General features: G+C 54.8%; 1 protein-coding gene across 20 annotated transcripts; it reads right to left on the reverse strand.

Annotated features, from left to right (window-relative positions):
- Positions 1 to 5,836: 5,836 nt before the first annotated feature.
- On the reverse strand, positions 5,837 to 83,294 carry CHST15 (carbohydrate sulfotransferase 15). 20 transcript variants are annotated; one of them, XM_066239203.1, is made up of 10 exons: positions 83,142 to 83,294; positions 75,782 to 75,970; positions 64,196 to 64,253; positions 40,210 to 41,274; positions 39,199 to 39,538; positions 36,077 to 36,223; positions 32,170 to 32,326; positions 16,916 to 17,072; positions 10,548 to 10,695; positions 5,837 to 9,041 (listed from the first exon to the last, which is right to left on the reverse strand). In XM_066239203.1, exons 4-10 carry the CDS (start codon positions 40,756 to 40,758, stop codon positions 8,851 to 8,853), a joined length of 1,689 nt encoding a protein of 562 aa, XP_066095300.1. In that variant the 5' UTR covers positions 40,759 to 41,274; positions 64,196 to 64,253; positions 75,782 to 75,970; positions 83,142 to 83,294; the 3' UTR covers positions 5,837 to 8,850. The 20 variants fall into 20 exon arrangements, with proteins under 20 accessions (XP_066095300.1, XP_066095301.1, XP_066095302.1 ...); XM_066239204.1 differs by having other exon boundaries at positions 64,143 to 64,253; XM_066239205.1 differs by lacking the exon at positions 83,142 to 83,294 and adding an exon at positions 77,928 to 78,296.
- Positions 83,295 to 142,507: the final 59,213 nt, after the last annotated feature.

Here is a 142,507-nt window from a genome sequence, read left to right on the forward strand (position 1 = left end):
TGCATCACTGCCCCCCACCCAGCCCCTCCTGCCGCGGGGGCACAGTGGTGGGGGGCAGGGGCCAGCAGACTCCAGGCAAGGGTCAGCTCCTTCAAGTGCAAGGTCTCTGCAAACGGGGAAGGACAGAGGCCGTACCTGCTTCCTGGGTTTTAACCCAGGCTCTCAACCACGCGTCCATCGCCTGCGCCGAACCTTGTCACCTTGCACAGACGCTGCTGTCTTACGTCTTTGCCCCTTGGCTGATGCACTTGAAGCTGGCATGCTCCGTCCAGGAGCCCACGGGCCCCACACAAGCTCTGCTGTCCAATCGTCCTCACCCCACTCCTCCCAGGAGGCTGCTCCTTGCCATCCGGCTTTGCCTTATCTGGAAGGGACATTACTGTTGATGAAGAAAACATTTTTTGTCTATTTTTTCCCCCGAATCTTTTGTTATTTCCAGACCATAGCCCTTCAAGTTACAAGCCAGAAATATGCTACCTTCATGCTTTCTTTTAGTTGTGACCTATCTATCCCTGGGCAAAGTGGTTCTCCTCGCTAGCAACCCGGTGAAAGGGTTTTGTGGAGTTACGAAGAGCCCACAAGTTCATTCTTCACGGGTCATCCTGCAGGGATGAGACAGGTGGGCCCTGACCTATTTGTCCTGCAGGCTCACTGGGTGATTTCGGTGTCTTCCCTGAGACAGAACAAATGTGCAGATGACCTGTTCCTCACCTTCTCCCTAGGACAAAGGGGGCAGGAGAGGTCGGGCCTGCCCCATTAGACTAGGTCAGACAGGAGAAGTGCCTGCTGCCACCTGGAAGTCCCAGACCCCCATGTGTCTGAGCGGGGCAGGGCCGGTGTGCAGCTGGCACAGGAGGCCATGGGGAGAAAGGTGAGGTGGGTGCCTCCCAGCCCCCTGGGCCACTGCACGCCCCCAGCCCTCACCCCTCCTGTGTAGGAAGGGGCTTCCCTGAGGTCAGGGGTGATAGGTCCTGTGTGTACGGGGCTAAAGGGCCACAGCAGTGGGGCCTGGAGCCGGGGGGCCGTCTGCAGGTAGCAGGGAGGGGAGCCTTGGGATACAGGTTGTTGGGAAGGGGGAGAGAAGGCAGGACAAGAATAGGAGAGATGGAGCTCTGCAGGGCTGCAGGCAGAAGCTGCAAGCCCAGGCCCTCCGCAGCACCTACAGCCGGCGATGGCTACCTCGGGGCCCTCCTGGTGTGCGCAGTCTTAGGGGGCCATCCAAGACAAAGCACAGGGCAGCTCAAGATGGGGTGTTTGGAGGGCCAGGTGGGTTGGTTAGCAAGGGATGGGAAGAGGAAGCATCAGTGCTAGAATGAAGGTGAGGATGGGCTGGGGAGGAGGGTCTGGACCACTACCAGTCCTGAAAGGGCCAGAGGCTCTCAGCTCAGCCCATCAAGAGCAGGGTTCTGGAGGGACCAAGTGCAGTTAAGGGAGCACTGGGCTGGGAGTCGGGGCAGCTCCCATCTCCCTGATTGGCCTTCTCCCAGCCTCCCTTTCCCTACGGGCACTGTAGCCATGATCGTGCCTGGCCTGCAGGCTGGCTCCACTGAGATGCGGATGGGAGGAGCCTGGAAACGGAGAGGAGGAGGGGCACACCTCTTTGGGGCAGCCACAGGCCACAACAATCCCTCCCCACACATCACAGCACCTTCAGAACAATGCTCCTGATCAGCTGAGTTGAGACCTTAATCCTTCCACCCTTGGTCCCCGGCCCAGGTGAGAGGTGGGCGGGAAGACAGGAAGTCCAGTGGGCTGTCCAGATGGGTGATGGGCATCCTAAGGCAGCCCTGGGTAAGGCTTCCTGCCTGCAGTGCCCATAGAGGCCACACGGGGGCAGGTTAGGGCTGCGTTGCTGTGCCTCCTGCGCTGAGGGTGAGTTATCCTAGAGTCCCAGAAGAGTGGAGAGGGGGGTTGCCACTCCCGTTTCAACCCCCTTCTGCATACATTTCCTCAATGAAATGCCTTAGGAAGTTGAGCACCTTAGGGAAAGTGACAGGTTTTCAAAAGGCAAGAAAAAGATGGGCAGATCCGAAAAGGTCCTTGAAAACCTCCAGCCCCCCCCAACCCCCCCAGCCCCGGTCAGAGGCCAGGGAAACAGAGGCTCAGAAAAGTTAAATAGCTTTGCCCAGTGTCATCCAGGCACCTAGCGTCCAGTTTCGGTCTCTCCAGCACCCACTGCCTTTCTCTTAGACACCTCACTCCACTGCTGGGTGGGAACCCTGAGAAAGAAGGGCTCCGGGGTCACAAACTGGGCTTAAAAATTAAAAAAAAGAAAAAGAAAAAGAAAAAAAACAGAGCCCAGTAGCCATTTCTACATAGGGGCCTCTCAAGCAATCCATATTTCAGGGAGAAGCCTGCACTAACCTGCCTGCCTCTCACAGTGAACTGCCTTCCTGCAGTACGTTCCCACCATCAGAGCCAGACCTGATACAGGAGGGTCCTGGAATTTTATTTCAACCAGTATGACTGAGATCCCTATCCAATTGGAGCTCTGCAGCTCTAGCCTCCATCAGCATCCCCACCGACCAATCAGACAGGCTCCATTCTGACCAATCAGGGCAGTGTCTTTAGGACCAATCAAACTGTGAGGTTTTGGGGTCCTCATTTGCATGAGGACAGACCAATCAGGGACTAGGGTGAGGACTTAGGTCTATATAAATCATCTCCCCTCAGATTCTGACAGCGTACTTTCCCTTTCCACCAAACGGTGAAGATAGCGGTTTCCCTGCCTGGAACTGAAACATGGAAGATGGATCATCCGAGATGCTTTGCAAGATGGAGCAGTGCAGAGCTGTCCAACAAGACAGGGGTGTGGCCCCACTGCTCCCTAACAGCGGTGCTGTTGCAGAGCCATGCTGCCCCATAATTGAGCTGTAACGTCATTAAGCTGTTCCACAGAAATGTTTTCACAGCTGTGTTGTGTGACGATTGAGCTGTTTGTGCCACATAAAGTTTGGTTCTTCACTGTGCCACAAACTGGGGGTTCCTGTTGGCATTGAATTGGCGCCATGGACCATTGGTTGACGTGGGTACCTATGGGTAGGAGTCCCCAGAACTTGCTGTCTAGATGGGAGACGGAAACATACAACTGAGAACAGAGCACAGGGGAATCAATGCCGCCTTAGCTGGAGAGGGCCTAAGAAAGGGGAGCTCCTCATGCAGGTCAAGAGGTGGGAGGAAGGGGGGAGGACAGGGGGCCATCATAGAGGAAGAGCGGACACTTGAACTTGGCCTTGGGGTGGAGGAAGAAGTTGATTCAGCTGAACAGCGGGGAGGGTGGGCACTCCTGGTGGGGTAATGGCTTGGGCAAAGGCAGAGGCAAAACCTTGGGAGCACAGGTGAGGCGTGTGTTCTCTTAGGGGCAATCAGGAAGTGAGAGGCAAGACCCGGAGAAGTTTGCTCCTGTCCTGAGAGCCATCGGGCTTTCTCTCAAAATGGGGGCTGTCTTGGATGTGGAGTTTTCCTGAATTCCATTAGGTTGAAAGTGCAGAAAATGGCAGTTCTCCAGATGAGCTCACATGAGGAGGTAGGAATAAACAAATGGTCTCCATGGCAACCGTGGGGCCTGGTTTGGGATGTCTAGCTGCCCTTCTGAGATCTGAAGGCCAGTCCTGAGGAAAGCGGCCACTCCTCATTCTTCAACCATGACTGTAACTGGCAGTGGCAGCAGGAGCTGCTGGCCAGGCGAGTCCCCTTACTAAACCAAGAACCAGCTGTCCAGGGGGCAGCCAGGATTCCTGAGAAAGCCTCCGACTGTGGGGTAGAAGGCCCCATGAAGTGTCCAGTCCCATCTGCTCAACCTCCTGCCAGTCAGGGGCTCCTACCAAGGGCGGGCAGCTCACCTGTTTCAGCTTTCTGGGCGTGCAGGACATAGGAGTGCAGTGAGGTGGTACTGGAGGCCAGGGATGGATCTTTGCCCCAGTGGCCCTTGCAAGGCCAGACACCTCCGATTGGATGAACAGCAGGTCGGGCACTATCCCAGTCTGTTTTGCTGCCTCTACAAGGAAATGACCTGGAAGATGCACCTGGCCCTGACCTCATCCTCCAGGGCCTGTGGAGCCTCCCAGCCCAGACCGTCTGGAAGGCACTGGTCCACCCGGCTCTACCGGAGGCTCTGCCCTCTCCACCTCCCTCCTTGAAGAACTCAGAGTGGAGGAGAGCAAAGTGAGAAGATTCGGGCCCTGGAGACCAGTCAACCTGAGATCAGGGACCAGCTCTGGTCTTCAGCAGCCAGGGAGTCTGGGGCTCCTTATTTGGCCCCTCTGGGCCTCAGTTTCCCCACCTGTATAACGGTAACACCAGAATAGAGAGAGAACCTCCTTCCCAAGATGGTGGTGGGGAGCCAAGGAGAAATTGCACTCAGCACAGGGCCTGGCTCTCAACACATGCTCAGTGAGTAACTAGCATTGTTACTCTCATCACCACTTCAACCGTAGATGGCCCCTTATCTGGCCTCCCCAGTGGTCAGATGTCCAGGGCTGACGTCCAGAATATGCTCTTGGCTGTTCTGCAAAATGCCCTCTAGTCGATTTTATATTCACAATAAGTTAGTGACAATTGTTCCCAAGTCTTCCTTATGCCAGTTGTGCTTGACATTATAAACGCTCAATTAACTAAATACATAAACCAGCAGTTTCCAATGCCTTTACGCCCTTAAAATTTACCCAACATCCCACGGAGCTTTCGTTTAAGTCAGTGGCTCCAACCCCCGGGCTACAGACCAGTACCGGTCTGTGGGCCATTTGGTACCGGTCCACAGAGAAAGAATAAATAACTTATTTCCGTTTTATTTATATTTAAGTCTAAATGATATTTCTTTTTTAAAAAAAATTTTTTAAAGATTTTATTTATTCATTATGAGGGGGGAGAGAGAGAGAGAGAGAGAGAGAGAGAAGGGGGGAGGAGCAGGAAGCATCAACTCCCATATGTGCCTTGACCAGGCAAGCCCAGGGTTTTGAACCGGCAACCTCAGCGTTTCCAGGTTGATGCTTTATCCACTGCGCCACCACAGGTCAGGCCAATGTTTCATTTTTTAAAAATGACCAGATTCCCTCTGTTACATCCGTCTAAGACTCACTCTTGACGCTTGTCTCGGTCACGTGAAACATTTATCCGTCCCACCCTAAAGGCCGGTCCGTGAAAATATTTTCTGACATTAAACTGGTCCGTGGCCCCGAAAAGGTTGGGGACCACTGGTTTATGTCATTTACATTTACCAACAGTTGTGATATACCAAAAGGGTGAATGACGTCCTGATACGATCGTGAAAACAGCTGTAATGAGCGGATCATGACTCAAAGATCTCAAGGGTCCCAGGCCCACCCTTTGAGAACCACTGATGTAACAAATGAGCTGCCAGGTGGAAAACCTTAGGAAGTCCAGCACAGGGGAAGGAAACAATTTGGGGAGCACAAACACACAGATAGTGGAGAACAGGCTCAGACAGCTTCGCTGGTGGTTCCCTTCCTCATGCCTCTCAGAGAACCAAACCCGGAAACCAGCCCTGGCGCATGACGCGTGACCACGCGGTTCTGTCCACAGAGATGACCCAGAGTTCCCACCTGCAGGCTCACATTCAGAGAAGAGGCTTTGGCCCTTTATATCAGAAAGACAAATTAATGAACCTTAAGTATTTTAAGTAAACATACATTTTTTTTTTAAGAAAGGCATACGTGCTTAGGTAGGATTTTCCTAATTTGCCAAATGACAGGTGCTTTGAGAACCCTGACCATCCCAGCCCCCCCACCCACCATGGCCATGAGCTCCAGACCCTAACCCTTGCCTTTGACCCCGCCCCCCCATTGCCTCACCCCGTGAATGAGCAAATGAACAGCCCCACCGTGCCCCACCCCAATGCCTGAGGCAGGGCCTTGTGCCAGGCTGATGTTCAGAAAATACTTGCTGAAACATTAAACATTTACTTTTTGTATCATTTCTAGCTTGTGTGTGTCCCTCAGTGCCTTTGAAACCCTCGGGCAAGGCTGAGCACCAAGGGGCAGGATGTGATGTCTGACCTGTCAGTAAGGGGGCGTGCAGAGAAGCAGGGGTGTGGCCCCAGGAGGGTGAGCTGGGGACAGGAAGAAACTTCAGGAGCAGGGACAGAGCAGAGGACGTGGGGTTGAGTCCACCTTGGGGCCATCAGGTAAGACCCATGACAGGGAGGCTGGAAGTCAGCCTGCCAAAGCCATCCCTGGACTAGGAGGCTGGGGCCACGGAGGTCACTGGCCCCCAAGGCTCTCCTACGGGCCAGAAAACCTTTAAATCCAAATGTCTGAAGACAACATTAGGCCTGTCTGTGGTCAGGGCTGGCCCTCACACACTGACTTGTTACCCCCACCACCAGGACCGCACAGGGAGTCCCCGGTAACCTCTGCACCCTTCTCTCCCTCCCTGGTCACCACAGGGGGTAGGTCCCCCTCCTATGGAAAGTGCACATCTCCCGCAGGTACAACACCGAAAACTCCTGTGACTCATTCGTGCAATGGACACGGCGAGGGCTCACAACAGCGAGGAAGGGCCTGAGCTCTGGGAGCCTGTCATAGGTCCACGTTTAATTCCAGCACATAGTAATGAGAGTACAGCGTAACCCAGGTGCACTCGGCACACCTTACAGGGCAGAAGGAGAACCGCTCAACACACTCCCACAAACGGCTTTGCAGAATACACTGTCACTTCAGTACCAGGCCGTGAAAAATGTCCCATTTCACTTTGGCTTTGGGTGGCAGGCTCCAGGACCACCGCTCAGAATGGCACCAGTGCCGTCAACAGGAATGGGCCCTGCACGGGAGAAAGCAAGGGCGCGTGCCCTTTGAAGAAAGGCCCCTCGACAGAAATGGGTGTCTGGATGGCACTGACCACCACAGAAGGGCTGGGCCTGTGTGTATAAAAAAATATGGGGATAGCAAACCAATTAATATTGGAGATAATACTGTCCATGACACTTCTGTAAGAAGTAGAGTTAGGCCACATGTTATTCACATGCATTGGAGTGCTAAGAAAAGTCCCCTGGGATTATGGTTGGGGAGGAATAGCAAAACACGTCCTGAAAAGTGACACATGGCAGAGATGTCCAGAGCGGGGAGCCTCGCCAGCCACAGAACTCAAGGGACTCACTCAGAAAATGCACCCACACTCGCACACATACCCGGTGCTGCAATTAAATACACGCACACACTGACTTGACGTCCCGATGCCCCCGGGCTCAGGGAGACGCTCGCACTGGCGTGACGCCCCGACGCCCCGTGCTTGGGGTGGGGGGGGGGAGACGCACGCACTGGCGTGACGTCCCGATGCCCCCGTGCCCGGGGGAGGGGGGGAACGACTCACGCACTGGCGTGACGCCCCGACGCCCTCGTGCCCAGGGAGACGCACGCACTGGCGTGACGCCCCCACGCCCCCGTGCTCAGGCCACATTTCCCTGCTTGCTGCTGCTCCGAGCGCCAGCTACGAGGGAAAAGGTGGGGAAGACTGTCCCTGAAGGTGGGTGTTTGGGACACACAGCTCCTCCAGTAGCGAAGTAGTGGAAACAGCCAGGCCGTGCCAGTACTGGGAGCCCTCCACACGCCTTCGGACGGGCTGTGCACCCCACCTCCAACGGCAGAAAGACAAGGGCACCGGGGGCTGGAGACCAAGCAAATCCTCACGCCCGTGAGTGGCGGCTGGGCTAGGGGGTGTTTGCACTCTCTGACTTGGTGTCCAGGACCTTGAGTGACAGTTCTGGTTGCAGGAAGCTTCCCTTGACAATGCTGGGGCGCCAGTCTCTCCCAGGTCTCCTCTGGGGACGTGTGCCAAGCGGGCACAGGGCTCTGTTCTGTCTTTCCCCGTCACCTCCAAGACATGGCAAAGCCGCCTGCCCATCCATGAGTAAAGCGAGCTGCCAGATGGCCCAGAAAGTTCTCTTCCGAGTCCCAGCATGCCCCATTCCACCCCAGTTAGCTCATGTGTTGTGTTTCTTAATCAGGACAGGGTGTCTGGTAGTCTGTGAACTGAGTCACGGCCTCTGGCCACGGATGGTGGAGCAGGTCGGTTACAAGCTCACTCCGGCTGCCACAGCCGGAACTAAAACTTCAAACATGCTCCGGCCCGACGGCCTCGTGTGCAGGACGGGCGCCGGTGACCTCGATCTGCGTGAAGTGTGCCAGTCCCTCAATGTTGCCCGGTCTGGCCTCAACAGCCACAATCTCCCTTCCATTACAAACTGAATTTATTGAGCCAACTTCTAAAGAGGCAGAAAGGAGAGTCCAGCCAGTGCCATGCACGGTGTTTAACTTTCTGTGCAAAACACAAGTCCAACCAGAACAGAATGGAAGGAGGTCCGGGAGACCCCAGGGTTTATCTCTGAAGAGACTGAAGGGCTGACTTTGGAGTAAAAGGGGGAAAAAGCAGCTCCGTTCTCTGCCAGCCGGGCTGCTGACCCGCACAGAGTGAGTGTTTCAGAACGGAACGTGAGTGTCAGTTCTGGCTGGCCCCACGGCATGACCTCGAGCCTGCTCAGCCGGACCCCAGAACTGTCAAGCCCCAGGCCCAAGGCCTCCCTCCAGCCTCCCGGGACTGTGCCCACCAGCCTCATCCTTGGAGTGATGGTCACAGTCTCAGAGCAAAAGTCATTTGTCCAGAAGTGGGGCTTCTGGTGGTCTCAGGTGAAGACGCATCGCGGAGGGTCCGATGGCGGCTGTTTGATGTGGCCAAGGAAATTGTGGAAGGTTACAATAAACACGTGCCTGGGAAGGAAGGACACCTCGCATCGTGGGGTTTTCTCCACGCTCTGAATACGACGGTCCCCCAAACAAAGAGATTTTATTTTTTTAATCAAGAAACCTGCCGGCCCGGGCTGGCAGCGGGGACCTGGCCTCACGTCTTCTTCCAGGTGAACGCCTCGTCAGCGAGGACCTCGGCCAGCCTGGCGTTGAAAGGCCCATAGAAGTCCTGCAGGATCCTCTGTGTGACCGGCCACATGGGTCCCAGGTTCCGGTCCTCGGGACGCCGAGCGTTGGACGCGGGGTTCTTTGTCATCAAGGCCTCCTGCTTCTCGCTCAAGGGGCCTGGAACACAGAGAAAGGAGCCCCGTGAGGCGGGCGGCTGGGCAGAAGGCAAAGGAACTTGGCAAAACTCCCAGCCGCGCTTCGTGTTGAGACGGGAGTTTGCCTCCCTCAAGGATGTGTTTGGAGATCAGAATTCTCTGGCGAGGTCCGTGACTGGGGGTATTGCTGAGGATGGTGGTGGACATAGAGCATTACGAAGCAGTTGGCTCCATGGCCCGGTGTCTGACACCTGCCTTCAGGGGTGCTCTTGAGATCTCAGGCCACCGCCTCCCCTGAGCGTCACCTCCTGGCCTCCTTCCAGCTGCCCGTAAAGGGCTGGCCCCCACGTCCATCAGCTTGTCCTTGGACAGCTGTGCAACCTGCCAGGCATAGTTCGTGCACTTAGGTTTCCTATTTGCCAGCCCACCATCATTTCTACTAAGGGCTCCTAGTGCAAAGTGCCCCATGGCTGGGCCATAATTCACCCGGTGTCTTGTTGAGAAGTGGCCTCAGGGAGTGGGGAGAAGAGAGGAACTATCTGTGTCCAGAGACCCCACCGGCTGGACCTCTACCTCCAGCAAGGACATCAGTGGGGAAAGGCCCCGGAACAAGCCAGCAAGCGTTGCCACTTGAGGCTGCCACCTCCACCCCCAGCCCTGTGGATCCCCAGTCTCTCACTGGCTTCACCCATCATCAGATCTCTGCCCAGGCCTCTCTGCCCGAGGCTCTGGGGACCTGGCCAAATCCCTGAAAACCCATCTCTCCAAGTCCTTCAGTTACGTGAACTAAAAGGAATAGAATTGGCCTCACTGTACATCTTAGGGACCAAAGATAAAGCTCGTTAATGCTAGAGTCTGCAGGTAGCCAAATTAAAAAAACTAGTTCTAGGCGTTACAAGAACGTAATCACACGCCATCACATTGCCAGCCCTCCACGGTGGGCAGAAAGAGAATCAAATGTCGAGAGGGTCCCGAGTCCCAGTGATGGAAAATAGATTTCTGTTACCCAGAAGCCCAGGAGCCAGGAGTCAGCCCCACGGCTCTGACTCCAGGGTCCCCCCGAGCCTGAGACGATGCGATGACCTGGCCATTCCCTCCCGCAAGCCCTGTGGCCTCTGCAGGACTGTCCCAGCCACCCGCTGACATCCTGTCCATCCCTAAGGCTCAACTCATGAACTATTTCCTTCCACGAAGCCTTCTGTGCTGCCCTCAGCAGCTGGGACCCCAAGTCACCTGCATACACCTGTTGTGATGACGTGAACCCTCCCCATCATCTTACCAGTTATCTGAGCTGCAGCTTCTCCCTCCAGTGGACCATAAGCCCCCAGATGAGAGGCGGCTGTCCCCTCCCCCCAGGGGCCAGGCACCACACCATACACGAGGCCCCCTGCGCAGCTGCCAAACACCCTCCCAGCTCGGCCCACCCTTCCCGGCTCATGGAGTCTGCACATGACTCAGTGGGTCCCTCAGAGAGCCAGCGTCCGGTGAAGCTCCGCCCCGCCCACTGGGTCTCCGGCGACATCCGTACCGAGGCTGAGGAACTGGAAGACCCTGTGCATCGTGCGCTTGACGTTGGAGGCGTGGTCTTCCAGGCGAAGAACGAGGAACTGCTCTTTATCGAACACCGTGAGCCAGTCCAGAAGGTACACGGCATACAGCCCGACCTGCAGCCGCACCTAGAACCAAACAAGAAGGCCGGTGTGAGACCCAGAGGAGCGCCCCCGCTCCGCTCGGCACTGTGCCCCACGTGGGACGGCGTGAGACCCGGAGGAGCGCCCCCGCGCCGCCCGGCACTGTGCCCCACATGGGACGGCGTGAGACCGGGAGGAGCGCCCCCGCACCGTGCGGCACTGTGCCCACGTGGGACGGCGTGAGATCCGGAGGAGCGCCCCCGCTCCGCTCGGCACTGTGCCCCACGTGGGACGCGTGAGACCCGGAGGAGCGCCCCCGCGCCGCTCGGCACTGTGCCCCACGTGGGACGGCGTGAGACCCGGAGGAGCGCCCCCGCGCCGCCCGGCACTGTGCCCCACGTGGGACGGCGTGAGACCGGGAGGAGCGCCCCCGCTCCGTGCGGCACTGTGCCCCACGTGGGACGGCGTGAGACCCGGAAGAGCGCCCCCGCGCCGCGCGGCACTGTGCCCCACGTGGGACGGCGCTTCGTCATTACAAACCAGCCCCAAGGAGTGACCCTAGCCAACAACTGTCTGCAAAGGCCGGATTTTAAACATCATGCATGCTTGCTCCTTGCCAGAATTCCCACTTAGGGTGGCCTTTGATCCTCATGACAACCCCGCAGGTCGCTCCACAACATGGTTCATCGTGAGGATGGAGGTACGGGAAGAGGACAATGGAAGAGCCACCAGTGGCTGTGAATGTTCTTGGCACAATATCCCAGCTGTCTCTGCTCCTATGCCGGGCACACACAGGCGTGAGAAACACCACCCAACACCTGGGAGACGAGCCAGGTGAGAAACCTCTACTGCCCGGCACTGCGTGGACATCTGGGACCAGGAGGGGTATGTGCACATCGGAAAACCAGCCGGGCTATATGAAGCCATCCCCTTCCACCTACATGTGCCTGGGTTCCCTGTCCTCCTCCTGGGCCTGCCTTCATGTCAACCTGAAACCCTGCAGAGTCAAGAATGAACCTTCCCCGGGGGGAGGTCTGGCCGTTGTCCTCAGCTCCTGGAGGTGACCTCTAGGCCACCGAGGAGGTCCTGCCTGATATGACAGTCTTTGCTCACCTGGGGTATAGCCACTAGGAGCTTTGTACCATGCAATAGCAGCCTGACGTCCAGGGGGAGGTCAGCCATGTGCACAGAATGCGACGGAGCCCCAGTACGTACTCTGGACCCGAAAAACTCCAGTGGGTGCCCCCGGTTGGCAGCGCTCCATGTATCTCATCACACCTGGTGACCGGGAGGCACTCACCGCCCACGCCTCATGGGAGGACTGGAAGCTCCGAGTCCGGACACTGCCCCCGCCCCCGCCCCGCCATGCGCTTCTCCCCTTGGCTGACTTAAATCCACGTCCTTTCCCTGCTGTGAGCTGTGACCATGACTATACCACAATCGGTGTCTGTTGTGATCCCTTCCAGTGAGTTACTAACCCTGAGGGTGGTTCCGGGATCCCCTCCTCAACTTGCAAATGGTGTCAGAAATGAGAGCGGTCTCGGGGGCTGTCCCTGCTAACTTTGAAGCTGGCCCCAAGCTCCGGGCAAAGCCCGAGAGAGCAGACCCTTCCCCTCTCCGTGAGGCCCCTCCTCCAGTGCTCCAGTTCCCCCCACCCAGGTACTCAGAGCCCCTGCTCTGCGCCTGGCTTCCCTCTGCCTCTCTCTAGTCTTGTTGCCCACCTCTGCCTCGTTCAATGCCACTCCCCTTGTTCAGCCCCATCAGAACCTGCCTGGCGTTGTCACCTGGCTGGCACTCGCATCCCTCATCTGAACGCCCGGTCCCAGCCCCAAGGCTCCCTGGTCTCTGTGAGTGGAAAGCCCCCACCCCCAGCCTGAGCGCCAAGCTGCCCAGACCCCTCCCCTCTCAGGTCGTCAGGCTGGCACACTCTGGCATCATATTCCCTCTCCTTCCTAGCTCAACCTTGAGCCCCTCAAGGGCGGGGACCACGGCGCCGCTTCGTCCCGTCTGCACCAGGCCGTGCGCCCTGGCGCCTTCTTCTCACGGCTGGGACTGCAGAGCATCGTGGTCACAGCTGGAGGCCAACCCGTCCATCCGACAGAATACGTGCCCACGCTACTAGCCTCCCCTCCCAGCTCCTCCTCCCTGCCATCCGTGTTCTGATCGCGTGAGAGGGCACGGAGGAGGAAAAACAATTAGAGGCTGAGCAGTGCCCCCAGTTTACGAGCCACCGCCAGCCACGGGCTGCGCTGCCGCAGACACCAGCTCGTAAACAGACCTCTGCCAGGCGGACGCTACAGATCATGAAGGCTGTGTGGCCTCAGAAACACATGTGCATTGCCTCCGACAGAGGAGCCACTATGAGGATGTCCCCTTGTTACGTCCTCGGCCTCGCAGGGCTTTTCAACCCTATCCAGCCTGAAGAGTCTTCTCTCCCAGAGAGTCTGCCTTCGCGGCTTCCTCCGCAGGCAGGCCTGGCCCACGGGGCGGGGAGTGCGCAGGTCAGCTAGCGGCATACGCCGGGACTTAGACCTAAAGCCGGGTCCCTGCAATCAGGGCTCACCCGTTCATGTGTCCCCACATAGCCTCTCCACTACTCTAACAAATTCCCACTCATTCATTCATCCTGTGAGTAACCTAGGGCTGCGGCCAGGTACCCCGCTAGGCAACGGGGGGGGTGTTGCTATGTAACAGACACCCCTCCTGGCCCCGGGAAGCTTGGAATCTAGTGACAGAGACACCGTGAAGCTGCCAAAGGAACTGATATCCATGACCACCAATGGGGATACACGCCATGGGGATACATTAGAGTGGAAAGAGAGAGCGAACAGGTCAGGTTAAAGCAAGACCCGAAGGGTGAGACCAGCTGCCACACCCAGGAGAAGCAAGTCCTGGGAAAAGGGAAGAGGGGAAAGGCTTTCCAACTGGGTGGCCCCACCCTGGGTGCACAGCACACCCACGCAGAGGGCTTGTGAAACAGACTGGGTGTCCTGCCCCAAAGCCCCCGATCCTGGGCTCAGGGGTGAGGCCTGAGAGTCCACATTTCTGACAGTTCCCAGGGGGTGCTGGTGGTCCAGGGGCCAACTGGTGCTCTCAGGCCAGAGGCTGGCCCGTCTGCGGAGCAGACTGAGAGCGTGGTGCCCAGCAGTGATGAAGAGGGAGGCGGAGAGGGGGTGGGAGGCTCCTGCAGTCAGGGGCCGCAGGGAGGCAGTGAACGCCGTCAGCAGCGTGGCTCGCCCGGGTCCTCATGTGTTTGAGAAACGTCGGCCTCCTTGCACGGGGGCCAGGCTGGGACTCACAGCGGGAGGAAAACTGACTTCTCTGTCCCAGAAACGGACATTCACCCCCAAGAGGAGGGTTTTAGATTGCCCCTGATTGCCTGGCTCTTGCCCCCCGGGCAGGAGGTCTCCAGGGACCCAGAACAGCGGTCAACCTGCAATCCGTGACGGCCACGTCGGTCCTGTCCAGTGACCCTGCCTCTGGGTAGCTCACTGACCAGAGGTGCCTGCTAAGCCACTGTCTTTGTCGACCTCAGCAAAACGTGAAACTGAATTAAAAAGCACACGCCTCCTGCTGATTCCGATCTCTGCCTCTAGGAGCCACCAGGGTGGGTGGAGCCCCAGGAGTGTCGACGGCCCCGGACCCGGGATTGAACCCTGAGCCTGCCTGTCGCTAGCTGTGTGGCTCTGGGTGAGAGTGAAGTCTCGGAGCCTCAGTGTCCTCACCTGTAAAATGGGTGTGGATGTCAAGAGACCTGGGAAGGCTGGACAAGATGATGTATTAAAAGAACTTAAAGACGGGGCCTGCTCAGTAATGAACAAACAAGGAAGCCCTTCCCCTCCCTCAGGGCAGAAGGTTTGAAGAACTTTTGACTTGAAAAAATTTCCAGCATGCACAAAAGTGGAGCCTCACGGTGACGCCCATGAACGTGTCCCCAGCCTCAACGTGGTTCATGTTCACAGCTCGAGCACCAACGGGGAAGCGGAAGGGGGAGCCCGCCCTTTTTTTGCTGTGGGAGGGAGAAGTCTAGCTGTGGACATCCTGCCTCCTGAAGACATTCACAGACAGGGACAGGCACACCCCACAGGCTCTGTCCCTGCGGCGCCGCCTGGGACGAGAACAGAGGTCGGAGGACCTGGTACGCTCTGCGGGGTGCAGAGCGCCCCTGGTGGCACATGGACCACACGTTTCTTTCAGACATTCACTGGTCCGTGGAGAGAAACGCCATTTAAAGCTATTGAAATAAACTGTGCCTCTGGTTGGACGGACGGGAGTTCGGCCCAGCCCTGCCTGCCCAGCCCAGGAGACCCCGAGGAAAAGCCCACACAAACCCCTCCCTCCCTGGGTCTTTGTCAGGCAATCTCCTGAAGAGACTGTCACAGTAGTAACAGGGCCTGGGAGCGGATGGTTCCAGCCCTGTCTCTGCACCACACTAGCTGGTCACATCCCTTCACCCTCCTTGTCCTCATCTAACGACAGTGACACTGACTCCTCCCACCAGCCGCATGGTGGAAACCCATCCCTTAGCTACAATGTGCTCAATGGGCCACTAACAGCTTCTTTTGCAAGAATATATATAAATATATGCACGAAATGGACAGCTACATTCCTAAAGGCAAACAAGAGAAAGGAAAATAGTTTTCCACCGAGACCCTGTTGAAGAAACATGGAAAGTCACTGGCGGGTAATTCTTAAAACCAACAAAACAACCCACTGCTGGAGAGAACGTGAAGACAGTCTGAGAGCTGGGGGTCCGCACACTGGCTAGGCCAGTCCTAACTGCCTGGTGTGTTCTCACAGCCTCACTCAACAGGACTCTTCCTTGTGGCACCCTCAGCTCTCCAGAGGGAGGGGGGAGGGAGGAGGAGGGGAGGGAGGGAGGAGGGGAGGGAGGGAGGAGGGGAGGAGGAGGGAGGAGGGGAGGAGGAGGGAGGAGGGAGGGAGAAGAGGGAAAAGGGAGGGGAGGGGAGGGGGAAGGAGGAGAGGAAAGAGGGCAGAGGGAGGAGGGAAAGGGAGGAAGAAGGGGAGGAGGAAGGAGGAGAGAGGGAAGAGGGCAGAGGGAGGAGGGAAAGGGAGGAAGGAGGAGAGAGGGAAGAGGGCAGAGGGAGGAGGGAAAAGGGAGGAAGGAGGGGAGGGGAAGGAAGGAGGAAGGGAGGAGGACAGAGGGAGGAGGACAAGGGGAAGGAGGAAGGGAGGAGGACAGAGGGAGGAGGGAAAAGGGAGGAAGGAGGGGAAGGGGAAGGAGGAGGGAGAGAAGAGACAGAGGGAGGAGGGAAAAGGGAGGAGGGAGGGGAGGGGGAAGGAAGGAGGGAGGGAGGAGGGCAGAGGGAGGAGGGAAAAGGGAGGCAGGAGGGGAAGGGGAAGGAGGAGAGAGAAGAGGCAGAGGGAGGAGAGAAAAGGGAGGCAGGAGGGGAGGGGGAAGGAAGGAGGGAGGGAGGAGGGGAAGGAGGAGAGAGAAGAGGCAGAGGGAGGAGGGAAAAGGGAGGAAAGAGGGGAAGGGGAAGGAGGAGAGAGAAGAGGCAGAGGGAGGAGAGAAAAGGGAGGCAGGAGGGGAGGGGGAAGGAAGGAGGGAGGGAGGAGGGGAAGGAGGAGAGAGAAGAGGCAGAGGGAGGAGGGAAAAGGGAGGAAGGAGGAGAGGGGGAAGGAAGGAGGGAGGGAGGAGGGCAGAGGGAGGAGAGAAAAGGGAGGAAGGAGGGGAGGGGGAAGGAAGGAGGGAGGAGAGGGAGGAAGGAGAGAGGAGAGAGGGGGAGAGCAGAGGGAAAAGAGGGGGGAGGAGGGGAGGAGGGGAGGGGAGGAGGGAGGAGGGAGGGGAGGGGGAGAAGGGGAGGGGAGGAGGGCAGAGGGAGGAGGGAAAAGGGAAGAAGGGGAGGGGGGAGGAAAGAGGGAAGAGGGAGGGGGAGGAGGGGAATCAGGAGGAGGGAGGGGAGGAGGGGACTCAGGAGGAGGGAGGAGAGAGGGAGGGAGAAAGAAAGGAGAGAGGAGAGAGGGATGGAGAAGGGGGAGAAAAGAGGGAGGGAGGGAGGAGCAGGCATTGTAATCAGCAGGGAAGAAGGGGGGGGGCTTCCCCAGCTGAAAGGGCCCATCGGTTTCTACATTTTTACATCCATGAATATTTCTTTTTGCATTAGCCACAGGCTCCGAGGCTTGGAGGGAGGGAGTCATTGGCACATTGAGACGCTGCTCTGTGTGTGTCTGCTGACATCCCCATCCACAGTCTATTTGCATAATCAGCAGCACAGAGCGTAGGGCTCTGCAGGGTACGCACAGGCATGGCGTTGTTGAGGGTGTTGTTGTAGACGCAGGCACGCAGTGAGTAGTCCAGCACGCAGTTTTCAAACAGCTGCAGGGCTTCTGTCACTTTCTCGTGGAAGTCGTCCGCAGATTTATTTGAACTTGCAAAGTAGAGATAATCTGAGTATAACCTGTGAATAAAATGAACAAATTATATGTATCATCTATTTATTTATTTTACCACCTGGGGATGGGGAAATCGGGCCATTTGGGTGACAATGAAAATCACCGTGTGTAATTGCCTTTCCCCAGTGTTGTTCCCTTGCAGAGGCTCCGTTCTCCTACTTCCCTTCCTGCCTCCTCCCCAGGGCTACCCAGACTCTCCAGGACTTGGACAGGTCTACACCGGAGGCAGACAAACCCCCAGTGGAATTCTCTAATTTTTTTTTTTTTTTTTTTTTGGCCTTTGTTCTTCCCCACCACCTCAGGCCAGGGCTGTGTTCACAGGAACAGTGAGCCCGAGACAACACCAGGTGACCCAAACTAGACAACAGCAGAGAGAGGCCGTGAACGCTACACTCCTTCCGGGTTCCCCCTCCCCAGGTGGCGGCGCCCAGAATGAGAACATCTGTTGCTCTTGCAATATTATGATTCTGCAAGAATTCCCGTCCCTTTCCACAGACGTTCGGAAGTTAAAAAAAAAAAAAAAAAAAAAGGAACGTTATGAAATGTGTCTCTCGAGATGGGTAGGGGCTCCTTTTTAACACAGTGTAACCCCCCCCACGTGAGGGCACACTATATACACTGTGTCCACTCACACGGGTCCGCTGGCAGCCCCAGGTGTTCGACCTCGGGTCAGCCACCTCGGTACTTGTGAGTTCTGGCTAAGAAAGAACTCGGAGCCAGGACTCAAAAGTATAAGGTAAAGTTTATTTAGAAAGTCACTGGGATAGAAGAAATAGACTCAGGAAACAAGTCACAGAGGCAAAAGAGGGGCCCTCAGAGCTCAGAGGAGAGAGGGGCAGCAAGGAACACGCCTGGGGGGAGAGGAGTCCCAGGGAAGGTGCGGTGCAGATCGCCTCACTGGGTCCCGCTCCCCGAGGGGGTTTATCTGAGGTCTCTGGGGAGGATCCCAAGAGACTCATCAACTCTCCGGGTGTGTTTAAGGGCTATTCTCCGGCCTCCTCGTTCATTCCCCTTCTCAGGGGGGTCCAGCCTACAGGACTAGCAAACCTGCCAGGGGAAGAAAGGTCAGGAGAGGGTCCGAACCACACGGTCAGTGCACGAAAGGTCAGGGAGTCTAAACTGCTGACCAGCGACAATCCAGGGGAGGAAAGGTTGGGGGGTCCAAACCGCGTGACCAGCAATGGGCTAGTGGAGGAAAGGCCACCCTGGGGACAAGGTCCTGGTTCCCCAGTTTTGCCTGTTGGCTAGGCACCTGGGTCTTTCCGCCCCGGTGGCCTGGGCCCGGCCCATCATGCTGCTTCGTTCACGTCTAACTGCTGACACAGCGTTTTCAGACGGGAGCCGACAGCCCCACCCCGGCCGAACTTTACTCAGGCTCCTCTGTACCTGCTTCTCAACTGGGCCTCAACATGCGGACTTCTGTCCATCTCTGCATCACCCAATTTCAGCCAGAACCCTGCCCTCCACAGCTGGCTTGGTCCCTCCTGCCTAGCGCCCCCAGTGGATGTCTGATCACCGGGACCTGCCTGCACAAAGAGTCCATCAGGTTCCGCAGAAAGGATCTTTTTTTTTTCCTTTGTATTTTTCTGAAGTGAGGAGCGGGGAGGCAGAGAGACAGACTCCTGCATGCGTCTGACCAGGATCCACTGACACGCCCACCAGGGGACGATGCTCTGCCCATCTAGGCCGTTGCTCCGTTGCAACCAGAGGCCATTCTAGTGCCTGAGGCGAAGGCCATGGAGCCATCCTCAGTGCCCGGGCCAACTTTGCTCCAGTGGAGCCTTGGCTGTGGGAGGGGAAGAGACAGAGAGGAAGGAGAGGGGGAGGGGCAGAGAAGCAGGTGGGCGCTTCTCCTGTGTGCCCTGGCAGGGAATTTGAACCCAGAACCTCCACATGCCAGGCCGATGCTCAACCGGTTGGCCAAGGCCGGAAGTGACCTTCACTTTAGGTTTCTTAAACATCCTTCCATAAATTTCCTGTGCAGACAGACTCAGGCACATGTCTGCATAGTTCATAATTTTTATAATACAGATGGATCTGATGGACTCAGTGCATCTATTACCATGGACCTTTGCTGATCATGGAATTGCGGTCACCGTGGAGAAGATAGTGTCCTGTAGCCTCATGTAGCATTATTCCATGATCACCCAGTGGTTTCTGCTTTTCACAGAACTTCTAAGTTATAAGTTTCTCCAGCTTTTTTCTCCGTTTCTGGCTGCAGAGAGGGTGTAAGTCTTTATCCCTCTCCTTGTTTTCAATAATCCCCACTTTATTTGTCCTGCACCTTTTCAACACAAACCTCCACGGGACCCGCCCTCACCCTCTGCTGTGCCTGACACCCTACACACACACACATATACACACACGCTGCATGCAACGCATGCACACACCCAACGCCCAGTGGCCACGGGGAAGCAGGGCGGGCTCAGACTGGCTCCACGGTATTACGATTCTCTTTCTCTCAGCACCATGCTCAGCTGCCCCCACATCTCCAGCCCGGCTCCCTGCTTTCCGCTGAAGATGATTCCTCCGGTCTTACCGCTATGTGACCCCATAGGTCTGGGGACGTTACATGTACGGTGCCGAGTGTACCCCACGCTCCGCCCTCCCCAGCCCAGGGCCGCACTTGCACCTGTGGAAACAAACGGCAGTGCCCTTTCGCACGGGTCAGCTGCCAACGATCCTTCTCCAGCGCCCCTCACCACCCGTGATGGTCACAGTAGGATACAAAGAGTCACTAGCAATGTGGACACGGCTCCTTAGGGACCAGATCTCCTTCACCGCCAGCACTGGCCATGCGACAGCAATGGCCTGCGGCATGGCCATTGAGAATTCACCCACAGCCACTGCCTACGAATTGCCTGGAATCAGAACATTCTGGAAGGGGCCTGCTCAGTCCGGCTCAGCCCAGTCAGACAAACGCTGCAGAAAGACTTGCTTCAAAACCAGTCATTAGTGATGTGCAGTGACTGGCGAGCAGATTTGCCCTGAGGTCCATGCTCACCAGAGTACAGTCTCCGGGTGACATTACATTCGCCTGTGACTGGCGCCCCCGACGTGAGCTGTGCCATTTTCCCTCTTTGAAAATAAGCCATCCATCCATTCTGGAACACCACACCTGTCCCTGCAGGTCAGCGTCGTTAGAATGAATTACAAGGCTGGGGGACGGATGCCAACATGAGATGTGCGTGGCCCTTACAGTGCAGTTCTAATGCGCGGGCCGAGGGGTGCCCTACGGCGATGGGTCTGCCTGGTGCCCCCCTGGCTCACACCTTCCCTACCAGTCCCATCCATATGGCTCAGCCCAAGACTCGATAGCCATAAAAAGTACCAGATGCCTTTGAAACTGTCATCAAAATCTGTATTTATAGGAAGGCCAAGTCCAGAGTTCTTACCAAGGACTCCCACACACCAAACTCTGGCAGAACTGGAGTTCTGTCACATGAATGACCACCTAGGCACCCAAACACTTAAGCTTTCCACAGTGGGAATTTATTTTGTGGTAATAATTCCTGTAGACATCGGGCTCACAAATATAACAAGAGCCCTGAACATAAAGTAACCTTGTGAAGAATCTGCTGAATCCGTACAATTCTTTAGAGATCAAGAAGTGATTTAGGGGGTGGGGAGACACTGGGACATGTCCCATGTTCCAACCAGGTAAGCCCAGCCATGGAATTGAACTAAGGACCCCAACTCCTGTGAGTCGGGTTTACAGCCATTTAGAACCAAACCAGAATGAGAAACAATGTCCCTGGATCTGACTACAGAACAGGCAGTGGGCTTTGGGGTGCCCTAAAGCCATGCACCTGCTGAGATGTGTTTCCATAAGGACAATTCCTTCGCTCCCCACACTTTATAGGCAAACAGGAGTTTCATTCACCCAAGCAGTGGCCACCCCTCCCACGTGCATTCCCCAAAAGCTACAATTCCCCAACCAAGAGCGGCAGATTCCCCAAAAGCTATGTCCGAGTCCCACCCCCTTGTCCTGTGAACAGGATCTTATTAGGAACCTTTTGCAGAGGCAGTTATGGTCCAGGTCTTGATAGGAGGTCGTCCTGGATTTAGGGTGGGTCCTGAATCCAGTGACCAGTGTTCTTATAAGAAGAGGAGGGGACACAGACCCACACGGAGAAGACCATGTGACGACAGAGGCAGAGACTGGAGAGGTGCACCTGCAGACCAAGGGGCACCAAGGATGGCCGGAAGCCACCAGAACACACCCCCTCAGAGCCCCCAGCAGGAGTCGACCGGGCCAACACCTGGATTGGGGACTTCTGCCCTCCAAAACTGAGAGAGAACACATTTTTGTTGTCTTACACCACCAAGTTTATGGTATGAGGTAATTAGGGATTTGAACCCCAAATTCCCAGGAAGACTGCAGAGTTCCTGTTAGCACCTCCCTCCCCCGATGCCCGGGAAGAGTCATCTGGGTGTGCAGAAAGACTATGACCACACGGCCGCTTTCCCACAGAGGAACAAGAAGAAAAATAAATGTTGAAGCAGGGGAAAGAGGCCAACAGGGAAAATACCTACAGGGTTTGGTGAACAGAAACTCCTACTAAATCATCACTGAACTGCAGGCACACTGATGAAAGCTCAGGATGTATTAATAGAGGTAAGGCCTTGAGAATGTGGGAGGATATCACTCTGCTCCACCCTGGCAAGTCAGAACCCCAAAGGATACCTGCCTGAGGTGCTGGGAGCCAAACAGTGAGAGGGAAACGCTTCTCCAGATGGAATAACAGCCTCAGCAGGAATGAGGCCTGCTTCAAAAGCTAAGAAGCTGTCCAGAGCCCGGAGCTCTGTCCCACACTCCTGAAGAACTGACCAACCAATTGAACGTTCAGAAACAAAAACTAGTCTGATTCAAAGGAAAGCGTCTCAGATGGGGCAGTCCATCATGAAGCAAATGGCCCCAGCAGCAAGAGCCCCTGAGGCTGGAGGCGGTGAGGGCCCCCGGGCAGAGCGAGGGCCAGCTGACCCTGACACCCTGCCAGCCCTGAGCTAGGGGGCTGCCAAACCCCCTCCTGCAGAATCACTTCATTTTCTTACTCTGAAATCATCCCAAACAGATGGGTGTTACATTTGGCCAGGACTGTTTCCAACAGCAATTCCAAATATAAGCCCAAATGCATTCCGGGCCTTCTGCGCTGTGGTTACTTCAGAAGGCAGCCGGGTGGCCCCTTGATCTGTGCCTGTGCTCACGGCCGCGGTCCCCAGCTCCCCTCCAGCACCCTGCAGGGTCCCGGGGCCCCGCAGGCAGGCCTGGAGGAGGGTGGGATTGGACACGCATGTCGAGAGAGCTCCCCACCCTGGTGCGGCTGGGGAGGGGGCCTGACTCTCCCCACAGAGGGGCAGCCACCAGTGAGTTTGAAGGCCCCACCATGTAAATCTGAACAGTAACCCCCAGGCCACCGCTGAACTCAATCAATGGCACTGACGGGCACGGCTCTGACACGAGCAGAGGCAGGTGTGCAGGTCGCCATGACTAAAGGGGCAGCCTGACCCCACAGGCCCCGTTTCCAGGCCAGGCTCATGTGAGTGCTGCATACAGGCTCCCAGAATCCTGTTGGTGTCCCCACCACCTGAGGTGGCCGCTCATGGTCACTGAGGGCTGTCCCTCTCCCAGCCCCGGACGAGGCACTACGAGCACGTCCTCTACGCACGTGCACAACGACTCCACGAGCTACGCACTGATTGTCGCCTCCCGGGCTTAGGAGGAGACTGACATTTAGAGTGATTAAGAAGATTCCCTAAGTCAAGTGGCCCATGAGTCTTCGGGGCTGGGACTCAAACATACTCAGGTCTGCCTGAGCCCAAAGCCCACTTGATCCAACAGGACATGGCCCCGGCTTCACAGTTGAGGGACAGAGTCAAATCAACAGCCGACCGGAGTGGGGTGTTCCACCGTCTGAGCCCACGCTGTTTGGTTCGTGTTTGGTTTGACGTTTTCATTGTCCGAGGTGCAGGGTGATTTAGAAGCAGAAGTCAATCCTGTCACAGAACTGCTTAATAAGTTACAGGAGGCTGAAAAGCAATTACAGTGTGTAACAGAGCAGCAAACAAACATGCAGGGTTAACATGAGAAATTTCATTGCCACGACAGGAAAAACAAACCCGTTCAGGGGACACTGGGCCAGAAGGACTTCTAGAGCGGCAGGCCGGTGTCCGGGCATCCACCATCATTTCAGGACTCACTGCATGATCTCTAACCTTCACTGCTAACTGCAGTGACTCGACGGCCCCGAGCGATCGCATGCCTGTCCCCTGGCCTCCCCTCTCTCCACAGAGACTCTGTACATTGTGGCTGCAACGTCACGAGTGTGGTGAAACCTCTCCCTGGGCTGGTCTCTCTTCCTTTCGTCATATTTTTCTTCCTACCACTTTAATATTAAGATATACTCCATGTAGCATAAACTTCACCCTCTTTAATATGAACAAAAGTCAGCAGGACAACCACCACCAATGTCTCGTTCCAGAGCATCTTCCTCCCCCAAAAGGAGGGTGGGGTGTTGGTCTTAAGCTGCTGGTTCCCGGAGGGGCTGACGTCAGAAGTCACTAAGAATCCCAAGCCCACAGGGCACACGAAACACAAGCCGCAGGGTAGGGTTCACGTCAGACAGGGCACGCTCATGGTGGCCCTGAGCTGTGCTGTCCCTCCCGGTGAGCCCTCCTTGAATGGGGCATCGCAGAGACCCAGGCTTTGAGGGAAGATGTGGGGCGATGCCAAAGTGATGGATGACTAGGAGCAGCTGACCGTTCCTGGGCAGGCGCGCCCCAGGCCATGCTGACCCCACGTCCCTGTGCTCCTCCGGGGCTGCCGGCCGCTTCTCAATGTCACCCATGTGAACATTTCCTCAACCAGGAGCCCCTGGGAGGCCGGCACATGCTTGCCTTCCAGTTAACCTTCCCCCGATGACATCGCACGGTTCTCTGGCCACATGAATGTCACAACAGCTGTGATGACGCGTGGAGGGTCACAACAGCTGGATGGCCCCCGAGCAGCCCCTCGTTATTCTCCATTTGCCGACATCTAGACTCATCAATAACTTTCTGGAGTTCTGACACGTGCCATCAGTACTAATCATTGTATACATCGTTCCTACAAGGAGAAAAGGCCAGAGAATGAAGCCGAGAAGGAGGCTCTTTTGTCCCACTGATTCACAAGCCGTGACCACCATGGACAATGAAGTGGGGCTGGCCAGACCAGCTCATGTGGAGGAAATGTCAAGTCACCTTATGCCATCCATGTGGGTGACACTGAGGAGGCTCCTGTTCTGCCAGGTATGGGTGTAAAATGTCCAAAGGGACGCAGAGCGTCGGTTCGCTGGGGCCGTTTGGGGGTGGTCGTCTCCTCCCCTTGAGCGTGAGGGGAGGGCTGGGCACCCCTTTTTGTTCTATTCCACCCGCTCCTGGGTCCTTGGAAAGTGCCCGTGGAGTGAAAGGCAGCGCCTCTTGGAGACAATACCAAATGTCCCCTTTATCTACGAGCTGGGTGTGGTTCACAAGCTCTTCCACGTGACCCAGTGACCCTGACAGCAGGTGTCCACCATGAGAACGGCAGGCGCCCGGGGGGTCAGTGGCCACCCCTGGCTGAGGAAGCGGCACAGGCCAGCCGAGGTCCCTGGGTGAGGGCCCGCCCCACTGCAGAGCCACTGTCCCTGTACGTGACATGGCAGCCCATCACTCCCCGGTACTGTTGGGAGAGGAGGTCCCTGAACTCCACCTGGCGGCCCAGAGTCGGGCTGTCAGCCCACACGTGTCCCCACACGGCCCCCGTCGGAATGTCTGCAGACCCAGGAAAGACGGACGCGTCTCCCGTGACCCTCACTGCCCAGAACCGCCCTCCACAAACGATCCTGTGAGGACGCTGAGGACGGCCAATGGCCTGTGAACACTTCCCAAAAAAATAAGCATGTTCAACACAGGAATTTTCAGCATGACGGTTCTTCTCCCACCAACAACAAGACGGGGTCCCTCACCAGGTGGCTGGTTCCACTGAACAACCCTCACCGGCTGAGCTGGCCTGGCCACAGTCACCTCTCCCACCGGCTGCAAGGTCTGAGGCCAGCCCCTTGCCTGGGGGCGGCTCACCGTTCAGCCATGAAAGTGACCACGTACCACTTGCAGGGCCCACAAAAAGGGGTGTCAGTGACACCCAGACTGGCAGCTGCAGGGAAGCAAAATGCCTCCATTCACCGGAAAATTAACAGGCAGCTTCGAGACACTGCGCTCCAGTCTTCCTCAAGCCCACTGCCTATGATTCGTAATCCCCCAAAGGCTCAGGAGAGAAAGGGTGGGTGGGTGAGTGTGGGGAGGGGGGCGGGGGGTGGAAATGGATTTGTGGCTGTTGTCCTGACCTTCAGACCACAGCGGCCTTTTCGCCCACTCCCTCTGCGGCCCACGGGGAAGCTCTCCTAATTCCCTGGTGAGATCGTTCATATTAATAATTGATCCACCAAGGCCGGGGAGAGCCCGCTTCCCAACCCTCGTGCAAATCTGTTACAGAGAGCCGTGCTGCCCGATGCCGGGGTGCCAGTGCTCCCTCCCCCCGCCCCTCGACCTGGAGCTGCTCCTCTGGCTCTTTGCAGGTTTTCAGCACTGCTGAGCAGGAGGATTCTCCAGTGAGAGGTCAACAGCGATTCAGGAGCACCCACCCCCCTCTGCTCCCTGTAATGCATGCTGGTCGTTTCCCAGGGCGCCCATCTCACCGTCTCTGATGGGGAAGTAAGGGAATGGGCTGAGTCCAGGCTGCAGTACCCACACAGACTGGGTCCTTCACTGCTTATGGACCTTTGCAGAAGTGGGGAGTCATCCTGTTGATGGCTCACAGTCCAGCCACCCCCCGGAAACTGTTTCTCTGAAAAGACCGGCCACACCCAAGGTCAAGTGTCCCAGGACAGACCACAGCTAACGGCCAGTGGGTGGGAGATGTCTCCCTGGCCCCAGCGAAGGGGCCGTCCCAGCCCCAGAGCTCACAGGGCTGTCCCACGTGTCCCCCGCCATCAACCTCCTGCACACAAATCGCTGTCTCAGAACGTCCCCCCAGGATCCCGAGCCACGACAGGGGGGGAAGGCCTTGGCACCTCAGCCAGACTGACACGGGGTCAAGCCCCAGCCTGGTCACTTATTAACCAGGTGACTGTGGGCAGGCACCTTCCCCACGGAACCCGCCCGCCTCAGTGCTCTCACCTGCTTACAGAGCTCCAGGGAGGCGATGCCTAGAAAGAGCCTGGCACAGAGCCCGTCTGGAGCAGGTGCTCAGTCAGTGCGAGTCACTTCCCTGAGCGCTGTCCCTACCCCAGCCAGACAAGCCCCAGGAGGGCAGGCGGGAGCACTCTACTCTCCAGGGTGTACACAGCACCTAGAGCATCAAGGTGAGCCGAGGAGTGCTCGGTGCGCTTATGGTTATGATTATTTGCACCTACAGGGACCTAGTGATAATAGCTAAGAATTATGTAGCATTTTCCACTTGTCCTGCCATTTAATTCTCACAACTCTAGTGGTAGGGTCATTCCCACCCCCAGCCCCCCATTTCACCGATGTGAGGAAACGTGGCACAGAGAGGTTAAGTAACGTGTCTGAAGTCACACAGCCAGTGAGTGGCAGATCCAGGGTTCAGAACAGACCGTCTGTCCCCCAAAGGCTGTGTCTCTATTGCCATGCTCCTGACTCACTCTCTGCTCACCACCCCCACAGCCCACCACCCACCCCCACAACTCCCACCACCCCCACAGCCCACCACCCCCCCACAAACCCCCACCACCCCCACAGCCCACCACCCACCCCCACAACCCCCACCACCCCCACAGCCCACCACCCACCCCACAACCCCCACCACCCCCACAGCCCACCGCCCACCCCCACAACCCCCACCACCCCCACAGCCCACCGCCCACCCCACAACCCCCACCACCCCCATAGCCTACCGCCCACCCCCACCACCCCCACCACCCCCACAGCCCACCGCCCACCCCCACCACCCCCACCACCCCCACAGCCCACCGCCCACCCCACAACCCCCACCACCATAGCCCACCACCCACCCCACAACCCCCACCACCCCCACAGCCCACCACCCACCCCCACAACTCCCACCACCCCCACAGCCCACCACCCCCCCACAAACCCCCACCACCCCCACAGCCCACCACCCACCCCCACAACCCCCACCACCCCCACAGCCCACCACCCACCCCACAACCCCCACCACCCCCACAGCCCACCGCCCACCCCCACAACCCCCACCACCCCCACAGCCCACCGCCCACCCCACAACCCCCACCACCCCCATAGCCTACCGCCCACCCCCACCACCCCCACCACCCCCACAGCCCACCGCCCACCCCCACCACCCCCACCACCCCCACAGCCCACCGCCCACCCCACAACCCCCACCACCATAGCCCACCACCCACCCCACAACCCCCACCACCCCCACAGCCCACCGCCCACCCCCACAACCCCCACCACCCCCACAGCCCACCGCCCACCCCACAACCCCCACCACCCCCACAGCCCACCGCCCACCCCCACCACCCCCACAGCCCACCGCCCACCCGGCAGATGGAGGGAAAGCCGGGAGCCCGGGGCTCTGGCTCATCAGTCTCTATCCGAATGACCCCGATGGAAGTGAATGCCTTCCATTAAGGGCCTCATTCCTCATCCTTGTAAAATGATTAATTATTTAACCAGCCCCTGGTCTGGTCACTGAAAATCCGTTTACATAAGCAGATGAGGAAAACCACGCCTTGGGCTCCCAGGCTCCAGGGCGTTTGGGTCAAAATCCAGTTCCCAGTCCTCACTGAGCTCCATTCTCCTTTGACTCATCACCAAAATACATGAAAAACAACACAGACCCCCCCGCCCCACCTTGGCAAGGCTGCCCGCAGAACTAAAACCCAAATACAGAGACAGTAAAGGCCCTAACAGATGGCGCATGACCACTTTCCAAATGTCCCCTCGATGGACATTGACGTCAGAGGGGTCAGCGCCTCCCAGCCACGGTTCACATTTCACAGGGGCAGGAACTGCCTGAGTTGAGTAAAACTCTATCAAGCATCTCATCAGCAAGAGGCCAATGTGAGGTGGCTTCTTTTAAATTCACTGGGCAGGTGAGCCCAGGAACGCACCCCTTGAGTTGTAAGTCATCGCTATTTTTTACATGGAGGAACTTACAGGAATTCTTGGCTGGCCCGGGGCTGTAAGAACCATCCCATCCTCCGTTCACTATTCCTCTCTCTTCTACCCCCACCCCCACCAAGATAAATAAGTAGGCTTAACGTTGATATTCTTCTCTGGAAACTTCCAAGTGACGGATTTGACTTTGTCTACAGGTTCAACATTTTCAAACCCTCTACCTGTTTGGTCAGTTATGGAAATAACGGGTCCGTGTGAAACTCAATCTAGAAATAAAAGCACGTGCGCACACGCACGCGCGCACGCACACACACACACACACACACCCTTTATCTCCAAGCCAATTTGTAAAAGGAAATGAACAATTTGGCCCAATCCCACGGGCAGCAGGCTAACCAAGGAACCTCCCTCTCGCAAAAGTGCAAGGTCAGGGATTGACTGACACGGCTAATGGCCCGGGACCCAATTAAATGATGGGAACTTGGGCTTCAGTGTTTGTTTCTTCAAGAGTGACCTAAACACGCGATATTTATCATCCTTGCTGCTGGCTGGGATGGGATACGGGCCAGCCACTTCAGAGAGACCATGAGTCACGGGTTTCTAAAAAGAAGAAATTCCTATCGTTAATGTATCTTTATAAATGTTTAAAAAGCAATGAAACGGCTGCTGCTGTCAACTAACCCCCAGGGAGACTGCATGTGGACACGTCCTCTGCAGTGCCCCCTGGAGGCCGGCTGCAACGTCCACCTGGCACCACCCTGGCCAATCCTGTCTCCTACTGGCTACCAGGACCCTGTTCCTGAAGGACCAGAGCATGGAGCAGACAGGGCAGGTGTGGCAGGCAACTTCCAGGATGGTCCCCGGGATCCCCCTTCCTGGATATTACGCCCTATAATCTCCTCCCCTTGAGTGTGGCCAGGATCCCATGACTTGCTTCTAACCAACAGAACAGGCAAAGGTGGTCGGCTGCCACTCTTCTGACCAGACTACAAGACATGGAAACTTCTGACTTAGTAACAGACATGTTGGTGAGGCCACAACAAAATACTGAGGGCAGCCTCTAGTCGATGGCCAGCAGAGAACAGAGGCCCTCCTTCAAACAGCTCTTGGCGAGCTGAATCATGCCAATCACCATGTAAGCAGGAAGCAGACCCTTCCGCTGTCCACCTTTTGGATGAGAACCAGCCCTGGTGACAACCTCCTAGCAGCCGTGGGAGTGATGGGACGTTGAAGCGGAAGGGCCCAGGAGAGCTGGCCCAGGTCCTGACCCTCAGAAACTGTTTGTTTATTTATTTATTTATTTATTTATTTATTTATTGTATTTTTCTGAAGCTGGAAAGGGGAGAGACAGTCAGACAGACTCCCGCATGTGCTCAACCGGGATCCACCCGGCATGCCCACCAGGGGGCGATGCTCTGCCCCTCCGGGGCGTCGCTCTGCCACAACCAGAGCCACTCTAGCGCCTGGGGCAGAGGCCAAGGAGCCATCCCCAGCACCTGGGCCATCTTTGCTCCAATGGAGCCTTGGCTGCGAGAGGGGAAGAGAGAGAGAGAGAGGAAGGAGAGGGGGGTGGAGAGCAAATGGGCGCTTTTCCTATGTGCCCTGGCCGGGAATCGAACCCGGGTCCCCCGCACGCCAGGCCGACGCTCTACCGCTGAGCCAACCGGCCAGGGCCAGAAACTGTTCTTTTAAAGGCACTACATTTCGGGATGTTTGCTACTCAGCTGTAGATGAATAATACATCAGGCAGCCCCCAAACTGGGTCAACTCCCTGATGTCAGATGCCACCACGAAGCCTCCCTTCTCCTCGGCACCATTTCACCCGTCAGGGCAGGGTTAACACCTCACTCTCTGAAACACGCCGGCTTCCAGAGGGCGGGTGCCAGGACACCTCCATCGTTCACCACTGAGTGTTTGCTCAGCAACAAGCACAGTGCCCAACGTGGGGTGGGGAATCCATAAACATTTCAACCAATGAAATATTTCTATTAAGACTGAGACCAGGACCGGGGAGGCAAGCAACCTGCACTTTTAGTTCCTAGTATAAACAGAGTATTTGTTCTTTACAAAAAGAGAGAGAGAGAGAGAGAGAGAGAGCGTGCGGTGGCTACCTGTGACGGCCGTCTTATGACCCATGGGCCTCCTTAAGGAAGACAGACGGGGCTGGGGTCCGAGAGGCGAGCTGGGCAGGTGCCACCCTGACTTAGTTGCCTGGACCCGGGCAGCAGAACTGCCCTCCACGTTCCAAGGCTCACCTGGACGGGGCTCGGGTCTCAGGGGCAGAGTCAGAACTGCAGGAAGATGGACACTCAGGGGGGGCGGTTCCATTCTCAGAAGCTCAGCCTTCACCCGTGCTCTCTGCTCTCCCGTGCAGGACGCGTCCTCCCTTGCCCACCTCCCTTCTTTGTTTAACTGACAAACCCTTCCTCGTCCTTCAAAACCCTGCCTGGCCTCAGCTCCCCCAGAGCAGCTTGCCGGGGGGGGAGGCAGGAGGTCGCTCCCCCCCTCCGTGCTACACCTCATCCTCCCTCTGCTCTTGCCAAAGCTGCAGCCCATCGGGACCATGACTAGGCCTGTCTCCCTGACCAGCCGTGAGCCCCCGCCGCCCTGGGGCCGACAGCGGGGCTGGCGCCCACCTCTCTGTGCCCAGGGAGCAACAAAAGGCCACAATTCCCAGCCCTGGTGTTAAGACAGAGTGTGGGCTTCCTTGGAATGAGGAACAGGGGAGATGGGACAGGAAGACGTGAAAGAATGTTCTAGCCCTGCGGACTGCAGCCAGGGTGTGGTCTAGGGGCGGGGGGCGGAGCAGCTGTGAAAACACCCCCGTGGGCCGTGGGGGTGGGCTGGGGCGGTGGTCAGTATAGTCACCCACTGGTTTGAGCCACCTGTTCTCGACCGAGGGGGACCAGCCCTCTCCATAAGCAGACAGCCAAACTCTTGCCTCCAAACCGTGGGAACTGGCAGGCAGGACAGGGGAGGGGCTCCGCAGTCAGGGCTGCCTCGCAGTGGGAGAAGACGGGTCCCCGAGGACGGAGGGCGCACTCTGCACAGAGGCAAAGGAAGCCGTTGAAGGCAGGGGGACGGCCATGTGGCGTGCCACCAGGGGGATCAGGGGGACCGCGGGATGGAGACTGGGCAGGACCATCAGCTCTCCTCTGACCAGATCGCACGGATAGCAGCAGGGCCGTGGTGAGAAGGGACAGATTTGGTGGCGGTAATGCCCAGGGCAGGACTTTAAGGCATGTCCTTCTGGGGGCAATAATGTGAAACTTAAGAAAAAAGACGTAAGACTATCTTCACATACCCTACACTCATCTGCCTCGGTAAGCAGTCTGGAAGAAAATACACCAAAATACAGATAACAGGTGTCTGGGCGGGAGAGTGGCGGTGTTTTCTAAAATTTCCACGACACACGTCTTCCTGTTGTCATTGGCAAGGACACGGGGTCAGGAATGTGCACCACCCTTGGAAGCTTGGCCTCATCCACACTGGGGGACCCCTGCTCTTTCTGACACAGCAGCTCTGCCCATTTTCCTTCCCTTCCGCCTCTCAAGGAAGGCTGGAGCCTGCACGCCCATAGCCACAGGGGAGACAAGGAATTCCAGGAGTTAAACCCGAAGATTCCAAGGGCCTTGTTCACGTCCTGACAACGCCCGCCGAGAAGCCGTGGGTCCCACGTCCCTGAGTCAAACCAGCCAGAGGCTGAAGCCCAGAGACCAGGGTCAGAACGGCCAGGAAAGCAGTCCACCATCTGTTTAGACACAGCAGAGATTGCCCCAACAATAATATTTACATAAGAAATAGCACTAACACTGCGAGTTAAGCTTGCTTCCTTTTTGGAAAAACAAAACAAAGAAGGCACAATCTTGTTTGTGATGAGAAGGCAGACTGTTCTTTAAAACTGCCTCTTCCTCCCCTTCCTACCCCCCACCCCCACACACACACATCTAAACCGCTCACCTCTCCACGGGGTCCCTGAGCATGACGATCAGCTTGGCGTCGGGCTGGAAGGCGTGGATGAAGTCCTGCGTCAGGAACGGCGGCTCGCCGTCCGTGCTGTTGTCGTAGAAGAAGGTCCAGGCGTTGTTGTCCCACATGGTGGAGGCGCTGGCCTCCCCTGGGAACGGAAGGCACGGCAGATGAGCAGTGCCCAGTGAGTGACGGGAGAGGGGCCAAACCTGGCTGTGATGCCGTCCCCTCAAACAGCCCCGAGGGCGCAAGCCGGTCCCCCGTGCGGGCAGACTGGTCTCTAGACAGCGGAGGCTGAGACTGCCCTCTGCCACAAGGACATCCCCCGCCCACCAAGGACCTTGGTCTGGAAATCAAGGATGAGCCAGGTAACACCGGACATGCCTTTCCCAGCTCCTCTCTCTGGGACGTGCCAGAAAACCTCCACCAGCATCTGGCCTCCCGATGCCACGATAGTTAACATTGCTCAGGGCAAAGAGTTCTGTGGCGTTTTAAGGGCCCACTGAGAAGGTACAAGATGGTTTTCTTCAAAAAAAAAAAAAAAAAGGATCAGGAATAGAGGAGCCATTGGGGAAACTGATCCTCCCAAGAACACTGGAAACAATCTGTATCAATCCTGCTGCGTAGTCACACCAGCGACTTCCAGGCACAAATGAGAGGAAGGCTTTGCCGGAGGGGGCCCAGGACCTCAGTCTCAGGCTCTGTGCCCGCCATGCCCGCCCACCCACCCTACCGCCCCTCACACGGCCGCGTCCACTCAGTCCCGCCGGGGGAGCAGGACCAGGGTGCTCGCCCTGTCTGTCGTGGTCCGCATGAAAGGAGGGTGAAAATGTCCAATGTTCTAGGACAGGGGTGAGGCCGAGACACCTTTCTCCCTCAGAAAACTGAACCAATTCTCTGATTATTATTTTTTTTAGGACAGTCTTCAGAGTTTTAGAAAAAAAGGCAAGTCAACCAATCAGGTATACACTCCATTTCCTGACATTGTACGTGGGACTCTATGATACGGCTCAAAGTCACTTATGCAGGAACAAGTCGGAGCCCAACCAAAGCCGCCGTCTCTGATCAGGGATGAGCGCAGAACAACATGCGGGGGGGGGGGCGGGCATTGGTGCTTTTGGGGGTGCAATCACGTCCAGGGGAGATTTCAGCTCGGTCTTGCTTTCCTTTTATTTTTTTTTAAAGCAATAATGCCATAGAATTCAGAAAAGACAAGTCAATCAGAAGTCCTTTGAAAATTCTACTCACAGTGAATAAGGGACTATTAGGACAAGGCAAGTATCTTTAAAGTTTGCTTGGCACAAATTCTGCCATCTCTCAGAAATGAACTGGCTCTCCAACCAGAGAAGCATTAGTCTATCCACCTGTCCATCCGTCTATCCATCCTTCATCCATCCATCCATCCATCCAGAAAGCATTCATCTGGTCTCTACTATATGCCTGGCATTGGGGATAGATCAGGGAAACAAGACAGATACTCCCCTCCTCTCTCAGACAGTATAATCTGGAGAAAGACCATCAATTCAATGACCAATCAGAGTCGTCCCCCCCTCATGTGCACCTGGACAGGGCAGAACAGGGGCCACAAGAGGAGAGGCAGGCACTTTTCAACATGTCTAGAGCCCCAGCTCCAAAGGACCTGGCCACTCGAGTCCTCTGTGACCCCAGCTGTTAGCCCAGACCACTGAGGAAGGCCTATGTGAAGTATGGCCTAAGATGAAGAAAAGGCCCTTATGAGTCTACCAAGGAGATAACAGGAGGGAGCCAGGGCAGAGCTGAATCACATTGCAGGACTGGGAGGAGCCCAGAACTGATTTGACCCAACAAACCCATTTTCTAGATGTGCAGACTGAGGTCAGGACCACGAAGACTAACTTGGAAGGTTGCACAGAGCAAGCAGGCTGGTGGCACGAGCAGGGCTAGATGCCAGCTCTCTACTACCATAAGACTCACCACACTCTGCTTTGGGTAAGTATCAGAGCAGCATGCGTGACCAGGGGTGGTGCAATGGATAGAGCATCAGTCTGGGACACTGAGGGCCCAGGTTTGAAACCCCGAGGTCACTGGCTTGAGTGTGGGCTCACCAGCTTGAGCATGGTATCATAGACATGACTCCATAGTCACTGGCTTGAGCCTAAAGGTCGCTGGCTTGAGTGTGGGTTCATAGACCTGACCCCATGGTCACTGGCTTGAGCCCAAATGTCGCTGGCTTGAAGCCCAAGGTCACTGGTTTGAGCCTACTGTCACTGGCTTGAGCAAGGGATCACTTCATCTGCTGTAGCCCCCCTGTCAAGGCACATATGAGAAAGCAATCAATGAACAACTAAGGTGCTGCAACTATGAGTTGATGCTTCTCATCTCTCCCCCTTCCTGCCTATCTGTGGGTCTCTCTCTCTTGCTAAAAAAATAAAATCAGAGCAGCATATTTGTTCTTTATTCTTCCTTTTTAAATCTAGAAGTAAATAAAATTAGGAAACCAAATTAAGGCCTTCCATTTTCATTCATTAGCTTAGTCTCCATTTCCTGGCCCTCTAATGCATTTTTTTGGCTCTTTCATAAGAACATGAGATTTTCCAGAGGCATATGGGGTGGAAATCACAGCCAAATATTAATTACACTTATGGTTTAATTGGACCAAGGCTATAAAAATATAGCTAGTAGCCAATTCACACTGCAGGGGAGAGGGGTATGATCTCGTATGGCCCCCAGGACTTGGTTATTAGCTAAAATAAAAATTATCTAATTTTTTTTAAATCAGAGCTTAGGTACCTTGGACAAGAGAGTCATATGAGCCATCTTTCAAATAGTCAATTACAATTCCTCCTAGTTGCCAACAGATTTACTGAATTTATAATAGATTTTGAGAAATTTTTTTAATTGGTTACCTCCCAATTTAAGCAAAATATGTGATTATATTTCCCTCTTTCATGATATCAATGGGGTTAAATGCCTTCGCCTGTGCTGAACCCCATACAAGGAGCCAACAGACACATTTCTAATAAAACATGCTTGTGAATTAAAGAAATGATAATCAGTCCACCTCATTTTGAATGTCTAAAGGCATGAGGCTGACAAGGGCTGGGCTTTCCTAACAGGTCGCAAGGATGAGTGAAGGGTGCCCGTTTCCTAGGAGGCTGCCCTGTCTTCAGGGGGCCCAGCAGCTGGGATTTCAAAAGCCCACTAACTGGTTAATTGCACTTACGAGCTGCCCCCATCCAAACTTAGGTTGGTTTATCATTTCAAGAAGCCAAAAATGTGTGCTTAATTAAAATCAAAACAAAGAAATGGCAACTTAAGAAAAAAAAAAAAAGCCATTTCTGGTGCACTTGAGTCTCCATGGAACTAGAAAGTCTACTATCATTTCGGCTTTATAGAAAACCAGGCAAGGCCCTGGCCAATTGGCTCAGTGGTAGAGCGTCGGCTCCGGCATGTGGAAGTCCCAGGTTTGATTCCCGGCCAGGGCACACAGGAGAAACACCCATCTGCTTCTCCACCCCTCCCCCTCTCCTTCCTTCCTCTCTGTCTCTCTCTTCCCCTCCTGCAGCCAAGGCTCCACTGGAACAAAGTTGGCCCAGGCACTGAGGATGGCTCCATGGCCTTTGCCTCAGGCGCTAGAATGTCTCTAGCCACAACAGAGCAACGGCCCCAGATGGGCAGAGCATCGCCCCCTGGTGGGCATGCTGGGTGGATCCCGGTTGGGTGCACGCAGGAGTCTGTCTGCCTCCCCACTTCTTATTTCAGAAAAAAAAAAAAAGAAAGAAACCAGGCAGTGATGTGAAGGTGTGACGGCCAGGTGGGCAGTGCCGGCTCAGCAGGGCCGTGCAGGTAGCGCCAAGCTGGGCCTGGCCCAGGGCAGGGGCGGAGCAGCCCCGCGGCACCACGTGGGAGCCGTGCCTACCGATGGTGATTCTGTTCAGCCTGCTGGGCTCCTGTGCAGAGCTGGCCTGCAGTCCTTGGTGGATCTGGTGCGCGGCCAGGTCGAAGAGGTCCAGGTAGTCCTCTACGGGGTAGCGGTCCCGCAGCCCGTCTCTCAGGCGGACGATTCCTACGGGAACCGAGAAGCAGGGAGCCACTGAGGACCAATCACCACTGCTGGGCTGCTGGCCTCCTGGGGAGTGACGGAAAGGCCCCAGGACCAGCTGCTGCAGCCAAGGCTCGGCCCAGTAAGCTGCTGAAGTGGGGCAGCGGGCAGACGGGCAGCATCAAACCGGATGCCCTCTTCTAACCCATTTGCCTCAAGGGCGACGCGCACCACCATTAAGCAGCACAGTGGCAACTAAAAGAGTGTCACAGCTCTTCAAGAACTGTAAACACTACAAGCGTGTCTGCTTGGAGGGCCTGAGAGCTTGGGGCTGGTTAACACCAGCACCGGGTGAGGCCCTGACCTCTGTGGGCAGAAAAGCATCCGTGCCACAAAGCAGACACCAAAGAGAAAAGAACAGCTCTGCCTGAGGCTCCAGCTACTGTCCCGTCAGATCAAGCAGTCTGTCTGTCTGTCCAAATAACAAGGAGTCCGGATGGTCCCCAGACGGACATTTGGGGTGAACTCAGTAGTTACTCTGGGATGGGCCACATGCAGCCTCAGTTTGCCTCTTGCAAGAGTCTTCACCACCCGCTGCCCCAAACCACGGATACCACGGTAACCGGGGAGTGGAAAGGGGACGCAAATGGGCAAGACCAGAGGTTCAGGGTGACCTGGGATAGCGGGTTCCAGAGAAACAGCCCCAGGCTCCCCCCTCCCTGGCAGGGTGACCTGGGATAGCGGGTTCCAGAGAAATGGCCCCGGGTTCCCCCCTCCCTGGCAGGGTGACCTGGGATAGCGGGTTCCAGAGAAACGGCCCTGGGCCCCCCACTCCCTGGCAGGGTGACCTGGGATAGCGGGTTCCAGAGAAACGGCCCTGGGCCCCCCCCTCCCTGGCAGAGTGACCTGGGATAGCGGGTTCCAGAGAAACGGCCCTGGGCCCCCCACTCCCTGGCAGAGTGACCTGGGATAGCGGGTTCCAGAGAAATGGCCCCGGGCTCCCCCCTCCCTGGCAGGGGGAACCGGGATTTTTTCATTAGGAAAAGGGAGAACGGTGGGGGGGAGCAGCCCAAACGAGCACGAACGTGAAACCCCGTCTCCCACGGCTACTGTGGCCAAAACCCAAAAAGATACGCGGGTACCGGGTACTCTGGTCGGCTCTGGGAGGAACACCAAAAGGAGGAAGTCGGACGCTCGTCAGGAAACGCATTAAGCGTTGGCCTCAACTTGGGTTCCACTAAGGAAAGCTTTTAAGGTTCCCTTCTCAGCAACCTGGGCCTGTACAGGGAACACGCCCTGCGGCCCGCCCTGACTTTGGCATTTGCTGTCCCTGAGCACCACTGACCAAATGTCTCCTGGCAGAGGAAAAGGTTAAGGAGAGGAAACAGTGACCCAAGGGCCACAGGGCGGCCCAGCGGGGTGGAGCAGAAACCAGCCTGCAGGGGGGATGGGCTGTGCCCACAGTCAGCCCTGTGAGAAAGAGGGGTGCCGTGAGCAGTCACCAAGAATTATCTACATGTGGTTTCCATTCCAACCCCATGAGACAGACGGGGCAGGTGTGAGAACACAAAGCCTGGTTTCAATGACATACTAGCGGGCCCTCGGCTACGCCAGCAGGAAGCCGGACCCAGCCCGTGTGTCAGCCTTTCTCCCGTCTCCTCCCCATGCAGAAGCCCCAGGGGGACAGCTACGGAGCTGGGAGGGGACAGCCCCAGCAAATGTCCACCCGGCGCCCGGCACCTCAGCCTTTGAGGACAAGACGGGCTGCTTGTTCTGCACCCTTCCCCTCACCCCGCGCACAGCTGGCACTCAATCAGTGTCCTCTGGGTGGTTGGGAGCAGGGGTCCAGCCCGTTGGGTATTTGCCTGGGATCTTCGACAGACGAATGATCTGGTTTCTGCCTCTCTGCAGGATTCCTCACCTCCCCTGCCCTAGAGCCCGGCACGGTGCCTGGCCCGGAGCCCGCTCTCGCGTTCCCACCAAGCCCCAGTGAGCTCAGTGAGCAGAAGGCACTGACCCCCTCATCTGACCTCAGTGACCTCAGTGAGCAGAAGGCACTGATCTCCCCCCACCTGACCTCAGTGACCTCAGTGAGCAGAAGGGCTTGACCCCCCACCTGACCTCAGTGAGCACAAGGCACTGACCCCCCACCTGACCTCAGTGAGCACAAGGCACTGACCCCTCCCCACCTGATCCTGATGATCTCAGTGAGCAGAAGGCACTGACCCCCCACCTGACCTCAGTAACCTCAGTGAGCAGAAGGCACTGACCCCACCCACCTGATCCTGATGACCTCAGTGAGCAGAAGGCACTGACCCCCTCACCTGACCTCAGTGACCTCAGTGAGCAGAAGGCACTGACCCCCCACCTGACCTCAGTGACCTCAGTGAGCAGAAGGCACTGACCCCCCACCTGACCTCAGTGACCTCAGTGAGCAGAAGGCACTGACCCCCCACCTGACCTCAGTGACCTCAGTGAGCAGAAGGCACTGACCCCCCACCTGACCTCAGTGACCTCAGTGAGCAGAAAGCACTGATCCCCCCCCACCTGATCCTGATGACCTCAGTGAGCAGAAGGCACTGACCCCCCACCTGACCTCAGTGACCTCAGTGAGCAGAAAGCACTGATCCCCCCCCACCTGATCCTGATGACCTCAGTGAGCAGAAGGCACTGACCCCCCCACCTGACCTCAGTGACCTCAGTGAGCAGAAAGCACTGATCCCCCCCCACCTGATCCTGATGACCTCAGTGAGCAGAAGGCACTGACCCCCCACCTGATCCTGATGACCTCAGTGAGCAGAAGGCACTGACCCCCCACCTGATCCTGATGACCTCAGTGAGCAGAAGGCACTGACCCCCCACCTGATCCTGATGACCTCAGTGAGCAGAAGGCACTGACCCCTCCCCTGACCCCGATGACGATAGTGAGCAGAAAGCCAGACCCAGGCCACCTGCTGGACACCCCCCACCCCGGCAGCGGGGACCACGCTCTCACGCACCAAACCGCTTGCGTGTCCACCAGTGTGGCTCCTTGATGGCGGAGAACTTCACCTCGGGGTGCAGGCGGAGGCGGTCGTACAGGTCGGTGGTGCCGCACTTGGGCTGCCCGATGATGTAGAAGCGGGGCAGGCAGCGCAGGCGGAAGTGGCGGCCGGCCGTGTGGGACAGGTGGCCCCAGAAGGCCTTGCGCAGCGCGTCGAAGGTGGAGCGGAAGCGCTTGGAGTAGAGCGCGTAGGAGTTGGTCAGGTAGGGGTCGCTGGTGTTCCGCCCCCTGAACTCCTCGTACCAACATGGGCTCTTGCTGTTTGGGAGGAATTTACTGGGGATTACGGAAAACATCTGCCACGAGAAGAAAAGGGGGAGATAGACACACAGCGGAAAGGAATTAGCCTCCTCGCTAACCACAACACAATCCCGCTTGGACACCGAAGGCCCGCGTTCAACTCTGAAGTATCTTCTGACAGTAACTAAATACTGAAATCAAGCAAAATGGGCAAAGAGTCAATGCTTTTTCTTATCCCAAAATAAAGACAAATCTTGGAGAGAGTGAAGAGTCTGATCAACATTCATTCTACCATGATCTACCTCTTACACACTCACGCACAGTCTAACTGAACAGCTGGAATCTTTTGACTAGTGGCTTATCTGGTGGTCATCAGAGACAAACGTTCTGACGCGCACAGCATAGAACCAGGACGATGGTGACCTACGATGAAAGCAGCCTTAATCGCCATGGCCACGTTTCATACAAGAAGTCCTGGACTAGATTGGTAAGGAGGGGGTCAGCCTTCAACATTTCTAGCTGCACCACTTTGGTCCTGCAAATTCCCTTTCTTGGTGAAAACGCAGTAAACAGACAGCCCTTACCCGGTGCACCCAGGTCTACACGGCTGTCAAATTATCCGTGTGACACTGGAAGAATGTGTCCTACAGACCGCATCAGAAAACAAAAGCATCCATTTTTTTTTTTAGTCCATCAATCAGCAAAGGTTTTCCACAGGGCTACTCACATGCGCCTCCTGCTTTCTGAGGTCTTCTATGTCGGGGAGCTGCCTGGTGGTGAGCTCTATCCTGGCGGTGATGCTGTTGATAATTAATTTAATGCTTGGGTAGTCCTTCACGTATGAAATATTAGTTACAGAGGGCTGGTGATGGTGCTCCTTCGGGTCACTCGGGTTCTCACCGTCCGCCGGGCTGGGGCCGCTGCTGGGGAAGGCTCCGTAGCGGAAGGGCGACGAGATCAGCAGCTCTTGGTGGGCCCCAGAGAGGATGTAAGAGGCCATCACCAAGGTCATGATGACCCCTCCAAAGACGAGGCTGCATCGCTTCCCCTTCTTGAAGCGCAGAAGCCCGCCCCAGCCCTCGTTCCCTTCGGCCCTCACCTCGAGAACAGCAAGCAAGTTCATCTGCTTACCGTCCACACGCAACACTATTCTGTTTTCCCCTTGGCACGCAGGGCACTCCTGGCGACTGTGATGGGGGCCCTCGTGGCCGCCGACCCCCTGCTGGCGCGTGCCGTCGGGCGACAAACGGATGCAGCAGTTCACGCAGTGCCTCATGGTAATGGCCGTGGACAGCTGGCCCCCTGAGCCATAGGGACGAGGCAGCCGGGGCAGGCACCTTGTGTGGGAAGACAGGGGGGACGTCGTCCTGCGGTGACAGAAGAGGGTGGGAAAGCACCGGTGACTGTTACAGACACGAGCCGTCGCCCAAGCCCTCGAGAATGAGGAGGGACCTTCTTTGGTTTGACTCTAAAGGACCACAGAAGAAAGTGGCCTCCAATGGTCATGCTCTGTCCGGGCCACGGAGACTGGGGGGAACCGTCGCACATTTGGGGGCGACCCTGCCCTCCTTCAGGTTTTCCCCATGACTCCACATGCAGTGGAAGCAGTCTCGCTGGAGAACACGGACGTGCCCGGGAGGCTGCCAGGCATCACGGTCCTCTCAGTGAGGGCTGGGCCGGCACGCCAGCCATGGCGACGCCCGAGAACGTGCCTTCCTTCACGTCCCGGGTTCCTTCGACATGTTTCCTCTTCAGGGCCAGGAAAAAATCCTTAAAATGTCAGATTACCTACCTACACAACAAAGAAGAGAGGTTTTGTTACATCGTGCGACAAATAGCAATAGCCCAGGGACCATCTTCCCAGGAGAGAATGTCTAGGTTTCTGCCAAGCCCGCTGGGTCACAAAGAAGTCATAGAAAATTCTACGGGATGAAGGGAGGTGTCGGGGCCTTGATGCCTGGCTTTGGGGTTCATTCTCCGCCAGGAAATGTGGCCTCAACACCAGCAGCCCCAGCACCACATCAGACGCCTCCTATTTTGCCCAATTCACAAATCCAGTCATGCCTTCGCCTGACACAGGTAAGTTATAGGAGCCTCCAGTCTCAGGACTCGACCATCCTTCTCAGATTCACGCACAGTCGGCGACTATGAACCTGGGCCATGAACGGAAATATCAGCGCTTTGAAGTCGACTAAAAACCCAGAAAAGAGGAGGGTTCGGTTGCAAGCAGGCAGAGATAAAAACGTTTCTTCTCTTCTGATAGCTCCAAGAGTCTCTCCCCTAGAGCTAACCTTTATTATCGGTTTAGGAAGCAAAAGTTAATGAAAGTTTGGAAAGACTGAAATGATTCTCTTCTCTAGTAGAGTATATCATTAAAAAAAAAACAAACAACCAAAAAACCATTTGACTTGAAGATATTAAGCAAAGCAATTAAACCCAATGTGCAGTCTTCCCCTGTGGGACCTAACTCTTCTAGACCCTGAAATAGTTTCTCACTCTCACCATCCTGGTGAAAACACCATTCTTAAAAATCTATTAATAGAATCTGATGGTTATAATATGCATTATTGCCAAACGATACTTCTTTGTAGATGTTGTAAAAAAAGAAAAAGAAAAAAGAGAGCTACTTAGTTTCCAATAGTGATAAACAGACTTCCACTAACTAGCAGTATGGCCTCGAGCAAGCCTTATGGCCCCTCTGAACTCTGGTTTCCTCCCCAGGAGAATGAAGGTAAGGGAACCTCCCCTATACATCTACAAAAACACTAAGTTAGTGCATGTAAAGAGTGTGCGTACTGTCCACGCATATTTAGCATCCCTGAAAGGGAGATAACAATAATACTAGCTAGCATCATCAATGAGTGCAACTACTATGATTTTTAATTGTCTGTGAATGCCAAGAACAGTTGAAAGGAAGTCAGAAATGGGGGCTCCTCTCCCCTGACTCTCCCTCAGCACCCTCACCCGAGGGCGGCCGGTACAGCTCCAGCTCTGTGCGCACACTCTCAAACAAGCCTTGCTGTCTGTCCCCAGAGAAGGTGGAAATGACTGACCCTGCACTGAAGCCTCCCTGTGCTGGCTAAAGGACTGAACAAGCAGAACCCACTAGAGAAGCGTGCCCTCCCCTCGGGCCAAAAGGCCCGCATTGTATCAAAACACATTGACCAAGAAACAGCCAGAGCAACCTATCCTGCAAGGCCTCCCACACAATGTTCTATGTGTTGTCGGTAAGTTCTATACTTAAATTACCAGGAGAAAAGCTGAAATAGACAAACAAACAAACAAAAAAGTACAGACTGCTTTATAACAGGACTTTTCAGGGTCTTTGAGCCTGGTCGTCAGCCCTGTGGATCCACAGGAGAGAGATACAATACACAGAACTTTCCAAACATCAAACGGTCATGGACTGTCTCAGTGGGGTCTCACGGAACCAGTCTGTGAGACTGAGACGGGGTCGGGGCAGCTCTGGGGAGAGCAGGGGCGTGGGGGCTGCCTGAGCAAACTGTCCTAGCCACATCGCAGCTCCCCCAAGAGCAGTTAGAGAGACACGTTAGGAACGCAAGGCTCCAACTCCTCAGCCACCCCTGACCTGTCTCTCGGTACAAACAACCCTTCCAAACCAAAGAAACAAAAGGGCGAGCTCCCTGACCCGGCCACCCTGTCACTAAGCCAGAAAAAACGCTGTCTTACAAGTCGGAAACAAGGCTCCCTCTAGGATCCTGGTGGGGAGCGAGTTCCCAGCCTCTGTCTCTCTTAGCTGTGCAAGGCCTAATTAATTAAAAAAAAAAAAAGAAAAAGAAAAAGAAAAACATGGTCTTTGAAGCTCCAAGACAAGAATGTACAATATCTGGACCCAACAGAATGGGCAAAACATTCCTAAACAAGAGCAAAGGTTTCTCATTACACGCAAAGTAAATAAACTAACCCGGGTGGATGGAGAAAGCAGACTCAGACCCGAGCCTCCGGGACCTGGGCAGAGCGTTTGTCCCCTGGGCAGGTGCCTCTCCCGACTCCATCTCGCTGCTTGAACACACAGCGGGGAGCAGGAAACTGGGGGGACAATCCCAGGTGCCGCAGGGGCTTTAGAAAAAGAACACTCGGTGTCGTATGAGTTATCATTTATTCGCTGGTTCGTTCTTTTGTTCACCAGAGCCCTTGTGCAGGCCAGCGGTGTACCGGGCATTGCTGAAGATGCCAACCCAGGTCTGGGGGCACTGGGTCCAGTACCAGATTGGGGGTGGGGAGGAGTGATACAATGAAAAGATTAATATTTGGTCTTTATTTCTCGCGCACAATTTCAAAACCACTAGGAATGTCAGAGTGATCGACTGTTATTCATAAACCCCTTTCAAACACACCTGAGTTTCTGTTCATGAGGTGTCTCTCAGTGAGCCCCCAGACAGCTTCAGGATGGGGCTGGTCACCAGAATACCAATTCTGGTTCAGAGACTTGGTACTCCCAGCCCCGCCTCTCTGAGAAACTGAAGACTGAGTCAATCACCGAGGGCCGATGATCTCCTCAATCGTGGCTACGTAACGGGACCTCCATATAAAACTCCTGAAAGACGGGGTTCGGAGAGCTTGCTCACTGGTGAACATGGAGGTGCTGGGAGCGGCACCCCAGAGTGGGCAGGGACACTGTGGGCCCCTCCCCTCACACCTCACCAGTGCAACTCTTCCAACAGGCTGTTCCTGGGTCGTGTGCTTTCTAACAAACTGGTACTAATAAGTACGGCATCTTCCCGAGTTCTGCGCGTTGTTCTAGCAAATTAACAAACTGGAGGAGCATGGTGGTGGGGGGGGATCTCAGCATTGGCTGCCAGGTCAGACGGAAGTGTGGGTAGCCTGGGGACCCGATACTTGCAACTGGCATCTGAAGTGTGGGCAGCCTCGGGGGACTGAGCACCTCTGGGGGGCTCCACACTAACTCCCAGCAGTTAGCGTCAGAACTGCTTGAGTTGTAAGTCGCCCAGCTGGAGTCTGGTGTGTGTGTGTGGGGGACACCCTCTTTGAGATAAATATAAAACTATCTAACCTGTACAAGTTTTACCAAAGCATATGCCCAGAGTATAGTATATGAAATGCTGATTAAAAATAACAGGTAGGGCCTGACCTGTGGTGGCGCAGTGGGATAAAGCATCAACCTGGGACGCTGAGGTTGCCTGTTCAATACCCTGGGCTTGCCTGGTCAAGGCATGTATGGGAGTTGATGCTTCCTGTTCCTCCCTTCTCTCTCTCTCTCTCTCTCTCTTCTCTGAAAATTGAATAAATAAAATCTTTAAAAAAAAATAACAGGTGGGGACGGGGCACGCAGCCTGGCAAGGGCAGAGCCAAACCTCGCCCTCCAGGATGGGAGTGGTACAGGGGTGACCGGGAGGGGCAGAGCTTTTCCCGCCTGGTGCTTGCGTTCCACCAGGAATCGGTGGCTGCAGACAACAGGAAAGTCACAATGAGGAAGAGAAGCACCTCGGATGCCCACAGGTCATGAGGAAAATTAAAAGGGAGAGTACAAGAAAAACCTTCGAATGGAGGTTCTCGATGCTGCACTACAGACAAGACCATTCTTCGCTGTCGGGGGCTGTTCTGTGCCCTGTGGCATTCAGAGCAGTGTCCCTGACCTTCACCCCCGGCCCCGTGAGAGTGGTCGCCTCAGGGGCGGAGGTACAGCAGACAGGACCGCCAGGGAAGCCGCAGTTTAGGAGAGGATGTCCGTACGACCACCAAGGAGGCAGCCACACCGGAATCCGGAGAAGTGAAGACCCCACGAAGGAGAGACTCTGGAGACCAGGGACCTTGAGGACCTTGAGGACCGCATGCGCGAGGGCAGACCCCTGGGCTAAGGGGGCAGGTGGGACCTGAGAGACGCGGGTGGGAGGGAAGGCGGGGACCAGACTCCGTAGGGACTGGATGGCAGAGTCAGGGCTGGGATTCATCCAAGTGCAAACAGGGATGCCCACGGCCTAGCCTTCCAAAAGGATCTTTACACTATGTATAACTATTTATACATAGTGTAACTCTGCGAAGAAAACTCAAATCAATGTGACTGTGCTGAGGAAAATGGATGGCTCCCTCTGTCCCTGAACTGGCTTCCTCCCTCCACCCCAATTATCCCAAGAACAGTTGGTCCTTCAGAAACCCAACACTGGGGGGGGGGGCAATGCACTGAACAAGGGAACCACGCACGCCCCTGGCACCGCACCCACCTGTCTAGAATGTCCACGTTTCGGTGCCAGCGGGCTCGGATTAGACGAGACCTCTGGCGCTCTGGTTTAGATTCTCAACCTAAGTGCTCAGGTGTCTGTTTCAGTGAGATCGCTTCCCAGGCTGGGCGCGGAGCTGAGCCCTGTGGACACAGACTATACCTGTGGGAGCCCCGTGCCACTGCGAGAGATCAGATAACTGGCCCCGAAATATAAAGCGTTCGATTCCCCCGGCCCTGGCTAGGATGCCCCCTATTAACCTATGCACCCCAAGCATCATTAGCAAGCCATTTATAACAAAAATCGTAATTGAAAGACCCAGCAATCCTGCTGTAGATTAAGTAATTGAATGCCCCCTCGGTGTGTTAGATCGATAAAGGGCATCCAATTTCACCCCAGGAAAAACTTATTAAATTATTGTAGCTATAAGCTGATACAGCAGAAGAAAGATGTATGAAACTTCAAAAGAAATCTGAATGGATTTAAATAAATAGCTTCATTTAGGTAGAACATTTACATGTGCCCTCTGGGAGCAGAGAAGAAAATACGGCTAATAACATTATTTCACTTTAATGTTTTAAAGGGAGGAAAAGAAAAAAATTGATGGTTCTAATTAACCTTTACTAAAACACAAAGCCTTCTTCTGATTAGCCTGTCTACCTGCCGACATTTCTCTTTCGGCTATGTATATGGAAGTCCTTTTTTTTTTTTTTCTTAATATTTTATTTATTGATTTTTTTTTTTTTTTTTTTTTAGAGAGAGAGGAGTGAGAGAGAGACAGAGAGAGAGAGAAGGGGGAGGAGCAGGAAGCATCAACTCCCATATGTGCCTTGACCAGGCAAGCCCAAGGTTTCGAACCGGCGACCTCAGTGTTCCAGGTCGACGCTTTATCCCACTGCGCCACCACAGGTCAGGCCCGGAAGTCCATTTTTCAAAGGAATTTTCATCAACAAGTAGAGGAAGGAATATTTGTGTGGTTTTTTTTCACATAGAGCTCAAAGACATCAGAAGGCTGTCACTGAGGCTGTCACTAACAAGACTGTCTGTACCTACCAGAGACAGTCAGTTTCAATCTCCTACCTGGGGTTTAATGCTTTTGATCACGCGGTAGTCAGTCAACAGGCTAAAGCTACGCCCTTTGATGAAGGCTCACTGGCCTCCACCGTGGTGGAAAGAAAAAGCAGCAGCCATATGGACCAGGATGCTAAGGTCGTGTCCACCTCAGTGACCTTAGACAAGTCACTTCAGTGATCTGGGCCTTGGTATTCTCAAAAGAAGCCTTTGACAGTAATAGATGCCATCCAACAGCACAGCATGGGTGCTGGAGCTGGTTAGCCAGCTTTGACCTTGAGCAAGGCACTCAACCCCTCTCGTCCCGTTTCCTCGGATGTAAACTGGGAATGATTATAGGACCCATGTCATAGCACTGCTGTGAGGAGCAAGGTGAGACAATTCCTGTAAAGTGTTTAGCAGAGTGGCTGGCCCATCACAGGTGCTTACTACGTGGTAGCTAGTACTATGTCCACAGAGTTCCGGCCCGCGGTTAAGCATTTGATAAGTAGCAGTCTGTTACTATACTGCTCACCAAAATTAGGGGATATCTCAAAATAAATATGAAGCAATTAAATATCTCCTCATTTCTGTGAGCAGTATAGTTACTGTAGATTGCATTATTGGTTTCACTGTACGATCCCGCCCTGACTGGATGGCTCAGTGGGTTAGAGCATCATCCCCATAACTCAGTGTAAGATCCCTCTCTGTATTCACACCCCCAGCCCCGTGAGTGACTCAGCAGTTCCTCCAACAAAGGGAGTGGAGGAACATTTCTCCCCTCCTTGGCTTGGGTGTGGAGACTCGCTTTGACCAACAGAATGAGGCAGGAGTGACAACAAGGAGTTCCAAGTCCGGGGCTGAAGACGTGCTGCTTGCCCTGGGCAGCTGTGCCGTCCCCGCGGGAAGAGCACGGTGGCGCGGCCAGGACGGGGACGAGGGAATGTGGAGCAGAGCCACCTGGATGAGCACAGCCTGCCGCAACCGGTCCCCAGGGACACGCGCGGAATAATTCATGCTTGTTTTAAGTAACTGAGTTTTGGGGCATTTTGTTATGTGACGCACTCTGCCACAGGTTACAAACAATCGACGCGACTAAGTTAAACTGGTATAATTCCACACGTAAAGAGTTCCAAAAAGTGTGTTTATATGAGTCAAGTGAATCACAAGCAACTCACCCAAAGACCTAAAGAACCCCTCGGCAAACACCAGAACCAGAGACACCAAAAGCCCAGATGGCAGCCTTTCTCAGACCAAAACGTAACAGCCCAAATGTCACGCACCAGGTGGTTTTCTGGCAGAACATGTGTTATGACAACCACAGCTGCTCTGTTTTAGTTACCCGGACGACGGGCCCCATTCTTCCCACTTCCTACTGACAAGGCCTTGCTCCTTCCCAGGTTTAGAGTTTCTATTATTCCTCCTTGCTTCCTCTCCTTGAGCAAGCCCTTCCTGCAGCCTGCATGACTCTTACGGCTTCCTTGCCAGAGACGCCTCATCCGTGCTGCATCTGCAACGGGATCCTCATCCTCACCCTGTGCGACCAGAGGGTCTACCCAGCTGGCCCAAAGTGTGTGTCAAACGAAACTCAGGCTGTTATTTCTAATCACATAAGTTCATCATCAGCACCCTACTTGTTAATGACTACCTTCCATGTTTTATGGCATAGAAAGCACACTCTCAACTGACTCCACAATATATATAAATATATGCATTTTCACCGAGATCAAGTCTCCACACTGTGCAGCCTCCTTTGCATCCGACCGAGGGAATCAGCTTTATTTCAGGAGACCAACTTAACCATTCTGTGATTTGATTCCCTCATCTGTAAAATGGGGCTAAAACTCTCTCTGCGCCCCAACATGGATGTGAAGAGAAAATGGGATCACATACACAAAATGTTTAACCTGGCACCGGCACAGGGAAGCCTCAGCAAATGATAGGTGTTCTTCGTGTTATTATTACAGGAGTGGCCCCCGGGCCTCCCTGCTTTCACTGTATGTATGTAATTGTCAGCACAGGCGTCCGCTTGTCCTGTCTGCAACTGATCCCGAGTAATGAAGGAGAAGAGGCAGGTGGCAGCCACAGGCAGGCAGGCAGGCGCAGGGAGAGTCAGGCCACACATCAGAAACGAGAGAGGGAACAACAGGGCCCACCGGGCGCACTCGGGCACCTCAGTGACCAGGCTGGGAGCCCTGAGAACCTGGGGCCTCTGTGGGTGCAGCTCGAGAAAAGCTTGGCCCATTCAGACCGATCGTCCATCCAGAACTTGATTCAGGGTTTCACAGGGAGGGTCAGCCTTCCAGAAAGGCGGCATCCCCAGAGGCCTTAAACGTCTGGGCGGAGTGAGCCACTCCTGGGAGGAGAGACGGCAGAGAGAGACTCTTGGGGCATCCCAGGGACCTGTACTGCAGTCCTTCTCGCTGAAAAACCTGGAACACCTCGAAAGTGCCGGGGGGAGGGGCAGACACGGCCCAGGTCAACACCTCGGCTGGCTCCTGCCAACCGAAACCTGTGGGCACCTGCTCGTGCAGCCCTGCGGGTGACAGCTGAGGAAACCGAGGCCCAGTGCGGTTCTGCCCAAGGATGCACAGCTCATGATCAAGACCCGGATCCTGACCCCAGTCTTCTCCCCGCACCTCGTCAACGAGGGAGCTCATCCGAACTCTGCCCCGTCAGTCCAGCAGTGCTGCCAGCACCTTCCATCGCTGCAGGAATCGTCGTGAAGAACAGAGACCCAGGACGGGGAGCCCCGGGGAGGGAAGCACTCGGGGAGGCGGCCAGGGGAGGGGACACGGGCACTTCCTTCAATCAGCTTGTCGGCTGGGACACCGAGTCTCCAACCATCGCCACTGGGGTGGTCCTCCGCCAGCTGTGCAGTGTGAGATGCGACAGGGACAGCACCAGGACAGGAACGAGCTCTGCGGAGGCTGGCCTGGAGCCATGTGGGGGGCAGGGAGAAGGCGGGCAGAGGGCTGGGAGGGAGGGTGGGCAGCGGTGGGGCTGGGGGTGGCCCCCTTGTCTGATAACAAAGCGCTGAAGCCGCGATGGGGGAGGAGGACGGAATAGGCCCTGCGCCAGGCAGGCAGGAGCGGGAGCAGTGCTGTCCCCGCCGTCCTTTGCTCTTCTTGCACATTGAAGGGACAAGCCTGGGTTCTGGATGACAGAGGTGGGGGCTGCCACCACCGTCTGCACTTGAACAGAGCCACTATGGCGGCACCTTCCCGACAAGGCAACAAGCTACTGCGTGCGGCCCCTGAGCTGAGTTTCCGCAGTGAGGACGGACTTCTGCAGGCCGTTTTCCTTGTGTGTACACCATGGAGTCGGGACGTCCTCCTTCCGCCCTAACACTCACGGTGTGCGGTTTGACACTGACATCCCCCTAATAAAATCCCATTGTCATCACCTATTATGCCGTCCAGGGTTGATAAGAAGCCAACGGTTCCGCAGCGAGGACCGGGAAGCCGGGGCAGTGCCCGCTTTATGCCGAACAGAACGGGCAACTGACCCAGAAGACGCACGGAGTGTTTTCTCCTTATTCGCAGCCTACAGCCTAACGGTTTATCAGAAACCCACAGCATTTGCTGAGGCCACAGATGCAGAAAACACACCCCAGCCCTTCGGCAACAGCCCATCAGATCCCAGAACACGGTCTCCGGACGCTTCCAAAACTCACCCACACTCAAAGATCACACAGGGGGTGGGCAAACGTGGGCTCACCGTTGTAAGGCAAAGAATACCATAATTAATAAACAATGATACAAGAATCAATGTGTGTCGTGCACTCACAACGGCGAACCTCTGTTTGCCCACCCTCCATAGATCCCATATCCGAGACCCTCTGAAGCCCACCAGCCCCTGAGAACGTGCAGACCCCGGGAAGACCCAGCGCTGATTCACGGAGCTAACGACACAGCCTCATAACAGCTCTGCCCCAACCCCCAGGCCAGAGTATCTCCAACCCGGGAGGTGGGAGGGCAAGGGGTCTATTCAATGGTCTCTGGGGCGGGCGGCTCTCCAACAACAGGGTCATCTGCTCCATCTTCCTGCACAACCGCCCAGCGAGAGGGCACTGCCCCCGTCTCTCTGACGTGCACAAACGATCAGGGGCAGGGGACAAGAGCCTGTGACCATGTTCACGCCGCAGCTGTCACCCAGTGATTCCAATGTGCACACAAGACGCCACAGGTCTTTGTGACACAACCCACAATTTTATTTTTCTGAAACCGACTGGGGGGAACGCTCTTGCTGAACATTCATGTTATTATTTCCAGTAGCAACTCAAACAAGTACTAGGTTTAGGCTAGATTTCCCGCTCAGGCTTGTCTACCTACTGACGAGGGTTCTCCGACCGCCGACGGACCTACGCCAGACGCGCCTCCACACTTCGCTGTGAAACTCGCCCACTGAAGTGGCTCTTGGCAGGGAAGCGATGACAGTCGCATCACGTAAAGCATACCAAGGAAGCAACGTTCAGCCCGTTTTAAGACATTTGAAATGAAATAAAAAATTAAATATCACTCTTGGCGCAGACTGGGGTGCGCACATCATAGACGTGGACCCGGTTTAGGGCGTTCAAAGAATCCAGGGACGGTGACAACAGCAGGAGGAACACACGATTGTTGGGCCCCTGCCAAGCGCAGAGCCGTGAAGGGTCCCTTCGTGACGGTAGCCCTGGGAGGTCAGCGCTGATATCCCCGCGTTATATGTAGGAAACTGAGGCAGAGCTGGGTTAAGAGCCTGCACGGAACCCCACAGCTAACCAGGTCCATGAGCCTTTCTCCGGCACCATCATTAAGACCAGAGCTCTGGGAAAACCGGCTCAGAACCCGAGATGCAAGCAGCAGCAAGGTCAGCCCTCAGCCAACCCCATCTCCCGGGCCAGGAGGCACGGCAGGAGTGGGTGACTCGACCAGGGCATAGGGAGTAAGGCTGCCCACTAAACAGTTTCTAGGTTACCAAGCAAAGGGGCAACCTGCCAGCAGACCCCCAGAGCAGGGCTCTTAACCCCTTAGTGATAACCATGCTACAAGTGACACAAGCTACTGTCTGTTGAGGGCTTCCCGGGGCCCAGACACCAGGCTGGGGTTTAGGTGAGTATGTCCCATTGGGACACCAGGATAATCTAAGAGAAAAGCACAATGAACACTCCCATTTTACAGAGGGGGAAACGGGCCCACAGAATTTCATGCTATACACACCTACCCCCCACCCCCCAAAAGGATTTAGAACCATGATTTTCAACCTGTTTTCATCTCACAGCACAATATATACTAATTACTAAAATTCTGCAGCACACCAAAAAATATGTTTTTGAGGATCTGACCAAACAAAATAGGTATCATTTTGATTCATTTGCCCCAGATAACTATTGTTCTGTTGGATGTTGTCATTTTTTTTATTTGACAATCTAAGGGAAAAGAGGTCAGCGCCCCTGATCAAATAGGTTTTGCATGTTTTAAATATTCTTTGCAGAACCCTGGTTGATAGTCACTGACTTAGAGTAGAGGAGAGAGAGCTGGCCTGGGAGTCTAGAGGCCCGGACAGGCCCCTGGCACGCCCCTTTCCCAGTCACATGACTGCAGGTAAACTCCGGACCCGCGGTGGTCAACCTGGTCCCCGCCGCCCACTAGTGGGCGTTCCAGCTTTCATGTTGGGTGGTGGCGGAGCAACCTAAGTATAAATAAAAAGATAGATTTAACTATAGTTAGTGGTTTTATAAAGATTTATTCTGCCAAACTTTGCGAAAATCTGACATAAAGTACTTGGTAAGTAATATTCTATGCTTTAACTTGCTGTAACTCTGCTCTATAAGTTTTATAAAGTAAAGTTACTTCCCTACTTTATAAATCACCATTACTGTGGAACCGGTGGGCGGTTAGAAAATTTTACTACTAACAGAGATACAAAAGTGGGCAGTAGGTATGAAAAGGTTGACTACCCCTGACTTAGACCCTCAGCGTCCTCTTCTCAAAGGATCAGCACATGATCTCAGGAACCCAGATATGTGACAAATTCTATTATTCTTTCATGCATGCTTTTGAGGGTTCAAACATCAGCCCCCATGAACCTTAGCTATCAGGAGGAAGTGACCCACTTTTAGACTGACGCTCTTGCACAGCCAGACCACAAAGATGAGAAGTAGAGTCTAGTTACCTTCCAACAGCTTTTCCTTCACACCAACAGGAAAATGAACAAGAAGATGAGACTCCAAGTACAATACAGATGAGGGCCCAGAGGAGCAGGATGGCCCTGTCCCCACTTGGGTCCCCAGATCCCTCCTGCCTGCTTTGGCATGACTCAGGAAGAGTGTAAAGGCTGGCAAATAGCAGAAGATGCCCAACCCAAATGTCCCTCAGGACAGGCGGAGACCAGAGGACAGAGGACATGCATGGACACGTAGCTTCCACATTCAAACCCATCTGCGAACAATGGCCCTGCAGCTGCGCAGGGCCCCCAACAGTGAATAAATTAGAGGCGGCACAATCTAACAGGAGCAGCTGCGTCCTCCCCACCAGATGGCCTTGCTGATCAGTACACTTTTAAACATTGTTTTATTTCCAAAGATAAGCAAAATAAGAATCCGGTTAACCCTTGAATGAGAAGAATCGCCTGAAATAGCACTACTTTGGAATTTCTTTCTGATGGGAAGAGGAAGTCAGCTGACTGTGTCTCCCTGTCCTCTGGGGGATTTCAGAACCAGGTAGCAGAGGATTTCTCCAGGGTGTCACCTGCAGTCGGTGAACATTCACTGTCCCATGAGACAGGCCTGGCCCTCACAAGGTATGGGAAGAGGCAAGGACTACACCTCTAGCCCCAACTCCAGCTTGGGGACGTAAGCCCCAGGGATGGGCAGAGGTGTACCAGCCCCCCCAGGGGCGGGGGGGGAGGTGTACCAGCCCCCCACGGGTGTGAGGAGTGTGCCACCCCCTCCCAGGGTTATCCCGAGGCATGCCAGAAGCTGCAGGAAGCTACAAAAACAATTTGAATCTTCCAGTTTAAACTATTTAAACATTTGAAATACTGTTTTTAAATGAAGTTACACTCAGATAGGTCACTGAGAGATACAAAGTCTGCAGAGAGTCCAGCTCACCTCCTCCGCTGCAGGCTGCCTGGGGCCAGCCTGGGCCCCCTAGTGGGAGTTGATCACTTTCTGCCTTCAGGGTACCCTGGAGAAGAGCTTAAGAAGCACCAATGTAGGGTGGGGTGGGGGTGGGGGTGGGGGTGGTGGAGTTAACAGAACCAAAAGTAGCACTATGCTACTTCTCAACTTCGAGGTCTTCAAAGGGTCGATATAATTGCTCCATTTTGCAGGTAAGCACACTGAGGCTCTGAGCAGTGAAGTGGTGTAGAGAACTGTGAGGATTACATGGGATAATCCACACGACATGCTTGCAGGGTGCCTGCCAACCCCACATGCTCAATCAACGACACCCACACCACCATGACCGCCTCTGTCCCTCCGTCTCTCCCTCCCTCCCGACTGCCACCAGGATCTCAGGTCAGCAGGAGGAACCGCCTGGAGCAGGAAGACCAGCCAAGTGTGGATAGAAACAGGGAGAAGGAAAGTCACAAAGGCTTCCTCTCAGCAATGTCTGGACAAGTCTGAAACAGAGAGGAGCCCCCCCGCCCAGTGACCTGGCGACGAAGATGCTGGTGCCACCAGGACACTAGAGCCAAGAGCTGCTCTTTAGATGGGAAGAGAGACCCAGAGAAGAAACTGACTTTTTAAAAATGGTAGTTCCAAACCCTTTCAGAAAGCAGACCCAGTTTCTGATGACCCCATTCAAACCCGAAATCCAGATTCCTACCGTCTGTAAAATAAATGAGAGCAAGTATTTCTGTAGAGATGTCCCGCCCTACGCGCTGACCTTAGATGTCACCGGTCTACAGAAAAGAAATTCTTTTCTCTCCTCTGGTAAGTAGACACATTTCTGAAAGCATTTGGTAGTGTGTATGATTTATTTTTTCCCCATAAATAAATCTCTCCAAGTTTTAATACTCAACGCTGAAGAGGTGGACACTCAATAAATATCCTAACAGGGTTATGTTCTCCAGAACACCTCTGTGTCTCTAGAGCCCAGCTAAGACGCCGATGGAACGCTGCCATCCATGTCTAGCCTGTCAGTGGGCAGGGGCTGCTGGCCCAGGACAGAAGCCCCCTGTGGCAAGTAGGTAAAGCAGAGAGGGGACTGGAGGGGAGGTGACCCAGGATATAAAGTCTGACTGCTGAGCTGCAGGTAAACAAGTTAAATCCTTCTTGGTATCAACCGCAGAAGAATGGGGGCTTCTTTCATAAAGACCTGGGTGGTGTTCATTGGGAAGGTCGGGACTTGTTTACAGAGAACAGACTTCTCCCGGGCTAAAAAAAAAAAAAAAAAAGGCTCAAACATTTTTTAAAAAAATGACTTTTAAACAGTCCTTATAGCTGACTTCCTATCAAGAACTGCTCTGGTCTGTTTCATAAAAACAAATATTTGGCCGAAGCACACACAGTGCTCAGAGCGGAAATCAGCTCGACATAAGAACTTCTCCTGACAACCCAAGTGCCCACGTGAGGCACTGGCCGTGGAGCCACCAGATGGCAATGGACTTGGAGTCCGTGGGAAGGCACACAGGGGACAGCACACAATCCTGAAGCCACCACGCAAACTGTGTGACTTGGGGCAGGCCACCTTACTGCCAGCTCTGGGAAGGCACACAGGGGACAGCACACAATCCTGAAGCCACCACGCAAACTGTGTGACTTGGGGCAGGCCACCTTACTGCCAGCTCTGGGAAGGCACACAGGGGACAGCGCACAATCCTGAAGCCACCACGCAAACTGTGTGACTTGGGGCAGGCCACCTTACTGCCAGCTCTGGGAAGGCACACAGGGGACAGCGCACAATCCTGAAGCCACCACGCAAACTGTGTGACTTGGGGCAGGCCACCTTACTGCCAGCTCTGGGAAGGCACACAGGGGACAGCGCACAATCCTGAGACCACCACGCAAACTGTGTGACTTGGGGCAGGCCACCTTACTGCCAGCTCTGGGAAGGCACACAGGGGACAGCGCACAATCCTGAAACTACCACGCAAACTGTGTGGCTTGGGGCAGGCCACCTTACTGCCAGCTCGGGGAAAGCAAGGGTATCTATCTATTTTGTTCATGGTGACAAATATTTCCTGAAGGAAGAAAATGGGGAGGGAGGGAAGGAAGAGGGAAGGAAGAAGGAAGGAAGGGAGGAAGGGAGGGAGACCAGCAACACATATACAAATCTGTCATGAACAGAAAATTCCCAATAAAAACTGGAGGGCTTTTTTTGTTTTGTTTTTAAATAGAATTTTCTGCAGGTTTTTAAATTCTGGCTGTCTAGGATTAGTACCTATGTCACCAAAAAAATCCATTTCCTGGTACCTATCGAGCCTACAGCTGGCCCTGGCTCCACTGTGGGGCTGTTTGGTGGCCTCAGGTTTCTGACACCCGAAGAGAGCCCCCAGCCCTCCCCCCAGCTCTGAAGGAGCAAAAACAAGGGTCTCAGAGGCCCCCACCTGCGGTCTCACCCCGCCCACCTCCAGCACGCCTCCAGCCTCTCTAAATTAGCTTTCCTACTTAAGAAAACACCAAAATGACATGTCTTTGTTAATTACAGGATTCTTATCTGTGGCCAGTTTTGTTTTTTCCGTTTTGCTTCGTTTTTTAACTCATTTTCAGTTTGTAGAGCCCTTTCGGGCAAATTTTCTGAAGGCGCTCCCTCCATCCACACAATGCTTCGGGCCTGAGTTCGGACAAAAGAAAAGGGGGGGGTCCCTTTTCCTTCTGGATCACTTTCCTTTCTGTCCCATACAGGAAATTTGGAACGGTTTCAGCAACACCAAGTAGTCCAAGTCAACTTACACCTCCACGCTGCTGTCTCCTCTCTTTCTTCCTTCTTCCTTTTTGGTCCCTCAGCTGCTTCCCCCTTGTCTACTCTCCAGAAGAGAAAAGTACCAATTACCTATGTAATTAAATGAATTCCTCCACTTAATTAATTTCAGGGTCTTACTGGCTTTAATGGGTGGGGAAAAGACTAGAATTTTGGATTGAAAAAATTATCCATGGCATTCCAGAGTGCCGGGCTGGAAGTGTTTCGGGTGTCAGCAAGCTCTGCTCCAGCAGCGGGACACACACACACACACACACACACACACACACACACACACGAAACGGATGCTTCTAGAAGCTCTCCAGCTGGCAGGACTCCATCCCAGGGGTTTCTCTCCCCGCCCCCCCCCCCCGGTTTGCCCAGGGTTGCTGACCCTCGCTCCCTCCTCCGCTGGCGAGCTGGCAGAAGGAAGCATGTTCACAGCCTCACAGAGTAGTCTGGGCTCACTTTTTATTTTATTTTTCCCTCTACGTTCAGACACTGGAGTTATTTTCGTTCTGCTGACAAAGGAGTTACAAGGCTGGACTGCCCCAGGTTGACTCAGGTGCGCTGAGTTTTTCACACCCTTTCTTGCTGTTGTAAAATGCTGAGCAAAAATGAGTGATTAGCAACCAATCCCAAAGATGCTTTCTTCCCTAAAAACGGCCAACAGCATTCACTCCAAAATTTAAAAAGGGGAGGGAGGCGGGTCAGCTTGGGGAGGGAGCACCGCCACCTGACTGCTGAGCACCTCTCCCCCAGAGCAGGGTCGGGGCAGAGGTCACACAGTCAGACAGCTCTTTCTCGGGGCTGCCTCCCCACCACCGGCCATTCCCCTCCCACAGCTTCCTGAGACCACACAGGGTTTTGGGGGGACAGGACTCATGGAGTACATGCCGTGGAGCCAATGCCCTTTCTGTCCCGCTCACCCCTCCCCCGTGAGGATCTGGACCCCCCCTCCCCCCGCCAGAGGCTTTGCAGTTGAAGCAGAGCCACTGTCTGCAAACCCAACGTGACTGACAGGGCTTCTCAGAGCAGCACTGGATGTGCGAGCCCCCATCACAAGGGACACGATGACAGCTCCCTGGAACCACATTCTGCCCTGAAGCCGGATGACACGATCATCGGGCACAAGCACCGGCAGCTTACATCAAGCCTCTTTCAAGTTCTCTTTGGGGATTTCAAAAAAAAAAAATTAGGAACATTTTTCAAAGGTGGCATGAAGCTCTTAGTTATTACCTTCTGTGGGTATTTTCTGGCCCGTAATTTACATGCAGGGACACTGCTGGCTCCCTCCCTCCTTGTTCAGACTGATCTGCTCGGTGGTCAGCGCTCAGTCCTCGGGGAGGGCCGCAGAAGAGAGGGCACACTTCCGTCCAGCCCGCCCAACACCTGCAGTCCCGGTGGGCACAGAGCCACCAGAACAGAACCTCAGAACCAAAGCCAGGCACCAGAGAGACCATCTTTGTAAAGGCCCCCCTTCCCAGGTCAGGAGACCAGCCAACCTGAGGCCCCAAGTCCCGGCTGGAGGCCGAGCCAGACAAACAGGAGGTGAAGGACGGGCATGTGGCTGCAGGGAAGCCCGTCAGGGCTGCAGCCACCGCGGTCTCTCTGCAAAGTCGGGCGTAGAAATTGATACCATTTCCCCAAGTGAAGCTGGGTTTTCAAATTTCATTAAAGGCTGTGTCTTAACATGCAGAAATGGAAATGACACTTTGAGGCAATTATCCAGATACTTCATGTCAAAACTCGCAGGCTCTTTGCCTCGATTAGTAAACTAACTGAAGAAAAAAAAAATAAGCATATGGCCACCTGCTCCGGGGTCGGTCTCCATTGGCTGGGCCCTCGGGAGCAGGGTGGTGGCCCTGAGCCCAGGGGTCACTGAGACGGCCTGACCCCACGCCCGCCTCAGTACCCATCTGAAAAACGGGATGAAGGCGACACTGTCTGGTCTGACGGAGTTGTGGAGTGGCGGGGGGGGGGGGGGGAGGTGGCTAACCCATGGACAGGGTTGGGCAAGGAGCCTGCCACTCTGCTCTGACGCTTGTCATCATCCCCACTGCTGGTCCCGTCACCACCAGCTCTCCACGTTTGTGCTCAGCCTAACTTGTCGAGGTGTCTCTGGTCTGTTCTGTCACACGCTGCCATGTTCCACCCTGGCCTCTTCTTGAAGGCCGACTCCCCAAAAGGAATCACTTCCCAGCCCGCTATAACAATGGATCCATCACATTCTGGTCCAGAAAAAGAAGATGAAGACATACGGCTGAATGTCTTCTGTTTAAAAAGAATCACCGAGCTCTTTACAGAAATTCCGCTTCCCTTATCACCTGCCTCGACAGCCCCTCTCGTAAATACCAATCAATTAGAAAGGCAGAGGAAACGCTCTTTTTAAAATAAGACCTTGTCTTGTAAATAACTGCAAAGCGTTCCATTAATTAAAAAGAAACACAAATTCAAACGGTAAAAAGAGGATCCTTCTTATTTTAGGCCTGATAGGATTCGGGGCCCCATATCCCCCTCCAAAATAAGGCTTAGCAAGACGACAGTCCAAGCTGGGAAGAAAGTCTCCAAACAACTAGGAGCACGTCCCACCGAGCTAAGCTGCCATCAGACGTGGGTGGGCCATGACCAGTCGGTGGGGGAGGGCGGGGGGCTCTGCCCCTCAGAGGCAGGGAGACGTTCTGTGTCCCTGCAGAGAGATCCACTCAGCATTGTGCCCGGAGGCCCCTCTGCGCAGGCGGTGAGTCTGAGCTTGGCCAGCCCACAAACCCACGTCCCCCTTGAGTTCCCACATCTCGCTGCACTCCCAAATATAGAGAAAACTGGGTTCAGCTGAACGCTGCAGGCTTAACTCAGGAACAGATCACAGCCACACAGACCACAAGTATGGTCAGTAAAGGCAAGAGTCTCTGAAGTTCAAGTCAGTCCCTGCCGTTCTCAGACCCCACCCGCAGAACGGAATGGGTGAAAACGGGCCAAGGGGCATAAACAATCTGGCCCTGCGGGGGTCATCAGCCTGGCCCTGGGAGGCGAGGCGGAGAACCCAGGGTTCCCGGCAGGTCTCAGGGTGCCCCCCACCCCGAGATGATGGAGGGAAAAGCACAAACGAGAAGTGGGCAGGGCCTGCACCAGGGTGGGGGGAAGACTCGAGGGGGCTGGGAGTCTGGTAGGTCACGAGTTTATGGTTTCAGGTTGTAGAAGTTTGAGTCAGTGACTTTGAACAGGCGAGCAGAGCAGAGGACCGGTGAGCCAGCAGCACCGTGCTCCCCGCCACAGGCTCTGCCCAGGGACACCTGAGCACAGAGGTCAGCCTGAGGCCCTCCCCAACCAGCCAGCCCATCCACACAGAACCAGACCCCAGTTCCCCGGAGACGGGGCCCCGCTTTCTCTCTCCCTACCTTGACTTTGCTGTGTCCTGTGCCCCCCGAGCCTTACCGACGCGGTTTTGAGCATTGGGCTGCCGTGTAAATGTGGGGATACAATAGGGTGCAAAAGTCACCCTAGATGGGAGTTCCCCACATCTCAGTTCCGCTGCCCAACTGCGGCCACGTGGCTGCAGCTGTCTCCTGGGACAACATGAACACCTGGTGTCGCCCCGCGGTGCTGTCAGGAGCAGAGGACAGAGCTTGACAGAGGCGGTACTTGGTAGAGAGAAAAGTTCTGCCTGACGGGAGATTTCTCTTTTCAGTGTATATAATAGGAGCAGTTTTTAGAAGGAAAAGCAAACCCGTCCCTTGGGAGTTTTCTACTAACGCACAATGTAGACCCAGAGCTCCTGACCTGCCACCAATGCTCGGCCCACTCACTTGGTTCAGTCGGGGAGGAGGCCAATCCCCCCACCCACCTCCAAGGGCCAAACTTGACCCTCACGTTAGGAGAGCACGCTCCTAATTCAACCCATTCAACGAAGCACGAGACCCCTACTGTGCGCCAGGCCCCGGTGCCCAGCCAGAACACGGCCATGAACCAAGCCAGGCCACTGCCAGGCCACTGCCAGGCCCGGCTCACAGCCCGCGAGGGAGGCGACCAGAACCCCGCGAAGAAGAGGAAGAAGGTGACAGCATGTCGGACGGGCTAAGTGCTGCCGACCCAGAGAACCCGCTGGCCCGACCCAGAGAACCCGCTGGTCCGCCAAAGTCCTCACCGGAGTGTGGCCACCTGCCACGCCTCCCCAGGACTCCCCGCAGGACTCCCACTGCCCCTCCGGACACGGTGGGGCCAAGGCGGGAGGCAGAGACCCGTCCCAACGACATACTTTCTGGGGCACATTTCTGTGGCGTCGTGTTTGGAGGGGCTCTACCCCATTAGGGTGGAGACTTAAATTAAATCCAGCTTAACTGACAAGTCACGGCCAAGTTCTGACCCTGACGGGTGGCCAGTCCCGGCCTGCTCACATGTGCCGGCCACGCAAGTCCAGAGGGAGGTGTGCTCACGCACGTTCTGGCGTTTCCTCCCCGCGTGGAGTGTCAGAGCACATGCTCATTCCAAAGGCCCCGCCTAGAGAGAACGGAGGAAGGGCAGGGCCCTGGAGCAGCCCCCTGAGGGCTTGCCTTCATCGGGCAGGTGTTCTTGAGGTCACGCACAGGGCCAGGGACGTGGCCGGACTGGAACCCTGCTCCCCGGTGAGCCGAGCCCAGGGGACGGCCCAGGGGAGGGGCAGCCCTCACCTCCCCCAATTCCCAGCGCTCTGGCTCCAACTGCCGCCGGAAGGGAGGTCCCTCCAACCACAGGCCCCAGAGGGGAGAGGATGGGGGCCACGTGCCCCGTCTCAAGTGTCCCAGATGAAGTTTGTTTTCATATGTTTTATTCACATCGATATCTCGTCCCCAAATAGTATCATTTCAATACGGGCTCAAGTATAAATAACCGTTATTAATGAAATAGTTTGCACTATATTTTTTCTCCCACTTAGTCTTCCAAATCCAGTATGAATTTTACCCTGATAGCCCATCTCAATCTGGATGCTAAATTTTCATCACAAGTCACTGACCTCCAAGAGCTCATGAAATTTACAGCTGAAAAAGTTAAGTTCCGGGTCCAAGTTGTTCCAAACAACTCTCAGAAGTTTTCCAGTGATTGTTTTTAAGTTAAATCAAGACGAAGTACAATTTAAAGTTTCAGTTCCTCAGCAGCACCCGTCATATTTTAAAGCATTCACGGGTCACGTGCGGCTGGTGTCACCACACCAGGCAGGGCAGGAATAAAGCGTCTCCATCATCACAGAAAGTCCCACGGCACAGGGCTGCTTGGGACCATTTCTTACTTCCTTCACTTTCCCCCTTACCCAGCCTGCCAACCAAAGGCACCACGAAGTCTCTGTGTCCCAAAATCGATGCACAACTCCACAGGGCACCAGATAAAAGCGCGGTTTCCAGGCCCTGCCCCAGATTAACTAACTGCTTCCTCTGTGAGCGGGGGATGCAGATGGGCAATCACTGCAGGTGGCTTTTCAGCCTCAAGCTCATGGCCCCAGAATTCCTTTCCTCCCAAGCCTCCCTTATCCAGCCACAGCCAGGGCTGTGAGCTAGCAACTGACGGAGCCAGGGTGGGCCGCAGACACCTCCGAAGTCAGCCAGGGCCAGCCCCAGGGGAGCTCTGCGCTTAGGGACAATGTGAGTCCCCTCCCTTTCGGTTTCCTGTCTGTAACAGTGAGACCAGCACACCTGCACTCCGAGTTCTTACCTACCCACAGGGACCCAGGAAACACCAGCTGCTTCTTCCCACTGCTTTGGACCCCCGGTCACGCTGAACATCGGTCACATGTGAACCCATCAGTCACCCCGAACGTCAGCTCAAGGTGAGGAGAGGAATGTTTTTCACCCACCTTGAGCACAGGGTACAAAGGTCCGACTGGTCAAGCTGCATGGAAGAGGGGAGTGTGCAGAACCAGTTGGTTCTGGGACTGCAGTGATTTCCGAATTAAATCTTTTAGACCGGGCCATAGTGGCGGCCGCCCCCATCCCGCCACCCCCCCGCCCCAGGAGAGAGGAACCCCAGGCCTACCTGTGTCATCTCAGCGACTGCCTGGAGTCCTTACTTCAGTGTGGGTGATGGAAATACTGCATTCTGGGCTCCTCCCAAAAACCAACACATCCCCATCCCCACGTTGGAGTACAGAGATGGCTGCCAGCGAGACGTGACCATGACACACAGAATCCCAGGAGGGACAGTGGCGTTCTTCCGGGGCCTCATCAAGGAGAGAGTCCCTTCTCAGCCACCCATTCAACACAAAGCCACCAGAGGGTCAGCAGTATTCCCCGGGGTCTCTCCCTTTGGGGCAGGGGGCTAAGGGGAGTCATCTCCCGGTCTTATTTTTCCAGGTTCTTATTCCATCTTTCCAGTGGCTCCTGCTCTGCTGGCAGGACCTGAATTTGACACACTCGCCTGGCAAACTGGCAGCAGCACTGAAGCTGCACACACTCGGTCCCAGGACCAGCAGATCCATCTGCGCCTAGGGACGTGCCCAAAGGAAATGCGTCCGGGTGCGCATCAGACAGGTTTCAGAACGCTCAGCGCACTGGCTCCAGAGCCAGAAGCTCGAACTTGCAGTTCTCCATCCCCAGTCGAATGGATGCTACAACTGAGCAACCAACATGAAGAAGAAGCCACAGCTACAAGAAACACCGGGGACAGAATCTCGTCACCGTGGTACCGAGCAGGAGAAACCAGACACAGAGAGGACAGGCTGCTTGGTTCCACCCACACAAAGTACAAAGAACAGGAGGAACCAGGCAAGGCTGGGGGTTCGGGAGGCCGTCTCCCCTGCCTGGGGGCAGGGGGTGATTACCACGCAGAATGAAGCCAGGGTTTTCTGGGGCGCTGGTCCTGTACTGGACCTAGGATCTGGTTACACGGGTGAGTTCAGTTTATGCACACCCATCAGGCCATACAGGTCTGGTAGGTGCTCCCTAACGCATACATGATATGCTCCAAGAAAAAAAGTTCACAAAAAAAAAGGAGAGAGAGCGAGAGAAAGTTAGAATGGGTGGTGTTAAGTTTCTGCCCTGTAAGAAACCAAGAGAGGAGCCAAGGGCATGCAGGAAATTTGACACGGCCTTAACTGTGCCAGTGCAGCCGGCCCTCTCACCCTGACCACGAAGGTAAGGGTTCCCCCATCAGATCGATGCCTATGGGCTTTCGGAGGTGCCAAGCCAAGGCCTGCTCCGTTCCCGCAATCTCGGACTGGTTAACGGAGCTTGTAACCACTTAGGGCTGATTTTACAACCCAGCTCACAGTCGATGGGTAACGACCTCCCGTTGCCAGGGTCTTAAACAGCTCCTTCAGGAGTGGACTTGTCCAGGAGGCCACAACCCCGAGCCCTCCAGGGCCACATCGTGGTCCTGCTCAGGTTGGCGGTCACCTATCCCCTGGGCAGGGGTGAGGTCTGAGGCAGGGCTTTGAAAAGGGCGTTCTTTCGTCTGCTGTTGTTGAGCCTCTTGCCGTCACCAGCCAGCCCCCGCCTTCCTGCGGCACCTCCTCCCCCGGGGACAGCAACCTGCTATTTGACTCCGAGTCTTCCCACCTCGTGTCCAAGAGGGCCGGGCCCCCCAGGAAGAGGGGAGGTAGAAGACTCACACTGCGGCTGTGGAACGCTGCCCCTGCAGGTCACTTCCAGAGACGCCCTCAAGGCTCCCTGTAGAGAGAGAAGGTCAGTCAGTCCCAGGAACCCTGAATGTCGCCAAGAAGCCCAGGTCCCTCAAGGTGTGGAAGGAGGAGGCTCCAGACAGTGTGGGCCACCCCGACTACTGGGCACAAGGCCGGGGGTGGGGTCAGGGGGGAGCAGCTGTGGCATCAGCCCGGGCTCCAGAAGCAAGAGCTGTACCTTAAAGAGAGAGAACCTCGGGCCCCTCACTGGGTGCAGCCTCCCCCTTCAGGCCCTGTCCCGGCATCCGCAGTCTCTGCCCCTCCAGCAGGCCTTCTGGGACCTCCCCTCCCTCCCCGCTGGGCCAGAGCTCCCTGGTTCCCTCCTGTTCCCCACGCTTCCTCCATCGTTACCTGGGACTCTCCACCACCGCCTGCACCCCGGGCCAGACCTGCTCAGTCCACCCACGGAAACCCTCGTGCCTCACTCCCCCTCACCCCACGGTCACTCCTTTGTCACACACATCACAATAGGAATCAAATGACCACCCGACTAAGTGTTTGTGCCTAGTCACCCCCCCCCAGAACCCGAGGTCCACGAGGACAGGGCCTCAGCCACCCCGACTGCCCAACAGCCAGTGCTGACTCCCTTGTCCGTGCCCCCCGGTGGGTCCAGGGTGCACTGAGTGGGGCCAGGCAGGCATCCCGAACACCGAGCCGCCTGCGTTAGTCCTCTCCCTCCCTGGCATCCGCTGTAGCGCAGGAGTGGAGCACAGCGTGGGGGCAGGGCCCACACCCACGGCTCAGCCCAGCCGCTGCCGCTGGTGGACCCTGGGCACGTTCCCAAACCTCTCCGGGTATGGTCTGCCCCTCTATCAACAAGTCGCCTACGTCTCAGGGCGGGAGGGCCGATTAACTGAGTTATGGAAAGTACTGACCACAATGCCCCAACACATGACAGTACTGTTTCCTACTAGCTTCAGAGTCCCCTTCCGTTTGAGGCCACTGTCCAAGAATGCCAACTCACAGGCCCGATTTATTGGTTCATGAACAGATGCCACTCAGTGTGGCTGTGCCAGGCAGGGGCATGGGGCAGGGGCAGGGGCAGGGGCAGGGCGGGCAGGATCCTGCCTCTCTGCACAGTGTGAGCTTCGCACAGAGGACTCTGTGGCCACCTTCAGCTTTCTATGTTCTCTCTCTCTCTCTTTTTTTTGTTTTGTTGGTGCCTCGAGATCTTTTTCCCCCCAATAGCTCCAAACCAGACATATTAAGTTATCTCAGACTCCCACACCAAGTAATAAAACCACTGTGGGTTTTATTCCTATTAGTTTTCTTTTCAAAAATCAAAAAGACTGGGGAAATCTTAACAGAGAAAGAAAACAAAACCAGCTGCTGCTTGCACACGACGGAGCCGTGCTGGCTGCTACCGAGCCCCCGTGAAAGGGAGGATGTCACTGCAGACACCCACGTGCCACCCAGACTTTCCTGCCTGCCCAGTGCCGAACTCACCAGGGCGGCCGGCTGCGGCCGCCAGAGCTGCCCAATTCCCGATGGGTCCTCTCTCCCCGGCCAGCAGGTACAAAAGGCAGTTGCTTTCTTTCCACAAGCGTCAGAGCCCCATTCAGACCATCATCAGCTCAGGACAATGACAGGGGAGCACAGCGTCCTGGCTCCCTGGCAGCTCCCAGCTCCAATGAATGACCTCTGCGCAAACCGAGCACAAAAGGCAAAACAGCCAGGGACGGTGCCCCGGGTCCCCCGAGACAAGGTTCTGCCGGATCCGCCTTGGGCAGCGCTCCTTCTGTGTTCTGAGCGGTGTCTACCCCGCACTCCCCCACTGACCCCCACCGCCACCACCACCAAAAATAACTTGAATCCTCGTTCAAGGATCCTGGTTCTGATTTAAAACCTGCAAAGTCCTGCTGAACTTCCCCTTCTTTGGTTGGCAGCACTCCACTTCTCCTCCAGTGCTGCTCTCCGCTTCTCCACGGGCTTCGAAGAAGAAAGGCACCCCCCAGCGGGTGCCGGCCCCAGAGCACCACGCAGGGAGCGAACGAAGACCTGACACAAAGCAGAGCAGGCCGCTTGCCCCGGCCCTGCAGCCCCTTAGCTCCAGAGACAGGAGGCTCCGGGCGCTGGAGTTCTTCCTCGCCAAGATGTGCAACGCCAGCCCCCCCAATTCTGCACACTGGCTTTCTCCATGATTGGGAAGTGACTAGGGTGACCTACAGGGAACCTAAAATCCTGGACTCTCTCCAGGAGCCTTCCACTCAGCTGGGGGAATGCCGTCCAAGCACTGGACACGAGAGGCACTCCAGGGACTGAGACACGGAGCTCAGACAGAGACAACGTTTACCATGCTCAGGAATGGGGTCATCACTGTTTGTCAGCCTCTCCTGTTCTGCAGTGAACAGTCACTGCGACTTTGGGTTTACACACCATACACACACACACACACTCTCTCTCTCTCTCTCTCTCTTTCTCTCTTGAAAGGTTTTAAATTTAGACTCCCTCCTCTCCTCTGCACTGCGCTTATCGGACATTGAACCTTGTACCTGTCCACTCTAAAGAGCCCAGAGGAGGATTTTCCCCAGACTTCCTGGTGCGTAGAACCTAAAACAGCTACAGGAAATCACACCGACGACAGACCAGGACAATCTCTCCGTGGACCAGTTCAGCGTAACAGGTCTCTCCTAAGTGTGGGACTGGGGTCAGGCACCCCAGCAGACCCCTCAGAGAGCACCAAGGTGACGGGGCTGCAGCCCTGCCTTCTGGCCACTTACAATCTACCGTTCACACAAGTTGCCATGAAAGCCTCAGAAAAGCTGCCCCGGTGCTCAGAAGGGCCCGCACAAGGTTTAATGCTCTCGCTGTCCTACTTTTTATTTTTATTTATTTTTTTACAGAGACAGAGAGAGAGTCAGAGGGATAAACAGGGACAGACAGACAGGAACGGAAAGATGAGAAGCATCAATCATTAGTTTTTCATTGCGCATTGCGACACCTTAGTTGTTCATTGATTGCTTTGTCACATGTGCCTTGACCGCGGGTCTTCAGCAGACTGAGTAACCCCTTGCTCAAGCCAGCGACCTTGGGTCTAAGCTGGTGAGCTTTTGCTCAAACCAGATGAGCCTGCGCTCAAGCTGGCGACCTCAGTGTCTTGAACCTGGGTCCTGAGGCATCCCAGTCCGATGCTCTACCCACTGCACCACCGCCTGATCAGGCTAGTTTTGAAATTCTTAATAACTTTTTTTTTTAATACATACTCACATTTTCATGTTGCACTAGGCTCTGCAAATTATATAGCTGGTTCTGGAGACGCCAAAGGCGTGACTTAATCAGGAGTTAAAGGAGAAATCACATCCAGGGAGCTTCCCTTACGCCAGGTGCAGGTAACAGCTAAAGAGCAAATGCTCAGAAAACGGCAGGGACCCCTCCAGGAGCATTTCAGAATCAGACTCTCCCATTCTGCACCAGGAATGAGGTTAGCAAAAGCACTTTCCATGAGAGCATTTATCATCCTCTCTGATCTGTAGCAGCACCTTCTCTAATGCAGCTCTGCCTGACGCTTCAAAAACCATGGGGCCCTTTAATTCATCATGTTAATGCAATTACACATCCGTGCCAGGCGTCTGGCCGCCTCCCGTGCGCTCACGCTCCTCCAGACCCTTCAAACGGGAAAATCTTTCCCTTCGAAAACGGTCGGGTTCATCCCACAACCTGAAGAGAACATTCAGCCTCCCCTGCGCGCCCTGCTCGGCTGGTTTTTACAGCCTGTCCCTAAGACCGTGCAGTTCAAACACCGTGTACAAACGAGCTTAACTGGAACCCTGGGTCGTGGAGACTGCAGAGTCGATCGAGTCCTCGCTGACAATGCCCTCGCACCTCGTTCCGGTGGCACTTCATAATCAATGCTGCCCACGAAGCTGGCAGGGAGCGGCGTGGCACCCCTTCTGGTTACTCAAGGACCAACTTTGACCCGGAGCTGAACGCAGGTCAGGGGCTCAGACACAGCAACGCTGTGCGTGGGGAGTGTGCCATCTTTAAACATCCGTTTGTAAGTGGTTTCACTAAAATACACCAGAGCATAACTCAGTTGTTGGGAGTGAGGAGCCCGTCGAACCAGAAGAAGAGGCGGTAGACATCTACTCAACCTGCAAAGTTACCCACGGGAGAGACAGGGCAGGAATTTCACCAGGCTCTAGGAGGGTTATCCCGGTACCACTGTCTTCGCTAGTAAAACGCACTGTGCTCAGGACTGGAAGGGACAGACCTTCTCAGCCGCGCCCCTGGTCCTTGAGGAGAGAGACTCAAGAGAAGTCCAGTGAGCGGCCCCAGAATACAAAGCAGTCAGTGAGAACGGGGGCCAGAGATGTCCAGGCCTGAGCCAAGGAAGGGCAGTCCTCCAAGGTGAGAGCCAGCAACCTCTCAGGAGGGACGGCCTGGGTGCAAGTCCCAACTCTACCCCTCCTGAGCTGCCAAAACCTCTCTCGCCTCAGTTCTTCGCATCTGTAAAACGGGCATGTGGACCACGTCCATCTTAAGCAGGGGTCCCCAAACTTTTTACACAGGGGGACAGTTCACTGTCCCTCAGACCATTGGAGGGCCGGACTAAAAAAAAAAAACTATGAACAGATCCCTATGCACACTGCACATATCTTATTTTAAAGTAAAAAAACAAAATGGGAACGAATACAATATTTAAAATAAAGAACAAGTAAATTTAAATCAACAAACTGATCAGTATTTCAATGGGAACTATGCTCCTCTCACTGACCACCAATGAAAGAGGTGCCCCTTCCGGAAGTGCGGCGGGGGCCGGATAAATGGCCTCAGGGGGCTGCATGTGGCCCGCGGGCCGTAGTTTGGGGACCCCTGATCTTAAGGGTTGCTGAAACAGAACCTAAGTTTCCCCATTCCCGGTCCTACATTCTGTTATGCCAAACTGTTCTCGATGGTTCCTCCTCAAGAACTGCTCACACTGGGAAGAAGTTCGTCAATGTTGCGCACACACCAGGGCTGATGCCCCACAATGCACCGCACAGGGCACGTGGAACACGGGGAGAGGCATCGACCGTGGGTCTTCCAGGATTGACTGACCCGATGGAAATGAATTTTAATTGTCGGCCCGTGGGAAGGGATCCAAAAACAATCTAAAAGATAAACACCACCACCGAAGTTTACGAAATTCTAGAATGCTTCCAGAGGGCTGTAGATCCCTAGACTGAATGAAAGGAGAGTGTGACAGAATACGGCCTGAGCTCAGCTGATGGTACCAGGACCCATTTCCTGACCCGGGGAACAGTCCGCGGCCACGGACGATGTCACCATTGCGGGGAGCTGACTGAAGGGGGCGCTGCAACTCTGCACTGTTTCTGCAGCTTCCGGTGAATCAAAAAGCTTTTCAAAATTTAAAAAAAACCTGAAATAAAATTACAAGGCAACATCTCAGAGTGCCAAAAAGATTAAGGGGACTCTTGGCAAGTGTCCAACATGTCAATATAGTCCGTTTCCAGACATTACGGCCCCCTTGGGGATTTGAAAAAAGATGCTGAATGAGCATCTGGACTGATTCTAAATCAAGCTATTCTGAAAAAATAAAAACAAAAAACAAACAAACAAAAAAACCCGGTTTCTCTTTTATTTCTCCATTTACTAAACCACAGTAAATTTAGTTTTTGTCCACTGTTTAAAAATGAATCATAACATAAAATGAAGACGTATTATATTGCTGCCACGACTGATAAACATTTATTAGGAAAATGCCGCCATGTTACACTTCGTAAGGATGTCCAGGAAGGACCGGAGAGATTAAAAGGTTCAGAAAACAATTGACAGAAACAATCTGTTGAGGCTATCCTATGGATTGGGTTGACCAGTTGATTCCCAAGAAACAGAGGCTGTTGTTATTAACATGTTGTTCGCCTGGCTTGACTACAGGCAGTACATACTGGCCTGAGGAGGCGGAGGGCCCCAGAGGCCAGTGTGCCGAATCAGTTGTTCCCGTGAGCAGTACACACTGGCCTGAGGAGGCGGAGGGCCCCAGAGGCCAGTGTGCCGAATCAGTTGTTCCCGTGAAGACCACCATACCTGGCGATGGCAGGGCCTGGGGTAGAGGGGCCACCTGGGGGACCCCTCGAGGAAGGAGGGAGATGATTGTAAGGCACAGCTCCTCAAGGAGCGGAAGCTCTCCCGGAGAGAAACACCAGGGGCTGCAATGGGAGGGGGAAACCTTCCCCCTCGAGGGGTCAAGAGGAAGTCAAGTCCTACGCAAGGGCTGGGACTCGGTCAAGGCCAGGGCAGGAAAGTCACGCTCAAGGAAGGGGCTACAGCAGCCCAGGAGTTTGCTATACCCTAGTCCCTCTCCAAAGGGTCCCCAAACCAGGCTGCCTGGAACTGCCACTCAATCCAAGTTATTCGTGGCAGGCTCACCTTTGGGATTTCACTATTCCTGTCTTGCTTTGATGAGTGTGCTTCCAGTGTGCTTCCAGTGGCTCCAAGACTTCCCCCCTCTGAGCACGTGCTTGCTGAAAATAACTTCTGCTCACCAGCTAAACCGCAAGGGAGAGGATGAGGAGGATGGGCTCCCCTTAGTTTCTCATGGGCCCTGCTGGCTCACCGAGTACGGCCCCGGACAAGTGCCCCTCACCCAGCGACGAGACAGGGAAGTAGGAGGAGCTGCAGATGACAGCCCGGAGGATGCAGAACAGAGAAGAAAGGACGTCCGCCTGAGTGCGCCATCAACCGTCCTGACTGGCTCTCCCATGCCAACTGGACCCCATCCCGTCACTGGCCCCTCTTGGGATCTTGGCACTGGCTGTTCCCTCTGCTTCCGACACTCTTCCCAAGCGTCTGGCAGCAGTGCCTTCTTGTCATTCAACGGTCAGCTTGGATGTCACCCCCGTGGAAAGTCCGTCCCGAACACCCAGTCAGATGCTCCCCGTGGCTCGGCCTCATTTGTTCTCCGATATCTGTGAACTTGAGGATAGATGCTCTGAGCACGGGGGTCCTGTCCTAGTTATGGCTGGACTCCCAGCTCCCAGGACAGTGTCGAGCACAGAGCAGTCCCCGTCACTGGAGGGTCAGTCTTAAGGAAGGTGCAGACTGAGTCAGAAAAGTTGGGGCAGTGGAAGGATCAGCTCCCAATGTTCCTCCTCAATGACACTGAAGGATGAGGGGGAAGTCATTACCTCCACAGGGCTCAGTTTCCCCGGCTACAAATGGAGGGTGAGCAGGGCAGGAAAACAAACCAAACGATCTGTGAGACCTTTGTCCCTGCACCGTAGGTTGATGTTGTCAACTGTCCAGTCAACTCTTGCCCATTCTTGCCCATCTTCCTTCCATCCATTCATCTATCCAATCATCTTTACCCATGGGCTTTCCCTGGGGATTATAACCTTGAATAATGTACAGTTACTGTCCTAAAGGAATAAAGGCGTTTCCAGTGACAGAGATGTAATGGAGGTAATTCTTGCACTAACCAGCTGAGGGCCAAAGGAGACCCCCTGGGCCCGTGGCTATGGAGATGAGGGTGTGTCCGTTCATGGAGAAACAGATCTACTATCCCACAGTTGCTGCAGGGTGATGGTCAAGAAACTCAGAGTCACCATCCAAGTCCCAGCACAGACTGAGGACAAAAGAGGCTGCTTCCTGAGATCACTGGTCACTCTGCAGGTCACCTGTCCCCCATCTTTGCCATGGAAGTGGTGACAGCGACTATGAAGTCCTTAGAAGAGGGAGTCTAATCCCTGCTAAGTTCCATCAGTGGTACTTAGCTAAAGAGTTCGACATACGAGTGTATACATGTGAATATCCATGCACGCCCACACACACATGCACGCACACATGCAGATGCCCAGGGCCCACCCCTCCGAGAACTGACGTAGAACGGGAGTATATGTATTTATTTTCAAAAACTCCAGTGGGACCCTGATGCAGCACCAGGACTTAGAGCCAACGAGCTTCCTGCAAAGTTGACTTTTTATTACGGCTGTAGAGGTGCATTCGATGTCAACAGTAACAACGCGAAATACATCCAAGAGGATCTCTTCCCTGGAACATGCACTTCCCTAAGCCCTGAGAACATTCCAGTCATAAAACACGTCTACGGCACCAGAACTCATTTGGTACCTGGAACCAAGGGCTTGGAAAGCTAGTCTGGGAACACAGCCTACCACCACCCTGGGATGCACCCCCAGCCCCTGCAGAATGGTCTCTCCCTTGTTTATGGGCTTGGCCAGATCAGATAAAATGTCATTCTCTGAATTGGTTCCTAATTTAATTATTCCCGGATAAGCGCCGGCCTCCCGTGGCCGCAGGGAAACAGCTCGAGAGGGGTTGGCGCCACCAGCTACAGTGTTTGCCGGCGACCAGGTGTTCTAGAGCCGGGGCCAGGTCAGAGTGGGGGAGAGCAGTGGACTTGGCAAGGCCGGCACGGTCTGTCCACCAACCAGCCTTCGTTTATGGCCCCAGCCCGTCGGGACAGGGGGGCTGAGGTTTTACAAGAAGCCTATCAATGAGAACATTCCAAGTAACTGGCCTGACCCCGAAAAGCCAAATTCAATCCTGACTCCATGTGGCCTCGTTTGCCCACCTGTGACGTGGGACTGGACCGCGTGTTTTCTTGAAGGCCCCGCCAAGCTCTAAACTGAAGACAACTCCGAGAGGCATCAGAACCGCACCTGAGAATCAAGCCTTCTCTAGGACCAGGGAAAGCATGTAAAAAAAGTCCATCCATCTTATTATCAAGAGCAAAGGGGTCTTAGTTGGTGGAGCAATTTGTCTGATTAATTCCGATAAGAGCAAAGGGGGACAAGAAATCTCATAAAAGATAACCCCAGGACTGCGTCCACTCAAAAACTCGCAATGACCGTTTGCAGCAGCGCTGTCCACAAGACGCAAAAGATAGAGACAGCCCTAACGCCTCTCAAAGGACAAACGGATAAACAAAACGCGGTCTGTCCGTACACAACAGTATCATCTGCCCATAAAACAGAATGAAGTGCTGACATATATTACAACGTGGATGGACCGTGAGAGCACGCTGAGTGATAGAAGCCAGACCCTCCAAAAAAGCATATAGAAAGCATATAGGAAGTCCAAACAGAGAGAGAGAGAAAAGAAAGTAGGTTTCCAGCTGTTTACTGCTGGGGGCAGGGGGAGGGGAAGAGCTGATGGACACAGGTTTTCTTCTGATATAATGACATGTTCCAAAATCGAACGGGGTACTGGTCATACACATCTGTGAACAGACTAAAAGCCAGTGAACCGCATACTTCCAATGGGTGAATTGTCGGGCCCGTGCATTCTATCTCGATGAAGCTGTCTTTAAAAAAGAATCGGCTAAATGGGAAACGGGGTCTGTTCCATGATTTTTAAAAATCAATCACACAAGAACTTTGTAAAAGACACACCACACACACACACACACACAGCCCTCCCTCAACAATTCTGCAGCCTTCTAACTGGCCCAGAGGCCCAAAGCTGACTTTCGGAGGGCAATGCTTCTCCGTCTTCCATACACCAAGGAAAACCGTGGAGGACTCACAAGCGGGCAGGCTGCATTTCTCTATTGATTTGTTTCAGTTTTCACAGCCAAAACCAAATTTACTTCCTACCCTCCCCCCCAAATGGCAACCAAGTTCTCACCTACTTTTTATAATACATCATTTTTATTCTCTGAGCCAAACTGTATCCCATCCAAAGGGTCTGAGGATTTGCAACTGTCACTGCCAGCCGATAATTATTTGGGGGCGGGGGGGTCCTGGAAGATATTTCTGACGAGGAGGTCCCATTTGCTAATAAGCTCCTGCCTGCTCCTCTTTTGTACGTCCATTCCTATCAAAGTTCTCATAGAAACTGCGACGAAATGGACACAAACAGCTTTTCAAATCAGGACGAGACAAATGTCAGGCTGATCCCTCCGTTCACCCCCCTCGTTCACTGGTGACTTCCTCGGGGAAGTGCTGCATGTCCCAAGAGCCGCTCTTTCCTCTGACTTTCAAAACGGTGCACTGGTGGGGTGAGACGGGCCTCTCTGGGACATACGATCTTATTAAGAACTGTGCCTGACCTGTGGTGGTGCAGTGGATAAAGCGTCAACCTGGAAATGCTGAGGTCACCGGTTCGAAACCCTGCGCTTGCCTGGTCATCGCAGGTCCGGCTAAAGATGACCACAGAAGAGGTGATTGGGAGTTTCCCACAGTTCAAGAACAACACCCTGGCATCCAGGAAGAGGGTGCTTAGTAAGAAGGCACCCTTTCTAAGCCCGGCCAATGTTTCTCTCGGGTAAGGAAAGTTCGCTGATGGGTCAAAGGACGGGCCCCCACAGGGGAAGTTCCGTGACAGCCACAGGCAGCGTGGGGGTCAGAGCCAGCTCCCACTTCTCTGCCCTTGGACCACCCCCTACTCCACTGCACTGCCTCTCTGGGGTGCAGCTCTCACTCCTGAGCAGAGACGGAGGCCAGATTAGTGGTGACATTCTGCCACCAGCTAGTGTCTGAGAAGTCTGGTCTGTTCTTAAGAAAATTTGAAAGCTAACCAGCTCTCAAGAATCTGATGAAGGAAGACATCCTTCAAACGCCCTCGGAATTTAACCTTGAACCAGAAACAAGAACTTCCTGTTCCCCACGTCAGGCCACCAAAAGGACACCAGTCCCCCCTTCTCCTCAACATCTTCCTAAGGGAAGAGCACTTCCGAAATTCAGCGTCTGCTTACCACATGCAGGGCGGGGCCAGCTGCGGCCAGTCCCCCACCTGGATGTCCAGGAAACTGAGGACAGAGGGGACAGACAGTCCCAGGGGGCCTCAGCCAAAACTCCGCCCTCCGGCCGCGGCTGCTCGACGAGACATGTATGCTGGGAGATAGAACCGCTTGGCCCACATTCCCTGGGGCAACCCTGCTTTCTCGTAATGTTGGCTCTCCCTTCCGTGCACAAAGCGAGGATGGGCCTGTGTGGGCATTTGGAAGGCTCTTCGTATAAATAGGTTCACAAATCAGAAGAAATGATCCTCTGTAGACCAATAATCTGATTTTTGGCTTGGAAATTATGGCCCCTATAAAAACATGCCAGGACGTACTTTCGATTTTAAATGCAAATATTGACATTCCAAACAAAGACGCAAGGAGCCATCAGGACAAGCTATTACACCTGCTCGAAGACACACTGAGGGCCCCCCGTTCCTGCCCGAGTAGATGGTTCTTGCTTGATTTCCTGAAACACCAGCCAAAGGTCCATCCTTTCTTCCCGAGATGCTCAAGACACACGAAAAAAACTGTGGTTACCACCTTTTAAAATAGTCCAAAAACCTAACGTCAGAAAATCCAAGGTTGTTCCAGGACGCTCTTGAGTCCTCTAGAAACTAAGTGACAAGCAGTGACTCTCCTGTACCGTGCTACCAAACGGGAGACTCTTTTCTGCCTTCTGGGCGCAGACTCAGAAGCCCACAAGAAGTCCGTAACACCCTCTCTCCAGGAGAAACGGGGCTTTGAAAGAACCCTGTCCACTTGATGCATTAAATCAACAAGTGGCCGACCCCCACGACTATGTGTGGGCCCAGCCTCCCCTTTGAGAGGCTCACCGGGTCAGCAGGAGCAGGCCACACCGGGGAAAGTAGAACGAGCTTATAAAGTAGGATGGGTTGAAGGCTGAGTTCAGCAGAGTAGAACTAACTACAGACGCTCAGAGGAGGAAGGTAACACTTGGACGGGATGTAGCTTTGATGTCCATGGTTAATCCTCACATCCATTTGGCTCATCGCTCCCGTGCTCTGCAGATAACAACACGTAGTCGATAAGCCTTGCTGTCTAACCTCAATGCCCAGTTGTCTTTATCAACTGCATACCATCTATTAACACCCCCTCCACACACACCATGGGCCGGGCCCTGGCCTCAGACTTTATAGTCACTCTCGGGGGGACTGTTCCTGCCCACGCCTGAGGGCTCCTTTGGCGTGGAGAGCTCCACCTGTATAACACTCCCGGGGTCTACACCTGGTGGTGTCTGCACCATCCCAGGAGTGTGGGCTGGGGACCTGCCATTCCAGAGTTGGCATGACACCCTGCAGGCTGCCGGGGAGGAAGAGGCTGGGGGTGGGGGGCAGGAAGGGGCTGCCCCGGGAGAGGCTTCAGCTGTCCCATGCTGCCTGTGACCACCCAGCTCTCAGCTCAGGACTACAGTGCCCGCCCACCCACCAGGTCAGTCACGTGCTCCAACATTAGCTTCGGTGGGGAGCAGACACCACACGGTTATCCCCACCCATCCTCTTTCTCCCTCCGTAAGTTCAGAACTCAGCCAAGAAAGAGGGGTTCAATTTGAGGAGCCCCTCTGAACCCTAAATTGTACTATTTATAATACTCAAACCATACTACAAAAGGTGGGAATTTTCACCCACCTTTTACCGATAAGGAAACCGAGGCACAAAGAAATTAAGTCTCTTGCCCAAGGTCACAGTAATGGGACAAAGAAGCACATGAGGGACTCAAAGCCAGGTCAGCCTGGTGTCCACACTCCCTTGTCCCCGATGTTGCCCTGCAAGGGGATTCAACACCCAGGCTACAAGAACAGCTGCGAGCTGGGCAGCAAACATCTGTCTGACGAGAACCCTGAAGGTACTGGCTGCACTTACTTCCAGCAGCGTGAGTGAGCTAACAGGTGTCAGGAAGGGTCCGACAGAGCTACCAGACTGCTTTAGATGAGGGGTGAGTGACCGGTACCCCTTCAGAGACCTCTTAGACCCTGAAATGCAGTTTCCAACTTCCTCGCAAAGCCACAAGCCCAGGCCCTTGGCACAGCTGCTTACCAGGGCAGAGCAGAGCAGGGTAGAACTTTCCCGAGATCCAGGGCTGCCCAGGGAGGGCTGGAACCGCCACCTCTCATGGCCCTTCCTCCCTCTCAGAGGCCACACCATTATCGTTTTGACCACAGGGAGCAGAAGGGACCTGCGGGCATATATTCCATTTCAAGAGAAAATGTGAAGCCTCCGAGTCCCAACATACCGTATGACAAAGTAACTGTGCCCGGCCTGTATCTAATTATTTGCCCATACCGGGGTATTTTCCAGGCACCGGGGTGACGAGGCTGCCTGTTTCAATATTTTCATCACAAACACAATTCTGGAAAGCAGCCAAGTTTCCATTATAATGACACCTCTGCTTTTGAGGATCTGCCAGCCCTGCTTCCTTCAGAGCTGAAGGCCTGGACCAGGATGAGTTCTAGAAACCTAAAATAGGTGCCGGGACAGCCTGCCCAGCAGCAGGCCCCTGCACGCCTGCTCGGGGCTCTTTCAAGCTTCAAGTGCAGCTCAATATGTGACATTCCAAAGCTACCCCAGGACATTTCCAGCGAGCGCTGCCTGGTCTGCCGCCTGCTAATGGCCTCGAGTGGGAGCACAGATGAACTGCCACTTAGCTTGTCCACAAGGTCAGGGTCTCCGAGCGCAGCTGGGTCCCCAGCCCCCTCTCTGCACTGATGAAGAAACAGCCTAGAGAAGTGAACCAACAGCCCGAGGACACCGACTAGACTCCAAGGTGCCCTGAGGCTCCTGGCTTTATGGGGTGTCCGAGAAACCCTCTGAGGTAGAATTTGCCAGAATTCATGCTCTTCCCCCTAAAATATACACTTGCACATAAAAACTGCACATGCAGTCTCAGGGAGTTCAGAGGCACACCCCTCCCACCCCTGGGTGTAAGTATTAAAAAAAGAACCAACGTTTATTGAACACTTACTGTATGCCAGGCACCGCTCCAAGCACGCAGCAGGTGTTAACTCATGCTCAGGACCCCAGCTCCAAGGCCAGGGTGTGCAGCTGTCTGAGACCACTCCTGCCAGGCTCCTGCGACACCGTCCCCAGGCCCAGAGCCTCCTGTCAGCCGCATTATGTAACTCTGACTAGTTCAGGTTCTGCCTCGCCCACTCATCTGAGCACTGCCTCCAGCTGAGTGCTGACTCTGCCCCGTGCACCTGGCCCTGGGCCTGCACCTGGGCCGGCACACATCCCTGCCACACAGAGCTGCTGATGCTGAGAGATGCTGCCTGAGTTTCCTCCACGTCCCTTTCTAAATCAGCATGACCGAGAATGTGCTAGCGGCTGCCACATCCCCCAGCTTCCACTGCGGGGTCACACCCGCCCTCCCTTCTGAGAGGAGACTGTCAGTCTCCACCCCCACCCCCACCCACTTCACTCCTTCCTCCAGCTCGGCTCTGGTTCCTTCATCCGCCCTCCTACGCCTCCAGAGGACTAAAAGCTGAGTCCTTGCAATCTCAAAGCGCATCCCGCCCTCTGAGACAAAGGGAAACACCTGTTTGACCTGCCTGGCACAGGGCCAGCTGGGAGCCAGCAGGAACTCAGCAAACAGCTGTTGTGATCAAATGTCTTCCTTCCCAACTCTCTGACTTTAAAAAAAAAAAATTCTATATTGGCCCAAAACAACACAAAACTTCTCCTTTCCTTCCTGGAGAATGAGACTGGATACACTCACATAGATAAAGGCCACGTTGACGCTTCGTTCCATGCTGTGAAAACACGGGTCTGCATGCCAACCATCTTGTCAGGGGCTCTATGTAAAGGGAGGGGCGTCTCAGGAAGGAAATTAGACCCTAGCTCTTGAGGACAATAAAGAAATACATTGTGTGCGTCAGAACGGTCCCTCTCCCAATACCTGGTCAGCTAAGTGAGAACACAATCTAGCGATTCACAGAACAGGAACAGAGAGGAAGTAAGTCAATATCACTCCCGAGCATCCCAACCACAGAGGGGAAGGGAAGACAGGGTGCATTATTGTCACCAGTGACTAAAAGCGTCCCTTCTAACTCACATGCTGTTTAAAGGGGTGGGTGCTGACCCGACTGCTCATAAATGACCCTCCAGGGCCAGTAGCTACTTTTAAATTTTTTTCTGCCCTTAGAATCGAAGGAGACTCCTCTGTCCTACCAATGGGTTCCAAGTGGCATCTGTGAACTCCTGGGCCTCGTGAAGCACGAGGGAGGGGCAGGGTCCAAGTGAACGGACTGCAGAAGCAGAACTGCGGACCACAGATGCAGAACTGCAGCCGACCACAGCGGATGTCCATTCACCTGGGAGTTTCCCAGAGGCGCCGGCCCAGCCTGGTGGGATGGATGGATAAAGGAGCTGGCCTGGGAGCTGCGGGTCAGAGGCCTGGGCCGATCATCAACTTACTGGCTGTGTGAACTCGGGCAAATCATGGCCCCTGCTCCAAGCCTCAGTCTCCACATCTGTTAAAGGAGATGAGGACCCCCATGACCCAGCCCTCTCGAGCCATTTCCCTTCCCAGCTAGCTCCTCACACTGCTTATGGTTCACATTGGTCCAGCCCAGGCATTCCTGCCTGCTCCCCGCCTAGGAGGGCAGGCCCTATCTGTCTTATCACCACATCTCCCCTCAGATGCTCAGCTACGGGATCTATTTGATAAATAAAATCATATGACAAACTTTACACACAATGTCACTTTCCACATGTTGGGAATTCATCAAAAAGTGATTGAATGAATACATGACCCACAAAAATGTGAAGGAGCCTGGCACATGGCCACAGGCAGGATGGGCATCCGTCATTTCTTAGTTTCTCAGCCCTGGGGAGAGTGTGATCTATGCCCTGTCCTGTGTCACATCTCTTGGGCGGTGGGACACCTTTCCCAGCAAACAAACACAGGGCTGGATGTCAAGCTTCAGACCTCCTGGCACTCACCTAACTCTTTCTACTCACCTCCTAGAAGTTCAGCCCACACTTAAATACCTAGGCTTGAGCATTCCCCTGAAAATTAACAAGACCCGTCTAGTCCGTGCTGTCCCCAACTGGCTGGAACTGAGTCGAGGCTTCCTTCTACGGGAGGGTCATGGGAGCACTTGCTTCAGGATAGCCCCAGCCTCCTCTCCCCCTCTTCCTGAGCTGGCCAAGGCAATTGCCCGTCAGGCGAGGTAGCCACAATCTAATCACAAACCCGCCCTAAACCAAAGCTTCTGGCAGTGCTGGTTCAACAGGCCTGGGGCTCCTGGGGCCCACTGCTTATCTCCCAGTTTCTTTTCTGCTCTTCTCCAAACACCAAGTAAGCAGAGTCCACTTCCCAACCTCTCCCACCTTTCCTGCAGACAGCTCCGCTTCCAGGTGCAGGGATCCCTCTGATTGCTTTCAGGCAGGTGGAAAACCCAACCAACGCCCGGCCTCTCAGGGCCCCGGGCGGGGGGGGGGGGGGGGGGGGGGGGGAAGGGGGGGGCGACAGCAACAGAGGCTGAGAAGGCTGCAGAAACAGCAGCCGGCCCTCACAACAGGCCACAGAGACAGTGCTAGGACGCTCAGCCAAGACACTGGTTCAGGAATCACAAGGTCTAACGGCCAAAGAAAAGCAGGGTACCGTGTGTGATGATCCACTGTGGGCAGTCCTGCCTGCCAGCCCCCCAATATCCTGGATGAATGAACCCTGCTCACTTCACCCACCAGCCAGCCTGCTGCAGTCCTGCAATGCCAGGAGAGAAAAGACACAGAGACATGACTGGATGTCCTGTAGAAAGCCCTAGATGGTGCCCCTGAGGAGCTGGACCCCGGAGAGACGACCTGACCAGCAGCTCCACTTCTGCTCAAGGAGACACCCGGAGGAAGGCTGCCAGCAGCCACTTCGCCTCGCTGACTCAGTCTCCCCATCTAGGAGGCAAGAAGAACATTTTCCTGCCAATCTTTCAGGACTATTAGGAAAACTTACCTGATTAAAAAGAAGAAAAAACTACCTAATTTAAAAAGCATTTTTATTCCCATGCTGTCTAAAACAAAATCATCTATAATCTGTACTGTGTATCCATCATGACATCCTGATTCAACGTACATACAGTTTGTAAAATTAGTTAAGTGCCACAGTCTGGAAAGGAGGGTTCTTGATTTTCCAACGTGGGGGGTGGGGTGGGGGCTAGTCGGACAGTTGGGGATGGAGAATGGTGTGGAAGGGTCCTAAAGAAACTTCGGGCAAATCGCCAGGCCTGTTTCCTCCTGGGCCCCTGGAGTGGTGTCTGCCCTCAGGGAACGGCAGCTGAGGAAGAGCAGGAAGGGGGAGGGGGTCACAGCCAGAGAGCGGGAACCAAAGCGAGCCCTTCTGCTCAGCTTCACGGAATGCTGTGCCACCTTCGCTGGGTGTTCTGGGGCTTCCTGGAGATACAACTTCATTCCCAAAATCCCGTGTCATTAACTCAACCAACGTGAATACGGGGGAAAGGCCCCGGGGAACGAGGAGATGGGAGTCCAGGGAACAGGTCTCAGCCCCAGCCTTGCCGCCTCCTTCTCGAACCTCCCTACACGAGGTGCGGACGTCCAGCCACCAGCAGCCGGCAACTGAGCCCGCATCTTCCAGTGTCAACACTGGCTGTCCACTCCAACCGCGCGGGCCGACCCAGGCTGCGGGCTGGACCGGCAACTGGGCACCAGGACAGGACGGGGCGGTCAAGCAGCCGCGCCCAGAACCCAGGCGGCTCCGAATCCTAAACACACACGCACGCACGCTGGCCAATCCGTTCGCCTGAAGAAGTCGGAAGGCGCTTCCACAGCTCTTCATTCATTCCCCCAAAGGCCAGGCTCCCTTGCACAGGGCGCCTCCATCCTGCGACACCAGGGGGCTCTCAGAGGGCTCCAAGGGGACCAATTGCGCCACGACCTGCCCCCTATCCTCCCACAGCCACCGCGTCCTCTCCACCCGCACACACAACCCCACAGACTCGCGCTCCATCACGATTGCCAGAGTCTCCCCCGCACAGGGGCCGCTGCCACCACGGCTCCCTGCTGCCCCGCCGCGCCACTCAGACCTGCCACGCTCGGCTCACCGTGCCCAGGGACGCCGCACTGCCGCCGGGAAGCACCGGCAACTCCCGGGTCTCGCTGCCTCCGGAACGGCGGCAGGGTGCAGGGAGCGGGTGAAAGGCGGAAAGGGGAGGGAGCGGGAAGCAAAAGTTCAGGCCGCTGGAGGCCCGGCCGCACCCCCGTCTCCTCCCAGGCCCGCCTCCGCGGTCCCCACCCCCGGTACCGGATCGCCTTAGGCGTCACCGCCACCTAGGACCCCCCTACACACACCCCTTCCCCTCGCACGCCTCTTCCGCCCAGAGCGGTCAGGAAACTGGAGCCTGGGGTTGGGAGGTGGCTCCAAGCCAGAGTCGGGGAGAGAGTGACGATGCCCACCTACCAGCCTCGGCCGGCGCCTGGAAACTTCCCCAAAGTGCGCGACCGAGCGGAGCGCATGGCGGGGGAATTCCCGTCCCCCTCGCCCCAACCACCACCACCACCCAGCACGCGCTCACTAGGTGAAGGCACTGGTCTGTCTGTCCGTCCGTCTTCAGCCTGCAGCTTCCAAAGACAAGCGGTGAGGGGGCGCCGGTTCCTGGGACCATTTTTCCGGTCAGCCGACCTGTGTGTGCCCTGCGGCGTGCGCCCCCCGCAGGCCTCCGGCTGCCCGCAGCGCCACCACCCAGCGCTAGGTCCCCGGTCCCTGAGCTCCGGCAGCATTCTCTCGAGCCAGGGAGGGGGCGTGTGAGCCCCGGCGCCGCTGCCGGCCAGCCCTTCCCGATGGGTCCCCGGAGCATGGAGCTCCAGTAACACTGCCAGCACCCGCGGGGGCGAGGGGACGCCCCGCGCTGGGGACCGAGGTAGCCTCGAGGAAACTGGGCCGAGGAGCACCGGGCCAAAACCTGCCTCGGCTCGGCTCACTCGCAAGTTCATTGTCTGCCTGGGCCGCCGCCGCCGCCGCCGCCACCACCACCACCACCACGCCGGGAGCGCCGCGGAGAGTGAGGCTGCGCGAAGCCTCCGCCGGCCCGGACTCCCTTCGCCTAGCCCCGGCCGCCGCCCGCGCAGCCAGGCGGGAACGTGCAGAGGTGCGGGAACCCGGAGCCAGACACCCACCCACCGCTCCCCTCCGCCCCCAGCCCCGCGCCTGGCACCCAACTTGTACCTGAGAAACCCGAGTCCAGCCCCGGAGCCTCTGCGGCTCTGGCTTCGCGGGAGCGCGCCCAGCCCTGCGACTCAAGCCCCGCATCCAGGGCGCGTCAACCTGACTCCCCGAGCGCAGGGAGGAAAAGTTTGGGAGTGACGTGCAGATGGCGAATGAAACATCCGAAGAGAGCCCTCCCCCCGCCCCATGTCGCGCTGACACACATCAGCTCAGGTCTAGAATGTGAGATCAAAGACTGTGAGCCAGCGGTGGGTTGGGTCCCCGCCCCCTCCCCTTACAAGTAAACACGGTTTGTGTGATGCGGTGATTTCAAATAGAAAGCAAACCGAGACCCCTAAAGTCTGCCAGTGACACCCTGCCAGAGACATTTTTAAACGAACTTGGCGGTCTGGAGCCAGCCCATACATTGATATTCCAGGCCACGGCGCTGGTGGGTTCTGCGCCCTCTGTTGTGTTTGTGCACATCCCGCGAGGGCTCTCTGGGCTCTTGGGCCCAGTGTGTTTGCTTCTCAGGGGAGGAGACGGCTTGGCCGGACCCTGAGCGCCACTGCCTGCCGCAGTGGCCGGGAGGCAGCTGCTCCAGGAAACCACCTGGGCTGCCCGAGGTCATGGAAGCCGCACTAGTGGTTGATTCCCCGGATTCTGGGCTAAAGACGCCATCAGTTCAAGAAAAGACATTGAATTCTGAAGACTCGACTCAAGGGGCGCTTAGAGCAACCAAGCCCAGCCTCTCAGGAAACAGGTCCAAGGGACAGAAAAGAATCCTTGTCTTCAGTCACTCAGCCCTTTGCCTGCCCATGTCCCCGTGGCCACAGTCCAGAAACCTCCTAAAAGCAACCAGAGTGGAGTCAAAAATGCTGCTGAACCCTAGTGCCTGCACACCACTGAGGGGGTGCCTCCCGACTGTGCCTTGTCCCCCTTTCCTCTTTTCCTGAAAAAAACGTGATCTTTATTGCTTGAGGCTTCATCTCACACACACCTCCCATTGGGAGAAAAAAAAAAAAAAAAAAGAGATAACCTTCCAGGAAGCGGTCAACTTCTGTTCAGGTCTGTGGCAATTAATACAGAGGTCCCAGGCAGAGGATTATAACTGCAAGTGGGAAGATGGGTGAAAGGAGGATTCTTCAAAGCTGTATCTTGTTTTTCTGCAAATAATGCCTCTTACATAAAATCTACAATGAAAGATTAATGCAGCCAGCAAAGTGACCAGCCTGAGAATCTCAAACTGGATTGCGTTTTTCCATACAGACTCCCCTTGGTGATTTTTGTTCATTATTTTAAAAAAAAAAAAATACTTTTTCTGGAAATACAATGAGCTGCTTTTTGCCGGGTTCATAATTCCCAATAGATGATGATGCCATTTTTCAAGGTCTTACACACGTTGTGGCTTTGGGGCTCATTTATTAGCTCCCAAGAAAAGCCTGCCTTTCAGTGAGGTTTATATACTCAAGTAATTGCATCAGGGGACATAGTGCAGGGTGCTGTTAAAAGGGTTGGTTGTACATGTGTCTGCAAGGAAGGCCCTGGGCCAGGCAGCTGTCAGACCAGAGTGTGCGACGGGTTTAAACAAACACAGGGAAGGTTCTATGGAAACACCGAAGAGGAAATCTCTCCTGTAAGGGTGTGTGGGACATTATTCCACAACCACACACACCGCCCCACCGTCTTTCCTCTCCTCCCTCCAAGTAAACACATGACTCCGTTATGGAGACGGCGCGGGGCCCACCCAGATCACTTTCAAATTCAGGTGTCAGAAATCACTGTTGACATGGAGCAAATTGTTTTTAAGTAAAATCAAATGAAGCCACTTTGATACCAATTCCACAGGGGACTTTCCAAAGGTATTTATACACGTGCCTGAGATTAACTGGAGGGCGATATTTTCCCCTTTCAGCATTAATTTCAAAAAATACCCAAGAATTGCACTTGAGCCTGCAATTGCACACCCAAAAGTCAGATGTGTGTGAATGAGAGGACAATGGCTAGAGGGACAGACAGCTGTGAGAGAGGTCAGTGCCAACATGACATTAGCAAGTAAAGGGGTGAGAAAAAATGCAGATAACTTGAGAAAACAAATATCCCCTCCCTGTATGCACACTCTTAGGACACCATAATTCTGAAGGTAAATTGCCTGGTTCAAACCCTACTTCTCCAGCCTACTAGCTGAATGATGTTGAGCAAGTCACTTCTCCTTCCTGTGTCTCTATTGGGGCTTAAAATAGCACCTACTAGCAGTACATTGAATTATTGATCCCATGGGGGCCCGCAGGGGAGTGACTGGTCTACATCCTTGTCACAGTCCCATAGTGCATGGATAAACTTCCCCATTCTTTGACTTGGACTTAGCCACAAGACTTGCTTTAGACAATGAGATTTGGGGGATTGTGACTGACTGAATCAGAGGCTTGAAATGTGTTGCAAGTCGGGCCTGCCCTCTTGTGCTCTGGTGGTCCATCATGAGAAGAACATGTGAACATGTCTTCCAGCAAGGCTCCAGAACGAGCGCACATACAGCAAACCTGAACTTAACCCGCAGGCTGGAGCCCAGTCACCTCACGTACAGCTTGACTCAGAGCTGCCTCAGCTGACCTAAGGACATATTGACCAAGGGGTGGGGGGTAATGCTTACTGTAAGCCAATGAATGTGGGAGTTTTGTTACACACCACTATTGTGACAGTAGCTAACTGATACTTTCACTCAGTGGGCTGCTGTGAAGGTTAGTGACAAAATATTTGACAAATATAATTTTTCGGATATAGAAAGAACACAGATATATTCTTATTAGTAGTCAACGTTATTGACGGTAGTTGATCAACTTTTTAAATTGATTAATTGAATCAGTGAACAAGTATAACTTGAATAAAGGTTCTGTAAGAGTCAGAGCAAGGACATCACAAAATGGAAAGACTAGGAACTTGCCATGATCCCCAAATCACACTCATTGGCTCACTCATTCATTCAGCAAATAGTCCCTGAATACTTTATGCCACACAGTGGAGTGAATATTGGTGTTACCAAATCTCCATCCCCTGCCAAAGATAGTGACCTACAGAGAGTCCTACTATGTGACAAGCACTCTGCTAAGCCCTTTCCCATGCAACATCATTTGATCCTCACAACAACCTTGTGATCCAGTATTATTCATCCCCATTTTTCAGATAAGAAGACTGAGGCTCAGAAACCGAACCGCATAGGAAAAGGACCAATCTACTCCAGTAATTTGTGCTAGCGCCAATGAGTTCGTGGCAGGGGCAGCCAGTAGGGAAGTGCGGTGAGAACAGAGAACGGGTGAGCACAGCTAGAGCCCCGCCCCTCGTGCCATGCGTGTACCAGGTGCTTGGGAAGAACTGACACTCGGATGGCTGGGTTCTGCTCCTGCCACCAGCCGTCCGTGAGACCTCACACCCCTCTCTGGCCCTCAATTTCTCCAACCACAGGGGGAAATGACCTTGAAAGCAGCAGCTCTGGAGTTTTCTAGAGCTGTGAGTTCAAGAGGAATTGCTGTAGGAAGTCAATCCCTTCTGAAGGGGTGAAGGGAAGGTAATCACAGTTCTGGAAACCATTCTAGTAATGTGAAAGTGGGGACAGTGGACACCTTAGGAGGAAAGGAGACGAGGCCGGGCCTTAGGCACCCCTCATTATAGGCCCCAGCCCAGCAGCCACAGCCTTGCCCTCGGTCGTCCCACCCTTAGAACATGGAAGTTTGGGGTCCTCCAGCTGCCTGCTGTCAGAATGCAGTGCCCCCAAAGGAAAAACCGTGTGAGATGCCAAAGGCCTTCATTACAGCTAACGCGTTACTTTTCAGTTAACACTTTTGCAGAGACTGCCATGAGGTCTCAATGTACCTACACCTTATTTCCACACTTGAGCTTGTTTCCAAGGGGATAAGCATGGGGGCGGGGGCGGCTGCGGGAGTCAGGGTTCTTTTTTGCGGGGAAGGGCTCTACCTGGGCGAGAGGGGAGCCTTGGGGATCAGAGCACAGGCTCTCAAATTCGTTTCGGTGGGTCTGCCACCGACCTGCCTCCAGTCCTGTGACTTTGACAAATTTAGACTTCTCGGCAACCTGAAGTGCATTTCAATTTCATAAATTTAGAAATACTCTGGTTAGACAGATTCCTTCTGCAGGAATGCATCCATTAAGTGCACTTTAAGCCAATTTTGGTATGCTAATCCATCACAAATCGACGTGAAATTTAGGTTCTTGGGGAAATTTCCTACCCTCTATCCAAAACCTCTGCTGGATTTAGGGTACTAACACACAGTGGTGCCTTAAAGCTGCAGGCTTCCACTCTGCACAGAAACTTCAGTGAAAAGGGGAACGGGACCAGTTTTCAACAAACCCCTGAACTCGTGTGTTCATGTGACAGCCGTCTACTCTACGCGGGTCCCCTTAGGGGCAGGTCCTCGCTCCAAAGGTGCTGCCACGGGGTGCAGGTTGCAGAATTCTGTTTCAGAGTTCCCCCTCGAGAAGTCTGAGACACAGGCAGCCCTTGGAGGGCAGAGACGAAGTCGTGGGAGTCGCTACTTTCCCAGAGCCTAGCGCAGGGCCTAGCATGGCCTACATGCCCAGTAAATGCCCGGTGAATGACCCAGTTGGCATCTCCTGCTTTGACTGATGACTTATCCACCAGACTTAAAAGGATGTCCACTATTTCCTAGAATCAAATGTTCTCCAAGCGGTTTCACTGATGACAGCCTCACAGGAATGGGGCCCCTCTCTACCCTCCAGCGAGTGAGGCCGGGCAGGAACGTGTGGTCAGTAATTGATGATACAAAGAACGCAGGGCTGATGAAAAAGACATAGTGTCATTGTTCTCATGGCCTCAGACTCTGCTGCTACCAATCGTTGAAGAGAAGGCCTGTTAACTAGATGTCTTTAGCTGCATAATAGACATTTCGCCAATAAGATAAAGTGTACAGCCGGCAGCATGTTCACTTGCCTGTGTTCTAAGCTGTCACAGCAGAAATGGGCTGTTGGCTTAGGAAATTTAGAATTGCATTGCCTGCCCTCAATGTGAAATCCCGGAGCCTTCCAAAGAAATTTCATTTTCCTGCTTGAGTGTTTAATGCAGCCAAATGTCACAAAGGGGCGCATGGGAGGCAAAGGGAATAACACAGCCACACACAGAGGCTCCACACTGCTGTCGGTGACCTGTAGTCGTTCCGTGCCGAGCTTTGCAGCAGGGCCCAGCCCAGACCTGCTCCACCCCCTGCAGCCCCCAGGTCTGTGAATGTCCATCGGGAGCCCTTCTCCTCCTGTTCCGTCACCCCCACTCACTGAGTTTAAGAGGAGACTGCAGGTGGCTTTGTCATCTCCCAAGCCACAGGCATCCTGAGCGTTTGGAGAGGTCGAGATGGGGGTACTCAGTCAAGGCACAACTCGGTGAGGGCTCACCGATGGGCTGCTTCAGTGGGCCCCAGAAGAAGCTGGCTTCACCACTGGTCATGGATCTGGAATTGAGCTGAGGGCCCTTCTGGTCAATGGTGAGGCAGGACCTCCTGACCTCCTGGACCCTTTCAGAGGCCTGGACTCCAAACCTACCCATGTCTCCTAAGCACATGGGCAGAGCAAAGAGCTGGACCAGCCACCTGGCTATCCTGAGGCCACAGGGAAGGGGAGAGGAGCAAAAGAGAAGGAGCAGTCCCCCACACCCCGCAAGGAGCCTTACTGCCACATAGAGACGGGAAGAAGATGTCTATCCCACCCTGACCTCATGCCAGGCCCTCCTCTGACCAAGACTCCACTAAAGAACTAAAGAAGACCACAGGAGGCCAATGGGGAATTACGGGGCCTGAGGCATGGCAGAGTGCAGACAGCCGTCCCGGGAAACACCCGGGCAGGTCTAGGCTCTTGCTAGAGGGCTCCAGGGAGCCAGAAATCTGAATTCTGATGTGAAGTAGCCTTATTTTTAAAAAAAAAAAAAAGAAAAAAAATCTTTGATTGGCAACTAAGTCAGAAAAGAAATTATGTAAAAAGTGGAGCCCACCAAGTCAGATTGCAAGAGAGATGTCCGCAGGCTACTACTTCTGGGTCCCTCTGTGCCAATGGCTTCTGGACTCCTCAGCTAAGCTGATCGTGTGCGGGCCTGTGAGGGCCAAGACGGCCCTGTCCCATTTGACAATTGAGAAAATGGAGGCTTGTGTAGTTGGCCGAAGGCAGGCCACAGCCTGGCACACAGCAGAGCAGGAGACAGGGTGCTACCCCACACCCCTGCCTCGCCAACCAGAAATGAGCCAGATGTCACCTGAGAGTCCCACCCCGGTCAGTCAGCACCCCAAGGGCTGGGGCACTCGGTGAGGTGTCTCCTCCGGGAGTTCAAGGGGCCACCGGTCACCCCGCTCCTGATTTGCATATCTATACACCAGTATCACATGCCATCAAAAACCGTGAGTGTTTTCAGGTGAGTGTTGCCATTACAAGCCTCGGGACCATGTGTCATTTCTTGTTGACTCCCTTTACTCCATGGCCCAGGCCCAGCTGTATCCTGGAAGCAGGGATGTGTCTGGCCTCTGGTAGACCCCGAGGGAAGGGGGATTCTGGGAGCAGGGAGTGGGTCCCTGAGAGGCCAGGGAGTGAGAAGGGCATCTCCTGGAGCCTCCAGACTCTGCAGCGCATGCAGGCCCACTGTCCCTCTTTCCAGAGCCAGGAGGACCCATTTTCTTTGAACTGAGAGGAGGGGGGATCTATTCCTCCTGGGCCTTGCCTGCCTCCACAGGTGCCCACCAGGGTTGCACTGGAGATGAAGCCTCGAGTTGCCCTTTCTACCCCCACCCCCACCCCTAGACCCCACTGGTCTTTCCCCACAGAGCTGGGTGGGCCTCTAGCCTCTGCGAGTCCTGGGTGTCAAGCACCAAGCTCCCTTTCAGGGGCTCCCTTGAAACTGGCCTTCGCCAGGGGCTTCCCTCCCGCCTCACGGGGCTCAGGACTCGGAAGTCGAGTCCTTGGATAATTGCCTCAGATAGCACTGAGCTCTGCTTCTCTGCCCCTTCCGGAACCACAGCCGCCGACAACTGCATCATGGACGGTGTCACCAAAGTCATTACTTCGGCTATGACCAGGGCACACAGCTGCCTTCCCGTGGGGGTCGTTGTAAAAACAATTGTTTCCTCTTTCAAGTCAGCCTGAAAGCTGAGCAATATCTGAAGAGTGGGGGAATCAAATATTCATAGAAACAACTGCATAATTCTTGTTTGGAATATTAATTATGTGAGGGAACAGAGCCAGTCCTTTTCTGTTAAGCCCAAGGAAGGCGCTGTCTGTCCTCAGTCTTGGAGAAAAGCCTAAAAGATAAACAAAGCCCCACATGCAGTCCACGGCCTCAGCCAGGACCTGCCCCGGGCAGAGAGTGGCAGTAACATCAGCGGTGAGAGCAGTGTACCCCAGGCGTCCCTAGGGCCTTACAGTTTACAAACACTCCAGTGCTTGTCCCGTCCTGCGGGCCTTGCACCTTGGCTCTGAAAGACCCAGAGGGAGATAGGAACACACCGTTTTATAAATGAAGCTGTCGGCTCAGAAAGAGCAGGGGCCTTGCCCAAGAACCCGGAGCTAAGAAGTCCTGAGTGGAACGGGAGGATTCACCTGAGGCTAATGCTCTTAGTGTTCTCTCTGTGAGCCCCTCCCAGCTGAGCAGACCTCAGCCCACAGCCGCGCAGAGGCGTGCACATTGTTCAACCCATTTTCTAGATTAGGAAACCCCGCTCAGAGAGCTCTGCCTCAGACATTGTCCCCAGACCCCCACAGTGCTCCTCCACCAGCCCTTTCCCGCGGAGGAGAAGGTTCCCGGCACCCTAGGGTCTTGACCCATTATCCCTGGAATTGGGGACCGGGAGGGTGGGTGCTGGCTTTCGCGTGTGTTTTTCAGTCTTTTTTGCTTTCCAGCTGGTATTTAGAAAAAAAAAAATCAACACACCAAAGCCACAGAACACAAGGTTTTCTGCACCTTGGCTAATTTCCTGCTGACTCAGCCAGGCTGGGTGAGAGCCAGTTGCGGTAACTCCTCGGGCCGCGGGTGAGAAATATTTATTGTTGAATAGCCGTCTGTTTAATGAAAGGTGCTCGGGCCATTACGGGGCAGAGAGGCTCAGACAAGGGTGACTGTCTTCCCCAGAAGCTGCCACTTTGGGGTCAGGTGAGTGAAGAGGAGCTTCCTCCTCTGTTTCTGTAGCCGGGGTCTGGGGTTCTCTCTGCAGAGGAGGGTGCAGCCCCAACTTACATAAGCCAGAGCCCGGCTTCCGGTTCCCTATTTTCACCCTGATCTGGCTCTGCTCAGCAAGTCTGACAAATGGCTTACCCCCTCTGTACCTCCATGTGCCCATCTGCGAAATGGCTGCAATCAAAGGCAGGTACTGGTCGCTTTGTAACAAGCCCGCCTCTGATCATCTTCCACTAACCTCCATGTTCAGGGCGCCTCCCTGAAGCCTGAGACTTGGGTCTGAAAGACTTGTTGACGTGGAAGGAGACAGATAATGCAGAGGACTTCAGGATGCTGGAAACTACCTCTGCCCTTCCATAATAATGCAGGAGGCTTCTTCTGATGCTTGTGGGAGTCGCAGAGGACGAGCAGAGAGAGCCAGTTTCAGAAGGGAGCCTTTGACTGCGTGTCGCCTGGCCGAGACCAGAGAGCAGGGGCTTAATCACCTTTCAGTTACCCCATCAGCTGCGAAGCCTGATATCAATGTGATGGGCCCCTGCCCTCCACCGTGTCCAAAGTGTCCTTCCACTTGCCATTATTAGCACCTTGACTTTTGTCCACCTGGGATTGGATGTGTTCGGACTAATGGATCACTGGCTTCAGAACTTCGGTGGCTGGAACAACACTTGGTGCTTTTTAATCTGTCAGCCTCCCCTTTTTCTTTTTCTTTTTCTTCAGAACTGCTGGTTTCCCTGTCTCCTCCAAGCCGTGCCTCGCAGGGGGGCTGTGGAAGGAGGACTGCTAAGACCAGGTGGTGCCAGTCATGGCGCCCAGGGAGATGGGCAGGGTAGCGATGTTCTATTGGTTGATGAATCTTAAGCCCAAGTCTTTCTCCCAAGCCCTGGCATGTTGTATTCTGCTGCCTCCTGGGCATCACCGAATTCCCCCATCCCTCAAAGCTGGCCCAGCCTCCCTGTCTTGGCTCAGGGGAGGCCAGTCACACAAGACAGAAAGCTGAGAATTACCCTGATTCCCAGCTGGTCTCTTCCTTCTGCTTGTTGACAGTTTAAGGATCTGACCCTTCCTCATTTGCTCCATTTGCATGACCCCACTGCAGGCCTCTGCTCTCTCATGAAAATCCTTGCAGTAGGCTCCCACAGGCCTCCTTGCCTCCAGCCATGCCCTCCAATCCACTGTAGCCAGAGCTCTGCAGCTCATGGTTTCCAAAACCCTTCTCCTGGTCCCCGCAGCCTGGGCGGCACTCGCCACCGCCACCCTCTACGTACCAGACGCATCATTGTGCATTGAATGTGCGCTCCCCTGCACTTCCCAGTCCTGCTTGCAATTAGACTGGGTCATGTGATGAGTTCTGGACAATGGTAATGTGTATCTTTTCAGGCTGAAGGACAGAAGAACAGGTGGCAGCTCTTCATGTGCTGTCTGATGACATGGTGAACCCCACAGCAGAGGAACCTCCATCACTGAGTCACTGCAAAGAGTACACCTAGATGTCGAGTCTCTCAACATACCTGGCCTGTGCGTGAATAACAAATAAATCATATGTGCCCAATCCCTGAGATTTCAGGGCTGCAGTTACTATGGCAGAGGTTTAACCCATCCTGACTGATAACATGGTGAATTTCTTTCATATAACTCGAGTCATCTCCTCTAGAAGCCTCTGAGCTAGGCCCCTAATGAAACTCAGGTCCCCAACCTGTGCTTCTGTAGTGAACTGTGATTTCCACAGGGGAAGCTATTTGTCATCCTCATCACCACCATCATCATCACCATCAATCACCATCATTATCATCATTATCATCATCATCATCATCATCACCATCACCACCATCACCATAACATCATCACCACCATAACTACCGTCACCATCACCATCACCATCATCACCATCAGCATCACCATCACCACCATCACCCCCATCATCACCATCATCACCATCATCACCATCATCACCATCATCATCACCACCATCATCACTATCATCACCATCATCACCATCATCATCACCACCATCATCACTATCATCACCATCATCATCATCACCACCATCATCACCACCATCATCACCATCAATCACTATCATCACCATCACCATCATCACCATCAGCATCATCACCATCACCACCATCATCACCACCATCATCACTATCACCACCATCATCATCACCATCATCCCTATCAGCAGCAACAGCATCACCATCACATTCATCTATCTTTTCTTACTACATCTAAATGCCACACACACACATACACACACACTATATTTTGTCTAATTCTGGTAATCATCCTCTGAGATGGGTACCATTGCTCTCTTTTTGTAACCAGGCACCAAGGTTCAGAAGGGTTATGTGACTTATTTAATCAGCCAGATGCTGAGAGGCAGTCTATCTGTCTGCCTCAACCCACAGCCAGTGGGCCTTACCACTGCTGGACCTCTCCTTATCCATTTCCAGCACTTAGCACCAGTTCTAGCATGCTGTAGGTGAGGTGCCCCACAAAGTTTGTTGAATGACTATGTAAATGGTGCTTCCTTTCTGACTTTCCTTTTATCCGTTGAGCCCCAGGGAGGAGAGGTGGGGCTGCCCATTGGTGCTGGGGGCAAGTGGCAAGGTATGCCCAGGAAGATGCCCATCTTTCCCCCATACTCCAGGGCAGCTGACTTCAGATATTTCCTCTCATTTCAATTTTCAGAAGATTTCTATAATGTGCCTTTAAAGAAATAATAAAATAAAATAAAGAAGGATGGGAGGAACACCGTCCAGACTACTTGCTTCTACCTTGACACTGGAATTCAAAGACTTTGCTCCCTCCAGTTCTAGAATAAGTCCCTTGCCCTCACCCTCAAATTTACATAGTCCTCCCCAGTGTACAAAGCACTTTTCAGGTGTCTCATTTCACTTGATTCTAAAACATGGCATTATTATCCCCATGTCCTAGATGAGAACACTGAGGCCTGGAGCGGTTAGGCAATTACCCCTGCTCAGGCAGCGCATAAGAGTGAGCCCACGTGATCTCCGCAGCCCCACGCTGCCTCTGCCGTGTGGGGCAGAAGAGGCAGGCTGGGCCGGGGCCCAAGGGCTCTTATCATGGGTACAGGGTGGAGAGAGGAGCTCACAGGCCATTCTGGTGGCCTCGTCTCTGGTATCACATTGAGCACAAGGGAACCATTATGTTGATTGTCCTCTTTCCTGGGCAAAAAGAAAAGCAAACCCCAGGTAACAAGCGAGAAGATTGTTTGAAAGACCCCGGGAGGCCAGTTCTGGGACGGGGCGTGGATGCAGGACGGAAAGCTGCCAGGTGAGCAGCCAGTTTGGATTCTGTCCTTTAATGGCTGTCCACATGATGCCAGGCTCTGGGGAGAAGAGAGACAGCGCTGTCCTCTGGGCAGGGGCCTGTCGTAAGGACAGAGCTCAGCTGACCAGTGCTGGGTGTCCAGGAATCGGCTGAAGGTGGCATTCCTCCGCACCCTGGCCTGGTTTGCGACTCCGGGAGACAGTCACTGGGTTTGAACTCGCCCTTCGCGATTGGCTTGTAGCTACTCCCAGGGATGAGAACATCCACAACCGAAGGCCATCGAAAGAGGTGGGGGGTGGGGGGAAGAGGCCCCCCTCTTCTTCCTTGGAACAGCGTCATGTCTGTGTCTGGCTCTGAGGCCCAGAGTGGCTGCGGCCATTTCACCTCCAGCCTGAGGACAAAGCCAACAGGCCGGACTGGGCAGAGCCAGTGGGCTCGGGGAGAGAGGAGGCCAGGGCCTTGTCATCACCTCAGGCGCAGGCCTTCCTCACACGTCTGGGCTGGGAGGCGACACACATCCCCACGGTTTACACCAGGTTGAGTTGAGGCCTCCTGTGACTCAGAGAAAAACCATCCTAAATTGATACAGCAGGAGTCTAGCCTCATCCCAGGGCAATGGGAACAGATGGAAAATGTGCTGATGGATGGACGGATTGACAGATGGGTGGACGGATGTGTGGACAGACAGATGAGTAGCCACTGTCCAGTCAAAAAGCATGAGGCTGCCACAAAGGAAACAGGCTCTTTAAAGGGGGGCTTCGGGAACCGAGAACAGCGAGGTCTGGAGTCGGGCAGGAGCTGGAGGCCCAGCGGTCCATGCCAGCCGCACCCACCCCTGCCATGCCAGACGTGGAAGCCATGCACGGAACAGTCCACTCACTCAGCCACGGAGACTACCACCGCCGAGAAGGACACCAGAGCCCCACACAGCAGGGCTGCCACAGGCACTGTCACACAACCAGAGGCACAGTGCCCGTCGCCTCTCTGCTCGTGGAGACAGCACTGTGCCCGACTTGTTAATGCATGGTCACGGGAGAGCGTGCTTAATTGAAAACACAACCACATAATCACAGCCATCGCCTCTGTATTCCCTTTTCCAATAAACAGAGGGGGAGATCTCAGACCAGAAACTTGGAAAGGGCCAGTGTGGGGACCTTGGAACATAGCACAGATCACAAAATGAGGGCGTTCGGCCTTGTGTGCTGCTCAGATGCACCACGCAGCCCAAGCCAGCCTCCTGGCGTACCCTGAATGGTCGCTAACGTTTGGTAAATGGGCCACAGGATGCTCAGGGCACTCATGAGACATTCATGTGGAAGGAACTAAAAATACCTCCAGGAGCCCCTGCTGGGGCTGGCACGTGGAGTCACACACCCTGGGGCTTGTGTGGCGCACGGCTCTGCCATTTCCTGACACGGTGACCATGAAGCGGTCGAGAGTCCGCACCTCAGTTTCCCCAGCTGTAATGAGGACAGGGCTCTCTGTTGTAAGGGTTAGGCCCATGCCAGGCAGAGGGGGAGCCTGGATCTTTGGAGGAACTGAAAGCCGACAACTGAGGAGGGGTGGGGGGACAGGGGGGACCAGAGGGGCGAACAGGGCCGGACTGACTTCCAGACATGCTGGCCGATCATTAGAAACGAGCGTTTCCTCACTGTGATTGGTTTTAGCCTTCTAAAATGTGGTTCTCTTCCACAAAGTAAATATTACACCGGGTTCTGCTTAAGTAGGTTGTTTTGCAGATGCTTTCTGTGTGGGGCCCGTTAAGCGTCACCCCTTCCTGAGTCCACGTTACCTCAAAGCAGAAGTGGAGCGCTCAGATGGACACGCCAGGCCTCCTCGGCTCTCCCCACACCCTCGCGGCCAGCTGGCTGCAGAGACGCCCTTGCCGCTTACCTCTCCCTCGACCCCCACGGCCCCCGGGCCCCTCTGCTCCCATCAGGAGAGGCCTCGTGTGCTGTCCTTCCGTCAGCTTTCAAAACTCCCAACGCGTCTCCAGGACGGCCAACCATGCGGCAGGGGTGACAGGTGACACCAGGGTAGGGGACAGTCACATTCTCGGGGTAGTGAAGTCACATCTAAGGAGCCAATTCAAGAGACGCCTTTGTTCTAGAACATTCCCTGCATTTACCCCATGACCCAACTGCCCTAAAGCCTCCCTTACCTAGTGCAGTGGTCGGCAAACTCATGAGTCAACAGAGCCAAATATCAACAGTACGATTGAAATTTCTTTTGAGAGCCAAATTTTTTAAACTTAAACTGTATAGGTAGGTACATTCCTTATCGAGGTAGCGCTGCACGCGGTATTTTGTGGAAGAGCCACACTCAAGGGGCCAAAGAGCCGCAGGTGGCTCACGAGCCGCAGTTTGCTGACCAGGGTTCTAGAACATTCCCTGCATTTATCCCATGACCCAACTGCCCTAAAGCCTCCCTTACCCTATGTATATAAATGGAGCTCTGAGATCAGCCGTCCCTATTAGCATAGGGAAAATCTTCCCATTCCATTGACTGTCATTATTTGGGAAGTCCCCCTCATAATTGCTACAGATTTAAGAGCAGAACATGGTGTGAGCACAGGGAAATCAGCGAGGAAGGTCAAGAGAGTAGGGCCCAACAATAAACCTTTGTCCCACCTGTGCTCCCAGCACTGGCCCTGGGGAGGGGCTTCGCAAGAGCTGGACAGGATGTCAGGGACCTTGCCAAGCAGGCAGGACACCAGTCTTTGTGACCGAAGGGAAACAGAGGCAGAGGCCAGCCCTGGGAATGGACCCACATGACAGAGAGGACAGAAGATGCTACCAGCTGCTGCAGAGGTGCTCCGGGGAGGATGCCAGGTCCAAGGGCTCTGGCGGATGTCTAGGACCTGCCACCTGGTGACACGGTGACGGTGGCTTGTGGTCCCACTTCAGGCCCCAGAAAATCTGGTCGAGAGGCTCAGGGCAAGGCAGCAACCTGGGTTCCTAAAGACACAAACATCACCCACCGTCCCCCCGGGCAGGGTGTTCCCGGACAACCCCCAGCACCCTGGCACGTGATACGAAGACAGACGGTCAGAAAAAGCCGTATGGATTTCCCTGTCGTTTTTAAGGCTGTGTGGAAAGAACGCAGCAGGGGCTTCTGGTGAGGATGGAAACAGAGCACCCCCTCTGGTTTTGAAAGCCCCAGAAATGAATAGCGTGAAGATGGAAGCAGCTCTTTCGGGGAATATTGATTATCTTGGGGACCAGAAAGTGTTTCGCAGTTGTTCCTGATTGAAAGGTTTTCTATTAATTCCTGCTGGCAGGCAGAATAAGAAATATTGAAAACCTAATTGCCTTTGAAATAATGACATCCCCCCCCAAAAAAATGCAATAGTTTAAGTAACAAATCACGCAATCAATATTTTGCTGAACTGGGAGCATGTTGCCCTGGCTGGGGGAGGGGCACACTAAGGCACTGGGTGTGGGGTGAATGCATGTCGCCTGCTCCTTGGGTCCTGGGTCCATCTACAAAGCTGGTGGGCAGGAAGCCCCTCCCATTGGGGTCCTCAGGACACAGCAGGGGCATCCTTTGCCAGAGGCAGTGGTGGGGTGAAGGATGGAGCACTGAACTAGGAATGAGAGACATGAGCTGGACCCACTACCATCCTGACCCAGTGACCTTGGGGGATAGGGTAGTTGACCAACCTCCTGTGTTTCTGTCCCCTCTTTTGCAAAATGACATCAACAGAGACCAGCCTTGGGGGGAGGAGAGTTGTGAAAATCCAGTGAAATAACTCACCAATGCCCATGGAGGAGTTCTGTCATCCACAAATTCATCCACTCATTCGTGCACAAAACATTTATTTAGCCCCTGCTCTGTACATGGCACTGTCCTAGGTAGTCAAGTGACAGCTGTGAGTAAAGCAGACCAAGTCCCTGCCTTTAGGGAGATTAATTCAGGGTGCAAGAGGGGGGGTGACAAACACAGAAACATGTAACGTGAGTGGCACACGGGTGACAGATGTTAAAGAAACAGCCAATCAGGGAAGAGTGAAGGGCTGGACAGAGAGAAGTTGGGGACCGCGAGTACAGGCGATGTTCTCCAGGAACCTGGCTGTGAAGGAAAGGTGGCAGACAGGGTGGCAGACGGAGGGAAGTGGATCACGGGGAGAAAGTAGCACAGGCTCAGACGTTGATGGGGGTGCACCCACAGAGAGAGGAGACCTAGATGCTGGAGGCAGAGGGGAGATGGTGAGAGCAGCGTCTTCAGAGCAGGAGAGGAGATGGGACCTGTGCCCCAGGTGTGATCTGAGCTGGACTTAGAGAAGAGGGGAGAAGACTGTGAAGGCCAACAGGCAGGACGGTGGAGGGCCCTGGGCATGGTGTCTTAGGTTGCTTTAATTTTCTCACTGAATCAGTAGGTGCAACGCCATCAGCGGAGGGAGGAGACAGGGTGGCCACCTGATCCTCACCCACTTTGGGCGATTTTCCTAAGGGTGCAGAGGGCTTGCCTCTCAGAAAGCATTGAGCCTCCCTCCCCGCCTGCCTCCACGGACGTCAGGCATGCCGATGCCTTCTGGAACATCTCAACAGTGTCACAGAGGAGAGCACCTTCCTGCCATCACTCCTTTCATCCCAACCCGCAGACTGGGCAGTTCTGCAAAGCCGCGTCCCCCTCCTCCTTCTAGCAGGAACCCTGCTAGCACTAACGATCAACCCAGTAAGTGCGCCTCTCGCAGAGCCCTGGGGTGGTGCTGTAAGCGCCTGCTCTAACTGCCCCTCGCTCAGAGCCCTGAATACAAAAACAACAAAAGTAAGACACAAACACCCAACCCACTAGTTGTATGTTCCACTAAGAATTTGAAAAAAGAAAAAGTACTTTTAAAAAACCACTCAGTGCCCTGGCCGGTTGGCTCAGTGGTAGAGCGTCGGCCTGGCGTGCAGAAGTCCCGGGTTCGATTCCCGGCCAGGGCACACAGGAGAAGCGCCCATCTGCTTCTCCACCCCTCCCCCTCTCCTTCCTCTCTGTCTCTCTCTTCCCCTCCTGCAGCCGAGGCTCCATTGGAGCAAAGATGGCACGGGCGCTGGGAATGGCTCCTTGGCCTCTGCCCCAGGCGCTAGAGTGGCTCTGGTCGCAACAGAGTGACGCCCCGGAGGGGCAGAGCATCACCCCCTGGTGGGCAGAGCTTCGCCCCTGGTGGGCGTGCCAGGTGGATCCCAGTCGGGTGCATGCAGGAGTCTGTCTGACTGTCTCTCCCCGTTTCCAGATTCAGAAAAATACAAAAAAAAAAAAAAAAAAACCCACTCAGCATTATCTTAAAAACACCTTCCATCTGAAATTTCCCGCAGCCTTAAGAGGAGTCCTGGGGCTCCAGAGGGGGCTGAGGCAGGGGAAGGGGAGGAGGAAGGAGAGGGGAGGGGAAGGGGAGGAGGAAGGAGAGGGGAGGGGGAGGGGAGGAGGAAGGAGAGGGGAGGGGGAGGGGAAGGGGGAAGAGGGAATGGGTAGCTCTGAGTAACCCAGCTTAGGCATCTAAGATCTACACTACACCCTTTTGTAAAGATGCTTCAGGGCTGAGAGTGGGGGATGGCAGAGGAAGGTCTGTCTTCCTCCATGTGGCCAGGCAGCTTCAGAGCAGCCCGGGACATCAGTCCAGGGCCCTGACAGCTCCGTAGGCGGCTGAGCCCTCACCTGTCTCAGACCCAGACTCAGCAGGGAAAGAAGCCACAGGGGAGGTGCCGGTTCAGATAAACAGCTCTACCCATTTCCATCAGTGGTCTCTGTGAACGAGGGCCCAGGGCGGGGCATGGACATCTTTCAGGGCGCACTCTGGCGTAGTTGATCCTGAGGGACAGGACTCAGCCAGGCGCTGGCCCAGGGTCTGAGCAGACACAACCTGACCCAAAGCAGCCCATAGCCTCAGCCCACCCGCCCCAGCCTCAATGCCCCCGCCTGTCCCATGGTGTCCCCCTGCATGGCAGCATCAGGCCGCAGTGGTCGCCCTCCTCTGGGGCTCCTGTGCCTCCCAGCCCTGGTTCCCTCCTCCAGCTCTGGCCATTCCTGCTCCTCCAGCTCCCCCACGGACCTTTACAAGGAGTTCTGTGCACCCCTTCCCCGGAGTTCCCTGCACGACGCCCCCCACCTTCCTGACCTGTGTTTGCTCGTCAACACGTAGCGGAGCACCTGGAATGTGCCCCGCGAGGACAAAGGCGGCCAGACGGTGAGCAGGCGGAGAATAAGGAGGAAAACGTGTGAATCAGGAAACCTGCCGGCTCAAAAGTACAGACTCTGTTCCCACGTCTCACCTGGATGCTGGGCGCAGGTCAGGCCCCCAGGCCCCCGGCCTCCCTCAGCGCTGGGACCGTGAGGAAGCCACGCAGCCAGTCTGGGCCTCAGTCCCCCTGTCTGTAACATGACCAGGCTGGACTGTCACCTAGTCTCCAGATCAGCACTGTCCAGTAGAATGTTCTGTGATGACAGACACCTCCTATGCCCGTGCTGACCCCTTCACCTGTCGATAGTTACATGGGGTACTGAACACTGAGGAACTGAACTTCTTATTTCCTTACATTTTCATCAGTTTTATTTTATTTTTATTTATTCATTTTAGAGAGGAGAGACAGGGTGATGGGGAGGAACAGGAAGCATCAACTCCCGTTATGTGCCCTGACCGGGCAAGCCCAGGGTTTTGAACCGGTGACCTCAGCGTTCCAGGTGGATGCTTTATCCACTGCGCCGCCACAGGTCAGGACTAATTTTCATCAGTTCTAAATTGGCACATGTGGCTAGTGGCTACCGTATGGGATGCCATGCCTCTTGCTGCACTAACCCTCCATCTCAGAGGCTAACTGTATGAGTCTAGGAGACAATATCTCAATAAAGCCACCTACAAATGCTCTGAGTTGATGGGACAAAGATAGAGGTCAGAAGTGAAAACAATGCTGGTTTTTATTTTTTTATTTTATTATTTTTTTTTTTCTGAAGCTGGAAACAGGGAGAGACAGTCAGACTCCCACATGCGCCCAACCGGGATCCACCCGGCACGCCCACCATGGGGCGATGCTCTGCCCACCAGGGGCGATGCTCTGCCCATCCTGGGCGTCGCCATGTTGCAACCAGAGCCACTCTAGTGCCTGAGGCAGAGGCCACAGAGCCATGCCCAGCGCCCGGGCCATCTTTGCTCCAATGGAGCCTTGGCTGCGGGAGGGGAAGAGAGAGACAGAGAGGAAGGCGAGGCGGAGGGTTGGAGAAGCAAATGGGCGCTTCTCCTGTGTGCCCTGGCCGGGAATCGAACCCAGGTCCTCCGCACGCTAGGCCGATGCTCTACCGCTGAGCCAACCGGCCAGGGCCAATGCTGGTTTTTAAATAGGCCGGTTTCTCCTTCCGAAGGCAAAGCCCTCCCCCAACCCCCACCCTGCCTCACCCCATGGTGAGACCCAGAGACAGTCCGAGCCATCGTCCAGTCCCATGGTCCTCCACCCTGGCTGCATGCTAGAATCCGGTGGGGGAGATTGTTTTTTTTTAAGGCACTAATAACCAGGTCCCACCTCAAACGAATGAAGTCAGAGTCCACAGGCCGGGAGCCAGGCATCCGTCACGTCTACAGCCCCCGAGCGGCTCAAGCGTGCCGCCGCGATCTGATCCAGCGGCCTCGCTGAACTAGTGGGAAACTGAGGTCAGAGGAGAGAGCGGTTTTTCCAGCTCACACAGCCAGTGCCTCTGGAAGCCCGAGCTGGACCCAGCGTCCGGGCCGGGCAGGGTCTGCATGTGGGGCTGGCAGGACCCGTGGGCGGTGCCCACGGGAGAACCCGACTCCTGACTCCTCCTGGGAACCGAGCCGTGGCCCACGCTGGCATTCCGTTCATCTGTGTCCTTTTCATTTCCCAGCCGCGGGTGAGTCCCTCGGCACATGCTGACACTCTGAAGGATGGCCTCAAGCAACCTCCCTTTCCCAGCGGGGCGCAGTATTAAGACCGAGCCCACAAATTTGAGAAGGATAACTCCCCTGTCACATTGTAAAATAAGCAATTTTCTGCTGCTCAGGAAACAGATGCTCATATAAGCTCACTCCAGATTCAGAGAGAGCCAGCATCACACTGCACTCCATGGGCTTTGTCTGGGGGGAGGGGAGGTTAGGGTGGGGAGGCTCGGAGACAGGACAGGGAGGGAAGGGGGTTCGAGGGGCAGCAGTGTGTGCCGGTCAAGGTCTCTTTTAGGCCAATAAGGATTGTCCCCAAGGCACAGCAGGTTCCGTTCAACCTCACTAGCCCTGGACGGGCACCCTCCTCCTGGGAGCCCCTTGGTTGGGATGGACAGGCTCAGCCAACGGAGGCCCCTGGTTCCTTCTGGAACATAGAACCGGCCCCTTCCCCACCTCGCTCAGGGCTTCCTTGGTCCAGAAGCCCTGTCTTCACTCCCAGAATCCTTTGTGCCCCTACAGGTCTGGCAGCTGGCGCACACCCAGCTCATGGCTGGTGGGCAGTGAGCGAGTGCTTCTTTTGCTAGTTTTGTTTATTCCCAAAGCCAACCTGGCCTGGGCACCCAGCCATGGCACACCTGGGCTCGAATCTTGGCTTCCTCACTCAATAGCTGTATCAAGTCATCTGACCTTCCACTGCTCCATCTATAAAATGGAACACCCTACCGCCTGACCTGTGGCGGCGCAGTGGATAAAGTATTGACCTGGACAAGCCCTGGGTTTTGAACAACTAAAGTGAAGCAGCTATGAGTTGATACTTCTTGCATTCCCCTCTCTCTCTTCACTCTGTAAAATCAATAAATCCAAAAAACAAACAAACATGGAGCCCTCCCTTCCGGGGTGACAGGGAAGAAAGGTGTGGTTAGCACAGTGCCAGGCACCCTGCAAAGCTTGACAAATGCAGTGTTCCCCACCTCCTGTCACCACCTGCCCCTTATCAGCCTCCCCGGAGTTGGGTCCAGGTCTCATTTTCCTGTGTTGTCTCCCGGGCCTTTCCTGGTGCCTGGCCGAGGGCTGAGTCCAGAGGGCATTCTGCAAATACGTGTTCCTGCATTAAAAACACCCAGACGGAGAGGACGCGGGGATCACATCTCTCCTCGTTTTCTTCCCCAGAAACTGGAATTGGAAACCGCGTTTCCCTCTCTGAGAAACCTGGAAACAGACCATCTGTAGCAATTTCCTCAGTTACAACACACACGGCATCCAGCACATCCCCTTCAAACAATAGGAGGAAATGAGGGGACTTGGGAACAGCGCCCACGTGCTGTGCAGAATTGTTCAGAAGCCTTGCATTTAAGATGCTGGTGGCATGAAGAGGAGGAGACCCCAAGTGTGCAGGCTTGACAGGGAAGGAAAACAGGAAACGTGTGTGTGTGTGTGTGTGTGTTTGTGTGTGTGTGTGTGTGCGCACACATGCGCCGCCTGTGGAATGAGCTCCATCACAGATGCAGATGGAACACGGCCTTCACAGCCTGGAGGTGCTTTCCGAGGCCAGAGTTCTCCAGGCAGCAGGGGCCATGACCCCAGGCACTGTTGTCTGGGGGAGGTGAAAGGCTTCAGGAATTCTGTGGAATACACAGAATACCTGGGACCTAAGGATGCTCTCAGAGGGAAAGCCAGAAAGCCAGTTTCTATTCCTGCCCTGGAGGATCCCAGGTTTTTGATATGGTCTCTGATGGGGGAAAAAATAAAAATAAAAGGGTGTGAGAACTGTGGGTTGGTGGAGAAAGTCCTGGACAGAGCTCAGGAGGCTGGCACCCTGGCCCTGGCCACACCATTGCTTTGGTGAGGAGCACACACCCTCACAGAGAGCTCAGACACACTCCGCGGAATCCGGGCGCAGTGGAGTGGGGAAGTCACTAGGACTCAAGGTCTCCACGTCGAAGTCTATGTCTGCCCCTGTCGCTCTCTCTTCCCTGGACCACACCATCTCTCTCCTCTCTATTCTCTCTCTCTCTCTCTCTTTTATTTATTTATTTATTTATTTTGTCTACCCTAAGTATATGTGATCTTGCAGCTTTGTGTCCCCCACACACTGACCGGCCTCTATGCTGCTTGGCCGGGTCCTTCATTTCATAGACATCGATAAGGTGCCCACCCTCTCCCTCGTGCTGTCAAGCACAGGGGACTCAAGGTTGAGGAGGCAGAATGACCCTCATGGGCTTACGTGGTCATTTCCATTCTCTAGGGCAATCATTTGGCCCATCCGAGAACCAACTGGGATGACTGTCCTTCCTGGTTCAAGCAGCCACCAGTGAGAAGAGTCACTTAATTCGAGAGTGACTAAGCTTGACCTGTCAGCGGAGCTATGAGCAGGCCGAAGCCGACCTGCTACCTGTCTTTGTAAGTGACGTTCGTCTGGAGCGCAGCCCCATCCCTCCCTTCGCCTGCTGTCTGCGGAGGCTCTCGCCGCAGACGGGCAGAGCTGAACAGTGGTGACAGGGACTCCGCCGCCTGCAGAGCCCATGGTGTTTATCAGCCGGCACTTCACAGGAAAAGCTGGCTGAACCCCAAACCGGAATAACAGATGTAAAAAGACCCCAGAGGGCCACCAAGTCCTGTATAAATGGAAGAAACTCTAGTGACAATTATACTGTCCCTCATCCTGCCAGGACTTCAAGAGTCACCTGGACACCCCCCTCCCCTGGCCCCCCTCTCCGGTAAAGTATCAAACATTCTAGATACTATTTTTCACGGGGCCAAAATCCAGGCCATTTGCAAATGCAAGATGGAGCTGATGCGGGCAGGTCCTGGGGCTTGTGGACACGAATGCAGGGAGGCTGTCTCAGGACCTCACGGATCCATGCAAAGATGGAAGGGGAGGGGTTCAACTGTTCAGCCCGATGTGGTGCTCAATACCTCACAGCCATAACCTCATGAATCCTCCCAACAGCCTCATGAGGTGGGCACTGCTGTTGCTCAATTCTACTGAACTCCAGGCTCAGGAAGGCCCCACAGTTTAATGTGAGGTAGAGCCAGGATGGAACTCGGGTTCACCGACTCCAGGGCAGATGAGTTTGTTAAAAATCATCTATATGTATACATCATCTGCCCAGTTCACGTTCGAGTGTATAATCTGTGCAAAATAGCGTGCTAGGTGCTCTGGGGAACAGCCAGGAGGATGACTAAGATGTGGCCCTCGCTTCATGATGCAGCCATCCAGAGCAGGTGCCAACAGAGGTGACACTAGAGGCGAAGGAAGCCAGGCCTGTACAGAAGTTCTTACGAGGGCCGTGGCCACCAAAAAGGCAAACACTCAAGAACTCGGCCGCTGAAAAGAATCTCAGCAATGGTTCCTACCGGTGCCATGGCAGAGGCAGCCGCTGTTTACCCACCCGGCCTGGGTCTTCCTGCAGACCGCATCTCCCAGGCTGCCTGCAGTGGGTGCCACCAGCCAGCCTTGTGGCTGCTGGGACTGGTCCCCATCAGAGCGAGCCACACGCCACGGAACCTCCAGGTGCTTTCCCCTGCCAGCTCACTGGCATGGAGATGGCCCCAATGAGAGTGTAGGTGACCTCAACGGGGACAGAGGCGCAAGATGATGGAGTGGCTGGATCCTCTCTTGGAGGATGGCTGCCAGGGCCTGTGCAAGGATTGTCACATGACCGAGAACAAATGTCATTGGGGTGAACTAGTGGAGTCGGGGAGGCCGTTTGTTCCAGGATCCAGCACAACCTAACACAACCAGTGCCCGGCTTCGTCCGGGGACTAAAGTCGCAGGCGGAGCTTATGTGACATCCAGGTGCCCAGAGTCACCCTGGGTTTCCTGATTCACTAGATCCAGGGTGTGAGAGCTGGGTGTGCACAGGGGAAAAGCATCCTCTGTGACTCTAGTGCAAACTCTGTGTAAGGTCCACCGGTGCCCAGATAAACCCCCTTATTTTACATATCTGATAGAACGAGACCCAGGCTGGTCATGGTCCCAGGTCACACAGCGAGTCAGGGGCAGAGCTGGGACCAAAACCTCGATTTTGTGTACTAACTTAATCTATTGGTACACTAACTGAACCTGATTATACACTAACTTGCTGGTTATACAGTCAATTCCCTGGTTGTCCACTTACTTCTCCTGGTTGTTCAGTAACTTCCCTAGTTGGAGGCTAACTAGTCTTTGTTGCAACTACTTGCCCTGGAAAGTCCTGGTTGAGCCCTCACTTGTCCTGTTGACACTCCTCCCCTTTGTCAAAACCGTGTCCATACTGTTGCTCTCTGGCGCATCCCCCAAACCAGCTGTGAGCTGCAGGATCTGAGCAGGCTGACTTGCCTGCCACCCCCCCCCCCCACCGCCAGCTCAACCCCCAGTGGGTCTTGGCACATAGTAGGTGCTTCTTAACATTCACGAGCACCGCTGTCGGCTCCAGCCCGGGCTGACACTGGTAGATTCATGTTAAGGCTTCTGAACACATGGTCCTAGCTGCAAGCCAGGGACGGGCTAAGGAGAAGCTGCAGCCTCTGGGAACATTGTCCTCAGTGAGGGGATTTAGATTCATTAGATTTCAGCATTTACCAAGGGGGAAAAATTTACCTAGGGGCTCAGAAGAAAATTCCATTTCATATTTTAAAGTCACAGCCTAGTTTTTTTTTGTTTTTTTTTTTTTTTTAATTTCCTAATGGATTTATAACAAGAGAAAAATTACCTCTTAATATGGTGTTCCTGCCAGATGCCAACTCAATGCCACTGTGGGTTTGGCTGTATGGCCTTCGAGCTACACAGCCCTGGTCTCCTTCGGTCTCTGTGCCGAGCACATGTATGGAAACCTCCTGCTCAAAGTGAACTCCTCAGGCAATGCCTGAGCCCCAGACCTCCTGCCAACATCCCCGAGGGTGTCCCCCCATCACCCACACGCACATGCAGCTGGGCACCCTGGGATGCCCGTCAGTGCCAGCCTTTGAGAACTTGAGCCTCCAGAAAGAGCCTGAGAGACCCCCTCACTCCCCCTCTGGTGACAGAGAAGGAACCGGAGGCCCAGAGGCAGCCTTGCAAAGCCAGACCAGACTTACAAACCCTTCCCCCTCACCACCTTCTCATCTATCCAGTGCTCGCTGGGCACCGTGGCCCCTGGTCGGCCGAGCACAGGGCTGAGCCGTGCCTCCTGGCCCCAGACCCCTGGTGGACAAGGGAGAAAACAGGACAACTCAGGCACTGCAGGAGCACTGAGGAACATTCCAGCCCTAGTGCTCTGGACATCGACGGGACCACACCGGCCAGCTGGTGTAACAGAGACATCGAAGCTTTAAGTCACTCAGACTCAGGGTCCAGCCCTGGCCCTGGCCCATCTCAGCTGGTGACAGCAGATACCTGACTCCACCAAGAATTTGGGACAAAGAAATGAGGCAAGTGAAGCCCACGCCTGGCCAGAGTGGGCCTGCGTGGGTGCTCGGTGCGTGATGAGGTGGGTTTTCTGGCCGTGCCGTCCGCGACACCCCTCCCCAGTGTCCCATCAACCTTCCCTTCAGAGCAAGTCCCTGAGCGGGAGCCTCCAGCCCCAGCCCCTTGGCCCCAGGGAACTCAAGCCTCCTTGCACAGGACAGGCCCTCAGGGCTTTCTCCTAAGTGACCAGCCTGTGTAATGAGGCAGAGTGGAGCTGGCCCTGCCTCACCCTGCCCCGAGCGCACCCCAGGAGGCTCGTCCAGCGGCTGAGCGCCTCAAAGATAAGTGTTAAGCCTTTCAGTGATTTATCCAATTTGCACAGTGTATGGTCAGCAGACCCCAGAGGGCACATCCCTGAGGGTACACACACCCACACCCTTGCTGCTGCAGCCCGGGCATGACCATCTGCCCCAGCGCCCCCAGCCCCGGCCTGAGCCCTGAAGGCTCCCAGACACCAACGCCCCTGCCTGTCCCCCGTCTGGCACTGGCTGCCACGTCTTGTCCTCTTCCCTGCTTGGCTCAACGCCATTCCTGCTCCCTCACCTGTCAGCACTCTGGTGTCAGGGGATTTAGCCGCAGCTGCAGCCTTGGCCAGATACCATCTGGGGAACTCATGGGCACCTTGATGCCAGAATGCCAGGCTGGGCTCTGGCTCGCCAGCGGCTGCAGAGCCCGTTTGGGGTCTTCAGTCTCCTCCCCTGAGCTGGGTGCTCTTCCAAGGGCTCTATGCCGATGCCCTTGTCCCTGAGCAAGGGGCAGAGAGATGGGACAGAAAGGATGGTGGGGGTAGGCAGAGGCCCAGACAGGTGGCAGTGGGCTGGGCACCTGGTGGGCATGGGCATACCTGAGGCTTCTGTATAGCAGCCCTGAGAGCGGCCCCCAAGCCATGCCCACAATTCTGTCTTGGGTCCTAAGGACAGTGAGAAATGAAAGGCTACTGGAGGTATGAAGCAAGAGAGTGCCTTGTTAAGATAGTCACCAAGACCAAGTGACGATATCCGTTCAGAAAGACCTGAGTCCTTTGTGCAGAAGTAGCCCTCGTGTGCACTTCCTACGCAACCAGTTTTCTTTCCGGGGACAGCAACAAGCACAGCCCCTGACCTCCACACCCCCATCATGTGGTCTCTGTGGCCAAGCAAAAGGACAGCCAGTCCAGCCCACCCTCTGAGCTCAGGGAGGCTGCAGAAGCCCTAGCCCTGGAACAGCAAGACTTAGGGTCATTTGTGGGGACAAGCCAGAGGACAGTGTGTGCAGGCTTCAATCAGAGGCTCGGGCAGAGCCTATGTGTCCCACGTTTGTCAGGCGTAGGGAAAGGATTGGCCCTGGCCGGTTGGCTCAGCAGTAGAGCGTCGGCCTGGCGTGCGGGGGGACCCGGGTTTGATTCCCGGCCAGGGCACATAGGAGAAGCGCCCATTTGCTTCTCCACCGCCCCCCCCCCTTCCTCTCTGTCTCTCTCTTCCCCTCCCGCAGCCAAGGCTCCATTGGAGCAAAGATGGCCCGGGAGCTGGGGATGGCTCCTTGGCCTCTGCCCCAGGCGCTAGAGTGGCTCTGGTCACGGCAGAGCGACGCCCCGGAGGGGCAGAGCATCGCCCCCTGGTGGGCAGAGCGTAGCCCCTGGTGGGCGTGCCAGGTGGATCCTGGTCGGGCGCATGCGGGAGTCTGTCTGACTGTCTCTCCCCATTTCCAGCTTCAGAAAAATACTAAAAAAAAAAAAAAAAAGAAAGAAAGAAAGGCTTGGGATGCCAGGACCTGGCTGGACCCCGGCCCTATATCCACTACCCTGTGACTGTGGTCAGTTGCTGCTGTTTCCAGGCCTCGGTTTCCCCTTCCAGGAAGGAGATGAGAAGCAAGCCTCACAGGTGGCTCAGGAGGCTGAGGGGCACCAGCAGGCATTGCGGGGGGGGGGGTGGCCTCATCCCTACCATCCCCACCCTCTGGGTGTATCCCCCAGGGCAGGAGGAGGCTCAGCCATGACCACTTCCTCGGAGAGGATTTAAAACACACCCAGAAAACTTCTAAATAGTGTGGGTTTACACCGAGGCCAGTCCCCAGGGTGTTCAGAAAGTGCATCGACACTTCGGACTCTGACCTGGAGGCAGGCTGCTCGGGCCCTTCCCCGCCTCGTGGGGCCACAGCATTGAGGGTGGGGATGGAGCCAGCAGAGAGCTCCCAGATCCCGAGGGCAGCGGTGGGATCGGGCAGGGTGGGGCTGAGCACCCTTTGGAAACCCCAGAGAAGACAAATTGGTGAAGGCCTGCCCAGGACTGGTCCAAGGTACCAGGGACCCTGCCCTCTGTTGCTCAGATGGGGTGCACAGCCCAGAAAGAACCGAAAGCTTGCAGAATGCCAGCCACGCTTGTGCGGCACCTGCCCCTATGGGCCAGGCCGGCCCATCGCATTTCTTTGTCCGCCTTCCCTACCTGCTGCCCCCACCCCCTCCATCTCCTTGCTCACTCTCCCTGTCTCACCACTTCCTCCCCAAAACCTCAAGGTAGGGTCACTGGGGGCAGGAGGCAAGGCCTAGGGTCTCAGCTCCCCTTCAGGTCTGGCATTTGGCTCCCCAGGCTTGTGCTGCCCCAAACCCACACAGGGAAGCCCTTTTCTCTCCTCGTCCAACCTCCGGGTCTCCCCACGCAGTCCTTCTATGCGCCCTCTGTTCCCCACACACATCTTACCCACCCCCGCCCACTGTGTGACACTGGGTGGGTCACCTCGCTCTGCGTGAGTCCTCACCCATAAACTGAGAGTGTGGATTAGACAAAAGAGCTCAACACCCAAACTCCAGGGTCAGTGCGTGTGAGTCAGAAGTCCAGCAAACCCACAGCAACAGGTTCTTCTCGCCCCACCACACAGCCACGCACCTGGTCCACGCAGGTCTCCCCACAGTACCTCCCCTTCTCACCTGCGTGGCTCAAACGATTTTTCTTCACCCCCTGCGGCCCTCCTGAGGGGACGCACAGCCCAGGTGGGCGAAGCCGAAGCCAGAGGCACAGGCTGGACACGAGCCCCCCCCCCACTCCCCCCAGCAGCCCCGGTCCCGGTCCAGGGCTGAGCCCTCCATCCCCACCACTCAGGCGGCGCTGGTAGCACTGCCCCTGTGGCCATGCATAATTGATGAAGCCCGTTCTTTTTGGGCGCAGCCCTGAGACCACCCAGGTCAGAAGGCAGTGTGTTAAAAGCTTCCTGGGGCCCTGGCCAGTTGGCTCAGTGGTAGAGCGTCGGCCTGGCGTGCAGAAGTCCCGGGTTCGATTTCCGGCCAGGACACACAGGAGAAGCGCCCATTTGCTTCTCCACCCCTCCCCCTCTCCTTCCTCTCTGTCTCTCTCTTCCCCTCCCGCAGCCAAGGCTCCACTGAAGCAAAGATGGCCCGGGCACTGGGGATGGCTCCTCAGCCTCTGCCCCAGGCGCTAGAGTGGCTCTGGTCGCAACAGAGCGACGCCCTAGAGGGGCAGAGCATCACCCCCTGGTGGGCAGAGCCTCGCCCCCTGGTGGGCGTGCCGGGTGGACCCCGGTCGGGCGCATGCGGGAGTCTGTCTGACTCTCTCTCCCCGTGTCCGGCTTCAGAAAAATACAGGAAAAAAAAAAAAAAAGCTTCCTGGGAAGCCACTGGTCCCTCTCTGAGAGGAGTAATTAATGTAACCAAGGGGCTTCCAATTATGATTCTTGCTGCAACTTTGATTTCCCTTAAGAATCCTCCAGACACATCTCCAGAAGCAACTGGGCCTCCCGTCAGCCCTTCCTTTGAGGGAGTTCCAACCACTTGTGTCTGCTCCTTTTATCATTAAAAAAGGCGGGGCCCTGGCCCTGGCCGGTTGGCTCAGTGGTAGAGCGTCGGCCTGGCATGCGGAGGTCCCAGGTTTGATTCCCGGCCAGGGCACACAGGAGAAGCGCCTATCTGCTTCTCCACCCCTCCCCCTCTCCTTCCTCTCTGTCTCTCTTCCCTCCGCAGCCAAGGCTCCATTGGAACAAAGTTGGCCAGGACGCTGAGGATGGCTCTGTGGCCTCTGCCTCAGGCGCTAGAATGGCTCTGGTCACAACAGAGCGATGCCCCGAATGGGCAGAGCATCGCCCCCTGGTGGGTGTGCCGGGTGGATCCTGGTCGGGCGCATGCGGGAGTCTGTCTGACTGTCTCTCCCCATTTCCAGCTTCAGAAAAAATACAAAAAAAAAAAAAAAGGGCGGCTCCCATGGCTGGGGTCTGGGACTTTGTGAATGGAAGGAGTGAAGGGGACAGCCGTCGCCCAGCAACAGAGCCCACTCCTAGGCCTTGCCTCCCTTCTCTCAGAGGGCCCGGCCACCATTTCTCAGCCTCTGCTCTCTTCTCTCATAAACAGTCACTCATGCTCTCCAAAGGGGACTCTCATTCTCAGGGCTGGGGGAGGGGCAGCGGTCACAGGGGGCTTGGAATGCTGACCTTGACCCAGGAAGCAGGTTGCCAGCAGCACGGAGGTTTACACGTGTGCCATCTGAAGCTGGGGACCTTGCACAATGTCACGCACGCATGCAGGAAGAGCAGGACCAGGACAGAGGTTCTGCAGTCACCATTTTCTTCCCCACCCGCCCCCAACAGCCGCCAGAGTGCTGTGAACAAACCCATCACCGAGCCCCTCTTCCCTCCAGGACACCGAGGGAGGTAACAGCTCTCTCCTCACCGCTGGAAGAAGCTGGGAGCCCCGCTTCTTCCCTCGGAGTGGGAGAATGGAGAAAGGAGGACTCGACAGCCTCTCGCACGGGCACACACACACACACACACACGCACACACGCACACACACACACACACGCACACACACACGCACACACACACGCACACACGCACACACACGCACACACACACGCGCGCGCACACACACGCACACACGCACACACACAAAACGGGCCTGGGTTGGAGATGTACGGAGACCTCAGAATCCTAGACAAGCCGGTTGGGGTCTCGGGGACACTCAAAAGGTCTCTGCTGGCAGAGGCCAGGCTGGGGTGGCTGGCCAGGTGCCGTGGGGCAGAGCCTAAGGAATGCCAGGTCACCAGTTGGTCAGGCTGCCAAAAAGGCAGCGGCTCAGGACAGGTTTCAGGATCATGCCAAGACCTGGAGTGCTGAGCAGGGAAACTGAGGCAGTCAACCTGAGGCATCCCAGTGCCTCAGGGCATCCCAGTGCCTCAGGGGATGGACAAAGGGTAGGGCTCTTCGCAGTTACCCAGGGCGCGTGGCCCGCAGTTCAGATGCCAGGCTGGTTATATTGCCCCAGCTGCTGCCCCACGGTCTGCTGCGGTGGCAGCTGCAGCCACAGGGAGAGACCCCCGAGACCCAGCGTCTGGGGGAGGCAGACGAGCAGGTAGAAAGTGCCTCTCCCTAGCCTCCTTCTCCTCTTGGGCTGTCCAGTTTCTCTTACTGCCTTGCCCAGCCTCCCTGGGTGGCCTGGACTTCAGGTCACAGCTGAAAATGCACTGTGCCATTCAGTCCCCGGAGCACTGAGATAAACCCAGAAAAGAGGAAATAATGAGGGTGACGGGCACCTGGAAGTCATGAGCAATGGAATGAGGTGATCAAGAAGGAAACGCAACAGCACACACCGTTAAACAAGGAAGAAGGTCTTTTGAAAGAACCTCACTGATGGCATCCCCCTCGCACCCTGGGGCGGGAGCCACACTCTCCTGTTCACTCTCTGCAGTTGTTTCTCCAACTCCCTCCAGAGTCTCTGATACTTCTAGTGAGCCTCGGGCTGAAACTTGGAAGTTCCTGGATATTAAACATTAACATTGACACGTGCACTTCTCTTAAAGCAAAAAAAAAACAAGCCAACACGGAGATTTAAAACTCAGCGAGCATGCGATCATTTTTTCTGCCTCTGTGGTTTGACATTCCTATTCATTCATCGCACAGAGGCTTACAGAGCGCCAGGACACTCCTGCCTTCGTTTGGAAGGCAGCGGCACCCTTTTAAACCTACTGGAGGGGTGGTGGTTTTTTTAACATAATTTTAATATTTGTACCCTTCCCAAGCCACCAGTCAGTTTAACCCCACAATTTGTCATCTCGGATGAAAATAACAAAAGTACTGCTCCAAGATGAATTACCTGCCTGGACCGAGCCAGAGGGTGGCGCTGTGGTTACCCGCGGTTACCTGTGGTGACCAAGGTTGGATCCTGGAGCCACAGGGCCGGGGCTGACACGGTGAGAGAGCAGCGCAATGAGCCCACAGCAAGGAGCACTGAGTGCCTACTGAGACGGCCAGAATCATGGGGCACAGGGCCAGGGAGCCAGGTGTACCAGGGAAGGTGCTCTGCTTCTAGGGCAGGTGGGTGCTGAGGGCCCCGCCATGCTGGCAGCCGAGTGTGAAGAGAAGAGAGGCCCTTCCCCACCCTGGGCATCCACTCAGCGCATCCTGGGTAAAGACAAGCTCTGAGGCAGATGCTTGACGGGTGTTCCCGTTACCTACCATATCACCGGTAATCGCTTTTTAAGGACCCTTTTGTAAATTGATGATCGCAAACAACATTTTTATTCTACCCCTGGGTTATAAAAGCGAAATAGGGAAAGACAAATACTCTTTCATGAAAAGTAAAGCAAGATGGCAGAACCCCGTGCCCAATGGACTTGACGAGGTGTCACGATGGGACAGGAAAGTCCTTAGACCAGGAGTGTTGAGCCTGTCCTCTCTCCTCAGCTCTGCTCGCCAGGGCACCGTGAGAACCTCATTCCATTTTTCTGACTTTTCTTTTGCACCTGATCACAGGGAAGTCGAACCCTTTATCAAGCCCCTACCACACGTGTCGTCGGTGCAGACCACTGAGACTGTAGCTGTGACCGAGACCCAATCCCTGCCCTTCTGCCACCAAGATCTATTACAGCACAGGGTCCTATCTGCAACCATGAGGGGCATACGGGCTGGGGCAGCCTCCTTGAGGACAGGTCCTCTGCCATCCTGAGCCACAGGGGACCTGGGACAGAGAAGTCTGGAGGCACAGAGGCTGGGGATAGAACCCCTGTGGACTCCACACACAAGATGACAGAGGGTGGCATCTGATCATTGGAGACTTCATTGGGGGTAAAGAAAGAGGGAGCAGGGCTAGATGAGTAACTGAGTTCTCAGGGCTTGGTGTCCCCGTCAGAGCAATGGGGTAACAGTATCCAACAAGCCCTGACTGGCACACCCAGCTGAAGAACAGTGAAGAAGAAACAGGTCGTGGAGGCCCTAAAGTGATCAGTGTCGGCAGTTGCAAGTGGGAAGGAAGAATACTTGGAAAAAGTAAAAGAAGCAGAGCTGTAGATTCTCTTTGGAAAGTTTGTATGAAGACTGCCTCTTACCACCATGCTGTTGTTCACCTGAGCCCAGGGGACCCCTGAGAGCCAGCCTGGAGGGGTACAGTGACCCACTACAAGGTGAGCAGTGAAGGTCCCTCTGGTGAAAAGATCTGGATGGATGGGTGGACGGATGCATGGGTGGGTCGGTGGATGGATGGATGGATGCATGGGTGGATGGATGAATGGATGCATGCATACATGAATAAATGGATGGGTGCATGAGTGGATGGATGCTGCTGACAAGGGCTTCTATCCCAGCATCCCAGGGCATTCCTGTGGCCCTGAGGACTTCCTGTAGCAATCAGGAGATGGTCTGTGCACAAAGAGGGATGCTGGTGGAGCAGCAAAAGCTGAGCCCTGCAGTATCTGAAAAGGTACCGGCTGGCTCCTGTGCATGTGTAACTCTCTACATCCTGCCCTGGATTATCTAATATTACTTCCTTTGTTTACAGTCTCTAGAGATTCCTTTTCAATGTTTGTGTTAGCAGAGGAGGGAGAGTTCTGTTATTGTCAATAGAGGTAATACCCATTGAATAGTATCTGGAAGAAATTAGCAGGTTCTAAGATCTCAGACATCATGCTCAGGAAGTGTAGGTAAATATTGAAACAAGATGTTGTTACATCTATGCATTTTAAAAGCTTGTTTTTCTGACTCCTCCAAAGCCGGCATTAGCCAAACAATGCTGACGCCCAAGCAGGACATGTTTCTTTTTTATTTCTTTTTGTATTTTTTGAAGTGAGAAGTGGGGAGCGGCAGACAGACTCCTGCATGAGGCGCACCCAACTGGGATCCTCCTGGCATGCTTACCAGGGGGCGATGCTCGGCCCATCTGGGCCTTTGCTCCATTGCAACTGGAGCCATTCTAGCACCTGAGGCGGAGGCCATGGAGCCATCCTCAGTGCCCGGGTCAACTTCACTCCAGTGGAGCCTTGGCTGTGGGAGGGGAAGAGAGAGACAGAGAGAAAGGAGAGGGGGAAGGGTGGAGAAGCAGATGGGTGCTTCTTCTGTGTGCCCTGGCCGGGAATTGATCCCAGGACTTCTAGACACTGGGCCAATGCTCTACCACTGAGCCATCCTGCCAGGGCTGGACACGTTTCTGACCTGTCTGAGGAGCACTACGGGAGGCAAACTGACAGGAAATGAAGAAACATGGACAGACCCAGTCAATCCCAAAAGCTGTCCCTGTTTTTAATGGCGTATTTCAGACGAGGACATTTTTTTTCCTCTCTGAGTGCAAATCAACCCATTAGTCCCCTTGAGCTCCCTGAGACATGGAAGCAAATATTCATGCAATATAAGTGGCCAGACTGTTTGGAAACAGGGTTTGAATGTTCAGGCGACATCCAATCAACACTACAGTGGCTTCCATTCCACGCCCATTTTTTGTCAAAAATCTGAAAATGTGTCATTGGAAAAGTTTTGGCAAGCATGTCAAGCGGAGGGACTTTTTTCATACCTCACTGCTCACAAAAATGAGGGGATATTCAAAATGAATATGAAGCGATTAAAAAAAGAAGCATTTGATATGTCACTTGCTACTCAACATGATAATTGACTTTGCATCTCATTTGCATCATTGAACAACTTTCTTTGACTTGTCATTTGCTTTTCTGATGTTCTTGTTTAATAAAAAAAACCTCAAGTGCTGGTCAGGGCACATATGGGAACAGATTGATGTTCCTGTCTCTCTCTCTCTCCCCCCCCCCTTCCTCCCTCTAAAGTTAATAAACTAAAAAAAATTTAAAGGAAACAACCTAAATGGTATCTGTGTATCAACAAGGGAACAACACACACACACACATACACACACATATATGCACACAGAGAAGTATTGTATGGTACCAAAAATGAATAAACTAAGGTGACATTTGTCAATGCGGAACATCTTGAAAACATGATATTGGACAAAAATTGCAAGTCATAGGATAATCCATAGAGTATGGTAGTCATTTATGTACAGCTTCAAAACATTCTAAGCAACAGTGCTTAGTGCTTAGGGATGCATACACACATTCATCACAAATGTCTGAAGATCTCTACAGAAATGCAACACCACCGACTCCAGTCTGGTACTGCCCGGGGCGGAGGGGAGGGAGGGGAGGAAGACAGATAGGATTAGGAAGGGATACAGAGAGCTTATACGGTGGAGATAGACTTTATTTCTTAAGCTCGGTAGGATATTCTTTCTATCTTTGGGATGCCAAGCATTTTATTTAAACGTGGGGAGAAAAAAGCAGCAGCATCGGACAAAGAAGGAAGAAAAGGGTATTCTAGCAGGAAGGAAGGGCTTAGCAAAGACACTCAGGGGTAATGGAGCAGGCAGAAGGGGAAGCCACAAAGAATGTGGCGTTTGAAACACAAGCGGAGAGGGATAAGGTGAAAGCCAAGGCTGGACCACACAGTCACCTCGAGCGCTGTGTTAAGGGGCCAGGAAATCCTCCTGAAAGCAACAAGGAGAGCGTCAGAGGTTATGAAGAGGGTGAGCGATCCAGTCCTGTGCGCATACTGGAAAGGCTTTCTCAGACAGCGTGGAGGATGGATTGGAGGGGAGAGGGAGCGGAGGAGGGTGGTCGCAGCCGCAGGAGACCCAGCAGGAAGCTGGCGGATGTTCCAGAGCAGTGGTCCCCAACCGTTTTTGGGCCACGGACCGGTTTAATGTCAGAAAATATTTTCACGGACCGGCCTTTCGGGTGGGACTGATAAATGTATCACGTGACCGAGACAAGCGTCAAGAGTGAATCTTAGACGATGTAACAGAGGGAATCTGGTCATTTTTTAAAAAATAAAACATCGTTCAGACTTAAATAGAAAGAAAACGGAAATAATGTAAGTTACTACCCCCACAAGTGAGGGGTTCTGAGACAGAGGCGGTGGCGGTGGAGGCAGGCTTCCCGAGCAGTCACCCAGTGCATTTCCCATGCTGGTGGGGCCTCCACACAGAAGCGACTGCCGTATGTGGCTGCCTTCGAGTTCAACACACAGAGGCTGCACAGCCATCCCCTGTGCTGCTGGACATGGTCTAGAATGGCAGGTTCCGGAGAACTTGGCTGAGCTCTGCTGGCTTTCGATGCCTTAATTACATGCCTGTTGGTATTTGGAACGGATTGAGTGAGCTGCCCGGGTTGTCAGGCCATGGCTGAGTCTGACTGATGGCCTCTCTGTTCCACTCCTTCCTAATGAGTGCACACACTTGGGCACTTAACAAAGAGCAGGGGCTTTCCGGGACAAATGGACTTCCCGCAGAACACAGCACTCTGAGGAATTAGTGATTTCTGTCTTTTATTAACCAGACTGACAACTCTGGATGAGAAAATTAGAAATTTTGAGTTATTTCCAAATTGGGCTGAATTATAATAGTCATTGTAAAGCAATGCCACAGAATCCCAGACTGGTTTTTTGGTTTTTGTTCTTCATACTTAGCTAGGGAACGCTGAGCCCAAAAGAGAAAGCAAGGATTCCTGCGAATTGTTTGACTCAGAGTTCTGTTCAGGGAAAATCCAAACAGCCCAGGGGACAGGTTGGCCACAGTCCGTTAGGCACTGTGAGGAACAATTATATTTTATAGATGGGAGGAACTTGAATCGCGGCACACATAGTGTGAGCACAGAAAGGCTTTCTCGTACTATCTTTCATAACTCTGGGGGAGGGGGTCAGAGGCGAGTCCTTTAAATGCCTCAGATCACCACTCACGAGGCAGGAGCATTTTCACATCGGCTCAACCACTGGACGGTCCCGACAACGCTGCAAGCTAGCGTGAGAGCCCGTGTTTTAGACCCGGGCTCAGAAGGGTCACTCAGAGCTCAGTCGGCGGTGGAGGTGGGACTCACACCAGGACTGTCCCACTCTAAGACCAGGGCTCTAGCCAGAGGGCCCCTGGGGCCACCACAAGACTTTCTGACACACCAACCAACAAAATGAAAATATCCTCAGCCGTCCCTGTGTGTGAGGCAATGCACATCCTGTTGCCCAAAGTTGTCACCAAATCATTCTAAATTGAGCAATTAGTAGCATGATTTGTGAAATGAGGAACAGGATATGCTCTGACCCCTTGAACTTCTTCCCCACTGAACTCTCTGAGATTAGCTGAGCATTCTTTATTTATTTATTTATTTATTTTCAGATGGGGTGGGAGATTTCCCTGTAACCCAGAAGAAGTCTGACAGTCACTCCTTCCCGGGGAATCACCTCTACCTGCCGAGTTGAGGTTTCAGAGCTGGATTTCAACAAAAGGAAAACAAGGCGAAGGAGAAAGTGGGGAAAGTAGGTAGGGTATTCGCCACAAAGGGCTGACACCCTCCCTACAACAGACGTGCCCCACGCGATGGCCAGCCAGGACAACAGTGGGCACTGTCAGAGGGGTCAGCAGTTCACAGAAGAAGAGGGATAAATGACTGGCCACAAAGCACAGGGGGAGGAGGTTCAGGTTCACCGGTAGACCCTGAAAGCAAATTAAAACGCTAGGACGTGGTTTTTCTCCTACTAGATCAGCAAAGATAGTATGATCCAGGAAAGAGAGCAAAGAAATGGCCCCTCCCTACACGAATGTCGGGCGTTTCGGTGGGCACAGCCCTTCTGCAGGGCAGTCTGCAGTGGGTGGAGGAGGCCTTTAAGAGGTCCGCAGCCCTGGCCGGGTGGCTCAGTTAGTTTGAGCATCATCCCAATGCATCAGGCTTGCTGGTTCAACCCCCTGTTGGGGGACATACAGGAATCCACCAATGAATACAGGAACAGGAGGAACAACAGATCGATGGCTCTCTCTTCACCACCCCCCTTTTCCTGTCTCTCTACCAACAATAAATAAAAATGTAGGGAGGGGGAAAGATATGCATAAATTTGACCCAATCGTTATTTTAAGACTTCATCCCGAGGGGAAATGCACTGCTCACACACATTCGGGGGTATTTCAACGCTTCATATTCGTTCTGAAATATCCCCGAATGTGTGTGAGCAGGTTAGTCAAGATGTAGGCAGAGCTGGATATACAGAGAAACTCGTTATGTTGTTTCTTAGAACACTGGCCAATCTGGGGGGGGGGGGAAATACCCCATGTGCCCAATAACAAGTTAACTGTTTCTGAAAACTGGAGCAAGTCCACGTGAAGGGAGATAATGCTGCTATTAGAAACTCCGTGGCTGCAGCGTCCCCTCAGGAGGAAAGCTGCCCCAGGCACACCCCCTCCTTCCTACGGTTGCGAGTCTGTGGGGACAGGAGAGCAGCCATCACCCACGAAATGACGCAAGGCAGCGCGGGAAGGACGAGGGACACTCGCCAGAACATCCCACGGCCTCCAATTTGATGCCACATGTTTTCAAACATGAGACTAATTAAATAATTGTATCCTGCATATTTCACTCTTGTTTACCACCAGCCCCGCCCCTGTCTCCTGTGGCCTCTAGGAAGGACACAGAGAGAAGGCCAGGAGTCCTGAGCCTCCGGCACGGTCAGCCAGCCGTGGGACCCTGGATGTCTCAGACCATCGGGTTCCTCCCCGAGACCACCCTCACTCGGGGGCCCTCCCTGGGAAGGTGCTTCACAAGTGACTGGTTTGCTGGTGGCCAGTGTTTTCTTTTGTGTCATCCTCTCCACGAGCCATCCCAGTCCTGGTGGCTTACACCATTCTCAGCAGCAAGAAGATCCCAGAGATCATGGGAAGAGAAATTTCAAAAGCCCAAATACAGGTTTTTCAAAAAGAGGAAGAAGAAGAAGGAAAAAGCACCTCCCCACTGTGCACACCTCTCAGTCACTCTGAGCTTCCTTAGGGAACTCACACCCAGGACAGTGCGGCGAACCCCGCGTCCCTCCCTGTGCTCACAGGGGCCAAGGCAGGGCCCGTGCGCAGGGACCTGCTTCCCTTCCAACCCGCGGGGCTCCTGCTCTGAGAGTCCCAAGCACGTTCACACGATGCTACCCTAGTACATGCCATTGGTGCCTCATTCGGGTCCCCTCTGCCTGCCATGCAGTGTGAGCCGCCAAGATACGGCTGATCATTCACAGCCTCCCCCTTCTCCAGAGAACAGACCTTTGTGCAAGAGGACCCGCCCTCCCCTCGACCACAGCCAGCGCTGGACCAACTCCATGGCAGGAACAATAGACTGGTTTCCTGCCTCAAGGTTGCTCCAACACAGGGAGAGAATTCACGCCCCAGAGCCCCCGGGGCTGGAGCAGGAGGAAGTCGGTCTCCACAGAGACCACATCCTTGCTTAGAGCCCTCCTTTGCCCCTCCCCCATCCACTTCCCTCACTTCTCCCCACCCCCAGCTCATTTCTGATGAACCACTCCAACAAGCCTCTCTAGCTTGGGCTGTGCTTCAGAGGACCTAGGCCAGGACGAACTGGCTTTGCTTGAGCGCCCCCAGCCATTCCTGAGTGCGTCCTCTGAAGGACCCACTACCCACAGGCAACATGGAGCCCCTGCTGCCTTCCTGGTGGAATTTCTGTTCACTGGGTATCGTGTCCAAGATGGTCAGAGCAGAAGGATGCTCTAGCCCACCTCCAGCTCCACCTTTCCTGGAGTGTCCTAAGGAACACAGGAGTCCCATGCTGGGTGGGAACCCCAAAAGGAGTCTGCCTGCACCGGCATGTCAGGAATTCTGGCTAGAAGGGCGAAGGGTCCCTTCACCGCAGGGCTGCGCTGAGGTTTCAGATCACTCATTTAGAGTCTGGAACCCCGGGCAGCATTCCTCAACTTCAGCTCTGCCGACATTTGGGGCTGGATAATTCTTGGTCTTTGAGCCGTCCTATGCCTTGTAGGATGTTTAGCGGCACCCCTCGCCTCGACCCATTAGATGCCAGTAGCCCCCACACACAGCGACACAGTTATGACAAGCACAGATGGTCCCCAGACACCGCCACATGTCCCCTGGGGGGGGGGGTGGGGCAGAATCAGCTGGGTTTGGTGTTGTTCACTGTATCCTTTTGTTTTTTAACATCTCCCGGAACTAGAACTCTGCAGAATACGGTGGGAAAAAACAACAGTCAAAACCAACTTCCATTTTACAGGTGAGGGGATTGAGCCCCTATCCCCACCCCCCAAGGCCAGGTTCTGTTTCCTGAGGGTCCTGCAAGAAAGAGCCAGGTGGAGCCCACAGGTAGGACCCTGTGCAGAATGAGAGAAAGCCAACCTGCCCAAGGGGCCCATTCCGCCACAGCTTTATACTTTCCCAATGATCTGATCCTACAGAGTAGGCTTGTTTACTCTGCTGAGAGCGCTTCCTAGACTAATGGAGAAATCATGGTGACTTAAGGGGAGGGGCAACCATGGGAAAGGTCTGGACCCCAGGCAGCAACCCCCTGGGCCTTTTAAGAGCTGACCAAGGGTATTGATTCCTCTCTTAGCCTCTATGCGTAAGGTCACCGCCAGTCCACGCCTCAAGCACACACCCCTCGTTCTGTGTTGCGGCTCTGAGGAACATCGCAAGTTTTCAATTACAAGAAGGCTTTAACTCAAATCTATTCAAAACTCATTAATTTATTCCAACCAGCCTCTCTTGCTTCTTGCTAGCTTTTGAAAACGGTCATGCACCCCCACACCCACCCCCTGCCACCTCCAAGTCCAAGACTGTTCTTTTCAAGAAGCAGCAGGGCTTTCCTTAACCTACCTTGGAAATTAAGTCCCAGGAAAAGCCAGCATCTGATTCATCGTGCATGCTAAATTATTACAATCGACGGCAACCCTCTGCACAGTGCGGCTTTAAAAACAGCTGTGTTTTTCTTTTGACTTTTGGGGATAATTACCCCAGCTCCATGTTGTGATTGCTAATTACTAAGCTAAACTAACCTGCTGAAGGCCTGGGTGGGGGGTGGGGAGGAAGAGGTTCTTTTCAAAACCTTATCCCCCAGAGCATTAAATCATCTGAAAATGGAAACAGAGAACGTGGAGGCACTTGCAGGACGCCCTGTGTGCTCCGGGCTGAGCTGACCTTGGGCTCTGCAGGAACCTGGTGCTGAGGACGCCCAGACCCCCCCCCCCCACCAGCGCAGGGAGGGAGGGACCCGGTAAAGGGGTCTGACTTAACCAAACCACTGGGTGTGCAGTGATGTTTATCATGAATGAATAATTGATTGTACTGAGAAATTTTACTTTTTACAGAAACTAGACCCAACCAGGATTCCAGAAACTCAACATGCCATATTTTATATATGTAACCAAGACCCAAAAACAAAGTGTTCATTTAAAAAAAATTATTTTTTTTTAATTTAAAGCCAATGGTAATATTATTTAAAATACAACTATCTGGTACATCTTCCTGAATCGGAACCAGCGAAGGCTCTGGGCAAAGGCGTGACCAGGTTGCGGTCCTACTTGACGACAATGTGCTCCCCAAAATGAACCTGAATGGAGACCCGTGATTGGAGCGTGGTGAGCTCCGGGGCTCTTTGGGCATAAGGAAGACCCAGCCCCACGATGAATCCAGACCCAGAGGGAGCCTCATATGCAGAAGGCAGCTGGGCCCTGACAGCCAGTCCCTTCTGAGCAGCCCAGGACCCTGCCTCCAGAGGGTCCCTCTCCCTGGGGCTGGAAGGGGCCCGCTCAGCCTGGAGATGAGGTACCATCATGGATGAAACGGCCACCAGGGCCCACGCACCATTTAGGAACTTCCCACCTGTGACAGCAAAGAAGTACAGTGGAATCGTGCCTACGCCCAGGCACCCCTGCCTCGGCCAGGCCTTTGTGGGGCTTGGAAACCAGACCTTTGGAGGAAATGTAATTGGGTGTGGCTAAGAGAAGGCAAGATTGCTTCACCTAACAGGCTGGTGGCAGGCAAGGGGAAGGAGAGGGAAGAGGAGCAGCCCAGGCTGGGGGTTCGCAGGGAGCTAGGGGGTCTGATGGCCCGCCCCCCACCCCTGGAGGGAGCTGGTGCAGAGAAAGCCACTGTGTGGGAATTTGGGGGAGGCACTTCTGCATCCTACTGGGATCATCTCCTCTTGTGTGGTCCCAAGGAGCCTGCAAACATCTTCCCAACACTTCTGGAGTCCAGCGCATGTTCCTGTGTGCTCTCCCTGGGCCACAAGGTACCGGAGGCCCAAGGCTTTGGCAGTGGAGTCACAGGCCATGGTGCCTTCGTCACCAAGCTGTCATGTTCACTCCTGTGGGGGGACATGAGATCTTTCAAAAGACCTCTTGGTCCAAACTGCTTTGCCCAAAGTAGAGGAAGTGAGAGAGACGAGAGAGAGAGGTGAGGGCAGAACACATGGGGGTGAGGGGCTGGGAATCCAGAGCGTGCACCTTGAGCAAAGCCAGGCCCAGCACGGCATTACCTGGTCACTATGGGGTCAGTGTGGTTATCCCCAGAGAGGGGCACGCTCCTCAGATGTGAAGCCTCATTCAATCGCAGTCCAGCCCTTGCTCTGGATACTCTTGTGAACCCCTGAGACCCAGGGGGGCCTCCAGACCACGTATTAATTCAGCTCAGCCATGCATATGTCCCCTTGCTCCCACAGAGAGCCAGGATCCGGGCCCGGAGACGAGCATCCCGGCTCAGGAGACAACATTTGGTGCCCCCCACCCCCCAGTGCTGTGGGCATGCTCTCATCTAATCCTACCAATGGCCTGGAAGGGCAGAACTGCTATTTCCACTTGATGCTCAGCACACTGGAGACTTCCTGAGGCCAGCCAGCTGGAAGGTGGCAGCACCAGCGTCCAACACACAGGCATCCTCTTGTCACTGCCTCCTTCCCAGTCTAGAGCAGGTGCCCCTGGTGTGCCCAAGACAGGAGGACTGTGCTCAGTGCATGGTGCTTTAGAAGAGAAATGATGCAGTCAGCCTGGGAAGACTTCCTGAAGGAGGCAGCATTGATGGTGGGGGAGAATCTCGACAGCTGCATACAAGCAGGGAGTAGGAATGCCAGGCAGAGAGAAGAGCCTGGATAAAGCAGCTGGCCAAGGACCAAGGGAACCAGAGGTGGGACCCAGAGCTCAGGCCCAGGCCGTGGGAACGGAGGAAGAGAGCAGGGTGGGGCGCACCACTGAGGACACTGAGGGCACCAAGTGGCTAGACTGGGACGCAAGTTAATGGCAGAGCCACGGAACAGCATTGGTGGAGAGGGTGAGACCTGTGCTGGGGAAAATCACACACTCACACTGGACACTCAGGCACACTCACATACACACACAGTCACATATACACACATACACACGCCCTCACACACACACACACCCCAGACAGTGGCAGGGTGCCTTCTCCCGAGCGACAGAGCACGGCCCCCGTTGGCAAGGGCCTGTGCCCACACCGCCATGCCAAGCAGGGATGCCGCAGGGCCAGCCCACTGCCCGGAAGAGCGGCCACAGACCATGCTGCCTGTGGAATGCAGAGTGGTCACTCAGCTCCGGCCAGCGTCTGCTTCTCACTCCCTTGACCCTCTTCCTAAGGTTTCATTTTCTAGAGGGACCCCATGGGGCCTTGGGGGGCAGGAGGCAGACCAGGAGGGAGACAATGTCGGGGGTTCCCTTTCTCCCCATGGGGTGCACAGACCTGTTGCCCCTGCCCCCACCCCCAGGTTGGGGCACCTCCAGGAGCCCCACATCCAGGGGCCCAGCCTGGCAAGTCCTCCCCTCGGGCCCTTCCACCCCTGTCCCCGTTTTCCTGCCTATGCTGGGCTTTCCTGGGCCGCGCGTTCCGCCGACAGCCTACCCCCTCGGCATGGGGCTCCTTTGTTCCCTGTGGGAGTTCTGACGTGGATGCAAGACCAAACGTCCCACTCAGCAGTCTGAAAACCGGGACAGCTGCGAGAGATGTGTGGTCCACACTTTTATTTCTGTGGGCGGTGGGAAGAGCCTACATTTAAATCTCTCTGTCCCCAGGTAGGGCCCATTCACAGGTGCCTGGAGGCTTTAATGAATGGCTCCGATGTTGGGGCGCTTAGATTTGAGCCCCCTTTGCTATACAGCGCAGCTCCGGCACAGTTGTCCGTGCCTACTCACTCTATCAGAAGAGTCGCCCATTTTATAGAAGAGGAAACTGAGGCTGAAACAGCAGCTGGAACAACACAGGGTGGGAGGACAAGCCGAGGTTCAGAGCCAGCCAGCCTGCCTCACTCTGCCCACCGGCCACCCCAGCCCCATGCCAGGCTTCCCTTCTGGGCAGAACCTCAGCCTTGGAGCCCAGGCTCTCTGGCCATGAAGGGCCATGTTCTCAGTTTCTGACCACTTAAGGCTCACATGCCCGCCCAGCCTTGTGTGGCCAGCCACACTCACCCGGGCCCAGGCTGGGATGAGAGCTCAGCAGTGGTGTCCACCCCATCACATCCCGATCAGCTGTGGAGTGACCCATAATAGGTACAGTGACCACCAGGGACACATACAGATTGTGGGACTGGGACAGAATGGAGAGAGACTCAAATTTCCTCATCGTAGGAAGAGCAACACCTGTCCTGAGCCTCTGCTGGGACAACACTGCTCCCAGCACCGTGGGTGCATTTAACCTGCCCCTGGCCCACGAGCAGGGCCTCACTCCTGACACCCGGAGAAGCCCACCCTGTTGATGCCTGTGACCCTGACAAGGCACAGACCACCCAAGCTAACCCTCAGGGGCCAACACAGCCCAATTCTTCATCCCAGGCGACCTGGGCCCCCTGCCTAAGAAGGTTGGCAGCACGATGGAGGAGCTAGACAGCATGTCACTTCCAACTCTTGATTTTAGGAGCCCTTCCCCCCAGCGGTGGTCCAAGCCACATGCTCTTCTGGACCCCGGGGAAATTATAGACCTTTCACTACATGGCGCAGTTGGAAAGGCTGCTTTTAAAAATAGAGCCGGGTTCCCATTTATAGCTCATATTATATGTCATGGTGCTGCCTATGCTTGTTTTACATGAGTCCCAAGGGGGGGGGGGCTGCCAGAGTGTCACCTTCCCCAGAGTGAAGAGAGAGCCTGGCGTGGAGGGGGCCGGGGACACTTCTGGAGTGCCATGGGCCACAAGGTTGGAACTGTGCCCCTCCCACAGGGACCAGCCAGGCTGATCTGCTCCGCAGGGCGGGGGCACCGGCGTGGTCCACAGTGACCGGGTTGGGGGAGGGCCACATGCATCAAGTTCTCTTTAATAACACCCAAAGGAGTCCTTTAACCAGACTTATAAACCCAGCAAAAAAGATTCATTTGAAAAACATCATTGATGATGATGATGGTGGTGGAGACAGCACGCAAGGAGAGAAACGCTGTCAGCACGCGGTTAGGCACCCTGTGGTCACAGACTCACGGGACACACGTCACCGGGTTTAGCACTGTGGATGCACAGGAAACGCCACCTCACGGGGTGACCTGATCACGAGCTCCTACCTGGGCAGGCCATGGTGGGTAGTGACTCCCAGGCACGGAGCTGTCCAGTAAGAAGGGTATCTTGGCCTTCGGTGGGCCCTGTCTGTTGTTTCTGTGCACCTAGGTCAACACACCTGTGAATGCCTCTTGTCAAACCCCTTGGAAGGGTAAGCGCCAGCAAGAGAGCTGCTCACCTTGTTCACGGTCCTGTGAGCCGGTCCCCGCCTTGCTATCCCCCCACCTCCACATCACCTCCCCCCTGCGCTCCCCTCCCCCCACCTCCACATCACCTCCCCCCTGCGCTCCCCTTCCCCCACCTCCACATCACCTCCCCCCTGCGCTCCCCTCCCCCCACCTCCACATCACCTCCCCCCTGCGCTCCCCTCCCCCCACCTCCACATCACCTCCCCCCTGCGCTCCCCTTCCCCCACCTCCACATCACCTCCCCCCTGCGCTCCCCTCCCCCCACCTCCACATCACCTCCCCCCTGCGCTCCCCTCCCCCCACCTCCACATCACCTCCCCCCTGCGCTCCCCTTCCCCCACCTCCACATCACCTCCCCCCTGCGCTCCCCTCCCCCCACCTCCACATCACCTCCCCCCTGCGCTCCCCTCCCCCCACCTCCACATCACCTCCCCCCTGCGCTCCCCTCCATTCCAGAGGCAGAAAAGACCCTGGGAAGCTGCTGTTCCCCGACACAATCGTCGGGGCGATCGTCGTCCATGTAGGCACAGATACGAGTTCATAAAAGTTTTCTACAGGATTAGACATTTCTTACATCAACAGCACTCCTAACAACCGGAAGGCGCGCCCGGGATTCCGTCTAAGGCGAGACTCAGAGGCTGAGGCCGTGGCTCGCAGGGAAGGTAGCTGGCCCTCAAAGCAAGGCTGAGCGGCTCCCGAGCCCACCAGGTGGCCTCCACGTTAGACTCGGACTGTGACCTGTGTGCGCCTCCCCTCGAATCCCAGCGCACAGAAACGGGGTGACCTCGCAGAAGGAAGCCCAGCCCTGCCAGCCTCGCCTCGAGGGACCGCCCAGCCTCACACGGGTTCAGACACTTCCTCTGTGTCCCGTTAGGGCTCTTCTTTCCTGGACCCTGTGTCCCACACTCCTCACGTCAGAGCAGTTGTCCTGGCACCAGAATTTCGACACGAAAGGCAAAGATGTCTCAGACTTTCTCCCGGGTCCTGGTTCTCGGCATTTCTATCGCCTGGGTCCTGCTCTGACCTCTGCACAGAACCACCTGGGTCTAAGCGCAGGAAGCTCAGACCATGTTTCCTGCTGACCGTGGAAGGTGCTGTTCTCTGTATCTACTGGGGCTGCGCTTTTATTGCCTGGGGGGGGGGGGGGGAGAAACCTTCTGCCATTCTAGGTTCTTCCGGCTGATCTAATAATTAAATCAACATGAGACAGATTAACAAGAGAACATAACCGAATTTAATTACATACATACACACACAGGGGGACCCACACCCACAGAGGTTCAGAGAGCGGGAACGGGGCCCATGGGGCGCCCGGGGGAGGAGGAGGGGACGCGTCCCGGGGTTTCAGAGGGGAGGTGGGTAGGCGGCTGGACAATGAGAGCAGATGTTCAGTAACTGGGTGTTTGCCCTGCCCTATGGATATAGGTCATAAAAACGTTATTTCTGGTAATAACTCTAATTGTGGCGCAATGCCCCCAATTTAGATTCTTCTAGGTAGTTAAGGAAGGGGCAGAGGTTTCTCCTGAGCCCATGGGGTCTCGATGGCCTTCAGCTCCAAATTAGCCGCAGGCCAGCGTGGCTCACCTTCAGAGGCCTGTTCGGAGCCCCTCTGGACCCACCCCCATCTTTCCGACAGGACGTGACCAGGCTCCTCCCCAGTGTCCCCTGCACGGCCGCCCCAGTTGTCCCGGTGCGTGTTTTCTGGACCCCACCCTTGCCTGCCAGGCTCCTCTGGCAGGGCCTACATCTCCACGGGGGTCTCACCTTCCGTTTGGGGGACAGCCCTGCAACCACTGAGCCTTCCAGAAGCCACCTCTGGACATTTCGTGGAAGACACTTTGGGACAAAGTGATAACATTGCGGCCGGCAGATGCTTGGCACGCTCAGACACCCCTCCCGGGAGAGGAGCCGCAGTTCGGACCCCTCGGACCAGGAAGCCCGGTGGGAATACTCTGTGGACACGAAACCCACCTCTATTGGAGGCTGTGCACGGGGTAACACAATAGCCCGGAAAACTTCCTTCTTCGGGGAGAAAATGCCATTAGGCAGATTTTGATTACATATGAAATTCTAACATGGTCTTGACGCTTTTTCTGCTTCTTCTTTTTCTTTTTTTCTTTCTTTTTTTTTTTTTTTTTTTTTGAAGATGTAAGCAAATGAGGCTCCACGCACAGGACAGCAGAGCCCGGAGAAGCTTCGGAATCTTAGCGCGGCTGGGTTCCAGAAGGTCAGTGCCGTGGGGAGGGGGGAGAATTGAGATTCTGATGGTGTCGGCTGGTCGGTATCCAAATTTCAATCTGGAAACAGTTGACCTTGAGGCGCTGTGAGGAATGAGGAAGCACCGAAAACAGAGAGAGGGCTCTGTTCCCCGTCAGAGGCTGCTCTCTGCATCAGAATGAGAAGACCGGGGTGGCGATCACGCCCCAAGACCTCCGGACCTGCCCAGGTTTCCTCGTCCCCTTATCACTTCCACGAGGACTTCCCAAAGCCCTTCCCGCCTGTGGACAGCCCTCATCCGCTGAACACATCACCCCCGGGGGACTGGACCTTTGGAACTGTGCTTGTTGGGAATTATTTTGTGCTTTGAGCCCTTCCCTACAGTCACCCTTAACACATCACGGACGAAACAATGGGGGGGGCAGGCAAGAGTGACCCTGCGTAGTCCACACGGCCAGAAAGCCAGCCGGAGGCAGGAGTCGAACTCTAGGCCTTTGGTGCCAAGCCTCTGTCCTCTCCCCCACGTCACACGGCTTCGCCAGAAGAGACGGAAAGGAGAGGGCGCAGCAAAGGAAGGGCTCTCTGATGTCGACAGAACTTTGGACGCTGGGGCTTCTGTGTACCAACAGGCCAGGACGCGGGAAGGTCGGGCTTGGGCCGCTCACATCAGCTCAGTGGGACTGGGCTGGTCCAGGGGGGGTCCACGGGGCCAGGGCCAGGCCAGTCCTCCGTGGGGTGGGCGCGCGGGTGGGGAGAGGCCTCTGCCACCGCCCACACTCTGCAGTTTGCACAGCAGGCTCCTACATCAGCCCCGCTGAATTCTCACAGGGACACTGAGGGCATGAGGATGTTTATGGCCGCCGTGTAGATGAGATAACTCAGGCCCACAAAGAAAACAATAATAGCTTGACCGAAACGACTTCACAGGCCTCGCCTGCCTCGGCGCACCCCAAACATGATTTTTTTTACTAGACTCAGCTCCGGCCCCACTTCCGGCCTCTGACAACGACTTATCTTTCCAAAGGCATGTTCTAATGTGCACAGACTGACGGGTTTCCCTCCCTGGGAGCCAGCCCCAGACACCAAGAGCCGTGTTTTCATAAAATAGAAATAGAGGAGGAGGGGAGGGGTCCGCTTACATTTTAAGGGTTTGTTGGGTTGTTTTGGGGTTTTTTGTTTTTTTTTTCCTGCAGTCAAGCGTAGAACGTTGAAGGAATCTGTTAACATATTGATAGCTTTGAGCACTATTTTAAATTAGCTTCCCGTTCCCCTCCATATGCTTTTCCATTACATTTAAATAAATTAAAGCCCACGTGTCTAGAAGGGATGAGTTTATCAGCCAGGTCTGGACTGTGGGAAATCCATCAGCAACCAGCGGTGACCGGCACAGGTCACGAACACCTTGTAGAACAGAGATATCATCACCATCCTTGGGGCCAGCCCACCTGCTGCCTCCACACATGGACCCAGGATGGGTTTCAGGTCCCCATGTGTCAACTGATGAGCCTGTGTGGCCCCAGAGGGCTGTTCCTGTCATCAGGACACACAGCAGTCCCTGGGTTCTGCTAGGATATCTTGTTACTCCTTCTCCTACCCCCAGAGGTCTGTTCCTGTCACCAGGACACAGAGCGGTCCCTGGGTTCTGCTCGGACACCTTGTTACTCCTTCCCCTACCCCCAACCTTTACCCCCCCCCCACAAACAGGCACAGTCAAGGGAGTTTGAACAGTTAAGGAACAGTAATGAAGACTGCCTGCCTCCCTCATCACTCTGCCCAATGTGTGTCAGAAACCCCACTCAGATCAGCTCTGTGGAAGAGGACAAATAATTTTCCCTGCACCCTCCTGGGTTTTTGGCTGAGATGCCCCTGTAATAAGAAAGACAGATTAACAGGAAAAAAAATAATAACCCATAATTTTAATAACGTGCGTACCTCCTGTATACCTGGGCGAGACGTAGGCAAACCAAGTAACTCACCATCGGGGTCCGAGTCAGCTAAGAACAGCAGAAGGTGTTGGGGGTGGGGGAGCCCGTTAAAAGCACGGGAAGCAAAGGGTATGGTTGTTACGGAGACGGAAGTCCTTGCTGTCTCACGGATGCGTTTCTAGATTCCGCCATTCTCCCAGTGCAAGGAGGCAGACACCCTTACGAAGAGAGGTTCCCTTATAAACGTAAATGTCTCTTAGAGAAGAGAAACGTCCGCTCAGTTTTCAGAGCTACTCCTGTGTCTGCTGTTTCTTAAAAATTATGAGCCTAAAATGATCCTCATGCCAAAGATTTATACTTTGGGAAGACAAATTCTGCCCCCCCACCCAGCTTCGTGAAATAAGTGTCCTGCAAGGGCAGACAGACACATGAGCAGGGGCACAGCTGGCTTGCAGCTGGACCACATGCAAGGATCCATCAGGGTCTGTCCTCTCGTCTATCCCTCCCCTCCGTTTCTCTTCATACGTGGGCCCCCTCTCCAGTGCGGATAGGCAGTGGGGCTCTGGGTCCCTCTGTGGAGCCCCTGACTTGCTTACAGATGGGGCCTCCTCAGGCTGCTATGAGACAGAGGCCACAAAGCAGCCAGGGCCCCCCTAGGCAGACCAGACCGCCAGCTCTTACAGACCTCCCTGGAACGTGCACACAACCACCCAGCCGCCTCTGCTGATTTACGTAGGGCTCTGGAGCCTGGGGGTGAGACTGCGGACCAAGACAACCATGCAGGGACACGTCTGAGGTCCTCTATGGCGACCGTAAGGAACAGGTCCCTAAAGGCAGGGGGCGGGGTCTGACCAGGAGAGGAGCAGCAATGCTCCCTGAAAAGGAAACCACCAAAAGTGAGGGAGCTGACCAGTGGGTCGGACTGAGTTGGTTCAGAGCAGGACAGCGTGTGCTGACCTGAGCAGTCCTGACTCAGGACTCTCTTCCCCACCACCCCCAGCGGGACCTGGCACGCTGGGAGGAGACAGCAGTGGAGAGCGATGAACCGAGGCACCAGGAGCCAGCAGCCCTACTGGAGGAATGTCCCTCCGAGCGATGAGGCGGAGGAGGAACCAAGGTGCCCACACAGATGAGGTGGGCCACAGGGAGGCGGGCCTGGGTCTGAGGAGAGCAGAGCGCAGCGGGCAGCGGGTGGTGGGCAGTGGGCAGTGGGCGGTGGGCAGCAGGAGGTGGGCAGTGGGTGGTGGGCAGCAGGAGGTGGGCAGTGGGCGGTGGGCGGTGGGCAGCAGGAGGTGGGCAGTGGGCGGTGGGCAGCAGGAGGTGACAGTGGCATGCCCTGGAAGGAGAGGGACGGCAGAGACGACCTCACAGCTCTAGTTACACGTGGGGACCCCCCCTCAACCTCAACAACTTCAACAAGGAATAAACGGACCCCAGGGAAGATGGGCTCTCCTGTTGATCCAGCAGAAACCCACGTTGCGATTTGAGGTTTTACAGCAGATGTGACTCATTTCTGCCAGGAGGTGGAAATTTTTTTCAGACGTCCTCAGAATAGTATTTCAGGTTCATCTGGCAATGGATGTGGTATAACTGGCACACGTGATTCTTCTAAATCTGTAGACTGTGTTTCTAACGTTTTCCTCTTCGGATTGACATCTAACGAGTGTGTGCACATGTGGCAGGTGACAGGAGGTCTCTATCTCCCTGAGCTGCCCCGCACCCTGCTCAGATCTGGTCCTGCTGATCTGACAGGGTGAGTGGTGTCCCACAGACTCTGGGAGATGGTCATGGAAGGCTGGGGTTCAAGCTCTTATGTCTCAGTCTGGTACGTGGCCTACCCTGCTTGGGAGGGAGGGAGGGAAAGAAGGAGAGAAGGATGGAGGAAGAGAGAGAGGGAGGGAGAGAGGGAGGAAGGGAGGGAAAGAGGGAGGGAGGGAGAGAGAGAGGGAAGGAGGGAGGGAGGAAGGAAGGGAAAGAGGGAGAAAGAAAGGGAGGGGAGGAGAGAGGGAGGAAGCAATGAAGGGGGAGTGAAGGCAGAAAGAAAGAGAAACTATGAATATAAGATTTTCCCCAAAAAAATTTATTTAGAGCATTATCTTTAAATCCAAGGCTCCAACACAGGGACTATTTTTATTTTTCTAGTTTACATTTTGGTCCTTCCCTACCCACATACTAATTTTGCATTTATAGCTAAAGAGTTACAATCTTTCCACACGCGAGGTTGTGGTTTTTTTTATCTTAACATTTTCCTACACTTCCCAATATAGGTTGAATGGCTGAATACACTCCATTGAGTATGTAAGGGCAGCAAAATTTTCCCTTCTTCCCTTCTAGGTTCCTTAGCTGGTCTAATCATTAAATTGACATAAAACAGTTTAACCGAGGAGGGAAAAAAAAAAAACACATTTATTTTCATACGTAACGGGAGCTCTAAAAATATAAGAGCAAGTCAGTGGAGGTGCACACAACGTCCTGAGCTAAGGAGTGGGGCCGGGGCCGGGCTTTCGAGAGGGGGAGGGCCATTCACAGAACGGTGAGAGGAGCAGATGGTTGGCAATGAGATGTTTGCCCTGCTTTACAGAGAGCTCATCATTCAGATAAAAAGTCATCTGTGGTGATAGCTCTCTCTGGGCCAGGCCCTCTCTCTCCGTTCTTTTAGGCAGTGGAGGGAGAGCTAACCGTGTTTCCTGACTCGCCGGGGTCTTGATGGCCTTCAGCTCAGAAGAACCCACATGTCCGAGCAGCCTGTTGTGTGGTCACAGCTTCTGCGCCCCCTCAGGCACATACGCCACCATCTCACCCAGCTCTTTTCCTATTTTTGGACATGTCGGTTTTTTTCTGTTTCTCTGTGTGTTTGCTTTACTGTTATTAAACGTACTAATTAGAAACAATGGTGAACATCTTTGCGTGTGAGGGGGGGGCTGTTACTTCCACCAGATTGTGTCCTGAACGCGGAGGTTCGGACGCTGGAGGAAACACTCAGATCAGAGACGTCTCTGTGGGTCTTGCTCCTGCCACCGTTTGCTTCCCAGACACACTGTGCTGTGAGGTGTGCTGCAAGTTTTCATGCACGTGCTGATCTTCTCCTGACCTCGGTGCTACCCCGCCCTGGTCGCAAAAACCAGTGCGAGAAAAAGCCGAAGATGGTAACCCCAGCTTCATCTCTCGAGTGACTAGCAAGCGGTTCTCCCAGGAATGATGTGTGTAGTCTCTGCTTGGATATCTTCAGGAGCCTTGCTGCTTTTGTAAATCTGAGTGAGCCTTTAGATACTACTTTACGATGACAGACTAACTCTTTGTCCGTCCTATATTTGAAAACCACGCTCTTCCCACGTGCAGTGTCGTCTCCTCCCAGTGTGTTAGCCTTGGCGTTTGGTTGTTGCCATGGTTGTCATCAATCAGACGTTCATAGGCCATGCCATTCAACTCAGCGGACCGCTGTGATTGCGGCTGTTTCCCTTGCTTGTGAGGTGAGCCGTTGGTTCACAGATCTATCGATTGATTCTCTATTTTCTGTTCTGCTGGTTTGTCTAAAATGTAGGTTTCCTTAGAACATGCCCTGGCAAGTGGCGTTTATGGGGTACAAACCTCTGTCGCCCTCGGGCTGTTTCTTGGGGCTGTCCCAGCGTCAGTGACTCCCAGCTTGATGGGTCCAGGGACTCTGTTCGACCGTATGCTCCTAGGGGTGGCCACCTCGCCTCACGCCCCTGCCCTCTCCACCTCTCACTTAGTTGCTCTTCATTTCAAGAACATTCTTTAAAATTCTTGCCTACCCCTATTTCTTCACGTGGGACTGGAGAGAATATTGATTCTAAACCATCTCTGGGGGCTATTGATTGGAGTCGCGTTGATCCCCAAGTGGGTTTGGGGAAGGACAGACATCTATTCAGTAATTTATCTCATCGACCAGGAGCATAGCTTTTCTGTCTGTCCCCTAAACTCCCTTTTACAATGAGCTTTAGTAATTCGGCTTGAAGGGCTGTGTCCCAGTCTCGCCCCTGCCCCTGCCTGGTGGGAGAACTCCAGACAAGTACTAATCTCTCCACTCTGGAAACAAAGGGGCTGGTTGAAAGAGTAAATTGCCTAAGGAAACAGCAAATACTTGTTGATCTCTCCTACCCCGTGCTCCTTGGGTCAGATACCGACTGACTTCTTTCTGGTCCTGTGGGAACCTCCCACACTTGGCTCCTTGGTCTCCCTCCCTCTTGGAAGCTCTTCTGCTCCCCAACCCTCCTGCCCTCGGGGACTTGAACCTCTGCCAGCACTCTCATCCCAACAGTGAAACTGACCGGCTTCTACAATCAAGAACTGATAGTGTCGTCCATCTTTTCAGTCCACTCCACTGCCCTCTGACCCTTGTTGAGACCTCAAAACCATGGACCTCATCATTGCCTCACTATAGATGACTTTTTATCTGAATGAAGTGGTCCCCATATTCACTCTCCCTACGCAAGTTCAATAGGGTTCACCATCATGACGATCTGCTGGTGGCCAGAGCCACACCACGGGCCCTTACCCCTCCCATGTCTATACACGCTGGCTGCTTCCTATGGCGAGAACCTCCCACCAGGCCAGTTTGACCCTTGTGGGCCCCTCCTCCTTACTCTGGACTGAATACTATCCTCCGAAAATTCAAATGTTGGAGTTCCAACCCCCCAGGGTGATTGTATTTGGAGATAAGGCTTTAGGAGGTCCTTCTGATTCTCTGAGGTCATGAAGGAGACCGGAGGAAGAATATAGGCGTATTTCTGACAAGCATCCCACCCACCTTGTTAACCTCACCCCGTCCTCAGCAGGGCCTCCTCCGACTCCCCCTCAAAATGTGGGCCTGCTGCCCTGCCTGGCACCGTCTCCTGCTCCTTTGGTGCTCAGCTCCCCGTGCCCATGAGACATCCTCAGCCCCCGCCCCCAGTGGGAGCGAGTGTGAAGGCCTCAGCCCTAGGATGCCCAGCTTCTCTCTGGCACAGTCGTGGGCACACAACCCATGCTCCATAAATGCCACCGGGTAGGCCACCGAGCGAGTAAGGAGAGCTCCTTCCGAGGCTGTGAGCATAGCGGGCTTTCATTTCCTGACCCTATTACCAGATTTCTCACGGCAGGCCCGAGCAGGGACCGTATCTGCAGCTTCTCTGACACTCCTGGAATCTGCGGATAGCAAAAGGGCCCCGGGGGGAGGGGGAAGGGGAGGAGGAGGAAGAGAAAGCAGTTGCCCTAAGTCGCAATCTCCTCTGTTTTCAGCCTCCAGACCCAGGGGCCATCCCCGGCAGCAGGAGAGAAGAGAGAGGGACACAGTGTGCAGGGACTGGTGAGCATCACAGTCATCTGGCCCGGGGCGGGGGAGGGACTTAAATAGCCCTGCTGGTCACCTGGCTCCCAGCCAGGGCCAGGGTACATTCATCCTGGGTGTAGGAGAGGACAGCAGGACCTTGCTGTCAGGACAGGTGGCCAGCGTCAGAGACAGACAAGGGACTAACCCTGAGACAAGCACCCCTCCTGGGCCAGGCTGAGCTAACCCAGCCCCCCTGCCAGCACCCTGGGAGCTGAATGTGGCACTGCCATCACTGCAGAGCTGGAGGCGCCCACCTGCAGTGGTGAGGCGCGGCTGGCAGCCCTCCCATCCCGTGCCCTCAGCCCAGGCCTTGGCCGTTACCCTCCACCTCAGCCCGGGGCCTTATTCCGGGCCCAGGGAACAAGCCCGTCACTTTCTGTCTTCTGGGTCTGGCCTTCCCCAGGAGTGGAAGCTCTGTGAGGACAGAGACCACACCTGCCGGTCTTGTTTTGTGTTCTAGCCCCAGAGCGCAGCAGGTGCTTGGCATCAGGTATACTCAGGAAGCACGTCGCCAGGACCCCACTCCCGGGGCTGAAGGCAACACCTGGTCTCTGCTTCCGAGACGTGAGCTGCTTCCGCGTCTGAAGGCCAGAGGAATGGAATTACGTTTCCTTTTCAGAGGCTGTATTGATCCGTCTACAAGCCTGGACTGTTTGACCAAACACACAGCTCATTTGGAGCCGGCCGTAGGGAGACACTTCGAAATTTTCCCAATACTGTTGTAAAAATTAAAAATTCATCTCGCGAAAAATAAAAGCTAGGGTAACTAACAGGAACGTTGGCTTCGTTGCCTAAGCTGATGAGAGAAAGTTGAATGCACCAGAGAGCACGCCACACCACCTGCCGGGGCCTCGGACCTCAACGATCAATACAAAACCTCAGAGCCCCCCACCCCACTGGGCACTGGCTCGGCTGAGACCAGGCTTCCCCCTTACCCGTGGGGGTGCTCTCAACTCCATTTGCAGGGAGGCACTCCGTCAGCCTACTTTTCCTCCCCCATCTCCTCAGTGGCCCCCAATAATAGCTTGCTGGGCTCACTTGAAAAGATTGGAAAATCAAGTCTCTTTGGTTATGCCCATTCCCTTCCTATGTGCTGGACAGAGGACCCAAAACCACATACCCTAAAGATGATGGCTACCCAGGGCCGCTTCATGTCACTGGTGACTCCTATACCAGGGGCGGCTGTGTAACATTGCACTAATATTCAAGCAGTGCCCACAGTCCTGTGACCCTCACGTTTCTCTTACGTGGTCCCCATCGGTCAGTCATCTCACCAAAAGAATTTTACGACATTCGCCTGGGAGTGTGTTGGCCATTGAGCAGAACACACATGTGCACACAGAGCGGCCCCACACACTGAGGCCCATGCATGCGCACCCTCAGAACCCTCACCTCACTCAAAGCCTCACATACAAGAGGCTTGTGGTCCAGTTCCTCCATACAGAATGGCCTTATGCTGGACGGAGTGGAGGGCCCCACCCTTGACCTTGGAGTTGGCCGTGAAATTCACTTTGGCCACATATGTGTGTTATCGGCTCCAGCAGGTGCAGAACCAGTGATGTGGGTGCCCGGTGGGGCCTGCTCTCTCACCTGGTGCTCCAGGAACCTCCCCGTACACGGAGCCCCACATGGTGAGGGGCTGGGCACCTCCAGCTTTGCAGTGAGACATATGGCAGAGACCACATGCCCTGGTGGCTGCTGATCCAAGCAGGATTTGTGACATGTGCCCCTACCTAATCCCAAACTGCCACCGAAAGCCCAGAGCCAGGAGCTGAAAGGCCAAGTCATCCCAGCTGAGTTGGAGCTGACCTGAAGGTCAATGAGAGTGGCAATAAATAATTGTCATTTTACGCTACTGAATTTTAGAATGGTTTGTTTCACAGCATTATTTTTTTTTAATTTTATTTATTTGATTTTTTTTTTTTAGAGAGAGGAGAGAGACAGAGAGGGAGAGAGAGAAGAGAGAGACAGAGAGAGAGAGAAGGGGGGAGGAGCTGGAAGCATCAACTCCCATATGTGCCTTGACCAGGCAAGCCCAGGGTTTCGAACTGGCGACCTCAGCATTTCCAGGTCAACGTTTTATCCACTGCGCCACCACAGGTCAGGCTGTTTCACAGCATTATTACGGCAATAGCTGACTGATACACTATCCAAGCTCATACAAAGTCTCCACAGATATTCAGATACTCAGACACTTGTTTGGAATGCACACACGTCACACACACACACACACACCTTTATAATGAGCATGAACTGTCACTGTCCCAGGAGCCAGAATGGTCTCCCCTGCCAGCCTATGACCCTCTCTCTCCAATGTTTCAGAACCAACATCAGACACCGCCTGGTCGCCCAGTGGCCACTTTTGTCTGGAGCGTCCATTGCCATTCAGCTCAGAACTCTGCTCCCTGTATCTTGTCAAATTGTTCTCACATCCTTTCCACCCAGAACGTGTTGCTTTTGAAGCCCCGGCAGCTCACCGTTCTTCCCTTCATACCCCAGCTGCTGAACGCCTGTCAGACTTGTGACATCCGATTCTCCCCAGGGGAAGGATTACAGCTGGGCGTATGCAGACGCATTTGAGGGACCTGTGTCTCTCACGCCCTTACTGTCTGTGGGCGGTCCCTCTGACAGGCTGCTTGCCCAGCTGCCATCACAGCTGCCCCACCGAGGGGCTGGTGCACCGATCTGTCCCTTTATCTGAGGGGGCCAGGTGCCCCTGCTCCTGGGCATAGTCGGTGGTGGAAGAGTCAGGGCTGGAGGAGGCCCGGCTCCTCTCTCATCTCAGAGGCTGGAGCGAGGGACCCTCCACAAGCTGGCTTGGGGTGGACAGGCTTTGCAGCTCCCTGACCCCACAACTCAAGCACAGGGGAGCAGCATCACACTGGGCAGGCTTGGAGGGGCCCAGGACAGCCCGCCAACCTTACAGAGGCCCCATCCTGCCGGGGAGGATTGGATACGTCTGCACAAGGGACCGCACCTCGGTTCACTTGCGAAGTACTTGTTGATTTGACTTTGTGTCGAGATCAGGTAGGGAGACACTAAAAACAAACTGTGACAATCTGTGTGGGGAGGGCAGCTGGGTGTGCCGCTGTCCAGGCCGGGAAGTGCAGGGAGGGCCACCCTGGGAGCAGTGATGTTCAACTTGGTGTTAAATGATGAGTAAAGATTCCCAGGCGAACCCCGGGGCAAGGCCTTCCGGGGGAGGGAACGGCCCCTGCCAACAGCTGGCGAGGAGAGGGTCTGAGTGCTCAGGGAGTGGCCGGGTGTGCAGGGCCAGCGCCAGCTCAGGGGGACCGGGGGAAGGCGTGGGACTGGGCCTCGGGAAGACGGCTGAAGTGGCCTCGTCCAGTTCCTCTGGATCCAGAATAATGGGTTCGGGTGTTTCTGGTTGGCAATAGGGAGCCATGGAGAGAGTTTTGAAGGAAAGGGGCAGGAATCACCTTACTTTGTCATTGATCCTCCTGTCCCAGGGGGAAGCCGGACAACAGGGCAGTGACAGAGGCTCAGGCGAGGAGAGCTGGCGAGGGCCTGGCCTGACCAGGCGGCCTGGGCGGCAGCAGGAGTGGCCAGAGGGGACTTCCTCTCTCTGCCTTTGCCGGCCGCGGCTTGCTCACCGCCCGTGAGCATGAGCAGCTGCGCACATCAGAACTGGAGAAGCAGCTGAGCCCCGGGCTGCGTCTTCCTCCCCGGCACCCTCCGCACCAGAAGTATCTCGTCCTAGGAATGGTGACTTCTGTGCCTCGGTCAGAACCTTCTCCCAGGCCCATACCGGCCCCGGTGGCCCCGTCTGGGGGCCTGGACCGAAGCCCCCTCTTCCCCTGGGTCCCTGTTTCTTTCTCCTACACCCAGTGACCTCTCTGAGCTGTGTAGTACACCCAGGCCCTGGGTGTTGGGGGCTGGAAGACGTGGACAGCACAAAGGGGTCTCTGGCCCCTTGGAGGCTTGCCTCCAACAGAAGGCTGTCAGCTGTGCAGCCACCTGGGGGAGGGGCTGCTGGGAGCCCTGGGCGAGGGCAGCACCTGCAGAGACCTACCCCTGAGCATGCAATGTTCCAGCTGGGACCTGGGGCCATACAGAGCCAGGGACCACACTCAGAGGGCTCTGGGACGGGAAAGAGCTCGGAGAAGAAGGGACACACCGCGTGAGACCAGAAGGTGGGAGGCCAGCAGAGGCAGGACGCGGATGGTGCCTGGGTCATGTGGAAGATGGAGGCTCTCCTTGAGAGCAAGAAAAAGTCACGGTAGTGGTTTGAATTGTGGCCCCCCAAAAGACAAGTCCCCTCGGAACCTCAGACTGTGGCCGTTTGGAACAAGGGTCTTTGCAGACGTGGTGAAGGGAAAGGCTCTCACGACGAGACCATTCTGGACTAGGGAGGGTCCTAAATCCAGTGATGAATGTCCTTAGAGGGGACAGGAAAGGAGAAGACACAAGGACACAGGGCAGAAGGCCACATGAAGACAGGAGGAGAGGTGGCAGCCACAAACCCAGGAACACCTGGGGCCCCAGGAGCTGGAAGAGGCGAGAAATTATCCTCCCTGAGAGCTTTTGGAAGGAAGGCACCCTGTTGACACCTGGATTTGGGACATCCGGCCTCCAGAGCTGTGAGAGAAACATTGCTGCTGTTTCAGGCCACCAGTTGGCGGCAATTTGTTGTGTAGCAAGCAGCCTTGGGAAACTCATAGTCATCAAAATAGGTTTCACCACAATGGCATCTGTAAGGAGTCAAGAGGGACATGGACAAGCAGTCCAGCTCTTCCCATGCCCACACACCAATGGGTGTCCAGTGGGTGACCAGCCAAGCCCACCCCCAGAAAGCAGAGCGCTCCACGGGCCTGGGGCGGGACAGTGTGGCTTGAGGAAGGCCCAGCACCTCCTGCCCAGGTGAGCGATGGGTGAAGGGTGGAGCTGGCGTGAGGCGAGCCATGCTTGCTCACCCGTCCTCGGACAGCTGTGACATACACCTGGCCAGGCTGGGCACCCCAGTGTCCTCTGGGCCCCGGAAGGGCTGGAATACAGAGCCGAGGAAGACAGGAGTCACAGGAGAAGGGGCAGTCTGTGCCGCGCCACTCCAGGGTCAGACAGCGGAAGGGAAGCTGGGGTTGGGGGCGAGCTCCCAGAGCGGTGGGGACATGAAGCAGGAAGTGCTTACTGAGCTCCTGAGCGGCGTGGCGACGCAGAGCCGCTGGACCCCGTGCGCGCAGTCCTGCGGTCCTTGGTCACTCGGGCACCTGCTCTCTTCAGATCGGACCTGACCACTGACCCCCTGCGTCCCTCCACGAAGGCCCCACAGCCAGGACGCAGGGACAGCAGGCAGTCCGGAGGTCTCAGGGGGACAAGCAAAGATCCCCTTCAGCCTCAGCCTCTGCGCCTGCGAAGGTGGCACAGGACGTC

Source organism: Saccopteryx bilineata, chromosome 7 (assembly GCF_036850765.1).
Source record: "Saccopteryx bilineata isolate mSacBil1 chromosome 7, mSacBil1_pri_phased_curated, whole genome shotgun sequence".
Classification (NCBI taxonomy): domain Eukaryota; kingdom Metazoa; phylum Chordata; class Mammalia; order Chiroptera; family Emballonuridae; genus Saccopteryx; species Saccopteryx bilineata.

Bases quoted from the DNA above. Each gene is read 5' to 3' on its own strand.
- CHST15 (XM_066239212.1), bottom strand. From the start codon at position 40,758: ATGAGGCACTGCGTGAACTGCTGCATCCGTTTGTCGCCCGACGGCACG. The intron at 39,539-40,209 runs GTGAGTAGCCCT...TTCTCGTGGCAG, and splicing joins TCAGAAAGCAGGAGGCGCAT to ATGTTTTCCGTAATCCCCAG. The intron at 10,696-16,915 runs GTGCGTACCCTG...GTTTGGTTCTAG, and splicing joins CCCTCAACAACGCCATGCCT to GTGCGGCTGCAGGTCGGGCT.